This window comes from Mesoplodon densirostris, chromosome 14 (genome assembly GCF_025265405.1).
Source record: "Mesoplodon densirostris isolate mMesDen1 chromosome 14, mMesDen1 primary haplotype, whole genome shotgun sequence".
Taxonomy (NCBI): Eukaryota; Metazoa; Chordata; class Mammalia; order Artiodactyla; family Ziphiidae; genus Mesoplodon; species Mesoplodon densirostris.
Window position 1 is genome coordinate 50,897,511 of NC_082674.1, and position 144,179 is coordinate 51,041,689.

Genomic DNA, 144,179 nt, shown 5'->3' on the forward strand with positions numbered 1-144,179 from the left:
CCTAGAGAAAACCATAATTCAAAAAGACACATGCACCCCAATATTCATTGCAGCACTATTTACAACACCAAGGTCATGGAAGCAACCTGAATGCCCATCGACAGATGAATGGATAAAGAAGATGTGGTACAAATATACAATGGAATATAACTCAGCCATAAAAAGGAATGAAATTGGGTCATTTGTAGTGACATGGATGGACCTAGAGACTGTCATACAGAGTGAAGTAAGTCAGAAAGAGAAAAATAAATATCGTATATTAACGCATATATGTGGAATCTAGAAAAATGGTACAGATGCACCGGTTTGCAAGGCAGAAATAAAGACACAGATGCAGAGAACAAACGTATGGACACCAAGGGGGGAAAGCGGAGGGTGTGGAATGAATTGGGAGATTGAGATTGACATGAAATAGATAACCAATAAGAACCTGCTGTATTAAAAAAAATACAATAAAATTCAAAAAAATAATAATAATAAACAAATACCCCAGCTAGTCATGCCCACTAGTTGGATGGTGAGTGGGGAATGGTGTCCCTATCTGAAAGCTGCCTTCAAGAAGCTGGCATCTTTGAGCTTTTTGGGTCCCACTGGTGTAAGGAATACTAAGACACAAGCTATGGACTAAGCCTGGGTTCCCAGTCCTGGCCCTGCCTGTGGCCAGCTGGGTGGAGGACCTTGCGAAACTCACCAAGTTTCTCTGGCCTTGACATAATATGGCTGGAGGCAGGGGAGGGCAAAAGGACCAGATCCATGGTTTTCAAACGCCTTTTAAGCTACATTATTCATTCTTTATTCATTAACAAATATTTACCTAGAACCAACTTTGTGTAAGTAACATGAACAGCACAAACATGGCCCAGGCCTCAGGAAGCTTGAGTCCTAGTGGAAATCTTATGCCAAATTCCACCACATGAAACAGATAAAAATGGAGCTGATCCTAAGGTTGTCTGCAAAACATAATAACAACAAACAAACAAACACCACACAGACTAGCTAATCTCTCAGGTTACTTCCTAGAAGATTCTTGGGTTCTTTTCTCCCAGGCTGGGGCAACAACAGCAGCAGCAGCTCATCTACCTCCAGTCCTACGTCAAGCAAAGATTTTCTGTAACTTTGTCCCACAAGCCTCAAGCACTCAAGCTCGTCAAGGTACTGCTCCCCTGGTCCCTTGCGCTGCTCCACTGGTCTGTTCTGGGGAAACCGGCCATTTGCATGAGACTCTCAGAGTGTCTAGTTCAAACAAGGCAGGGAAGGGAAGACCATATTTCCATCTGGAGGCAGAAGGCTTTTCATGCATTCCTGCCCAAACACAGAATGAGCCCTGGAGAGGCTGCAGTGGGTGTTAGCAAAAGCAAGACAAATGGTCACAGTTGTGAGCTGCTTCTTCCCAGAGAATCCATTTTTTTTTTTTTTTTAAAGAAAAGGAATGAAAGCCCAGCTCCCCTATTCCCTTGCTAGTTTTGCAAAACAAACAAGAGCAAATAATTTTCATTCATTGACTTTATTTCTTCCTTCCGAAGAAATCTCCCCAGCTTCTAAGGAAGACCCATTTGAGGCTTACTGCACACTGTCTGTCCACTTGATGAGAAGGAATTTGATTTTTTTCCCTTTCTCATGCCATTCTGTGCCATCGTGAGCCTGACCATTTCCAGATGAACTGCTGCCTTTACCAGAACGAAATGTTTGCGAAAAGGTCTTTAATGAACTGAAAACGTTAATTTGAAAAGACTCCTCTGTGGAAAGATTGAGGCTTGGAGAGGGAAGGAAATGACACACAGCCTGTGGACTGGCAGACAGCTGGTTTCTCTCAAGTTTTTCAAAGAGGGGAGATGGAGAATGGGCTACATTAGGTTGAGATCCAAAATGGACCCTCACTTGGAAGGCAGGACCAATATGGCAAGTCTGAGCTTTGTTCACACACTCAGCTCTGTTTTGTTCTTTTAAATGTCTACATACACAGGATTCTCCCTAGTGAAAAACAATACACAGTCCCCAGGCCCCTTCCCCAACACCAGAAATTCCAGCAAATGCCCCACTGGCATTATTTCAAAGGTAATCTTCAGTGAGAATGATATTCACGTGAACAGTAACAACCACCAGTAACACCACCACATTTTTAAAATCAAGGTGATTTTCACAGCACACCCACCGTCAGTGCCACCCATACTGCACACAGAAGGAGAAGACATGAAAGTTACAGACTCTGCTAAGAATGCTGATTATAAGTCATTGGGCAGATATAATTACAGGAATTGCTCTCTAGCCAAGCTGATATTTATTTCAGCAGCTCTGACCCTTCACGAGGATCTTGCTGCCACCCCACCCCTAACTCTCCACCCACCCCCCCACCCCCACCAAAGGGCTTTTCTAACTGAAAGCAAACCCAAGCCAAGTCCTGTTCATTCTCTCGGCCAGGTGCCAGAAAAAGTGTAAATTTTCGTGAGCTACAGCTATTTTGCCAGAAGTCTGCAATGTGTCTGGACACGAATGGCTGTTCCCTTTTGTGAGACCAGGCCTGAGCACCAGGAAGTTCTAAAAGCAGCACATGGAGAGAGATCGGGTGACCAGAAAAGGGGACAAAAACAGCCTGTGTGCAGTATACCAGGCTCTCCTGGGGTGTCCTGCCTGTGCCCAGATCAATCAACTTATCGCCCTTTAAAAAAAGGTAATCTTTCTCAGGTGCAGTGTTCCAACTGGGTGCTGTTAAGTTTGCTCCCAAAGCCAATGCCCCAACTCCCTACCAGGACTTCACCTTTCATAACAGGAATTAAACCAGTTAAGTCTAGAGACACAGAGAGACAGGGAGAGAAACAGAGAGACAGAGAGACAGAAATTAAGCACAAGCACAGCTAACTAGATTTAACCCATGCTGCTCCTTTGGCATTGGCAGACATGAAAGCAATAAGACAGCTTGAGGCTCTTTGAAAGAAAGAATTTTTTAAAATATGGAATGAAAAGATCACCATACAAGTAGGGGGTATCATGAACCAGTCTCCCAAGCACGCATCCCTCTTGTTGTTCAGGGTCTACAGGCTTCATGCATTCAGAATCCACAGGCCCCCTGGGAAGTGACGATGCTCTCTAACCCCCTGCGAGTCTCCTCTTCCTTGGTGATGCTTTGCAGCCCCCCAGTATCATGCCCTGAAGAATCTCGCTGCTCAGTGAAAGCCTGTGGTTTGTCTCTAAATTCCCCAGTTTTCACTCCATCTCTACTGAAGGGGGCAGTAAACTTTAATGCGGAGGAGGCAATGATTGGGAGACCAGGTGTGACTTAACAGGCTTTAAAGCCTCTGAATAAAAGCAAAGCCAAAGGGAAGGGTATGCTTTCCAAGTAATTAAAAAGCAGTGTCAGCCCCTTCACTCCTATCTTGCATCCCGACCCGCACCCCTGCGATCTTGCCCTGACAAAGCGAGGGAAGGATGCAAATCGAAGAGACCTAGACTTGACTCACCAGATGACTGTATTAAGGTGCACATGCTGCTAAGTTTCTACCAAACTGGCAATGGCTAGGATAGGGCAGGGAAGAGCTGGAGTGAAAAAAGTGACGGGGTGAAAAACCCATAACGAAACACAGGTTTGCCTCAAGTTACAGAATAGATATATTTCGTAAAAGTGAACTATAAATTGTTTTAATAAATGGATTCACTGTCAGCATACCAGCTATTGTTCCTAGAGGGAAACCTTTTGTAATTTGAAAAAGTAGCTGCTATTTATCTTTTGGGCCAATTTGTGTTGCTAGGTATGATATGGAATTTTTATAAAGTAAAGGATATCAAAAAAAAGTGTTTCCTGAACTTATTAAAGTATGGAACTCCAACCAGAAATGCAGCTGCCAGGTATATGGACTGAAGTAAACTAAGAGAGAGAAAGAGAAAGAAGAGGAAAAGAGGAGAAAGAGAGAGACAATGCACCCTTGGGTTAGGCAAACCCAGTGCAATGAATTAAGATGTCTGTGCCCATCATAAAAGGGACGGAGATGCGCAAAGAGCATGCAGAGAGATGAACTGTCAGGCTGGAAAACCAAAGACAGAGGGTGTAACTACACAGAGAGCAAAGGAGGAGAAAAGGAGTGAGGTCAGGAAAATGCATGCAGGCTAGGGGTACTGGGGGAAGTCGGAGACTCCAGCCAAGTGTCTGAAATAGCCCTGGGCTGGGAGGAGACAGTGTGTACGAAGAGGAAGGTAGAAAAGGGGGGTTTGAGATACACAGGTTTCCCTGTTCTCTAGCAAAGACGATTCCAAAATAAACTGTGCCTTTGCCACCTTGGAGTCTCATGGACCAGAGGTCCATACGCCATCCTTAACAACCACAGCACCCTTCCCTAACGGAGAAAGGTCAAGTCCATTTCCAGCCGCAAAACCTGCCCAAGTTCTCTCAGCCTCAGGGAGAGGAATTTCACAGACAGAAGGTGGAAAAGGAAAAGTCACCGGAGATGCAAGAATTGACAGCAGAACAGGAAAACGTTCAAAGTCATTAATTCCTAATTAAATAAAGTTAATTTCAAACTTGTGGAGTTTTTAAATGTGTTTATATCTTTATGGCTTTTGTTTACTTTGTGTAAGAGGGAAGTTCAGAGAGACTGGTACTTTCTTGTGTGATTTTAAGAAGGCTGCCTGAGTAACTCCATTATTCTTGGTTACTCGTTTAGTCCCCACAGACTGTAAGGGTCTCCTTGGTCTCCAGCACCCAAGAAGCTCCTCAGGTGTGCAAGGCCTAGCCCCACCTCACAGGACACAAGGGGGAGGATCAGGCCACAGGAAGGACCAGCACCCTTTCTTAAAGACATCGTGCCAAGAACATTCCCCTCTGAATCTTAAATACTCCTCCTAGAAACCCATGCAGGTAGATATGAGTCTTACCAGCTTACGAAGGGGAAAGGCCCAGGGAGGTTAAGTCCCTTGCCTGAGGTCACACAGTTACTAAGTGGCTGAGTCCAGATTTAAAGGTGACTGACCAAATGCTGAACAATGTGGAACACGCTGCCCGTGCTACAGCGGTCAGTGGACAGCAGCACCCAGGACGCCTGCAGAGGCCACCTCAGCACTGTCACGGGGGACCCTCCACAGCCGGAAGGGTAGCTGGACCCCTACCTTCTTGCTGAGGGGCTCTGCAAGGCGCCGGCCAGTCACACACGTGACATTCAAAAGAAAAACCACCCTTCACAAGGCACGTAAAGAAAACCCGTTTTTCTATCTTTAGGTCATTCTGTGCCTCCACAGCCATCTGCAAGAATGGAACTTGGTTTCATTAAACATGATATTTTTGTCAGCTCTCTTATGCTTTTTTTTGTTTTGTTTTCTCTTGCTTTCAATTAAAGGATTTTTCTTCCCTTCCCAGAAATTCTTTGGGGATTTGAAACCCACTTCAAGGAAGGAAAAAAAAAAAAAAGGAAATCATCTTACAGTATTGGTCACCGAGATGGGTGTGAAGACAACAAGCTATAAACTGAAATCAGCTCCATCTCCAAAAGCAAAGAACAGTCTCTAAAAAACTGCTTTGAATTTTAAGAACTAGAAATAATGCTGGCAAACTGGTTTGTCTTTCTTAAAACACAATAATTTTTTTTAAAGCCTCCAAATCAACTCCCAATGGTTACAACCAAGTAAAGAACATAGGCTGAGACTTCAAGCAAAAGTCAGGATGCTCCACCAGAGAAAATTATTTAGCTTTGAAGAAATAAAAATATGAGCAAAAATATGAGCTGGAAATAAAATTAAAATCACACAAGAGCAAATGTGGCGGACACTGGAAGTCAGGCATCCCACCAGCAAATAAAACCAGGGTAGGGCTTCCTTGGTGGCGCAGTGGTTGAGAGTCCACCTGCCGATGCAGGGGACACGGGTTCGTGCCCCGGTCCGGGAAGATCCCACATGCCACGGAGCGGCTGAGCCCATGAGCCATGGCCGCTGAGCCTGCGCGTCCGGAGCCTGTGCTCCACAACGGGAGAGGCCACAACAGTGAGAGGCTCGCGTACCGCAAAAAATAAAAAATAAAAATAAAATAAAATAAAATAAAACCAGGGTAGAATCAGCCAGTGGGGTGGGGAGTCAGGGAAGGGGGCCAGGCTGTATGGGGTTGGGTTGAGTGTTTCCCACTTTGAAATCAAAGAAATGGGCGTGTGTGGGGTGTCTGCCTGCATATATGACTGTCCTTTTCCTCAGCAGAGTCAGGATGAAATAATCTCTCTCTTATCACAGCCTTTGATCTCACAATCCCCTTTGCCCATACTACTAAGATATCCCACATCTCTGCAATTCAACTTTGAATGCTAACCTCCCCCCACCTTTTATTTTTTTGCCTACGCCTGCCCTCACACACTAGTGGCTCTGCTCTGCTTTATGCCTTGCCCATCTTGCAGTGTTTTCGTTAGATGGGAGCCATCGCCATGGCAGAGGCCAGCTGCCACCCGCACATGGGGAGCTCAAGCCAGTATCCCTCCTCCGTGGGGCTGGAGAGGTGTCACAGGAGCAAAAGGGCTACAGGTGTCCCTGAGAGAGGAAGCACTGACCCAAGGGAAGGGAAAGGTCACACTTGCTTAGCAAAGCTCCTCAGCAAGTCGGTTCTTAGGGTCTTTCTCTCTCTCTCTCTCTCATTCTGGCATTCCTGGGAAAATGCTGGTGTCAGGAGCTCATTATGGAGTTTGGCTCAAGAAAAGACTGCCCACCTATATCTTGCCTTTACCAACCATTTCCACTGGGTGTGCATCACTGCCCCCTCACCCCCAACCTTCTGGGTTCCTTCTAAGGCATCTGAACGAAGAGTCTACAATGCAGGGCCCTGGCCTGGAGATCGCCTGGATCCAAAGGTGGATCCCCACCAGCCACCTTTGATCTGACCCATAAGGAAAAGAAAACAAGATTCTGGATTCAGACACACCCTGGTTCCAACTGATCTGGCTGGGGCCCCTTAACCTCCTTGGGGCTGAGTTTCCTCATCTCTGAAACGAAAATCACAGTATCCCCCTCACATGTCTTTTGTGGCAATGACATTTAATCATTCATGTAAAATGCCTACATAGGAGCTTCCCTGGTGGCGCAGTGGTTGAGAGTCCACCTGCCAATGCAGGGGACACGGGTTCGTGCCCCAGTCCGGGAAGATCCCACATGCCACGGAGCGGCTGGGCCCGTGAGCCATGGCCGCTGAGCCTGCGCGTCCGGAGCCTGTGCTCCACAACGGGAGAGGCCACAGCAGTGAGAGGCCCGCATACCAAAAAAAAAAAAAAAAAGCCTACATAATCCAGTGTCCAGCACGTAATAGGCACTGAACCACAATGGTTCCTGCTCCAACAGCCCACAACTAGTTTATATTTCACAACAATAATTCAAACCACTTACTGAGTCTTTACTGCTTGCCAAGTACCACCCTAAGTATTTTGCATAGATAATCTATTGCATCTTCAAAAATAAAATCCTCTGAAGTACCATCCTTATTCCCCTTTTATATGCCAGTCTCATGCCCCTTAGTAAGCTGCAGAGGTAGAATTCAAACCAGGATCCTCTCGACTTTAAAAATCCTGTTCTTGGGACGTCCCTGGTGGCGCAGTGGTTAAGAATCCTCCTGCCAGTGCCAGGGACACGGGTTTGATCCTGGTCCGGGAAGATCCCACATGCTGCGGAGCAACTAAGCCCATGCGCCACAACTACTGAGCCTGCGCTCTAGAGCCCACAAGCCACCAATACTGAGCCCGCAAGCCACAATTACTGAAGCCCGTGCGCCTAGAGCCCTGCTCTGCAACAAGAGAAGCCACCGCTGTGAGAAGCCCACTCACCGCAACAAAGAGTAGCCCCCGCTCACCGTGACTAGAGAAAGCCCGAGCGCAGCAATGAAGACCCAACTCAGTCAAAAAAAATACCCTGTTCTTTCCTGCACATCTGCTGCTTCCTGTATCCTCACAATATTCATGAAAACTTTTGCCTGTGTGGTCTTTTTAAAGGTTTCTCTCTTAACATTTTCCCTTTCCCATTTATTTATTCATAAACAAGTTTTAGCTTGCTTAAGATAAAAAGTATCAGTGACTTTCCCTATTCTGATTTATCAATACATGATCCACAGCTAAGTACCTCCTGGCACATTAGCAAAGCAGAGATATCCATAGAAATCAAATTGCTCTTTGCCAAACCCCAAGTTTTAGCTTGGTTAAAAAAACAAATTTTTTCATATTTTGGGGGACAAGAAATCTGTATCTTCTTCCTAAGGCAGCATCCACCCTGGCTACAGCCTTCACAAAACCCAGTTTTCATTCATCTATCCTAAGGCACAATACAAATTTTAAAACTTTTATTATTTGTGAGTTAAGCCTCTGCATTCACCTTACACTTTGTTCTCCAAGCCCCAGCTCAAATCCCCCTAGACAGCCTCCCCGTTTCTTTCAGCCCAAGGCCCAATCCCCACATCTTGATGTGTCACAGAGCTCAGAGCCTGTTCTCTGGCACTTCCTTAAAGGGTTTTCTAAGTGTTTCACATATGGACATCTTGTCGACCTAAGAAGCTTATGAATTCCTCAAAGGATGGGATCTTGTCTTCTGTTGATTTTGAAACTCCTAAAGTGCTTAGTACTTTACTTGGCATCAAGTAAATGCCTAGTAGAATGTCCACAGATGTAATTACCCTCTTAAGTACTAAAAGTCACAGGCATACCTCTGTTTTTTCTTTGGAAGTTACCACCAGCCCTATCCGACTGCCCAGGTCAAACCAGAATGATGTATGGTCCAGCAGAGACCAAACTAGAGGTCAGTAAGCCAATCTCCATGACCCAGGTGACCTCCCACCTCATGAAGATCATCCAACCAGTCCAACCCAACCCAGCCCCTCCTTGCCCTGAACTCTTCATTTACAAGGAGGCACAGGCATCAACACTTCCTTCTTCTGATAATAACACTCCCCCATCCAACACTTTGGAAACTGCTCTTCTCCCAACATAACCAATGGTTCTGATCAGGGCCGAGTATCTCATCCCTCTGGCTACAATGATTCGTCCAAGGATAACCATAAAGATGAGCAACCCATCTCTCTGGTCACAATGATTGGTCCAGGGATGACCCAAGCTGGGCCAATGAGACCATTCCCCATAGATTTTTCTAACTGGAACTGGCAGAGAGGAACTCCTCCCTCTCTGAATTTGAGGGTGTAAGCATGAAAATCAGGAGCTGCCTGTTCTCTTTTGGAAGAGAGAAACCACCTGTGTTTAGAGAAAACGAAGGAAAAAAACAGAAGACAGAACTTGAGAATTGACCACGGTCGAGCCCTGGCTGCAGTGATTCCAAAGGCAGCCCCTGCTGCTCTGCTGAAGACTAAGTAATGGGATCCCAGATCTCCCTTTTGCTTAAGTTGGGTTTCTATCAACTTGCACCCAGGGGCTTCCCTGGTGGCACAGTGGTTGAGAATCCGCCTGCCAATGCAGGAGACACGGGTTCAATCCCTGGTCAGGGAAGATCCCACATGCTGCGGAGCAGCTAAGCCCATGCGCCACAACTACTGAGCCTGTACTCTAGAGCCCGTGAGCCACAACTACTGAGCCTGTGTGCCGCAACTAGTGAAGCCCACGCACCTAGAGCCTGTGCTCCACAATGAGGGAAGCTACCGTGATGAGAAGCCCGTGCAACGAAGAGTAGCCCCCGCTTGCTCCAACTAGAGAAAGCCTGTGAGCAGCAACAAAGACCCAACGCAGCCAAAAATAAACAAATAAATTTATTTAAAAAAAAAAAAAAACTTGCACCCAGAGTGTCCTCATAACATATCTACTTCCCAGGAGGGGCACGTAAATTAATTAGTCCAGGAACAAGTATGGATTAGGCTGTCCTGCACAAGTGGGTGCCAAGAACTGAACCATGGATTCCTCTTGAGCAGGGCCTCTGATGGGCACAGGAAGGGTGTTTTCAGGTAGTGCTTCTCAGCCTGCTGTGACCTGGGTCATGGCCTGCAGCATCAAAGGCTCATGACCGAAACCCCTGGGAAAAATGCCCCCTTCTTCCCTGCTGGCTGCAGTAGCTGATGGGCGAAGGGACTCACCAGCCTCCTGGTTGATTGTGTGAGGGAGAGGCCTGCTCTCCCTGCTCTAAGAAGACAGGTAGCACCAGGCGATTCTGCAGCAGAGTCTGCTTTTCCATGTCAAGACGGCAGCAAAACAAAAGCCTAGTATTACCAACCTAGTATGAAAAGCTGAACTGGCAATCAAAGCCTGAGACATCTCCACTACATAGGCAGAGAAATGCCTGGCTGCCTTTTTCCAGGCCACCACCAGGCTCAAATGAGAGAATAGCAGTAACTACAACTTCCTTAGCAGGCGCTATGCACTGAGACTTTACATGCATCCTCTCATTACATTCTCACAGCATGGCCTGGCACAGGCCAGAAAACTCTGGTCGCATTTTAGAAAAGAAACCTTACCCAAAACATAAAACTGCCAAGTTACAGCGCCGGGAGTACAAACCATGTCTATATTAGCAGTGTTTGTGCTTTAACCATCATGTCAGTCCTCCACCTGGAGATAGCACTGTCAGACTTAAGGGGAAAAAACAGAAAACACAGGACACCCAACTACCTTTGAATTTCAGATAAAAAACAAATAATTTTTTAGTTTAAGTATGTCCTATGCAATATTCTGGGTGGACATATATTAAAAGATTATTGGTTATTTGTCTGAAATTCAAATATAACTGGGTATTTTGTACTCTCTTTGGTAACTCTACCTGGAGATCCACTTTATGAATGCACTTGCAAAATGGCAGAGTGCTACACAGAGTAAAATTCTTTGGCTTTTAATCCTAATTCCCATCTAACTGAGGACAGGCACTGTCCTGGGACATTCATATCCACAGCTATAAATCCAGACAAGCACCCAGCCCGAGCAGCTTTCCATGGCCCTTGTGGAAATCAGATAAGCTCTAAGCAGAAAAGACACTTGGATAAAGTTCACTAGGATTCAGAAAAAATATTAACCACCCATATGTCCTCTTCCACCACCCACACACTGCCCTTCCCAACAGCTGGGGGATCTCTTTTTAAGCCTCTTATCCTCCTTTCCCACCCCTTCAATACCTAGATGGCAAGGTCATCCCACTTGCTAAGTTTCTGGCCACTGCATGTCAGTCTTGTCCTAGAGTCTGGGGAATGTTACTGTAGAGATACAGGCCCTACACTCAAGGCATCACACTGTGACTGAAAAGACAGTGTACAATTAAGTGCAGGAGTGTAATGATACAGTTCCCACTCACTGGGCACCTTGTCCTCACCAGGCATTGCGCTAGCTACATTCGCAGAGAGGATCTCATATAATACGCCCAACACCTTGTCCAGAAATCACGAGCATCCTGTCTGAGCAGCTGGAAACCACCAGGAAGCTCCCACCCTGCTGTTAGAGATGCCAGATGAGACACTGGCTTCTTATTTGATGAATAATTAAAATCACCAATCTGAGTATATTAGGATAAGGGGCCCTGCTCTTTTCCATTTCTTACTTTCCTCATACACAATGCCTTAAACTGATTAAGATGTTCATGCCTCAGGGACACTTAGAGTACAAACTGGACTGGGTCCCAAAACATGGCCCCTGTCAGAACACATGTTATGGCCAAAGAATAGCAGAAAATGGCTCCATGATCCCTCCTTTGTGGACAGAGGGAGAAAGACAATGCCTGAGTTTCCTTTCCCTAATAAAGGTCTGTGGTCCTACCAGTCACCTCCTCCCAGATCACTTTCACCCAGACTTTCACTTCTGTCTGGCAAATGGCTGCCCTGCCCTAGGTGACAAATGCCCTTCTATTGTCTCATTATGGATTCCTAATCTCTTCTCATTTTTCTCCATAATTCCAGTTGATAATAGTCATCAACTTTCTCTCACTGTAGAAGAGGACTTCGAGATAATGTAATCCCTTTTATTCATAAGCAGCTGAAGGAGATGATTCAACAAGGGTTTTCCAAAATCTAAGAAAAACAGAGCAGAATCTAACAGGTTCACAGAGGCCACACTACTTCCAACTTCCTTTACCACTTTTTCCAGCTCAGCCCCTGGGTACCCTGGAAGCATTATGCCTAAGCACTTTTAATGCTATCAACACTGCCAGATTTCCTAAGAACAGTTTCTCATCTTTTCCCAATAACTTACTCCCCCTTGCCCCACTTCTCAGCCTGGCCTTGTCCAGGCTTGGCTACAGCCATCTTGATTCACCTCTCACTTAGGGAGTGCAATGGAACTCCTTGTAAGGTGACTTGAAGCCAAGAGACCAGAAAGCAGCCCACCTCAGATGCTGCTTTTGTTGGTTTAGGCTTTGGAAGAATCTAGTTTTATCATCCAGGAAATATGATGTGACACCTTGGATAAATGAATCTGGAAACGAGAAAACAAGATCCTATTGAACTTGCATGTCCTGCTTTTATCATCCTCTCTTCATTTTCTGGAATATAGCATTAATTGCTTCCATACTAAACATTATATCTGCTTTCAATCCCAGAGTCTCCAATGCTTCATAAGGAATGCTCAATGTAAGTTTTTTCTTTGTTTGTTTTCTTTGTTTTGCTTGCTCTTTCAAGGTCTTCATTTTACACCACTAACTTGTGGCTTAGAGGACTGTTTTGTTTCTGCATTATCCTGTCTGGGAGGTTGTTTGTTTGTTGCATTTTATTACTATTTTTAAGAGATCCTAGGATCCTAACTTTGGTTCCAGTATCTGATATTTGACCTCATTCTTAGCTTTTTGCCTCTAATGCTTCCTTTTCATCACCTAGAACATTCCATCTTACTTTGGACCTCTCTGAAATCCCTACCTGTGTCCATAATCCTTCTCAAATCCCCCATTACTCTTCCCTTGGTTGTGAGTTCTTAAATAAAAGGGTCAGTAAAAAAATTTTCCCCTCAAAATGAGATACAGCCAACCAATTCCCCTTCACCACTTTTACAGTGAAACTCAACTTAAAAATCATATAGTTTTTGGAATTTTTCTTTCAGACCTGAGCCCATGCCAGTCACGTCTGTGTTCTTTACAAATGGATGGTTAGTCTTGCCTCACAGTAACTTTTCCTCTCTAATCCTTCCCCCAAAACGTTTTCTCCCTGTCAGCTCACCACTGACTCTCTGCAAATCATCCTGTGATCCCATGTAGAAAAGATATGATACACAAATAAATTGTAGTGTCTTGTGCTTGGGGGTTATAACTGAAAACAGATTTGTAGTCAGAAAAAAATGACGTGTATAGCACAAATATAATATATATATAATGCTACATATATGGTACATATGTCAATAGCCTTAAAACCAGCATGATAATCTGCAAAATGAAACGCAACTTCTGCCCAAACATCCTAAGATCTTTAAAGTGAAACAAGTGTCTCATGGGTGATAAAGGTATTCAAAACCCTAGTTGTATATACTTTATCCATGTGTACAATTACATCCTGTTTAGCACTTTACCTCAATAATCATCTCATATGCTATTACCAGGGCTAACACTTGAGTGCTAACCCAGTGCCAGCACTCTGCTAAGCAGCATACATGCCTTAACTTTTCATTCTCACCAAAACCCCATGAGGTAGCTATTCTTATCATTCCTGTTTTACAGACAAGGAAACCAAGGCTTAAAGGGAATTTGTAACTTGCCAAAGTTCCCATAATTTGGCAAGATGACAGTGAGAATTAGAGCTCAAGCTCATCCACCTCCAGAGCTGGTCGGGGTGACCACCCTCATGTGCTCCTCCTCTTGAAGGGTCCCGAGGAGAGTGACCTTTTAAACCTATACAAGGCTCCGGAGTTTGCGGTCCTCCCACCAGCCTGCTCACCAGGCGACTAATCAGTCAGCAGTGCTGGAGTAGGTCAAGCTTTGCTCCCCATCTTTTATGGAGTATAAAGATGATTAATTGCTTACACAGAAATTGATCTAACCACTATTTTATGAAAAATGCAGGATTTCCGTAACTCTAAAGGAACTTCTCAAAGAAATTTGAATTAGGGAACAAAGTAATTTAATTTTTCCATCCCATTTTTAGCTACTGATTAATGTAGAGTCCTGAGTGTTGGAAAGACTTAGGGAGATCAATAAGAATATGAACCCTTATGGAAAGGTTTGCTATGAGAAAGAATTGTAGCTCAGGGTCTTCGATGGAAAATAGCCAAAGGTTAGAGTCCACGGACACCGGTGCTATGGGCAGGGAGTGGGGCGGGGGACAAACTCTCATGCTACTGTGACTTTTAACATTTCTTCTGAACCCAAGCTCTCTCCTGGTCAAGGAGATAGTAATCCGCTCCCGTAACATGTTGAGATCAGGAGGGAGAGGCAACAGTAGGGCTGGCAACCGCAGCCAGGCGACAATATCGGGTATAAATGGCGCCCTCCCTCATCACCCTCACAGCCCAGCAGACTACCCCCAGCTCTGTCCTATTAAGAAGAACACCCCTTGTCTCTCAGGCTGCAGTTGGTCAGGATTAACCCCTCCCACCCCCTCACCCCACACCCCAGCATTCCCCCTCCTTCCAACAGTCCTTTGGACAGACATGACTGACAAGAGTACCACAGGCAATGATGTCACAAAGAGAGGGGGCAGTGTGCCCTGTTAGACCATCTTTCACTCCAGTGGACTCGCCTTCACAGACAAATTGATTTGCAAAGGTTCAGGCTGCCAGCCTGGGCTGCTTTGCATACAGAACGCTCCCTGGTGACACAATAAAAAGTGGCCAGGCTAACAGAGGAGCACAGCAGGGTCTGGCCAGTTCAAAGTCCAAACTCCACACCCCCTCACCTCAGTCTGGTTTGAAAGGTCACTGTGTGTCTGGGAAAATAGTCGCAGGATACAATCCTTTATTAAAGGTCACTATTTTTCAACAGCACTTAACACACACTTACACACAAATTGAGACTGGAGAGGGGAAAAAAAACAACTGGGGGCTGCATCGTATTGTATATTGTGCTTGCAAGATTTATGTCTTGTGGTCACCAGCAATAAATACACACTGCTTCAGTATTAAAGTTCACATTAATCCACTGATCCTCCCTCCCCTGGAAATCAGCCTCTTCTTTGCCAGGAAGATAGGGGCAACCAAGACTTTTGTCCATCCCTTTTGTTCCTTCCCCATCTTTTCCTTCCCTTGTTGCAAGATTTTAGTTTAGTTTTTGGTTTTTTGTTTTTAATTATGGGTGGGTGTTCTTATTATCACTGATGTACACTCATAGAGCTTTAGTCCTGGTAGTTCCCTCTCTTGCACTGTGCAGGATGTGTGCCTAGCATTTGAATCCAAGACCATGTGTACTCATCATGCCTGACACTCAAGTGTGCGTCTGTGGATCTGTATGTGTCCCAGACCTGGAGAGGCAAAAGTCAAGTTCTTTTCTGTGCTCCTTGTGAAAATCCAGGGGAGCACTGTAGCTAAACCAGTGGCCATAAAGCCATCAGGGAGACTGCCAGCCCTGCCTTTTCATTATGTTGTATATTTTATTTGAGTAAATACTTCCGATACAAGCAAAAATAGCAACTGTATTTTCCTCCAGTAACAGACAGCTCATGTTTGGATCCCAAAGAATGTTAACAATAGCAATCCCTGCATTCATAACAAAAGAGATTATCAAAGAAGTCAGCCTGAGCTGTTAGATTAATTTAGGCAAGAATTGCAAAAGGAAATATTTAGAGGAAATTCTATGAATTTCAAATAGCCAGCAAAATATATAATGTTGAGGATTCCACTCTGCTCTGTAGCACATTTTTTGCAAAGCTCTTGCTAGTGATAGATTTCTGAGCTATCAAAAGCACATTAATTTTTTCTGATTAAAACAGCTGTGAAAATATACAAGTGTAACTGTGAAAAATCCGGGGCTTATTGTAATACTTTAAGCAAAACAAGGATAACGGATTTTTAAATACGGACTTGCCAAAAGTAAAATATCTAACACGGGAGAACTAATTCCGCGTGTGCTTCTAATATTTTGGCATAAATACTCTAATCCTCTTGTCCATCCCGTTGGCACCTCGTCTACAGTTGACTTGTTAAGGGCAAGTTCCTTTGTAATGTCGTCAGCACCTCTCCGTAGTTATTGACTGTGCTCTCATTAAAACGGCAAGATCACAAAAACGGCAGAAGTGAGAAGAGGTGGGAAGGAAGCCCACACCTCACTACAAAGGTATTCAGTAAGGCAAAAAAACCTAAAGGCGAAAATGATAGAACATGACAGAAGTGAAACTGTCTGACAAGGAGGAGGGAGAAGGGAGGGAGAGGGAGGAAAAGGGACAGGAGGAGAGAGGAAGGAGGAGGACCGGGATGAGAAGGGGGAGCCTTCTGGAGGCGGGGCTGGAGTTCAGTGACTCTCTTTCCATGTTTCTGTTTATTTATAAAAATACAAGGGATCACAAAGACCAAGTTCGAGTTGCTTACCATGTTCACCCAGAGTTATGCAGTGATACAGTCCACGAATGGTGTACACACACACACAAACTCACAGTCACACACAACTTATCTTCTTATTATTTAAAAATAAATCCTTTGGGGAGGAAGATGTCAACTTCTGTTGCTCATACCCCTGATTTGGGCTTGGCTGGTAATGATGTTACTGTGTACCTAGACTCTTCATTCCCTGATCGACTGCCTCAAAAGGGGTGACCTCATGAATAAAGTCATTGTATGATTCAAAAGCATGGGGGAGACGCGCCTAACTACAACAAGATGCCTTTTGGGAACCACCCAAAATTCAGCGCCCCCAACTCTGAAGACAGCATAAAGACTGAGAAGAAAAGAGAAAAGAAAGGAGCAAAGAAACTCTCTTTCCTCTCCCCCCTCGGCTGCAGGCTGGAAACAAGGCTGTGCTATGTGCTGCACTGACCCTCTGCAGGCTCCCATTCAGACAGAAGTGTTGGGATCGGGGCCCCCTGTTGGACAGTGAGGTGGTGGCCAAGTGTTCCCCGTGGCCGCGTAGAGCGCCTGCCTCTGAGAGCATGACACAACTGCCGCCGCCTCTCAAAGCCCTTCGGAGGGCTCTGTAAGGAGAGCCGCCTGGGATTCCAACCCACAGAGCCCCCAGCACGTTCAAAGGCAGCACGTTAATGCATAAAATGCCTGGATTTGGCCGAGGTATTGCATCTGTCTCCACAAATGCTGCTTTTAGGACAGCAAAGGAGGCAGCGTCAGATTCTGAGGCGGGTTGGGAACGGCTGAACTGGGATGGCCCTTCTCTCCCCTCCTCTTGACTCGCTCTCCCTCCAGCCTCCACCCTGCCCCCTCCCCAGCCAGGTGATTAATTCCAAGCTCCAAGACAGTCTCTAAAGGGATGCACGTTCGTTCGTTTGTTCGCTGCAGTGACACCCAGTGCTAGAGGAGAGACGAACAAGCAGAGGCTTCTCTGCTGCCAGCTGTGGCCAGAAGCCTGCAAGTCTCCTCTGGCCAGGCTGAGCGTGTCCTGTTCCCCGGGCATCTGGGCAATCTGACCCAACCCGGGTGGGGTGCTAAGGGCCACGGTCTTAGATTTGATGATGCCCTGCATCCCAGGAGGGTTCCCGGTGCTTTTTGCCCAGTACAATGGTGCCCTCAAGCCCTGGCCTCTTCCTCTACACCCTGATTCTCCTGTCCAGGACCACTCCACCCACACTCATATCTGTGCTCGATCCCACCCTCCCCTCCCCATCCCAGGAAACCTGTGGTCAGGTATCCATGCGTACCACCCATCCAAGTACCTTCCAGGCAAATATCACCTCTCACTGTAAGAAATGGACTTTTCCATGCACTACAAGTCCCTGTGATTGTCCTTCCTGATGGACAGAGTCTGGCTCACACAAAGACCTCCCACAGCACAGTGGACCCTCAGGCTGAAAAACTACCATAATTTTTCTCCAAGGCTCATTGGTTTGGGACATTTTCGTTTTTCGTTTTTGCAGGATCCAGTATTTTCTCATCTTTTTATCATTAAAGCCTATGATGATTATGTGTGAATGTGTGCATGAGTATGTGTGTTTGTGCAAATCACACCGAGGGAAATAGTGATGCAGTCATCCTTTGGTCAAAGGGGGTGGGGGGTGGGGTGTCTCAGTTGCTCACAGATTTTGAAGACACAGGCATCCAGAAGGTTTTGGGTCAGTGTGTCAAGACTATCAGCTCCATGTGGGCAGGGACTTTGGTCTGTATACTGCTTTAGCCCCAGCACCTAGAACAATGCTGGCTGTCACTTCATGCTCAATAAACATTTATTGAAAAGTTTTATATGCTGAAGAATGCAAGCATGTGTCTCAGTGGTTTCTGGCATTTCTTTTCGTTTTCACAGATTAAAAGAAAAATTGCCTGGGCAGGAGATCGACACCATCCTTTTTGCTTATTGAGCCTTTCTTTTGTGGTCCCTCAAGGGGAAGAAGACAAGGCAAATACATGCATGTATCTGGGCATTCACACATGTGTGTGCGGGTGTGTGCAGGTCTGTTGGGGGCGGGTAGCATATAGCATATAATAGGTGGTTTTTTCCCCTTTGTTATGTCTGGTCCAATCCCTCTGCTTCTTTGCTGCCCAGGTCATGCACCTGAGCTCTGTTATAATAGCAGTTACAATGGTTTTGACAGCCTTATGAGTATAGTTCGGAAAACAGCTGTCACGGAAATTAGCAAGTTTTGCCAACAGCTCAGCTCTGAGGTGATGGGAGCCCAGGCCGGGACAGGAGGAGTTAACCGAGATGAGTGAGGTGTTTTGCAAAGTCCCAAATCCCTAAACTCCCACAAAGATCTTTTTTTTTTTTTTTTTTTTTTTTTTTTTTTTTCTGTACGCGGGCCTCTCACTGCTGTGGCCTCTCCCATTGTGGAGCACAGGCTCCGGACGTGCAGGCTCAGCGGCCATGGCTCACGGGCCCAGCCGCTCCGCGGCATGTGGGATCCCCCCAGACCGGGGCACGAACCCGTGTCCCCTGCATCGGCAGGCGGACTCTCAACCACTGCGCCACCAGGGAAGCCCCCACAAAGATCTTTGATGGCTGTGATCAATAGATTCTCAGACCACAGTGACATAACCTTGTTGTGGCTCGGCAAGGGTACAGTGGCTAAAAAGGCGTGGAAAGGTGGAAAGGTGGGAGGAGCAGGGAGAGAGCGTGAACAGAAGGGGATGAAGATCTCATAGGCCCTACCCTGCACCCCCAGCACCTCCTTCCCACACCCACCCCTTCTTCAACAGGCATCACACAGCAAGTGACTGGTAATGGTTCTTTGGCCTTGTACAGCTTTTAAAATCCTTCAGCTGAAGCATCTCAGCTCCAGTCGCCAGCAAAGCTTGAGCACCCTTGAGACCCTGGTGCAGATAATCATCATCCACTCAGTGACAAGAAGCTGAGCGCCGCTTCGGTACCAAGGAGACCGAATGTGGCAGGGCACCAAGGTGCCATCTCAGACGCATCCAAGCAGCCGCCATGGCGGCAGCCGCAGCACGCAGGGAGGTGTGTGTGTGCAAGTTGTTGTTTTTTCCCCCTTCTCTTCTTCTTCTTCATCTTCTTCTCCCTCTTTCCTCTCAGCCTCCTCAGAGAATCCTTTCTCAAGAGGGATGCTGTTAACGCAGCAGCTCTTAGCAGCCTTCCCGTTACCCAGAGCCTGCTGGACCAAATTGAATCCTGTAGTCAATACTGTTAGAAAGGAAAATGACACTAATTTGTGTAAAAGTGTAATCAAAAGGCAGTTGGGTGATTTTTCTTGCTTTCATAGAAATGTGGGTTTGAGTTTATGATTATATAAAAGAGAGCCAGCCGGTCAGCAGCTTCCTGCCTTCCTTCCAGCACTTCCCAAGCACTCTTTTTGCCGTGTGACAGCATTATAGTTAATGGTGTTGCATTATGTATACAATACACTGTGGATGGTACAGCTGGCTGGGATGGTCCTGCAGACCGGGGTGCTGATGGGTATTTACTCACCAGCTGAAAGGACGAAGAGAGAATATCTAGAAATAAAGGAAGAGCCATCCCTAATACACACAGAACTCAAACCCCCGGCAGCTTGGAACAGCCGGTGAATTTCCAGATCGCAAATGTCCCTGCGTTTATATTCCCTTTTCCACCTCAAGCCTTTGGCTCACATTTTCCATTCACAGAGCTCCCTGGCAAACTGAAGATGGTCTAAACAAGGAATACCACATCCCTTGCACGTATTAAAAATAGCTCTCCAAACAGCCCAAAATATTTTCATTCCATTGTCAACTTTCCATCTCACACCTTAACAAGGGGCAGTCCTCAGAGAGGGACAGCTCCGAGCAATTATCCTTTGCATGTATGACTTCAAGGCCAAGTCACCAGGCCTCAATCCCCTGCCCAGAAGCAGGTCAATTTTCCCATTAAGCAGTTGTACAAAGGAGACGCAGACACTGGAGGTCTGTGGAACGGAAGACACTGTTCCATTCCCGACGCCGTGAGGACAGAGGTGGGCAGTGCATATGCAGCGTTGCAATCCCCCAGGGGCGCATGAACGTTAGGCACTGACCACTACACTGGAAGAGGTCACAGTAATGAAGCCTGGGGCCTGGGAGAGTGGAAAAGGAAACCATCTTTGCCCTGAAAGTACGGAAAGTTTGCCAGGAACCGGAGCAGAGGATTTTAGGATCCCCGAGAGCCTGACGAAATAAAGCTACATCTTTAAAGAGTTATTTAAGGGATTGGCCTTACTCAGGGGGCACCGAGGAGGTGGGAGCCTGCATGTGAAACTCCAGAGACAGCAGGGACAGTCTTAGGGCCTCTCCTTCCCCAGTCATGCCCCCCAACACCCCAACAAGGAAGAGCTGTCCCTATGTGCTGACCAAAATTTGAATTCACTTAGTTGATTCATTCATTCAATAAGATGTACTGTTCACCTACTATATCCCAGGCACTGTGCTAGGTCTTGGGGATACAACCGTGAACCATACTGACAAAAATATCTGTCCCCATGGAACTTACATTCTATCCCTCCACGAAGGATGAAGCCTTTCAAATGACAATGAGAGATGCAAACAGTCTGGGGAAAGATAACTAAGACATAAATGACCAAGGTCTGTGTTTTCTATAGGATTTTTAGTGAGGGAGGGAAAAGGAGCATAGCACCAAGTTGAGAGGGAAGAAGGAAGTGAGGGACGAAAATTCAAAAGCCTAAGGCACCGAGGCAAGATTCACCCACTTTGCAATTCTGCTGAGGTTAGTGCTGGTAATGAAGAGGTGATCACGCAAATACCCCTAGCATTAAATGCCAAGATTCTGAGTTACTGTTATATTTATAAGAGACAAGAAACTGGCAAAAATCTCTGCTCAGCTGTCAGTAAGCCTGGGTTCCAGAACCAGGTCTAAATGCAAAACTCCAGGGCCCCCCAATATTTGGACCAGTAGAGAAACTCCCCCTGATCTCTGTCTAGGCAACTGGCCTCCTCTTTCTTCCCCAGGGCTTCCCACAAATCTCTGTAATGCCAGGAGCCCAAACAGGTCAACCAGCACCCTGTTCACTGGAAAGCATCCAGCAATTTGTAAAACAAAAATTCTTTCCCTAAAATTCTGGTGTGCTGTTCAAACTTATTAAAAAACTTGACCCCTTGGGCCTCCCTGGTGGCGCAAGCGGTTGAGAGTCCGCCTGCCGATGCAGGGGATACGGGTTCGTGCCCCGGTCTGGGAGGATCCCATATGCCGCGGAGCGGCTGGGCCCGTGAGCCATGGCCGCTGGGCCTGCGCGTCCGGAGCCTGCGCGTCCAGAGCCTGTGCTCCGCAACGGGGGAGGCCACAACAGTGAGAGGCCCGCATACCGCAAAAAAAAAAAAAACTTGACCTCCATCCTCAACCACTGCAGCACCCAAGAAAGCCACAGATTTCACTCAAACCACATGTCATGCTTTCCCCTGGCCTTCAGAATCAGAGTCCCTGAGTCACAGAAAAGCTGCCTTGCGTCTGAATCATCCTGGAGCTTCTGGCCAGCGGCCTCCCTGCCATCGTGCTATTTCTAGCCCTGACAGAGTCACAATTTTTTTTCTCTGCCCTGATTCCTTTGACCTGCATCATGATATAAACTTTAGCACTGCCCCCGCTACAGAAAGCCTCACTCTTTTCCTCAGTAACTGGCATTATTGCCAATTTTCTTCTCTCATAAGAAGAAAAAAAAAGCTTTCAAGTTACTTCACAGGAATTAAGAAATTAAATAGCATCCACCAAATAAATGGCGCGCACACATACGCACGCGCGCGCGCGCACACACACACACAAACACACACACTCACATGCAACCATCCCAAAACTATTGGCCTGAAAACTTGGCTATCCCACAAATGCTCCTTTCGACATAACTGCGTAAAAAGAGGTCAGGTCTCGGTCTGCAGCCTGAGCTCAGTCTGTGGTCTGCCCAGGGTCACTAAAATAAAAGATCATCCAGAGGGCTGAAAGAACTAAAGTTACTCAGCGTGCACGCTGCCTAGGGGTGCCGAAACAAGGGTGAAAATACAACTCGGTATGTGATGGCTGTGTGGGATGTGAGATCGTGGCTGGCTGAGGGTGCTGAATGGCTCACTGATATATTGGTACAGTTTGGCTCTGCAAAGAATCTAGCTGAAGAGAAAGACCCAAATACACAGAGAGAGAGAGAGAGAAAAGGAGAGAGACCTAGAAGGAGACCAAGTGATCGAAGGAGACAGGATGAGTGACAAGGAGACAAAGAGGCAGGGAAGACAAAGGAGGTGCCCTCCTCTCCTCCATGTTCCCAGAGATTAGAAGTGAAACCACAATGAATAAATCACTATCATGGTTGGTGATGATGGAAACTTCTTTTTCCTTGAGGGGAGGGAAAGCAGACGATGTCTTCTCTCTATCCAATTTTTTAACAGTCTGCAGGAAGCTGGGGAGAAAATGTAGACCAAGGAAAACAATAACAGCAACAGCTGGAAGAAAAGACAGTGACTGGACTAAGAACTGAGTGTGCAAGTTCCTGTGGCCATCAAATTGTTGTGGTTTTATGACTCTGATTTCTCCCTGCCAATAATTTTTTCTTTTCTCCCCCCAGACTTGTTCCCTTAGGCCTCGCTTTACTGAACCTCAGACAATAGTGACCTCAGCATAGAGACATATATCCAGGCAGCCTCAGCCTGAGGCTGGAGACCAGGACACAAAGGGCAAAGGTTTGACCCTAAGAAAAATTTCTCAGGGGGTCGGATCACACTGCCTGGCCGGAGGGATTTTTTTTCCCCTGATATTGTTTTCTCTCTTCAAGTGACTGATTTTCCCAGCCAAATCTTTAACTCCCTTGCAAGAGGAGTGATGTTTGCGTCTCTTCGGGGTTTGGGTGTAGATGTCTGCCTCCTGCCATTTCCCATCAAGGCCATCACTTTTTTTTAAGCTGCGGCATCTCCAAGTCTCAGCTTGATGATACGGGCAATGCAGCCAGGGCTGGACTGCACCAGCTCCCACCTCCCTGGAACCTCCCACCTCCCACCCCTCTCCCTGACCACTGCCTCAGGGGGCCCAGCATCTCTCAAAACTGCTGGGTTATGCATGGCCAATGGGAAGACATTTGTTAGTTGCAAGTGTTCAAATTAACACTTACTCTTGTCTCAAGGTCTGCAGGGAAAACCAAGTCTGACTACTAATTACAGCTTTGGGGGGTGAAAATAAACAGCAGTGTGGCAAGTTGAGGCCTTGGTGCAGAAGAGAACTGTTTTCATTTGGTTGCAGCATTTTGACAGTTGAGGCCCAAGAGCTAGAGAGGGGATCCTGGGGCAGAAAGCCAACTTATCCTGCTCAGGAGAAGTGCAATGTCTTCAGGCCTCACCATTGTACCCTGGGCCTCAGAGCTCCAGGGCAGCATCATTCATCTTTGTTGGCTTTTTGAGAGTGGCAGAGATGGGGAGGAAGTTGTCCCGGGGTCAGTGGAAGACACAAGGGCACTATCATGGTGGACCAACACAGCTGGTCCCTTTCTGCCCTCTGAGCTCAAAATTCTCTCCACTGCCCCAGACCTAACAGAAGTTCCCAGCCTTGCCACTACCACCTATAAAGAGTTTTCTGGCTACTCCAGCTCTTGCAATCTGTTGCCCTTCATTTCTTTGAAGCAATTTTTTTCACCACTCTTTTTTGCCCATGTAATTACCTTGTAGAGTTGGCTCACTTTTAGTTATAATGCTCAGTCCTAATGATATTGTATAATCTGGGAAATATTATCTCTAGTCTTGGGAAATTCTCAGCCATTATACCCTCAAATATTGCTTCTGCATTTTTTCCTCTCTTTTCTCCTCCTGGGACTCCTATTAAACATATGTTGGGGCCTTTTGATCTGTTCTTCAGATCTCTTAACTTTTTTTCATGTTTTTCATTTAATTAGGTCTTTATGCCACATTTTGGGACATTTCCTCAGCTCAGACTTACAGTTTCATATTCATTTTTTTTTGCTGTATGCAATATGTTATCTGGCCTATTGTGTGGGGGTTAAAATATACCAGAAAATTCTTTAATAGCTTTTGCTCCAAGAGGTGGAGTCTAACTCCTCTCCCCTTGAGTTAGGGTTAGTTTTAATGACTTTCATCCAATGAATAGAATATGGTGGAAGTGACAATGTTCAATTCCAAGACTTGGTCATAAAAAACATTGTGGTTTCCTTCCTCTATGCTCTCTCTCACTTGCTCTAGGGCAAGCCAGCTGCCATGTCATGAGGACACATCATAGTGCACTATGGAGAGGCCCACATGGGGAGGAACTGAGGTGGTCTGCTAACAGACCCATGAAAGAGCCATCTTTCCTCCAGCTTCAGTCAAGTCTTCAGATGACTGCAGATCTGGCTGACATTCTCACTACCTCATGAGAGACCTTGAAAAACTAGCCAGCTAAGCAATTCCTGAATTCCTGACACAAAGAAACTGTGAGATAAAAAATGTTCATTGTTTTTAAGCTACTAAGTTTTGACATGATTTGTTAACTAATCTACCCATAGACTCAATTTTTTTTATTCTAGTAACTATTTCTTCATCCCTGAAGTTTCTAATTTTTCCATAACCACCTGTTCTTGTTTCATTCCCTTCTGTTTTTATTTCATTTCTTTGCCCTCCCTTATCTTTGAAAACGTTTAAATTATTTATTAAAAAAATTTTTTTTGATTGCTCTATTACCTCCTTTCTTTGAATGTTGATTCATCCATTTGCTGAGTTTGTTATTTGTCTTTCATGGTGCTGACTTCCTGGGCACTGTGTAATTTTTATTTGTGAAATTATCTTTTATGAAAATTTCTTTCTATCAATATCCAGAAAACCCAGGGCAGTCTTAAGGAGGAATTGATAATTAGACTCAGGTATCTCAGCTCAAAGTAATATGCTTACTAACCATGGCCCTGAGTATACAGCAAGTTCCCAAGGTCCTGTCATGCTGGATTGTGCTTCTGAGGAGCTTAGCCACAACCCTAGGCAGGAAAGCAGGGTTTTTCTGCTGCCTCCCTCCCACATTTAATAGGGAGAGCCTGATCCTAGGCCTTAGCTTTATGTAGGCTGTATAACTCAAGCCTCTGGCTTTCAGAGTAACAGGGTCCCAGCCTGAGCCTATTGATTAATCAGTCCCATTCCCAGTCCCCACAAGCCTAACAGCTAAGTCCTCCTTCAGTGTGGCCCATGTATTAAATTATTTTATGGAAACCTCTGCATTTATGACTGCTGGAAATTTCCTCTCTTGATTTAAGCATTGACTGGGTACTCGTTAAATTTTTTCCCCATCATTTGTAAGTGTTTAAGGTAGAAAGAGGAAGCTTCAGCCAGTGGCCAATATATTTGCCCTGCACCAGAAGTCTTATTTGCTAACCTTCCACATTTATTTTTCCTCTCTCCCTTGTCATACCTTAAGCTTCTAAAAGGTAGGGACAGGATCATGTCCCTTTTTTACTTCTCCTCATTGGAAGAGCAGAATACCTTCAACATGGGAGCTGCTCTATAAATATTTGATTGACTGACAGGTGAGGGGATGATGTGATGAGGAGGTTTGGAAGGAAAAGGAAACAAAACTTCTCCCATATTTCATTAGGACATCTGACCCTTGGATGTGGAATCCTGCTAAGAAGGTGGTTCTTAGCTTTTTCTGGATCATGGACACTTTTAAAACCTAATTAGACTCTCTCTGCAGAAAAAAAAATAAAAATAAAAATAAAATATATATATATATATATATATATATGTAACACACAAATACAAAATTCTACATTCTGTTTCAGAGATCTAAGTAATTTAAAAAGTTAATTCCAAAGTATAAAAATGTTTCTTGTGTCCCTTAACAAAATTTCTTTTGGTGTTCTGAGTTACTTTTTTTTCTTGCCACTTACCAAATATCTTTTTTTTTTCTTTAATCATTAGAAATCACCCTGTCCAGTGACCTCTCTTGACAGACATGGAAACTGAGGCCCTGAGAGCCTATGTGACTTACCAGAGCAAATCATGGTCTGACCTCTGGCTAGATACATCTCTAAGAACAGCTATTTTCCACTATCTAGACTGCTTCTCCACGTAACTTTGGGACTAGGTACACTCCTACTTGGTCGCACCACAGAAAAGTTAGATCTAATTCTGTCAGTAATGATACTAATTTTTTCCTAATATGTTTACCCTCCTTTACAAATATCCCCTTGTACCTGGCCTTTTTCTGTAAGTCACTAAAGTTAACTGGTACATCTGAAAATGGTACTTACAATCTCAGATCCCTTAGCCAATTGAATCTCAGCCCCCTTAGCCAACTGAACTTGTCATGCTCCCATCTGTCATTCAAGGTCAATTCAGCCAACATTTATTGATGTCTGGTATTTACCAGAAACTGCTCTCAACACTAAAAATACAGAAATGACCCAGGGCACACTGGGCTCATTGGCTAATGGAATGATGGACATGTGGGCATGTAACTATAAAAAAATGTACATAGTGAACTAGGGATATGTATAAAGTGGATACCCTTCTAATAAAGAAAATTATAATTAATTTGAAAAAGTAGAAATTGTTTAAACCACATCCTCAATTCACCATAGAACAAATCTAGAAATTATTAACAAAAGTGATAATCCCCTACCAAAATACCCTTAGCTCCTTGAATTTTTAAAAATTCACTCATAAATAATTTCAGTTAAAGAAGGAGAAAAAGTATAGCTCAGGACTATACAGAAAATTATAAACATGAACTTAGGAGATGCTCTCAAATCTACAGTTAGAGGGCAAATATATAGCCTTAAATGTTTTCATCAGTAATTTGTAAAAGGATAAAAATACATAAACTAAAATTTCAAATCAAATGACTTAGAAAAAGTAAAGAAGAAATGATTAACAGAAATTAATGTATTAGAAAAGAGTTGGTCTTATATATAAATTTAAGAGAAAAATATAAATATTCAAAATTAGGAGTAAAAAAGTGTATAATCCACCAACATGAAAATACTTTTACTTATATAAGAATCTCATGTGCCACAGTATAACAAATAAAAAATAAAATCTCTGTAAAATAGATAACTTTCTAAGAAAATGCAGATTATAAAAACTGTATCCAAAAGAAGTAGGGAACTTAAACAAATAAATGCCATGGAAGAAATTGGAAAAGTTTGCCAAGGGATTAGACCCAGATGGCTTTATGGGCAAATTCTTTCAAACTTTCAAGAAATTGACTATTCTATTGCTATATAAAATGTTCCAGACCATATAATTTTTTGAAATCTCCCTTGTTTATTTTGTGAAGTTAGCCTAATGCCAATACAAAAATCTGACAAAGACAAAAGCAGCACAATAAACATTCTAACAAAACTCTGGCCAATCTCATATTAGTAGAAGTAAAAAGATCAAAACACTTCAAGGAGGGTTAAGTACGCTCATTATTCCCACTGTAGTTAAATTTTTTTTTCTAGACGTTTAGCCAATGCAGTAAGACAAGAAGAAATAAGAAATGTAAACATTGAAAAGGAGACCAAATTAGCATTATTTGCATAACTGATAGTCACCATCCACAAAACTCAAGGTAGTAAACCATTGAAACAAATTACCCAGTAAACTAGACAATTACAAAATAAATATATACATAACAGTAGCTTCTTAAAATAGCAGCAATAACTACCCAGCAAACATAAAGGGTAAAAGCTTCCATTTCTAATAGCAACAAAACTATAAAGTAACTTGGAATAAATTTAACAAAAATGTGCAGGATCTTTATAAAGTTAATGACATGCTTCACAAAGATCTATAAAGAATAGAAAGAGTGTTATATAGTGTATCTGAAAGGTGAGACTTAATATTGGAAAGCTGTAAATTCTCCCCAAGTTAATGGACTTTTACTCAAAATAACAGTGAGAATTTAGGGAATCTAAAAAAAATGGTTTTGAATTTCAAAAACTGTTTTGAAAAAATCAAGAATAATGACAAGCTGAACTTCAGCTGCCAAAACAAATTATAAATCTAGTAAATAAAACAATGCAGGACAGAACAGTAAGCACCAAAACAGGACCAACCAGATAAAAACTTAGTCTAGGAAATGTGTGCCATTTCAAATGAACAGGAAAGATAAAAATTTTAAGAATGGTTTCTAGGACTACTGGGCAACTATTTGAAATAAAATGTAAAATTCAATCCTTACATTATATGGCATGTCAAAACTCCAAATGGATTTTTAATGTTCAAAAAATAAAATAAAATGTTCAAAAAATAATGAAAGAACAAAAATGTAGATGAATATCAATCTGATGGTGGGTACGGAAAACTTTTCTATGAATAAAATTAAGGAGGGAGGGAGGAGGAAGGAAGGGAGGAAATATTAACAGATTTAACTACTTGAAAATTACTTCTAAAAATCAAAATGACATAAACATTGAAGGCAAATACTAACTTGATAAAAACATCTGCAACATGAAACAGATAAAGAATTACTATTCTTACAATCAGTTCTTGCAATCCATAAGAAAAATCAAAATATTGTTAAAAGTGAGCAAATGAGATGGACAAGTAATTCAAAAAAGGAAAAATGCAGATTACATACAAGTATTTTAAATGTTTAGCTTCAATAATAACCAAATAAATTCAAATTAAAACAAAGCACCACATTTCATTTAATTTCAAAAACTGAAATATCCAAGGCTGGTGAGGATATAGGGTAATGACTTTTTTATATATTTTGTTAGCAGAATTGTATATTAATGCACTTCTGAGAAGCAATTTAGTAATATGTATAAAAAACTATACCAATATTTACTGTGTTGACCCAGGATTTCCACCTCTTGAATTTTACCCTAAGAAAATGATCAAAGTTACTTACAGAGATATGCATACAAGAATATTCTTTGCAGTATTACTTCAATAGAGGAGTTTGAATCCTCCAAAATACATAATCAGTCCCTGATTAAATGACTTACAGCATATCCACAGGCAAAATGATTAAAATTTTACCTATAGATTATCTAATGACACAAGAAAATGTCCAAGATACATTGCTAAGGAAAATGTTACAAAACAGTATGCAGAATATAACCATAATGGTGCTTTAAAATTTTAATCATGAAATGTGTTATTTAATATCTGTCTTGTTCATTCTCACACTACTAGAATGTTCTCACCCCTGGCTACATGTGAAAATAGTCTGGAACACTTTTTATAAAATACCCCTGCCTGGGTTCCACCCCCAAAAAATAAAACAGAATTTCTGTGGATGTTGGTTTTTTGGGTTTTTTTTAACTTCTTCGACTGATTCTAATGTGCAGCCAGTGTTAAAAACTACTGCTGTGTAGAGCAGTGATTCTCAACCTGGGCAATTCTTCCCCCAGGGGACATTTGGCAATATCTTGAGATGATTTTTAGTTATCATCCCAACCTGGAATGAAGGATGCTACTGATGTCTAGTGGGTGGGGGCCAGGTTTTATGGGTGGAATTTGTCCCTCCAAAATCATGTTACAGACACAAACCCCAGTATCTCAGAATGTAACTGTACTCAGAGATAAGGTCATCAATGAAAGGATATTAAAATGAGGCCTTTAGGGTAGGCCTAAATCCAATATGACTGATATCCTTACAAGAAGAGAGACACCAGGAATGCAAATGCACAGAGAAAAGGCCATGTGAGAATACAGGGAGAAGGTGGCCATCTCCAAGCCAAGGAGAGAAGCCTCAGGAGAAACCAACCCCCCGACACCTTGTTTATGGACTTCCATCCTCCAGAACTGTGAGAAAATAGACTTCTACTGCACAATTCTCCCACTCTGATATTCTGTTATGGCAGCACTAGAGAACAGGGATGCTGCTAGATATCAAACAATGCACAGGACATTCTGCACAACAAAGAATTATCTGACTCCCACATGTCAATAGTGCCAAGGTTGAGAAACTCTGCTCTAGAACCTAGCTCGGTGCCAAGTGTAGATAATCAATAAATATCTTCTTGAGTGAGATAGTTAATAGGTGAAAATCAGTAGGACTTCTTCACCAGTTGAGTGGGAAGAGAGAGCCACAGAGAAGAGCAAAGAATGGTCATCAGATTTCTGTTTGGGCCAACTAGGTGAGTGGGGAAGGCAGAGTTCAGCGAGATGGAAAGGATGGAGTGGGGAATCAGGTGGAAGCTGAGGTGGGCACCCAGTGGAGGTGTTCAGTGGCCAGTCAGAAATAGGCTTCTGGAAATAAAACAAGGCATCACCAGTGTACAGAGAGAGGTTCAGCTGCTGTGAGGAGATAAGACTGCCCCAGAGGAGCATCTAGAATGAGAAAAGTACCAACGATGGAACCTTGAAGATCAGTAAAATTTAAAGGGCAGGGAGAGGAAAAAGGAGCCTGCCCATCAGATAAAGGAAGAAGAAAGAGGCCAGTTAAAAACCTTCATCTAGAGAGCAGACAGCAGAAGCAAGAAGAACTACAATCCTGCAGCCTGTGGAACAAAAACCACATTCACAGAAAGATAGACAAGATGAAAAGGCAGAGGGCTATGTACCAGATAAAGGAAAAAGATAAAACCCCAGAAAAACAAGTAAATGAAGTGGAGATAGGCAACCTTCCAGAAAACGAATTCAGAATAATGATAGTGAAGATGATCCAGGACCTCGGAAAAAGAATGGAGGCAAAGATCAAGAAGATGCAAGAAATGTTTAACAAAGACCTAGAAGAATTAAAGAACAAACAAACAGAGATGAACAATACAATAACTGAAATGAAAACTACACTAGAAGGAATTAAGAGCAGAATAACTGAGGCAGAAGAACAGATAAAGTGACCTGGAAGATAGAATGGTGGAATTCACTGCTGCGGAACAGAATAAAGAAAAAAGAATGAAAAGAAATGAAGACAGCCTAAGAGACCACTGGGACAACATTAAACTCAACATCATTCAGATTACAGGGGTCCCAGAAGAAGAGAGAGAGGAAGGACCAGAGAAAATATTTGAAGAGATTATAGTCGAAAACTTCCCTAACATGGGAAAGGAAATAGCCACCCAAGTCCAGGAAATGCAGCGAGTCCCATACAGGATAAACCCAAGGAGACACACACTGAGACCCACAGTAATCAACTTGGCAAAAATTAAACACAAAGGAAAATTATTGAAAGCAGCTAGGGAAAAACAACAAATAACATACAAGGGAACTCCCATATGGTTAACAGCTGACTTCTCAGCAGAAACTCTACAAGCCAGAAGAGAGGGGCATGATATACTTAAAGTGATGAAAGGGAAGAACCTACAACCAAGGTTACTCTAGCCGGCAAGGATCTCATTCAGATTCGATGGAAAAATCAAAAGCTTTACAGACAAGCAAAAGCTAACAGAATTCAGCACCACCAAACCAGCTCTACAACAAATGCTAAACGGACTTCTCTAAGTGGGAAACACAAGAGGAGAAAAGGACCTACAAAAACAAACTCATAACAATTAAGAAAATGGTCATAGGAACATACATATCGATAATTACCTTAAACGTGAATGGATTAAATGCTCCAACCAAAAGACACAGGCTTACTAAATGGCTTCACAGGTGAATTCTATCAAACATTTAGAGAAGAGTTAACACCCATCCTTCCCAAACTCTTCCAAAAAATTGCAGAGGAAGGAACACTCCCAAACTCATTCTATGAGGCCACCATCACCCTGACACCAAAACCAGACAAAGATACTACAAAAAGAGAAAATTACACACCAATATCACTGATGAATATAGATGCAAAAATCCTCAACAAAATACTAGCAAACAGAATCCAACAACATATTAAAAGGATCATACGCCATGATCAAGTGGGATTTATCCCAGGGATACAAGGATTCTTCAGTATATGTAAATCAATCAATATGATATACCATATTAACAAATTGAAGAATAAAAACCATATGATCATCTCAATAGATTCAGAAAAAGCTTTTGACAAAATTCAACACCCGTTTATGATAAAAACTCTCCAGAAAGTGGGCACAGAGGGAAACTACCTCAACATAATAAAGGCCATATATGACAAACCCACAGCAAACATCATTCTCAATGGTGAAAAACTGAAAGCATTTCCTCTAAGATCAGGAACAAGACAGGGATGTCCACTCTCACCACTATTATTCAACATAGTTTTGGAAGTCCTAGCCACGGCAATCAGAGAAGAAAAAGAAAAGGAATACAAATTGGAAAAGAAGAAGTAAAACTGTCACTGTTTGCAGATGACATGATACTATACATAGAGAATCCTTAAGGTGCCACCAGAAAACTACTAGAGCTAATCAATGAATTTGGTAAAGTTGCAGGATACAAAATTAATGCACAGAAATTTCTTGCATTCCTATACACTAATGATGAAAAATCTGAAAGAGAAATTAAGGAAACAATGCCATTTACCATTGCAACAAAAAGAATAAAATACCTAGGAATAAACCTACCTAGGGAGACAAAAGACCTGTATGCAGAAAACTATAAGACACTGATGAAAGAAATTAAAGATGATACAAACAGATGGAGAGATAGACCATGTTCTCGGATTGGAAGAATCAATACTGTGAAAATAACTATACTCTCCAGAACAATCTACAGATTCAGTGCAATCCCTATCAAATTACCAATGGCATTTTTTACAGAATTAGAACAAAAAATCTTAAAATTTATATGGAGACACAAAAGACACCGAATAGCCAAAGCAGTCTTGAGGGAAAAAAACAGAGCTGGAGGAATCAGACTCCCTGACTTGAGACTATACTACAAAGCTACAGTAATCAAGACAATATGATACTGGCACAAAAACAGAAACATAGATCAATGGAACAGGATAGAAAGCCCAGAGATAAACCCACGCACCTATGGTCAACTAATCTATGACAAAGGAGGCAAGGATATACAATGGAGAAAAGACAGTCTCTTCAATAAGTGGTGCTGGGAAAACTGGACAGCTACATGTAAAAGAATGTAATTAGAACACTCCTTAACACCATACACAAAAATAAACTCAAAATGGATTAGAGACCTAAATGTAAGACCAGACACTATAAAACTCTTAGAGGAAACATAGGAAGAACACTCTTTGACATAAATCACAGCAAAATCTTTTTTGATCCCCCTCCTAATGTAATGGAAATAAAAACAATAAACAAATGAGACCTAATGAAACTTAAGAGCTTTTGCAAAGCAAAGGAAACTACAAACAAGACGAAAAGACAACCCTCAGAATGGGAGACAATATCTGCAAACGAGTCAACGGACAAAGGATTAATCTCCAAAATATATAAACAGTTCATGCAGCTCAATATTAAAAAGACAAACAACACAATCCAAAAATGGGCAGAAGACCTAAATAGACATTTCTCCAAAGAAGACATACAGATGGCCAAGTAGCACATGAAAAGCTGCTCAACATCACTAATTATTAGAGAAGTGCAAATCAAAACCACAGTGAGGTATTACCTCACACCAGTTAGAATGGGCATCATCAGAAAATCTACAAACAACAAATGCTAGAGAGGGTGTGGAGAAAAGGGAACCCTCTTGCACTGTTGGTGGGAATGTAAATTGATACAGCCACTATGGAGAACAGTATGGAGGTTCCTTAAAAAACTTAAAGTAGAATTACCATATGACCAGGCAACCCCACTACTGGGCACATACCTAGAGAAAACCATAATTCAAAAAGACACACGCACCCTAATGTTCATTGCAGCACTATTTACAATAGCCAGGTCATGGAAGCAACCTAAATGCCCATCGACAGAAGAATGAATAAAGAAGATGTGGTATATATATACAATGGAATATTACTCAGCCATATAAAGGAACGAAATGGGGTTATTTGTAGAGACGTGGTTGGATATAGAGACTGTCATACAGAGTGAAGTAAGTCAGAAGGAGAAAAACAAATATCTTATATTAATGCTTGTATGTGGAACCTAGAAAAATGGTACAGATGAACCGGTTTGCAGGGCAGAAATTGAGACACAGATGTAGAGAACAAACATATGGACACCAAGGGGGGAAAGCCGCAGGGGACGGTTGTGATGAACTGGGAGATTGGGATTGACATATATACACTAATATGTATAAAATGGAATACTAATAGGAACCTGCTGTATAGAAAAAAAAAAAGAAGAAACTTCATCTGAGGGCAGCCGTGGAAGCAACAATATTTTTATATGTTAACTTGGCTAGGCTGTTATTCAACCAAACACTAATCTCGGTGTTGTTGTGGATGTATTTTATAGATGTGGATAATATCTCCAATCAGTTGACTTTAAGTAAAGGATATCATCCTAGATAATGTGAGTGAGCCTCATCCAGTCAATTGAAAGACCTTAAGAGCTAAACTGAAGTTTCCCTGAGGAAGTAGAAATTCTGCCTCAAGACTGCAACACCACCTCCTGCCTGAGTTTCCAGCCTGCCAGCCAGCCCTACAGGTTTCAGACTTGCTAGTGTGCACAATTGCATAAGCCTATTCCTTGTTGTTTCTCTGAAGAACGCTGACTGATACAGAAGCCAAGGCAGGGTCAGAACTGATGGATCCATTCTGCACCTTTATGCGTTGGCTTTGGCATATATGAGTGAAAACAGGAGGTCACTCTACACCCGTGATGAGAACTCGGGAGAGGAGAAATTGAGAAAAGAGAGAAGAGGTCTGGGAGAGAGAGCACAGGAAGATTTCGAAAATGTGTGCCTGCCTGTGGAAATGAGGAGGGGCCAGGATAGGGGAAAATGGATAGACCAAGTCAGGATACAGGTGCCCAGCTATCCCATGCTATCCCTGCTACCATTTGTGGGCACTCAACACACCTTCAGTGTCATGTGAAGCAGTTTACACTCATTAACCCTCACCACAAACCTTCTGGAGGGAGCTTTCATCTTTATTTTTACAAATGTGGCAACTGGACCTAAGAGGCACTAATTACACTATATCCTTCACTAGTACATAGGGGAACCCAGATCCAAACTCAGGCCCCTGTGGTTCCACACTTCCGCTATTGACCACCAAGCTGTTATTTTGCAAGCTACTTGATGGAAATGTTAGGAGTACAGAAAATGGAGTTCTAATGCTGACTCTGCCCTGACTGGCTACAGGGCATCTCAAGCAGGGCGTAGGGTGTGGGAGTCATCTGCTGTGATGGAACAGCCCAGCCTTTGGCATCAGACACCTGGGTCTGGATCTCAAGTCTACCATTTATTGGTTGGGCGGCCTTGGGCAGGTTTCTTACTCTCCCATGATTTAGCCTCATCTTTAAAACAAAGATTAGGGCTTCCCTGGTGGCGCAGTGGTTGAGAGTCTGCCTGCCGATGCAGGGGACATGGGTTCGTGCCCCGGTCTGGGAGGATCCCACATGTCGCGGAGCGGCTGGGCCCGTGAGCCATGGCTGCTGAGCCTGCGCGTCCGGAGCCTGTGCTCCACAACGGGAGAGGCCACAACAGTGAGAGGCCCGCGTACCGCAAAAAAAAACCAACCAACCAAACAAAAAAGATTAATGATACCTACCTTTAAAAGACTGTAATTTCTGAGACAGCATACATAAAGCACATAGTAAGTATTCAAGAAATGGGGGTTCCATTTCGTTCTCAATCCTTCTCTGGTCCTCAGTTTTCTCACCCATTCCACCTCCTACAGGGGTTTGGGGCTGGTCAAATGAGATAACAAATGCAAATGTCCTTGATAAATGCAGGGCATCATCATTATGGGAGGACAGGATGCGAGCACTGCCCTTTGTACAAAACTCAACCACCAATTGTATTACCCTACTAAGTCATGTAAACCCCCTCTACCTCAGTTTCCCCATTTTAAATGCAGGCATAGTGAACACTTAGGCTTATGAGGACAAATGAGTGCAATCTGTAATTATTTTAAATTAGATTTCAGGCCATATGGTTGTTCTGGACTTCTAAACAACCAGATGACATCCCCAGCTTCCCCCACCAATATACCCGCCTCCCCTAACCTACGACGGAACAGCATCCCCCTCCCATCAGCTCATTTGTCTCCTCAAGGACCCGCTACCTCAAACTTTACAGAATTTTCTTTTTTTCCTTCAGCTCCTGACTCCATGCACATCTCATGCCTTGCTCTCCCAGAGTTGACACATGGCTGAGCCGATATCCTTCCTCTGTTTCCTTTCTTGTTACTACATGTCCAGTAGTATTGCATAAAAGTGCTCAACGGGAAGGGTCAAGCTCAGTTTCAAGCCTGAGGTCTGGGATTACATCAAATCCGTAACGTTTATCTGCCCTTGCCATCAGCCAAATACTTCCCAATTTAGGTCTCACATCAAGAGAAGACTGAATTGTCTGGGCTACAGCATGCCCTGCTCTCGCGTCCATTTTTCTTACTTAATTCCAAGGGTATAACTTCCAAACCCACTTAGGCCTGTGTAATGGTCACAGACATTGTGGCTATTCGGGGCCAGGCAGCATTTCTACCTGAGGCAGCTGCAGGGCCTACCGTCAGAATGAACAGACCACCTCTGCCGGGCTGGAGCGGGGGAAGGCCCACACAAAGGGCTTTTTGTTTCAATTAAGTAAGAAGTCAATTTGAGCCCCATTTCCAAAGTGCCTCGCTCTCCCTTGCCTTGGGCACACAGTGAATGTTATTCTTCTGTGACAAAACTCCCCCATTATACCATGCACAGTCCTAACTTAGGGGTGGGGGGGATACTGACTTGCCCCAAACACCAGCATTTTTGTGGAAATCCACCTAGAAGATGCCCCTGCCAGCAGATGTGGTGTCTTCCTGTTCTCTCGCCTCTTTGTTCATAAATTCATTTTATTGCCACTATCTACAAGGAATAACTGGGTACACCCTCAGTGCCTAGGGCAGTGCCTGAAACCCAAAAGGCACTTTATAAATATTTGTGTAGTGAATAAACACATGAAAGATGCACAAATAAAAAGTTCAAGTGGGGGTGAGAAGGGAAAACAGAGTTTGGGGTTTGGTTTTGTTTGGTTTCATTTTGTATTTAAATGAAAGAGGAGAAGAAAGAACTATAATTTGGGTTCTAAATTAGAAGGCAGCTAGGTCCAGGAAAAAGTAAGTCATTTGTTTGACCATCTGGGGGCCTAATGGTAGACCAGCAGGTACCTGCTATTGACAGCTCAAGGTATGGCTCTAGAAATCTTCCGGGTGCAAGAAGTTTCATCCACTAGATTGGGGGCATCTTCCCTGCAGCCTCTGGGCCTCACTTCTGCCTTGTTTTGCTCATCCTGCTCCATGTACACCACCTGAATGAGGTTCCTTAACCCTGACAGCTTTCTCTAGGGAGCATTTAGAGCCTTTAAGATCTTACCTGTGTTTCACCAGAAGTCTTCTCATTAGTTACTTTAAATGTTCCCAGGGCTTAAGACATTAAGATTTAAAGGAAACAACTGACTGCTTTTTTCCATGCCAAATCAGACCATTGTTTAACATGGTGAGAGCTACCACTGAGGTTACTGAAGTAGAAAAAGGCGGGCATATGCTGCTGGAGAAAAGGAACTTAGCAGGGAAATTCAAACCAAGAAAGGCTCAGGGACCAAATGAGTCAATGCGATGTCTTTAAGAATCAGGCTTTGCAGGAGTCCTGCAGCCCGAAAGTCAGACCTGAACTGGCCTCTGGGACTCCCAGAGCATCTCTGTACTGTATGTCATCTCACAAAATAGTCAGACTGGAGCTACCAGAGAGGTGCATGCCATGGGCAGGAGGCTTCCTAGAGAAGGAGGTCCTGGCCTACCTTAAAAGATGTCAGGCCTAGCAGGGTGGGGAAGCAGAAAACAAAGCATAGTGCTATGTACAAGGGGGTGAACGACAGGTGGGCTGGAAGCTTGTTTTGAAGCAGGAGATGAAGGTCTCCCTTCTGACCATGCCCCACCCTGCCGAGAGAATCTCGCCCTTCGTGGGAAAGTGCTTTGGGAAACACCAAAGTTATCTTTGTCTGAGTTATGTGGGGAATTCATTATTGAGTCATCTTGGAGTTCTGACTTGTGATAGTGGTTCCAATTTACTCAAAATTTATTCAAAATTTCTAAATGGGATTAGGTCAAATCAGAAAATGGAGGTGGATGTCATCCCCTTCAAACCTGAAATATATTAACTCAGGACAGAAAGAGGCCTTCTAAGTGGGCAGGGAAAGACCAACTCATCTGTTTGGTGTCCAGCTCAGGATAAATGGAAAACATCCCTGGATTCCTCTAAACACTTATGGGCTTCTATTTACCAGAACTTTCTCAGAAAGAATTCTTCACTTTTCTGAGCTGTGAGTTTATGCAGGCATCAGGATAACTCAGTAATTAAGTCCCCACACAAACCAAACTCAGATGATTTTTTGCTCTCCCACCATTTCCCATGAAGGCCTTTTTCTCTTTGCAGGGTAGGGTACTGTCAGAAAGACCAAGGCGATGTAAGCTTGCCTTGGGCTCCTTCCAGTTCCCAGGTGGCTGCTTCCATGCTCATGAGGACCCCACACCCAGCACACCCCTCTGCCATGCCCTAGTAGATGTTGCCATCCTTGGTGATTACTCCATGACAAAGGCCACCTTCCTAGGCATCATACTTCCCAGGGGCCCAATAAGGTCATCTAGGCCTTTTGTTCTAAGTAAGATTCTGAATTTTAATAAGGGTCTTATGCAGACATTGCCTGCAGGCAACACTGGCCCATATCTTTATCAATCCTTTCTATATTTGAAGAAATTCCCATGATATCACTCCTGCCTCCTCACTGTCGTCACAACTCAAACTCCCACTTTCTTTTGCAACTGAGAGGCAGGCCTGTGACCTAGCTCCGTCATTATACACATCCACATAAGATTTTGTTCTAGAAATGAGCAAGACAGCCACACAAGGAACCAGGCTCTGTCAAGGGCATCCCTTTGGCTGACCCCATTAGCAGCAGGGGCATCAGGCCTCAGGGCACCAGGTACGGATCCAGACACAGAAGCTGCCCTAATGCTACAGACAGCAGTGCATGCAGTTGAGTTGAGATGATGGGTTCCTAGCATTGAGTCCTCAGCAGCTGCAATGGTGGTTTCATCGTCAAACTAACTCTACAGTGCTGGGGCACTTTTCCTGGAAGCTTAACCTTGAATCTGTTTCTCCCGCAACTCCCAATGATTTTGGGGGGTGGGAGGGAACCAAATATCATTTAATAAATACATTTTCTTCTTCAAACAGTCCGAGTGGTTTCTGTTGCCTACAATTAAGAACACTGACAATATGCATTTCAGAAGCCAAGGAGCAGGAGCCTGGGGCACACAGACATTTGACACCTGTCCATGCTCTGAGGGGGCATTCTTTTCCACTGGTGACAGGGTAGAGGAAAGGGGTCATCCCTTCCTGGGGATACAGGGAACTAATTCTTTCAGTGCAAGGCAACCTCCTAAGGTAAGGCAGTCCTTCCTTTGAATCAGTGATGTCTGTAGATGTAAGTTCCTTTGACACCCCCCTAAAGCTATGTAACACAGAAGAGCTTCAAAATGTGACCTCAGGCCACATTAAGCTTCGATGATCTCCCCTTTCCTGCCCTTCCCCAGTCCTAGCTACATCTTTACTTCACCTGTTTCCAGACTCCCAGTTACCTCCTTTCTCAAACCCCTCTCTTCCCACCAACCTCAGTCAAACTTGCAATCAACCCCTTTACAGTATAACCACTAAAAATAGCTTAGAATATTATTCTTCGCCTTAAGTATTTGCATGATATAGGAATCAGAGCCTTAGACGAAAAGAGCAAGACCTCCTGGTGAAATTCCAAGCATCAGCCCAGTCAATAAGGGAAGTTTGTGTTTGACTTGCTTCCATTTTTATTTATTTGTTTGTTTGTTTTTACATTGAAGACTTCCTAGGATGACTACAAGCCATTAGAGAGGAAGGAAAGGGTCTAACATTACTAAAAGTTCCCATGCTGGATGCTTTTCCCAGCAGTACCACATCTACCCCTTGCCTTCATGGTTTCAGCTACACTAACCACCTCCTGGCTCCTCCAACATTCCAAGCAGTCTCCAGCCTCAGGCCTGTGCATTCACCAGTCCCTCTGCCTGAAGCACACTTTGCCCAGATACCCAACAGGCTCACTCCCTACCTTGAGGTCTCTGCTCAAGTGTCCTTAATTAGAAACACCTTCTCTGACCACCTGCCCCTAACCCCCTTACTCCTGGTATTCTCACCTCCCCCCTTACCGTTTTGTAAGTTCTCCATATCACTGATCACCATAGGACACGCTTACTAATTTACTATCTAACCCCCTTCTCCGCCACCACCACCAGAAGGTAAGTTCATAAAGGCAAGGATTTTTTTCTTTGTTCCCAGCAACTAGAATAATCATTGGCATGTAGTAAGTGCTCAATAAAATTTTTTGCATGAATTAAATTCATACAGAATGATGTAACCATCATTCTCATTTTCAGAAAAAAAGGGTTATGTTCAGAAAAATTAAATCACTTGCTCAAGGTCTCCCGGCTAATCCATGGTGAAGCCTGCACCCAAGCCTAACTCTGTGCAACAACAAAGATCAAGCTTGCTCACCTCTACCATGCTAGGCAGGTTAATCATGGAAACCACAGGATCAAGGCCCACTCCCTCAGTTCCTTAGTGACTTCCCAACCCCTTCCTGGAGACTTATACTTGTATTGCTTAAGGTAACACTGGCTGTTTCATCTAATAAACCTTCATTTCTAAGTGGGTTAACACAAGAAAAGAGTCTGACACCCGTGTTCCTTGTAGGAATGTTCTCCAACTGGTGAATCAGGGACCCAGGCTCTTTCTAACTTGTGGGTCCACCATCTTTGTGCCATGGCTAGCACTCAGTCACATGACTAACACAAATGCAAAGGAGTCTGGGAAATTTAGTGTGGTTGTGAGCCCAGGAAGAGGAGAAAAGAGTTATGGTGATCAATTACCAGCTTTAAGAAGGTCCAAGTGTCATCTTTTATTAGCAACTCAGGTTTTCGAATTCCCCACCACTGAGTGCAGCGGCACCATGCAAAGAGGTGAATGACCTAGACCTAGAATTCAGGTAGTCTTGCGTTCAAATCCCAGGCCCACCACTGACCACTTGCTTGACCTTAGTGAGGTTACTTAGCTCTTTAAGTCTCAAGTTCCTCCATGATAAAATGGGGACAGTAATCTGTCTACTTCATCAGGTTGTAGAGGGTAAAACCTGAGATAATGCTGGGTATGTAGCACAGTCCTGACACCTGGCTATTATTAGGGAGAAGATATTCAGAGAGGGGTCTCCAGCTTCTTTTCCCAGTACTTTTACCTCCAAGCTAGCCTGTGGTCCAGAGAGCTATTCTAGGTCTCAAAGCTTAAATGAGACAAGCTTTGTCCCCACTTGACAAGTGACCTGTGAGTCCTCTCTGTTGCATCCTACTCATGGTTTCTGACAAATCTCCCAGTATGTGTTTGCATAAGTCAGTTTGAAATGCCCTTTCCATTAACAGAGGAGCTCTGCTATTAACTAATTACACTTTGGCTTTTCCTGTGTTTGCCTCTGTGCCTGGGAGAAGAGGCCAAGTGTGAAGTGGCCTCTGGCATGAAGAGAAGGCTTCTGCAGATTGGGGTGGGTAGGGGCTGGGGTGGGTGACGGGGCTGCTGTTTTCTCTCCTTTCTTTTCTACAAATCCAGTTGTTGGGAGAGAGGCCTGCTGAAAAGAGGACCCCTGGAGGAGCTGCTCTGAATTCCCCAAAAGAATTGGGGAAACTCAAGATTTTTAGAAAAATACTGATGTTCAAAAAAAATAGATTAAGTGCTCAAGGTCACCCATCAAATACAAGGTTTGCTTATAGTGGGGTCCTAATGGGAAAAGCTGGGTCTCAGACACTAGACCCTCACTGCTGGTTCTGATCCCGTGACCAACATCTGCAGGAGTAGTCTGCCCAGTCCCACCTTCTGCTGTGCCTTCCTCCATATTGGTAAAGAAAAATAAAAGCCTTGGTTTTGGAATGAGTCAGCCGTGAGTTCAAATCCCAGCTCTGCCACTTAGGCAAGTTGTATAACGTCTCTGAATCTCAGCTTCCCTAGGTGTAAAGTGAAAATATCTATCTCAAGGGGACACCACAGGATTAACTGTGAAAAAGAGTGACTCAAAAGTAGATACTAATAGGTAAGAGTTTCCTACTGTGACCCCTACCCTTAGATCTCTCTAATGGCTGTAGAACTTGATGTCACCAACCTGAAAATGTTCTTAAGTTGTTGCCCCTCTCTGAGGTATTCTCACTTTAATACAATGCAGTGTATAGCTGAGGGGTGGGGAAGTTTGCCACACTTTTAATGGCGAGATGCAAATATCTCTGTTACACTGATGGGGTGGGCCCAACAGAAACCCACTTAATGGGGTCTGAAGAGACTTTGGGGGGACAACTCCTCCTGAGTGAAGGAGTTGGGAATTATGAGCTTCACCCAATAGAAGGCCTTTGCCACAGAACAGGATAAGGGGTTTTGAGTTGGAGTCAATCAAACCTATCCCTATCCCAGCTACATGGATAGGTGTCTAGGTCCTGGGCATAGAAAGTAAATGAAATAGACAGAACTGTGCTCCATTTCCAGTTAGAGTGCAGAAAATCACAAGAGACCGCTGCTACCACACTAACAGTGACAGCAAGACAGATAAGCGACAAAATCACAATTGTTTAAAAATCATCAGAGAACCGAAGATGCAAAGAAGGGAAAATGAACTAAATTTCAGAAAGCAATAACCCCTTCCTGGCAAGAAGAGAGCCATGATGCTTTCATCATTGGTGAAGACACAGAAATCTGCCATAGATAGGGGTAAGGAGAAACCTGCCAAACTTCTGACAAACTTATAGTGGTGAGTAGGTTAGCACAACAGATTAGGACCCTGAGGGGTCCCAGCCAGATGGTAAATCTGTACCTACCCACCACCCCACTCCCATTGTTTTCATCTATACCCAAAGTCAGTATGCTGAGGGGCTGGGGCGGGGGGGTAGGGAAAGAGGGATGAGATAGATCCTCCTGAGGTACCCAGAGCCTTCCCCAAGGGCAAGGCTGAAGCTGGGGGTGGAGCAGGAGATCTGAGAGAAATCCCTCCAAGGCACTTGGGGCCTCTACCAAGTGCACTACAGCCATTCTCCATAATATGTGTGCAGGGCATCTGTGTGGAGAGAGAACTATCAAGATGCAGAAAGATGGGGGTAAAATTGGAAAGCAAAGAGAATATTTTTCATATTAATATTTTATATTCCTAAAAGATGAAGAATTTTCTGAAATCTCACCAGTGCTCAGATCCCAAACCCTGCTAAAAGGAGTTCTGATTCTTTCCTCAAATTGTTTTAAGGCAGTGGCAAAATGAATCTAACTTCAGTTGCAATCAAGCCCAGACTCAGCTGAACTACTCAGATGAGATTGACTCATCTCCCAACACATGCCCTCAGAAAAAGACGATCTCCTCTACTGGAGGTGACTATTATTTACTTAATTTCTACTGGTATTCTATACAAAATGTCCCATATATCAAAATATATGAAAGCTGCAAAGAAGCAAGGAAATGTTATCCATGTTCAAAAGAGGAAACAGTCAACTGAATCATATCCAGAGACTGCCCAGGCAGGGACTTTAAAACAACAGTGATAAATATTTCAAAGAAACCAGTGGAAAAAATACATGCAGGAACAGATTAGTAATTTCAAAAGAGAGAAAGAAACTACAAAAAAAAGACCCAAAGGAAACAACAGAAATGAAAAATACGATATCAAAACTGAAGAGTTTATTTAATGGACTTTACATCAAATTTGATATAGCAGAGGAACAGATTAGTGAACTTAAACACAAATCAATAGAAATTATCCAAACAAAAACAAAGAGTGAAATAAAGAGAAAAAGAAAAAAGAAATCTGGGATAATAACAAACAGTCTAGAAAACATGTAATTGGAGTTCTAGAAGGAAAAAAAGAGGGATAATAGGGTAAATATATTTTTATTATTTTTTAAGATATAACAGCCAAGTGCTTTCCAAAATAAACCTATAGATACAAGAAGCTCAATGAACCCAAGTAGGATAAACATAAAGAAAATCACACCTAGTCATACTTAAACTGCTAAGACTCAAAGATAAAGAGGAAATTCATAAAAGTAGCCAGAGGAAAAATGATACATTACTTAACGGGGAACAACAATGAGAATGAGGCCAGAAAACTGGAACAACTTCTTTACAGTGCTATAAGGAAAAAAGAAAAAAACTATCAACTTAATGTTTCATATCTTGCAAAAACAGAGGCAATATACAGACATTTTCAGAGAGACAATTTGTCTCCAGCAGACCAGTACTACAAGAAATGTCCCCCTCAAAATGTTTTATATATATATGTGTGTGTGTGTGTGTGTGTGTGCACGCCCATGTGTGTGTGCATGTGTGTACAGATATTTGTTTCTCTCTCTCTGTGTATGTGTGTGTGTGTGTGTGGAGAGAGATCTATCCAAACACTAATATAAAGAGATATATATACTTCTGTAGATAAATATATAGAAATACATATAAACACTTCTGTGTGTGTATATATGTACATATATACATATATAGAGAGAGAGACAAAGACAGAAACAGAGATGGAGAGAGACAGAGAGAGAATATATATACATATATCCGTAAAAAACTACAGACTTAAAAAAGACAACAACAACAATGAATTATGAGGTTTATAGCATAAACAGAAGTAAAATATATGAAAACAAAAGCACAAAGGGCAAGAGGCAGGTAAGGTCCTTACACTATTCATAATGTATAAATGAATGTATCTGAAGGTAGATTGCGGTCACTTAAAGATACATAGTTTAATTTCTAAAGTGCTTATGTTGTAAAAATTAACACAGAAAGTAGCTAAAAGTCAACAGAGAAGACAAAAGAGAAAACTAAAAAATACTTGATTCATCCAAAATAATACAGAAAAAAAAAAGAAACAAAGAGCATATGGTGGAAATACCAAAATGGTAGACTTAAACCCACTCATACATTTAGTTACATTAAATATAAATACATTGAACACACCAACTGTAAGGCATAAATTGCCAGACTGGATAAAAGTAAGACTTACCTATATGTTATTTTAAAATAACATACATTAAATATAAAGACACAGATAGAATGAAAAGAAGAACAGAAAAAGATATTCTAAGTAAACTGTAAGTATAAAAAACTAGTGTGCTATGTTTAAATGAGACAAAGTGGATTTAAGACAAAACATGTTACCAGAGACAAAGAGAGCATCTCATAATTATAAATAAGGTCAATTCATCAGCAACACCTAATAATCCTAGTGTATACTCAAAACAGGGTTTCAAAATTCACAGCACAGAAACTGACAGAACTAAAGAGAAAAAAGAGAGACATCCACACTTATAGTTGGAGGTTTAACACCATTCTCTCAGTTACTGACATAAAAAATAGACCAAAAAAATCAGTAAGAATATGAGTTGGACACCACTTTTAAATAGCTTGACATAACTGGCATTTATAAAACACTGTTCCCAATACCTACAAATATTCATTAATTTCAAGTGCACCTAAAACATTCACCAAGAAAGACTACATGCTGGGATATAAAACAAATCTCAAAAATTTATCAAAGACTCAAAATCATATCAAAGTATCAAAATAACATTCTGTGATCACAAAAGAATTAAGTTAGATAGCAATTGCAATAAGATAACCTAGAAAATATTGAATTATTTCAAAACTTAAATACCCTTTTTTTAACTGAAGTATAATGACTTTCAATATTATATTAGTTTCAGGGATACAGTATAGTGATTCGATATTTTTATACATTACAAAATGATCACCACAATAAGTCTAGCTACTGTTTGTCACTATACAAAGTTAGTACAATATTACTGACTATATTCCCTATGCTGTACATTACATCCCCAAGACCTATTTATTTTATAATGGGAAGTTTTACCTCTTAATGTCCTTTACCTATTTCACTTATGCCCCCACCTCCTCCCCTTTGGCAACCACCAGTTTGTTCTCTATATCTATGAGTTGTTTCTCTCTTGTTATGTTTGTTCACTTATTTTTTATGTTCCACACATAAGTGAAATCATGCGATATTTGTCTGTCTCTGACTTATTTCACTCAACATAATACCCTCTAGATCCATCCATGTTGTCACAAATGGCAAGATTTCATTCTTTTTTTATGGCTGGGTAATAGTGAATTGTGTATGTGTGTGGGTATATGTATATACATATATATATGTATGTATATATATATACATATGTATATATGTGTGTGTGTATATATATATATATATATATACAATAGACTATATATATACACACACATCGTATCTTCTTTATCCATTCATCTATTGGTGGACATTTGTGTCATTTCCATATCTTGGCTATTGTAAATAATGCTGTGAGGAAATTTGGGGTGCGTGGATCTTTTCAAATTATTATTTTCATTTTCTTTGGATAAATACTCAGAAGTAGAATTGCTGGATCATATGTAACTTCTATTTTAATTCTCTGAGGAAGCTCCATACTGTTTTCCATAGTGGTTGTACCAACTGATACTCCCACTCACAGTGCACGAGGATTCCCTTTTCTCCGCACCAACACTAGTTATTTCTCATGTTTTTGATCATAGCAATTCTGACAGGTGTGAGGTGCTATCTCATTGTGGTTTTGATTTGCATTTCTCTGATGTTCAGTGATGTTGAGCATGAATTCATGTGCTGTTGGCCATCTTCATGTCTTCTCTGGAAAAATGTCTATTCAGGTCCTCTGCTCATTTTTTTAATTGGGTTGTTTTTGTTTTTGTTTTGATATTGAGTTGTATGAACTCTTTACCTATTTTGCATACTAACCCCATGTTTGATATAACATTTGCAAATATCTTCTCCCACTCAGTAGGTTACCTTTTCATTTTGTTTATGGTTTCCTTCTCTGTGCAAAACGTTTTTACTCTGATGTAGTCTCATTTGTTTATTTTTGCTCTTGTTACCCTGGCCTAAGGAGACAGATCCAAAAAAGTATTGCTAAGACTAATGTCAAAGAGCTTACTGCCTAAGTTTTCTTCTGGGAGTTTCTTCTTTCATCAATGTCTTAGAGTTTTCAGAGTACAGGTCTTTCAACTCCTTGGTTAGATTTATTCCCAATTTTTAAATTCTTTGTGATGCAATTGTAAACGGAATTGCTTTCTTAATTTCTCTTTCTGATAGTTCATTATTGGTGTATAGAGGTGCAACAGATTTTTGTATATTAATTTTATATCCTGCAATTTTATTGAATTTCTTTATTAGTCCTAATAGTTTTTTTGATGGAGTCTCTAACTTTCTATATATAGTATCATGTCACCTGCAAATAGGGACTGTTTTAGTTCTTCCCATCCAATTTGGATGCCTTTTACTTTATTTTTTTTTTCTTTGTCTGATTGCTGTGGCAAGGACTTCAATACTATGTTGAATAGAAGTGGTGAGAGTGGGCATCCTTGTCTTGTTCCTGATCTTACAGGAAAAGCTTTCTGCTTTTCAACATTGACTACGATGTTAACTGTAGGTTTTTCATAATGGCCTTTACATTTATGTTGAGGTATGTCCCTTCAGTACCCATTGTGTTGAAAGTTTTTATCATAAATGGATGTTGAATTCTGTCAAAAGTTTTTTCTGCATCTAATGAGATAATCATATGATTTTTATCATTCATTTTGTTAATGTGTTGTATCACGTTGGTTGATTTGCAGATATAGAACCATCTTTGCATTCCTATAATAAATCCTATTTGATCATGGTGTACGATCCTTTTAACGTATTGTTGAATTAGGTTTGTTAATATTTTGTAACGCATTTTTGCATCTATATTCATCAGGGATATTGGCCTGTAATTTTCTTTTTTTGTAGTCTTTGACTGATTTTGGTATCAGGGTAATGCTGGCCTTGTAGAATGAGTTTAGAAGCACTCCTTCCTCTTCAATTTTTTGGAATAGTTTGAGAAGTACAGGTATTAACTCTTCTTTGTATGTTTGGTAGAATTCACCTGTGAAGTCATCTGCTCCTGCATTTTTTCTTGTTGGGAGGTTTTGATTACTGATTCAATTTCATTACTAGGATTGGTCTGTTCATATTTTCTATTTCTTCCTGATTCAGTCTTAGAAGATCACGTTTCTAGGTACTTATCCATTTCTTCCAGTTTGTCCGATGTGTTGGCATATAATTGTTTATAGTAGTTTCTAATGATTCTTTGTATTTCTGTGGTATTAGCTGCAACTTTTCCTTTTTCATTTCTGACTTATTAAGTTGGGCCCTCTTTTTTTCTTGATGAGTCTGGCTAAAGGGTTATCAATTTTGTTCATCTTTTCAAAGAACTAGCTCTTAGTCTCACTGATCTTTTCTATTGATTTTTTAGTCTGTATTTCATTTCTTTCTACTCTGATCTTTTTTACTGCCTTCCTTCTGCTAACTTTGGGCTTTGTTTGTTCTTCCTTTCCTAGTTCCTTTAGGTGTAAAGTTAAATTGTTTATTTGAGGGTCTTTTTCTTTACATTGTTTCTTTAGGTAGGCCTGTATCACTATGAACTTCCTTCTCAGAACTGCTTTTGCTGTGTCCCACAGATTTTGGAAAGTTGTGTTTCCATTTTCATTTATTTCAAGGAATTTTTTCTAATTTCTTCTTTGATTTCTCCACTGATCCATTGGTTGTTTTGTAACATGTTGTTTAGTCTCCATGTGACTGTGTTTTTTCCAGTTTCCTTCTTGTAATTGACTTCTAGTTTCATACTGTTGGTTGGAAAAGATGCTTGATATGATTTCAGTCTTCTTAAATTCATTGAGACTTATTTTGTGGCCTAACATGTGATCCATCTGGAGAATGTTCCAAGTGTACTTGAAAAGAGTGTTTATTCTGCAGTTTTTGGATAGAATGTTCTCTATATATCTATTAAGCTCTTCTGATCTAATGTGTCATTTATTTTTTTGTTTTGTTTTGTTTTTTTGCGGTACGCGGGCCTCTCACTGCTGTGGCCTCTCCCATTGCGGAGCACAGGCTCTGGATGCGCAGGCTCAGCGGCCATGGCTCAAGGGCCCAGCCGCTCCGCGGCATGTGGGATCCCCCCGGACCGGGGCACAAACCTGCGTTCCCTGCGGAGGCGGAGGCGGAGGCGGACTCCCATCCACTGCGCCACCAGGGAAGCCCCTAATGTGTCATTTAAAGCCAATGTTTCCTTATTGATTTTCTGTCTAGATGATCTATACATTTATGTAAATGGAGTATTAAAGTCCCCTACTATTATTGTATTACTCTCAATTTCTCCCTTCGTGTCTGTTAATATTTGCTTTATATATTTAGATGCTCCTATGTTGGGTGCACAAATATTTGCAAATGTTATCTTGCATTGACCCCTTTATCATTATATAATGCCCTTCTTTTTCTCTTGTTACAGTCTATTTAGTCCAACATGAGTACTGCTATTCCAGCTTTCTTTTTTGTTTCCATTTATATGGGATAGCCTTTTCCACCCTTCACTTTCAGTCTATGTGTGTCTTTAAGATCTGAAGTGAGTTTCCTGTAGGCAGCATATATATGGGCCTTATTTTTATATCCATTCAGGCACCATATGTCTTTTTTTTAACTTATTTATTTTTGGCTGCATTGGGTCTTTGCTACTGCATGCAGGCTTCCTCTAGTTGCAGAAAGCAGGGGCTACTCTTTGTTGCAGTGCATGGGCTTCTCATTGCAATGGCTTCTCTTGTTGCAGAGCATGGGCTCTAGGCATGCAGGCTTCAGCAGTTGTGGCACATGGGCTCAGTAGTTGTGGCTCCTGGGCTCTAGAGCGCAGGCTCAGTAGTTGTGGCATACGGGCTTAGTTGCTCCACAGCACGTGGGATCTTCCTGGATCAGGGCTCAAACCTGTGTTGCCTGCAGTGGCAGTCGGATTCTTAACCACTGTACCACCAGGGAAGTCCCACCATATATGTCTTTTGATTGCAGCATTTGGTCCATTCACATTTAAAGTGATTATTGATAGGTATTTACTTAATGACATTTTTTTAATTGTTTTCTGGTGTTTTTGCAGTTCTGTTCCTTTTTTCTTCTCTTGGTCTCTTTCCTTGTGGTTTGATAATTTTCTTTAGTGTTATGTTTGGGTTTCTTTCTCTTTATTTTTTCGTATATATTGAAGGTTTTTGGTTTGGGGTTGCCATGAGGTTCATATATATTGACATATATATGATATATAAACCAGTTTAAGTCTGAATGCATTCTAAAAGCACTACATTTTTATTACCCCCCCCCACACTAAGTTTTTGATATCACATTTTACTTCTTTTTATTTTGTGGATCCCTTAACTACTTATTGTAATTATAGTTGATTTTACTAATTTTGTCTTTTAACCTTTATACTAGCTTTTTAAGTGTCTGATTCACTGCTTTTTTATATATATATTGGCCTTTACCAGTGAGATTTTTTCTTTCATATTTTTTTTTATTTCTAGTTGTGGCCTTTTCCTTTCTGCTTAAAGAAGACCCTTTAACATTTCTTATAAGGCCAGTTTAGTGTTAACAAACTCCTTTAATTTTTACTTGTCTGTGAAACTCTTTACAGCCTCTTCAGTTTCAATGATAACCTAGACAGGTAAGAGTACTCTTGGCTGTAAGATTGTTCCTTTTCAGCACTTCAAATATATCCTGCCACTCCCCTTTGGCCTGAAAAGTTTCTGCTAAAAAATTAGCTGATAGTATTATGGGAGTTTCCTTGTATTTGAGTAGTTATTTTTCTCTGTCTTTAAAATTCTCTCATTATCTTCAAATTTGGCATTTGAATTATGATCTGTCTTGGTGTAGATCTCTTTGTGTTCATATTGTTGGAAACACTCTGTGCTTCTTGGACCTAGATATTTGTTTCTTTCTCCAGCTTAGGGAAATTTTTAACCATTACTTCTTCAAATAAGTTTTCTACCCCCTTCTTTCTTTTCTCCCTCTGAGACCCCCTATAATGCAAATGCTAGTATACTTGATGTTACCCCAGAGGTCCCTTAAACTATACTCACTTTTTTAAATTCTTTTTTTCTTTTTGTTTTTCTGATTGGGTGATCTCCACTATTCTGTCTTCCACATCACTGACCCATTCTTCTGTATCATCTAATCTGCTGTTGACTGCCTCTAGTGTTTTTCATTTCAGTTATTGCATCCTTCAGCTCTGACTGATTCTTTCTTATATTTCCTAACTCTTTGTTGAAGATCTCACTGTGTTCCTCCATTCTTCAACCAAGTTCAGTGAACATCTTTATGACTATTACTTTGACCTCTTTATTAGGTAAACTACTTATCTCAGTTTCATTAGGCTTTTTGGAGGGGGGCGTTTATTTTGTTCTTTTGTTTGGAACATATTTCTCTGTCTTCTCATTTTGTTTGATTCTTTGTGACTGCATGTGCCAAGTGGTTTTGGCTGGCCAGCTAGAACTGGAGCAGTGATGGGCCAGGGGGGCTCCAGGGCTCAACACAATAGGGCGGTCCTGGCAGAACAGCTGGAATGGGACAGGGTGTCCCAGTGTGTACCACACTGGGGTTGCTCTCATGGGAGAACTAGAGTTGGTGTAGGCCAGGGGCATGCTGAGGCAGCTTTGACAGGCTGGCTAAAGTTCCTGCCCATGCTATCAAGGTGGAGGGGGAATGCAAAAAAAATGGTGCTCTCCAGTGCCTCCAACCCTGGAGAGAGTTCTAACAATCCCCCACCCATTTGGCAGATGCTTTAGGGTTATTAAATGGATTTCCTTCACATAATCTAGGTGCCTTTTAGACCACTGTTTTTTCTCTGTGCTCCAGGGTGGCTGATTCTACATGCAGGCCCTCCTCAGTGATATCCCTCACTCTGCAGGTTGTCAATACCATGTCTCCATCTCTCCTATCCAGCTCTATGTTGTCCCTCTATTGTTTCTTGTGTAGAAGTCCGTGTCAATCAGCCCTCAGTTCTTCTGAATATATACAGAATTTCTGTATATATAGGTGAAATTCAGTAGGTCCATGGGAGGAAGTGACCTCAGGGTCTTCCCATGCTGCCATCTTGGACCAAATTACCACTTGTAAATAATCCAGAACTCAAAAAAGAAATCATAAGGAACATTAGAAAATATCTCTACCTGAATAATAAAGAAAACACAACATAACAAAATTTGTAGTCCTATATCTATTAAATAAATTAAACTTGGACTTCCCTGATGGTGCAGTGGTTAAGAATCTGCCTACCAGTGCAGGGGATATGGGTTCAATTCCTGGTCCAGGAAGATCCCACATGCCACGGATGAACTAAGCCTGTGAACCACAACTACTGAGCTTGTGCTCTAGAACCCATGAGCCACAACTACTGAGCCTGCATACCACAACTACTGAAGCCCACATGCCTAGAGCCCATGCTCTCCAACAAGAGAAGTCACCACAATGAGAAGTCCACACACCACAATGAAGAGTAGCCCCTGCTCACTGCAACTAGAGAAAGCCTGTGCACAGCAACAAAGACCCAATGCAGCCAAAAATAAATAAATAAATAAATAATTTTAAAAGAAGAAATTAAACTCATAATAACATACCTACTAAAAAAGAAACCTCCAGGCTCAGATGGCCTCACCAATTAATTATGTAAACATTTAAGGAAGAATTAGTGCCAATTTTACAGAAGCACTTTCAGAAATTAGAGAAGGAAACACTTCCCCACTTGTTACATGAAGCTCATATTAACTCTTATATCAAAACCTGAAAAAGACATTACAAGAAGAAAATACAAATATCCTTCATGAGCATAAATACAAAAATCTTTAAGCAAATATTAGCAAAAAATTTAGCTTTATATATACATATAGAAAGACAGGAAGAGAAGGGAACTTCTTTAATCTGATGAATGGAATCTCCAGAAACCTACTGCTAATGTCATACTTATATCCACTCTTACCACTTCTATTCAGTATTATGTTAAAAGTCCTAGTCAGTACAATAAGGCAAGAAAAAAAATACAACACAAGAATATTAGAAAAGAAGTAAAACCATTGCTATCTGTAGACAATATGATTGCACAGGTGGAAAATCCTATGGAACACCAAAAGAATTAGTAGAACTAATACATGAGTTTAGGAAGGTCACAGGATACAAGGCCAATGTACAAAAAACAATTTAATTTCTATATAGTTCTAATGACTAATTGGAAATAATTTTTAAATTCCATTTACAGTATCAGAAACATTAAATATTGATAAATAAAACTATTTTAAAATGTGCAAGTCACAAAATTTTTGCAGAAAGAAATTAAAGAGATAAATAAATGGAAAGGTACCATGCTTGTGAATTGGAAGACAAAATATTGTTAAATGTCCACTCTGTCTAAATGGATCTATAGATTGAATGCCATTCCAATAAAAATTTTAGTGGACCTTTTTGAAAAATTCACAAGCTAAGTCTAAAAGTTATATGGCCATAGAATATCCAAAATATTTGAAAAAGAATAACAAATTTGGAGGACTTATACTACATGATTTCAAGCCTTATCAGAAAGTTATAATTTGATATTGATGTAAAAATAGACAAATAGATCAATAGAACATGATAGAGAATCCATTAATTAACATATATATATATAGTCAATTGATTTCAACTTCTGTTACAAAGGAAAGTCTTTCTAACATATGGTGCTAGATCAGCTTGATATCTGTGTTAAAAACAAAGTGAACCTCAACACCTACCTCACTCTTTACACAACAATTAATTCAAGAAAGATGGATCATAGTCCTAAATGTAAAAATTAGAGCTATATACCTTCTGGAAGAGAACATAGAATATTTTTGTGATCTTGGGATAGGCAAAGATCTTTTAGGATGGTTGCAAAAAGCACTAACCAATACAAAATAAACTCATGTATTAGAATTAGTCTAGGGAGGAATAATACCCTGGTGGTCCAATGGTTAGGACGCCACACTTTCACTGCTGAGGGTGCGGGTTCAATCCCTGGTCAGAGAACTAAGCTGTACAGCATGGCCAAAAAAAACATTAGTCTGGGGAAGATTTTATTCTCCAAAAATGGCTACAGCAGTCCCACATGCTCTTCCAAAACTTTGTCACTCCCCTACCAAGAAGCTGAATTGATTAACCCTTCCCTGAAACCTGGGGGAGCTTGTAGCTGCTCAATTCCTAAAGTAGAAGTGATGAAACTAGGTCAGAAAAGGAAAACAGCTGCCATCTAACTCTCTCTTTCCTCTCTCTCTTTCTGGAAGTGCTCTCACCCTTGGAACCCAGCCACATGGAGAGGTCACAGTATTTATTCCTGCCAACAGTCCCATCTAAGATCTAAGCTGACAGTATCAATGGCCAGACATGTGAGTAATCAAGCCTTCAGATGACTTCAGTCCCACTCTTTAAGCCACCTCAGCTGACATCTAAGGGAGCAGAGACAAGTTATCCCTACTGAGTCCTACCAAAATTATAGATTCATGAGCAAAATAAATGCTGTCATTATTTTAAGTAAAAAAAAAATTGGGGGATAGCTTATTATGTAATAATAGTATCTGGAGCATTCTGAAAATAAGAATAATTTTGTGATCAGAAGACACCATAAATAAAATAAATAGGCTATCCACAGACTGGGAAAAAATATTTATAATACATATATTCAACAGAGGATGTGTATCCAGCATACATAAAGAATACCTACAAATCAAGCTTTTAAAAAATAACAGCCCTATTTTTTTTAAATAGGCAAAATACATCTTACAAAATAAGATACGGCAAATTAAACATGAAAAGTTGCTCAACATCATCTTTAAGTGAATATTAAAACCATAATTTCACACCTACTAGCACAATTAAAAAAAAACCCTAGCAATGCCAAATATTGGAGACAATGTGGAGCAGTATTTGGTGCATGTATAAAATAGTACAATCACTTTGCAGACCTGTTTGGCTGTTTCTTATAAAGTTAAATATACATCTATCCTATGGTGCAGCATTTCACTACTAGGTATTTACACAAAAGAAATAAAAACATGCTTCAACAAAAAGACTTATGCAAGAATGTTAATAGCAGCTTTATGCATAATAGTAAAAAACTGGAAACAGCCCAAATATCCATCTATAGGAGAATAGAAAAATAAATTGTGGCACATCCATACAATGGAATATAAATCAACGGCGTAAAGAATGAACAAAAATTTATATACATGCAACAGCATGGATAAATCTTGAAATCATTCTTTTAGAGGAAAAAGCCAGACACAAAAGAGTACATATTTATTGTTCCAGTTAGATGAAGTTAAAACTAAAGTAAGATGATAAAAATTAGAAAGTGGTTTCCTCTGGGGACAAGGAAATTGACTCTAAAGGGATACAAGAGCAATTTCTGAGATGTTCTGTATCTTTTTTTATTACATAGGCATACACAATTGTCGATAATCATTGAACGGAATACTAAAGATATGTGTACTTTATTGAATATAAGTTATACTCAATCAAAAATCAGAAAGAAATGTTTCCCTAAACTCTGTGACACATTGATGCTCAAGCAGCCCTCTGTAAGACCCCCTCTAACAAATCCCTCTTACAAAGAAGAGGAACATTCCCCGGTCCAACTCCCTCCCCCCACTTTACCACAGACCACCAACCTCCAATACAGCAGCATATTGGAGCACAGAGGCACTGAGCAGGACATGGGAAGAGCAGCAAGACGTAACAAGTATCTAGGGTCCATCAGCAGTTACAAACTTTTTTATACACAATACCTCTTAGAGTGTCCCAGGAGTACTAGTGTTGAGTGGGAAATTTTGCAGGAGGACCCAAGGTCATGAGTTATACAGGTAGGAATAATGAGCCAATCAAATGTGTGACTTTATTCATACCCACAGGCTGGTGGGTCAGGTTACACCAGAGACCTGAAAATTCTCACTCACTCCAATGAGACTGCTTGACTTACTGTACTTCCCAAGCCACCACTTTCTCCCACCTAACTTACTATACTACCTCTTCCACCCAACTGATGAGTTCTAAAAACTCATTCCTGCCAGGTCTGGCACATATACATACTATTATTTTTCAAATATGTTATTTCCCAAAATGTATGTAGACACTGATTATTCAAATACAAATTCACCTAAAGGTATTACTGAGTTCACTGTATCTTCTCAAACAGTAAATGTCAAAAGTAGAACTCCTATTGAGAGTTAATTATTTTTAATAAATAATTTTGAGGGTTTCTTATACCTGAACAGATACTTAGAGTCAGAGAGACCTGGATTCAAATTCTGGCTTTGCAACTTCCTAGTCATGTGACCCTGGGAAAGTTACTTCATCTCTCTGACTTTCCATTTCTCATCTGAAGAGATAGGGATAATGATAGGGTCATTGGGGGATTAAATAATGATACTGAAGTTTTAGCACAGTGTATGACACATAGTAGGTGCTCAGTAAATATTAGCATTATTCAACAGAAACTGTAAGGTATGCTAAAAAAAAAAAATGTCCAGGACTTGGAGTCAAAAGACATAATTCTGCTCCCATGTCCCCACTTCTCTCTCTGGTTTGAGCATGTTCCTTTAAATCTCCAAACCTCTAAACCCTTACATGCAAAATGAGTATGTTGAGTCTAGTTGTATTAGCGATGTCCCACCACCACTGAGCAACTTTTTCTAAGTTGCTGGGAAGAAGATGCCCAAGATGGAAATGTTTATCCCACCATCAACACAATCCAAATTGCAGCAAAGTGCCAATGAACAGCAGGGCTGGGGTAAACATGGCTGCCACTCCCTGCCAGTGGTGAAATGACCCAGGAAAACATCCGGTAAACAGAGAGCTTGGAGTGTTGAGCTAAGAATGATCTCTTCCCGCAGGACTGGCAAATGAGCTAAATCCAAGCAAAGAGGACCTTATGGATAGGAGAGGAAAAGGTCTTTCCAGTGTGTCCGACTTTTTCCATTCCCATTACTGCCACCTAAGTCACGCCTTCAGTGTCCTGCCTTGAGACTGCAGAGAAAGCTTCCTCACCAATCACCCTGCTTCAGGTAATCCTTCCCCATTGTATCCTAAATAGCACAGCCAGAGCTGTCTTTCCAATGCACAGCATCAACATGCTCTCTCACGGTCAAAGTCCTCCAGTGGTGACCATCAACACTGGACTCATGCTCTTCCCCCCTCAAGAATGAATACTCTCTAAATTCTACTGATCCTTGAGGGTCCAGCTCAATTCCTACTGCTTCCAGGAAGCTTCTCCTCATGGATTCTTGGATGAAGTAGCGAGTACTCACTCTAGAGAATCTCAAAAATAACTCAAGCACATGCCCGTAAATCTTTATTGGTTCCCCACTTTTTACTGAATTTTTAAAAAAACACCTCAGACTGGCACTCAGTACAGTCCACAACATTAGCCCAACCCAAATTTCCATCCCACTATTCCACCACACATGGGCTATTCTCTAGCCAATCCTGAGAATTCCTGAACTCATGAATTCACGTTCTCCCTACCTGGTATTCCTGCCCTCAGACTGTCAAAATGGGACCCATCCTTGCTTATTTCAAATGCTATATTAACTCTGCTGCTTTCCCTGATTTCATCCTCCTTCCAAGCCCCTTAGTACCTTGTTTATTCCCCTGGGACTCAAAATCTTCTTGCGTTTCAATTAAAGGTGCACTTTGGGAGCATAAGACCATTAAGGACAGATGCCTCTTTGTGCATTGTGATCCCTGGATTAGCACTGTCCATGCATGTCATGGGACTTAGGAATTATTGGGTGAGGGACACTGGAACATCCATGTCTTGGTAGTTGTACGAGACATGCCAGCATTGAGTGGGAAGTCAGATAAAATGGCACCTAGAGTCCCTTCCAGTTCTAATCTTCCAGGAGCCCTAGAAGGCTCTAGGGGACCCCCTGAGCTCTGCTTTTTCTGAATTCCTTTGGCCACCAGTCACTCAATTCAGCATGTGATTGATTGGTTTTGGTGTTGTCGTTTACACCTAATTTTTTGCAAAGATAATACATTCACATAGTCCAAAATACTTTTTATAATCAAAAGGCACAAAGGACAACACCTTATCCCCCCACTCCTGTCACGTGACTGCTCATTAAGCACTTTTATTAGCTTTTTGTATCCTTCCAGATTTTCTTTACGCAAATGTAAATATATGTTCTTCTATTTTATAACACAAACAGGAGCTTGCATTTAGGTGTTTTTGCAATTAATTTGGGAGTTAAATTTGCCTTGCCAGCTGCAGTGAAACTGCCGTGTGAGGTGTGTACCTTAAAGCTCCTCCATGCTGTACTATGACTAGCTCAAGGCTGGGCACACACAAATGTTTAAATAAGTGCTTCTTGGTTGGCTGCCCTTCCACAACTTTCTCTGCCCTGCCTGGAGCTGAGAGCACGTGCCCCACCTACAACTCCAACGTGTGAAGAGAGGCCCTGCATTCTCACTTCCTCTGACACATTTTTAGAGAATGGTCTGAGCCTCAGGGGGGTCAGTGCAAGTTTTATTCTGTGGTATGCCAAGCCTCCTTCCACCTTTCAATTTGGTGGAAGAGAAAGCACAATTGCCTGGGAGTCAGGAGACTTGGAGTCAGCTGCAACTGCATCCCCAAGTGGCTGCAAAACTCTGGACAAGTCATCTGTCCTCTCTGGGTCTCACTCTTCAAAGAGGCTTCCAGCATCAGGGCAGTCCTTGGCCAGGGTCTTCCAGCCTTGGCTCTGCAGATGTCATGTGCTGTGGGCGTAAGGGCATGTTTGCACCCAGGAGTTCATGGAAGGCACCTGGGGCATTTCCCCTGGACCTGTGTTTGCTGATGACACAGCCCTTGCTGCAGTCACAAGACAGTGAGTGAGCATCTCAGGGCAACAGTTTCCTCCCCAGGACCACAGGCAGCTGTATACCCAAAGCAAGACTGAACTTTTCCTGATAAGTCAAGAATGGCCTAAGCAAGGGTTCCACAGTTGTCCACATATGGACCCCAAGAAGCCTACGGGCACATCTGGGGAGGCCAAGCTACCCATCCATGGAGCCTTCAAGGCCAGCACCCTTCTTACCCGCAACCTCCGAGCAGGTGGCACTAGAATGGGGAACTGTGTGGTTCCCGAGAGCCTGGCTGGGGAATTCCTCTCGATTTCTCTCTGCTCCACTGCCCTCCCCACCTGCCTCCATCTGCCTTTAGGGACAGGAGAGAGCTGACCTGGAAGGGATCTCCAAAGCCATCTGGTCCACCCTCTCAGTCTACAGATTCAGAAACTGAGTCCAGAGAGAGGAACTCACTCACCCAGGGCAAACAGCTGCCTGAGGGGGAACAGTCATCAATGATAAGCCACCCAACCTGTCTCGGGAAAGCCAGCCGGGGCTCTCTCCCTCCTTCCGGAGGCCTTGTCCACATGTCCGCAGTGAGGCAGGTGCCACACCAAGGCTCTCCTCTCAGGGAACAGGGTGAGAAAGTGTCTCAGAGGACGCAGCCAGGCAGATACTCCCCATGGTTTCCTGTTCTGGCGGGAACCCCGGTTGGCTGATTTGGTTCTCTGCACCAGTGGCGAAGGCCAACTACCTGCCTGCCTGCCTCCGGGGGCACAATGTTGGTTATAAACTTATCATGACTATCATGAGCAGAACAGGAGGGAGGAGAGTGAAGTGGCAGTGTCTTCTTCAGCTGACCAGCATTCAGACTGAAACTGGGACTCGGGCCTCAACTCAGACCAAAAAGCTATCACTAGGAGCCCTGTTCCCTACAGGGCTAGAGATCCTCAGGGCTTCTGGAATCTCCTCCTTCTACTGAGTTATACCCACTTCTCTCTGCCTGTCTAAAATCCTCTCTCTCTCCTTTGAAAAGCAGCTCAGGGCTGCCTCTTCCTTGAAGCCTTCCCTGACTATACTCCCCCATCCCAACCCCCCCACCCCCTGCCCCTCCCCCCAACACACACACACACTCAAGGTCTCCATCCTCTTAACTGGGCACCCATGACATGTCCTGGGCTGCTCTTTAGAATGCACATACATCTGCAATCATCTGACCAAAGACTCTGAGCGTCCTCCACAGCCCCTGGCCCAGCAGAACACATAAAAAAGTGCACCATAGTGACTTGCTGGTCAACTGATTCCAGTTCCTCCCATTGAAGGAAAGGGAAACCAACATGTGTGCCCCACACCAGCACCCCAGGAGGTTCTGCCGAGAGGAGTTCATCATGCCAAGTTGCCTCCAGGGTGCAACGACCAGAAGTCAACCCATTTTGGTGGGCTCCACACTAACTCACGGACCAGCTGCAGTGTGGCAGACCAGGACCGGTAAGTCCCACCTTCCAACCTCCTTCCAGACATTGCAACACACACACACACACACACACACACACACACACGCGTGTGATGTCCTTGCATTTTCCCTCCTTTGCTACCCCTCAAGTCTCTTTTCACCCAATTCCTCCTGTGGATAAGTTAAGACTGGTGTGGTCACGGGGCTCATAGGGACTTGCGTATAAGTCACGCCCCGGTCTCTGTGCATTACCCACCACCCAACTCTCCCCCAGGACTCCTTCCAGCTCTAGGAAAAGCCAGTGAGAGCAGCTCTCCATACTCGCTCTGACAGGGCTCAGAGCAAGTAAAACCAGAAATGGAGAAACGGCAGCAGTAAAAGCAAACACCGCTGCAGAGCTGGACCTCACACAGGTCCCTGCCAACATTTAGAAGGACCCTACAATTTCCAGACTGTTCCAGGCAGTCATAATCTGGGGAAGACCTTAATGCTTGATTTCTCTTTTCCTGCGATTTGTAGCCTGTGGCACTCAACATCCTTGAGTCCCAAACAGTGTTCTTGCCCATTAGGCAAAGTTTCTGGGCCAGGCAACAGTGGCTCTCTCCAGCCCAGCCCTGCCTGGCTCCAGCCTAAGGCTGAAGAAACCTCCTCAGCGAAAGCTTAAGGGTGTCATGGTGACATTAATTCAGCCACATTCCACATGTATAATATTCCTGAGTAGTAGTTAAGCCTGTAAATCCATTATTTATGATGCAGAATTGCCCATGCAATGCAATGTAGGTATGTTAGTACTGCTGTGAGAAACTTAACTTTTCAATGTCCTTGTTTTGAGAGGTACAAATTTTACAACTTCAGCAATGCGTCACCAAACACTGCTTACATAGCTACTTCCATACCTGGTTCAAAGTGGCTACTTATATTCAAATACAGAATTTCCCCTACCTGAATATACCGAACAAATTAAAAATGGTTCATGATTTGCATCCAAGTTCTGGGTTTCTTACCAGTGCCCTCGTTTCCTTTGTAGCATTGAAATCAGACCTTAACCGTGCTTGTGAAACAAAAACACGGAGGCCATTTCCATTGCAGAACAGAAAGTCATAGAAAAGCACCTGCATGTCTTTCTTTGTTGTTGGTTGGGGGTGGGGTGAGAAGGGAGAAGGAAGAGGGACACTTCCATCTCCACCTCTCAACTTCAAGCCAGAGACTGAGGGTTCAACCTCTGTGTGTCCAGGGCACCCACACACCTTTTCTGGGCTGTGATTGTCTGCTCTTGAAAACAGCTATACCACCTGTATGCTTTAGCACTGACAGAAGAGAAGGGCTAATCAAAGTGACTAAGGCCAATATACCAGATTATCACAAGCCCTAGTCCCTTTCTGACTTGCAGCTGATCTGGAAACATACTTCATCACCTTCCAGTGCCATATTCCATGGAGGTGAGAATTTTAAGTTCAAACCTCTTCCAGGTCATTATGAAGATTCATGTGTCAAGGCAGAAGAATAGGATATATTTTAGCAATTTATTCACTTTATTTGTAATTTTAAAACATTTAGACATGGGACAGGTAGGCTTCTGTTTGTACTCTAATCCTGCTCTTTTCTTGGCAATAGGCTGGCTCGCCATTTTCCAACACACACCCTTCGCTTCAGTCGGAACCACAATCCCACCGACACACCGCCTCATCCTTAAACTACACCAGCTCCTCCCCCAGCGCTGTTCTTCTCCAACCCTCACCAGGACTGCTCCCCACCCCATCCTTTCCAAATCCTTCCAAGCTTCCTGCAGCCCATGTGAAGCCTCTGCTGAAACCTTCTGTCACTCACAGACCTCCCTTCTCCCTGCACCCCGGTAGTGCTCCCAGCTATACCACCAGACTTGCCCTATGTAAAGTCTATTTGAATCACCTGATGACTTGTACCACTTGTCTCTCTTCCTTTGTAGACCTCCAGGAGGGCCCCAATCTTACATGCTTCTGCATTGCAAACAATCCCTAACAGAATGTTGAATTGAAAGTTGACACTCAATAAATACTTGCTCTTTTTTTGGAGGAAAAGTTGGCAGATGTAATCAAAATTTTAAATGTTCTTGGACTAACCTAGCATCCTGACTTCCAGGCATCTAACCCATAGAAATACTTGGAAAAGAGCTTAGAACAGGACCCTGCCCATAGTAATCATACTATTCAGAATTAATGGTAGCTAGCTGTTGCTGCTGCTATTGTTGTTAGAATGTTCCCTGCAATATTGTTTATAATAGCAAAAATCTGGAAAGAAAACAAATGGCCAGCAATAAGAGAATCATTAAATAATCGGTGGTACAAAAATGTTCATTGCAGCTCTATTTACAATAGCCCGGAGATGGAAACAACCTAAGTGTCCATCATCGGATGAATGGATAAAGAAGATGTGGCACATATATACAATGGAATATTACTCAGCCATAAAAAGAAACAAAATTGAGCTATTTGTAATGAGGTGGATAGACCTAGAGTCTGTCATACAGAGTGAAGTAAATCAGAAAGAGAAAGACAAATACCATATGCTAACACATATATATGGAATTTAAGAAAAAAAAATGTCATGAAAAACCTAGGGGTAAGACAGGAATAAAGACACAGACCTACTAGAGAATGGACTTGAGGATATGGGGAGGAGGAAGGGTAAGCTGTGACAAAGCGAGAGAGAGACATGGACATACATACACTACCAAATGTAAAATAGATAGCTAGTGGGAAGCAGCCGAATAGCACAGGGAGATCAGCTCGGTGCTTTGTGACCACCTAGAGGGGTGGGATAGGGAGGGTGGGAGGGAGGGAGATGCAAGAGGGAAGAGATATGGGAACATATGTATATGTATAACTGATTCACTTTGTTATAAAGCAGAAACTAACACACCATTGTAAAGCAATTATACTCCAATAAAGATGTAAAAATAAAAATAAAATAATTGGTGGTACATCAGTTATATTCTATGCAGATTTTAAAAAGAATGATTTTTTTAAGAACTAAATTTTGTGTATGTATATTATACACATTCATGGAGGCAGCATAAACCCATAATTAAGAGCATAGATTCAGGACTCAGACTGCTTGAGTACCAATCCTGGCTTCATCTCCTACTACCTATGTGAACTTAAGCAAATTATTTAACTTCTCTGTGCCTCAGTTTCCTTATCTGTCAAATGAAGAAAATAATAATACCTGCCTCATAGGACTAATGTATGGACTGAAGGAGTTCCTATGGGTAAAGCACTTAGAAAAGTATCTGGCACGTATTAAAAGTTAGTTGTCATCAGTATTATTGTCTGCAAAAAAGACAAAAGATAAATACCAAACTGTTAACAGTGGTTTCCTCTGGAGAGAGATACTGGAGAAAAGGAAATGTTCTGGTTTTGGGGTTTTTTTTTAACCACAAGCAGGTATAACTTACATAATATAAAGATGCAACCTACGTGCTAATAGGTTGCAGGTTTGACTCATAAGGACAACTGCTACCTGAGATGCAGTGTGAGATGTCAGGATGCAGGAGCACAAGCCACGGCTTCCTCATTTCTAAATCCTGATTCTAACTCCAACCCACAGCCAGAAAATAAAAAATAAAAGATGTTATCACCAGCTGCTGCCCCCCACACACACTCTGCAACCCCACAACGTGCTAAAAAATTCAGAACATCTGTTTGGGGGGAAAAAGCACCAATTACTATTTTGAACGGGAAGAAAGAGAACAAGTAAATTTGGCAACCAATATATTTTTACTCATACGTTTTGAATGCCAAGGTAGGACCTAGTGCTGCTTTAATAATCATCTTCCTGTGATAAAAGCTGACTCTAAGTACCACCTAGGACCACGCCCTCCATGTCACAAAACCCTCCTCTCTTCCTAGACACCTTCCCAGCCACCCCCAGTCTGCAGCATCCTCTACCTCGCGCCACGTGGAGCCATGCTTTGGCCCCTGCCTCTAGGAGGCTCTGGCTCTGGTGACCCACGCTGTGATATGACACGTGCGCCACCCAAGGCCCAAGAACACTGAGGACAGAAGCCCTCTACCTTGGGCTTCATTCTTCTCCACCACTTCCCGGCACATCCCCTCCTACCAGCCACACCACAAATCTAAGCTCCTTAACCCCACCTCAAGGCCTCGCCCAGCCTCGCCCCGGGGCTGTTTCAGCCCTGTCTCCGGCAACTCCATGACTCCCTCTCTTTCTGGGGGCGCAGTCAAGCTGGCCAAGTCCCTGCCCTCCAGCCTGACCTTTTGCTTTGCACTTCTTTCTCTTGTGGAGGCTGCTCCTCTCCTATCCACCGTCTTTGCGCTACTGTCAGCATCTCCTCCCTTGCTCTTCATATAACCACTTCCCACTACCCTTCAGACCAACTTAACAACACCCCCGCATCCTGGCCCCTGACCAGTGCGTAACCATCTCTCTGCCCTCTCCACTCTGCACCCTCATCTTGTGCTCAGCAAACAACCCAAATCACACAGGCTACCCTCTGAATGGCTAGAGCCTGTCTCCTTAACCAGACTGCAAATTCCTGGAAGATAGGACACCTGCCAAGGTTCTTTGCCTTTCTCGTGTTGGGCACGGGAAGAGCAGGGTAGAGGGAAGGCTGGCAATTGGAAGGAAGCGAGGTGCAACTCTTCCCCCAAAAAGCTGAAGTGGGGTTTCATTTAGTAGTGAAATTCCCATTGACAGCTTGCTAACTTCTCATGGCAACCTTTTCTTATTTGTCTTTTTGTTCATTTAGAAAGCTAGGAAAGAAAAAAAAATTGTTAAAAATTAAATCCAAAACTTTCAGCTCTGATAAGATGAATTTTCTCAAACGCCAATAATTCCACATGGCTTGTCTAAAATTAGAGGGAGAGAGAGAAGTGACCAGGATTTTTAATGGATTGGCTTCCATAGTAGATGCAAGATAGTCAAGTTTTATTTAAATGACTTTCTTAGGAAATTGGAGCAGCAGGCAATGCATCAGATGCCAGAAGTCCATTTAAATATTATACTAAGGGAAGGGAATTCATTTGGTCAAGCTGCTAAAATGAACAGGCAGGGACAGAAATGCCCTGGAGAAGTGCTGGGTATTTCATCTTGAATCCATTTGTAAAATAAACACATTTATTTACCAAGTTTAGCACTTTGACTATTTCCTGGAATCAGTATTTGCACAAATCTAGGCTGAGATGGCCAACTGGAATTAAAAAGTGACCAAGACTACAAAATTAATTTGACACTCTTCAATTTTCTTGTTTAGAAACACAAGACAAAATCCTAATCAAATTGGAAGTTTATACACTATTTCAGTCTACAGCTTGGAAATTGCCACAGCGCACTGGCAAACGGCCGCCCTTAGCGCCTCCAGCCCCAATGTGCTTGTGATGATGGTCCAAGCTACAGCTGTTTATGAGCTTAAAATGCAAACATACTAACTCCTTACTTCTGTAGGAAGAACTTGCATTCCCCCTGACACCTACTGCTGCCTTACAGATGGGCCTAGCCCTGAGATTTCAAACATACTACAGGAAACACACTGACACACACACACCCTGCCCAGGCCCCACACTGCCCAGACACTTTTAAAATTACTTTTCCAGTAGGATCCCAGGAAAAGGTTCTATTTAGCTACCACTTGCACATGGCCAGGTTATGACTGGTTTGACAACCTATAGCCTCTCCGGTTCTGCAGGGGTCCTTGGGGTAACTCTGCCCTCTGCCGAGTTAATGACTCCTTTTGGACTCTGGATTGGGTGTTTGGTATCCTGAGTTTCCTGTATCCTGCAGAGGTAGGAAGACCACACAGTATCAGACTTAACATCCCACAAGATGAGGTGTGGTACAGCAGACCTACTCTACTGTGCTGGCAACTGGGGCTGGAGGGTGAGGTTGTTGTTTCCTGGCTCAGTAGCTCACCAGCCAGTTTCATTACTGCACTCCTCCCCTCCTTGCCCCTGAGTAACGAAACTCCTGCAGGGAGGCCTGGCTCTTCCCCAAAGCTCTCAAAGATTTCAGAAGCCCCTTCTTCCCTGGCAAACTTTTTCAGCAATAGCCTGCCCTGCTCTCCCCATATTGTCAACAGTTCATAGCTGAAGCCTCAGCGGAATATCCCATCCAATTTCCCATAAAATGGGACATGAAAATAAACACACATATTGTATGTTGGTTTACATTTCCTGCACAGACCCAGCAGGGGCAACAGGAAAGACATTAAGGAAACTATTTCTAAAGCAATGGGCTACATTTTAGCAAGAACACTCTCACTGACCCTAAAAAGAAAGCCATTAAGATGGCTAAAATCTCATATAATTCTTCAAAAACGTTCTTGAACATTCCCATTTTAATTTCCAAAGTCAATATGGCTTACTAGTGCCCCATGCTCTATGACAACAATTCATATTGATGGGGAGGGAAGTATGAACATTTTTCTATTGAATGGAAAATTTGGTTATTTTTAAGGACATTATTCCAAGAGAGAAAAAGGTCTTAAGTCCATAGCACCTGACAGAATATTGTTTTGTTCCTAGAAGGCTGGTTTCTCTTGACATCTCTGCCCTCATTTAAAAAGCATATCACAGTTGTCACCTTTATATTTTCAGTCATGCGATTTCAAACCCCAAAACAGAATGTTGCCATTTATTTTTCTTCTGAAGAAAAGGAACCCTGCTTGCATGCACGCTCAACGCCCCAAATCCAAGAGAACATTCCCGTCGCACCTCTCTAGTTCAGAGCACCTGGCAAGTCTGAGTTAGTGAGACGTCTGAACTAGAGAACAGAGAAGGCTATTTTATTTCTTTCAAGTAAACTCACTAGTAATAATCACTTGCCATTAGCACATTAAAATTGTATGTAAGTGGTGCTACTGAAGTGCTAGAAAACAGTTTGTTCTCAGGCAGATAAATGGCCTCTCCTGTAGTCTTGTTCACATTGCTAATCTGGTCAGCAAAGCCTTTCCTCGTGGATCGTGTAAGCATTAGCACCAGGTGCCCTGCCAGGGAAGCACACACACACAATCCAAAGCCACCTTGAGAAAACAATATATTTTCCACCACAACGGAGCCATTTTACCACACCTAAGAACCTGAAATATAAACAAAAAATAAAGGAGTGTGTAACATCACTGCCTCTCTCCGCAGGGGCCTTCTTATGGTGGGGGACAAAACGGTAGTCCCACACTCCAGCCATCAGGAGAACCCTGACAGCTTCTTCCGTTAAACTTTCCTCCATATCCTGCTCCTCACTAGCCGGCCTTGGTGCCCTAATTCTTCCCCTTCTCCCACTCCCAAGCTTCTCCCTGTGATGAGAGAAGGGTGAAGAAGTGTGGAGTGTCTGGGTCCGGTGCTTTTTCCGGTCTCATCTACTCATACTCCTCTCTTAGTATTCCCGTGCCACTGAACCGGGGATTATTACTTTTGTGGGTTGGCGAAGGTGGGCGTCTTAGCTCAATGCTAGCCTTAAAGAGAAATGTCCTCTTCACTGGCTCTTCCTTGAAGACCTGCACTTTTTCTCATCTCAAGAGGCAAAATTGAAAGACTCAGCTCAGAGTGTGGAGCTACAGGACTAAAGGGATCACTAGACTGCTTCGGAGCCAGGCCCTCAGCCAGAAGGGCTAAAGGAGCCCTGTGACCCATGCTAGTGCAGATTTCAGCAGGAACAGAAGTTTCACACTAGGGCATGGGGCCAAAGCCATGATGAAATCAATAGGATGCCTTTGCCAAGAGTGCCCACTCTGCATATCTCCCTTGAGCCTGATCTAAGAGTTGACGTTTAGGACCTGGTTAAATAGCTTTCCAACTCATCACAACTGACTGAACGAGCAGATAAATGGAAATTTGGAACATAAGAAGCTGAGATAATCCACACACAAATGTCATGTCCCCAGATGACTGTGGGTTGAATATATGCACAGCAAGACATTTTCATAAACCAAGAAGAGATGAAATTGCCCAACGTCTTTCACCCTTCTTACACTTGCCTATAACACAGCTGCTAATATCTAGCACCATTATTAGGGGTGATTGAATTGACGTTATATATACAATAAGATTCACGCTCCGAAGATATTAAGATCCACTGTCAGACAAATCAGTCTTTCTCAGCTCTGATAAGAAGACCAGTTGGGTGACTGGCTCAAGGCTCATGCAACTTCCAACCCCTCATACCGAGAACGGTGAAATCACACTTCTGGGGGCCCAACATAGAGGATAACATAGAGAATCTAAAGCAGAAGTTTGAAGTTTCCTTATTTTATTTAAAATTAATGCAAATTTTGTATTCAACTTTATAATGTAATAATCTTTCCATTAATTAACATTTCCTCAAAAATCCTTCAATAAAATAAATGCTCCGGGGAAATTGCCACGTTTATCCTACAGCCCCAACGTTTGGCCAGCATACCACCACCTCACCCCACATACCCCAGCTTGAGAAGAAAAGCAACGAGGGAACCAAAGCAGAGTTCTGAATCTTGGAAAGAGAAGTGAAAACAATGCTTACCAAAGTAGGGGGAGACTGATTATATTTTTTCCATAACCATTTTCCATAGCCACTGCTAGAAAATGATTAAAGTATTATGCTGGCTTGTCATGAACTGTGTTCATTGAAAAGTTTTCTCCCCTAGGGACCATCAGGACTTGGCTTAGGAACAGCCTCTGAGAACACCTTGAGAACTTCATACATAAAAGCCAAACTCCTTAATCCCTTAATACACCTAAATTCTGATGAAGTCACTGAAGGTGTCAGAGCAAGATGCAAAATCCTCGAGAGACTATCATCAATTTAGCATTTCCAGTTCAGGTGGAGATATTAATTCCACTTATCAAAGAGAAGTACAGAAAGGCATTCATTATGAAAAGCAGAAACCCAAAATGAAGAATATTGTGGGTTGGTCTCAGCTGGGTTTCCCTGAATTTATTACCTTGGAAAGTTCAACACAGATCTAAGTCTTCCACCCGAGACGGTAGCTAGTGGGAAGCAGCATCTGGGAGCAAATCACCAGGATCATGGTGGCCTCCTCACTGGGTACCAGCTGTGCAAACCCCCCAACATTAAGGAATGAAGAAGCAGCAGCTGGGGAAGAAGGTTAAGGAAATTGTGTGTTTAAAGGCAAGACCATTTTAAATTTTAATATTATTCCTATATAATTTGATATATGATCGGATGAGATCAGGAGGAAAAGATTGAGACATACGGGAGAAAGAGGAAGTAAGGAGATCAGGGTGAAGGAGTAGGGAATAGTAGGAACGATACAAAGGCCAGAAGACAGAGAACAGAAAACAAAAGAGGCCAGATGGTGGGAATGGAGAACAGCCACCAAAATCCTGTCCTCTGGAGGCATGCTTGTGCCATTTGGAGGAATAACTTTAATTTGTTTTGTCTTTTTCTTATTGTTTCAGAACATCTGTGGCTTAGACAAACAAACTTCTCATTTGCAAGAAGGAAAAGAGATCTCGCCTTCAACTCAACATAACTTAAATTTGGCTCTGACTTTAAAAGTTAACCAGTTTTGGAAAAAAAAATTAACCTAAGCCTGAAGCTTCAGAAAATGGACCTTAAATTTTACCTGTAGTTCAATCCACCTTCTTGCAATGAAATAGTAATTAATATATTTCCATTTTCCTTCATGATTAAATTCAGGAGAAGAGTCTACAAAAGCATGATTATACCTAGGGAAAGTTACAGTCAATGGATTTACTGACTAGAATTAGGGGCACTGTTTTCTCTATTTCACCCCAAAGTCAGACATCAAAGTAACCTCTCTCTCTCTCTCTCTCTCTCTCCCTCTCTCTCTCTCTCTCTCTCTCTCTCTCTCACACACACACACACACACACACACACACACACAAGCACATATACACTCCACCTCACTCTCCCTCACTCTGAATGTATTCCTGGTGATAGAGAATCCCAAAGTCTCGTTCCCATGCTCCACCCTCTTTTTTCCTTATAAGCTTAGAGTCATGTATGTGACATATCAATTCAGTTCTCATTTGTCAGGTCAAGAACAGGGCCAATATGTTGGCTTAATTTAAAGAGTTTCTGAGTTGTTAGAATTTCAGGATGCAAACAAAAATGAAATTTGACTTAGAGGGTTTTTTTCCCTCCCACTTCCTGGTGAAGATACAACAAAATAGCCAAAAGGTAGTTAGACGATGGAGAACAGGTGCAAAGGGCTGGAAAAATGCTCTGCTCTTGAATAATTGAAAGCAGACTAGAGATCCTTCTGTTCTATGAACTCTCCACAACTGGAGAGAGTTGGTTCCCTGAAAAGGTCTGAGCACTGGTCAGGGAATTCCAAATTACAAGGGGGAGAAATCACTTGAATGAAGAGTTCAACAAGAGATCCCCATCTATTTAAATTGTAAAGACACCAAAACATGAAAATCTGCCTGCCAGTCCTGCTCTCATTCGCTTGAGCCAACTACATGCATGTGCTTGGATGCAGAAAATAAAAATGGCCCTGTGGTCCCTTGAAAAACTTTCCTTAATCTTGATGTTACTTTAAAGCCATCATAAATCACACAACCTGCCAATCTTGCCATGTTTTATAAACCGTGGCGAGAGGTAGAGTATTTCTGGCCCAACGATCTCCCAGTAACAAATGCCAGTTCTAATGCTGCAGCATTTCCTCAATACCACTCGACCTCTTAAACAAGGCTCTACAAGTATATTAACTGTCATATTCTCAATTTTTTTTTTTTACAATGGGAAGTGATATCCTCTTATGACTAGCTCGAGGGAGCCAAGGGCAGCGGCTGTCTGGGGACTGACGAAAGCACCCAGTTGTGGTGGGTAAGGCTTTCCACTCACCAATTACTGTCCCTAACATACCTATGGGTTCCCTGATCCCTACAAGATCCCCCAAGGTCACACCCCACCGACTCAACAGGTTCCAGCCTGCCCCTGTAACTCACTGTCATCCAAATGGGTGCCAAAATCAACCTTCACAGGGCCACACTCTGCATGGCCTTCAGGATCAATCGAAAAGGCTGAACCCAGGCAAGCCCATGGCCTGGCTTGCCTTCAGGAAATTCCGGGCTGTCTGCAGCAGCTGTGGTTTGAGTAGTACAACAAATTCACTTACTGAATGACAACAGCTTTATTGGCAAGCCAATTCAATTAAAGCCCCTGCATCCAACAAAGTCTCCGGCAGCCCTCTCTGCATAAAGAACATGGAATCATGCCTACATTTCCCTGAGTGCCCTCAGCCCTAGCTGTCCCTCTACATGAGAGGGAGAGGGATGAATGAATTACATGCGGATGATGGTAATTAATGGCTGGCTGTCAGAGAGTCATTTCGGAGGCTCGGCCGTTGAAGGCTCCGTATTAAAGACCAAAGCCCAGCACAAACTGACCAGGACAGGCTAGAACTCGCTTTCTAAATAGTAGGAGTGTCGCAGGCACCTGCGGCAAGAAGGGAGGGGGAAGCAGGGTAAGGTAAGGAAGGGAAACAGAGAAGCAAAACATCAGGCCGCTTACATTGATCAATGCTTCTTACACTATTGATATATAAATAATATGTTCATTTTTCATTCTTACAAAATATGTCCTTTAGGCTACCATTATGGCAAACTTACTTCAGAGTTCTGACATGAGCTTATTAGGAGGGGGAAAGGGAGGGCTGACTGTAGAGCTACAAACAAAACACATTTTCTTATAAAATATATATAACATCATTTTTGCCTTCAGTAATAAAGATAAAATAAGAGTTTTTCAGATCCCTGGCACAGTCTTGCCAACCAGTCCTTTGGCACTCAGAGAGAACGTGGGGGGAAGAATAGCAGAGGGGGCAGGAAGGGAAAGAAAACAATTAACAAATCAGCTCCAACTGGCTCATTTATATGGAGATAGCTCTCACTTTGCCTTTAGCCAATGCCACCAACAGAGCCAAGTCAGGTTAACTACCTAGCAGGAGATAACTTGGGTCGATTGGGCTTAATTATTCCTGATAGTAACAGGTTACCATATGCACTGTTTGGAGCATAAACAAAAGCCAGGTATCGAGGGGCTAAAATGATCCTTCTCCAACAATTGGAGTCGTGTGAAAAGCCAGGCTCCTGGTTCATTCCATCTGTCTAAAGTCCTAGTCTTAGAGGTCTCAGGGCCTGAGTTGCCACCCATGAAATGTGAGGAATTCCATGACTATACTGGAATGAGTCTTTTGTCTCACTCCCAGAAAGAGAAGAGAGCTCCAGGTGGGAAATTTCATTTAGGGAGTTTGTTTCTCTGCTCACAGCAATCCTCTGGAATGTTTGCCTAGAACCTGACTTCAAAATTCCAAGTTTGGAGAAAATGTCAACTCCACCAGGAAGCCTCCCCAGATTCTCTCAATAATAAAATACTTCCTCTGCTACACTCCTAGAGAACCCTGAATGTCCTCTATCATGGTCTTTAATTCAATCTTCTCCACAACATAGTTTGTTGTCCCCTTGTCTTCCTTCCCCAAAAGACAAGGGTTTTCTGAGGGCTGAGCTCTGGGCTTTGTATATAACTGGCACTCAATAAATCTAAGTGGAGTTGAATTAAATGGCCCTTAGGAAATGGATACGACTTCGCAAAGCCTCAGTCTTAAAGAATCATGTGGGACCTTGTTATGACCCTACAGGCATCAAGATTTCACTGCTGTTTTCCTCACTACAGCCACCAAATTGGTTGCCCACTTTAATTAGAACAGAGGCCAGATGTCTGGCCAGCTCTGCTAGAACCGGAAGAGCTAGCAAGCTGGTGGAGTTTCCCAGCTGGGGGCTCGAGAGGCTGGCTTCGTGTGGTTGGGTCACCTTCCCTTGCATACTTCCTTCCCTCTTACTTGACTCCCCTTCCCCCCCCCACCACCACCACCCCATCCCGAGGGCAGCTGTCCCTTTTATCAGCAAAAGCCCTTTCCTGACAACACATCTGTCCAGCACAATGTTTCACCCTGTCCAGTGATTCGGTTACCTGAAGCATTTGCATCCTTAATCAGTGCAAGGGCCTGAAACATATGTGTCCGTAAAGAGCCGGCAGAGGCAGAATATCTCCTTTCAGAAGACTACTATCCACTAAGAATGAAATCTAATATTTAAAGGGCATGACACCCCGTTCATACTAGATTTCATTAATCAGTGTTTTCGTGGAAAGGATAAATCCTTTATGCATGCCTTTTTCCTGATTTTTTCCCCCATTTAAAAACTGCAATGCTTATTTTTCTTCCCTGCTATTAGCTCACAGAGACCCACTACCGTGAACCCTGCTTCCTTGCCTCCCGAAACTCACCCTTACTCATTCACACTGAGGGAATGAAGTTCAGTCAAGAAAAAAGGGGTAGAAAGGGAGACAGAGAAGTGTTCTAGTTAGTTTTAAGCATGTTTCATTAAATAAAACCTTTGCGACCCTTGAAAAAAATAGACCGTCACTATAATTACGAGCCTGTACTTGGCATGTGAGTGACCAATATGTTCAATGCCTCAGGAATATTAAGTAGGAGATCACAGCCTTCGCTTGGACACTCCCTAAGGACTATATTACTGACATTGAACATGATGAGAATGGCATTGCTACGACAGCCACAAAACCCACACTTTTAGGTGAAGTTCAGAAAAGAGGAATCACTGGTATCCTTCCTGAGAGATGTTGACCAAAGCATATGCTGATTTTTTTTTACCTTTTCACATAGCCTCTTATGTATCTGCATATGGCATTGAAATTGCAATGAAGCAATGAAGATCAGCACCAAAGTACTTAATCATGTCGCTAAGGACGGAAGAGTCTAACAATACCCAGGACCTCTGAATGAACCAGAGGCACTTTTCAGATGTCTAAACACCTATGATTGTGCTAATACTATTCTGCTGCATGTTCCCTTCAATTTACGGAATAGTGAAGACCCAACAAATTGTTAAATAATGCCCCATTTCCTCATTAGCTTCAAATGTAACTCCCATTGTTGAGTAAATATCTTGGTTCCTGAATAACACTTTTTAAAATATGCAACAAATAACACAAATATGGGAAAACAGTATGTACAAAGATGCTTATCACAATATGCTTTATAACACTGGGAAACTAGAAGCAATCAAAATGATAACAATAGGTAAGTGTTAAGTAAATACACTGCAATGGACCATCACACAGCCATTAGGAGGATAAAGACCATATAGCAACATAGAAAAATGCAAGTGACACATGCTAAGTGGGAAAGGGACTGGAAATTGTATTGCACTGTGATTACAACTAGGTAAAAGCATATATATAAAAAAAGACCAGAAAGGAATAAACAAAAATAATAATTGTGTTAGGGATTATGAATGATTACTTTCCCTTATCTTTACTTCTCAAACTATCAGTAATGTTAGGTGTCTTTTATAATTTAAAAAACAAAAGGAAAACCCAGCAACTTTTTAAGAACTATCCTTTTTTAAAGTAGCTATAATTTTGAAATAAAAAAACAGTAATATGCAAAATATTCTAACTATGTGAAGCTCTAATTAAGATGTTCCACATGGAAACAGCAACCCTGGCAGGGTGAGCATCACCCCACACTGCTGCTCCCACCACTAACACACATCTCAGGGAGGATTCCCTTCTGCAGACTTTTCCACTGACTCAGATTTACAGGCCTCTTTCTAGATATTTTCACTCCACCTGAACAGTTTATTTCAATATAATCATTGGATGGGAGAAAGCAGCAGTAGCTGAAACTGAGGGCTGCAAAGTCAGAATTCTGCTTAACCACAGATGCTGGCGTCCAGCTGGCTGGCTGCAATGAAGCTGCTTAGGGGTGGACACTGGAATAGCCACACAGGAGAGATAAGAGGCTGGGAAGAATGAGCCTAGCAATTTAAAATAAACCTGAATCTCCTTAGCTCTGTTGAATAAGATCCCAGGATACTGAAACAACTTGCAGCTTTGGCCTTGGATCTGCCGTGTATGATCTTTGAAGAATTAAAGAATGAGAATGAAAGGGTCAGAACTCTGGTGGGGGCCAATTTTATATCTTTGATCCAAACAGCACCTCTTAATGTTCCAGTGGATCATGTCCACTTCTTGACCAGAATTCATTTCCAAACTACAGCCTTCTGGACCCCACAGAAAAGAGTATACCTAAAATTTATCTCATGGGCAGCTAATAATAATCTACAGGCATTAGCTAACAGTAATAGATTCTGAATTACATAAAGAGACAATAGATAACCAAAAGCTTATCTAGCAAGATGTCCCACTCACTTGGCAGCACTTCTTGTACTTCACATTAAATCATACAGGTCACATGTTGCTGCATCAAAAAACCATAATTTTCTGTAGTCTTAGGTGAGTAAGCCTTATGTTCCCATATAAGCTATAAATGCTAACCACTTTTTAAGACAATGGCCTCCCTTTAGGATTTGACTTCTTGCCATGACACTTTTGATAACTTTATCAACCCCAGCGTATTAAAATAGTCAAGCTTGTAAGCATCAACTATCTAACACTGATTCGTGAGTCTAATCCTAAAACTAGCTCTTTAGGCTGTTTTAGCTACTTTTATATGCAACCTGAGTACATGACAATATCACATTCAGTTTGGAAGGCAGACCTTATAAAGTGTGAAATCTTTTAAGACACCATAGGAGCACACAAAACAATTATAATAAGCATTGCACATATTTTTTAATGTGACTCTTTTGCTGGTCTTCTTCCTCATCTCAGTGCTCCTGGTATCACTTCTTTAGTCAACATTGTAAGTCGTTTCAGCCATGTCTGCCCAGGGAAATGGAAGGAAGAATTCACGTCTTCCTTTGGGTTCAAACCCCAGACAGCCCCTGAATTAAGACAGAGAGGCAGAGGACAGCAAGAGGCATCTCCCCAGAAGGGTAATTTATTTTGGCTTTAATGAGAGGCAAGACAGTCCCCACACGCTTGGCATGAGCAGAGTTTAAGAACTTAGAGCAGTTCCTGAAAAAAGCATGAAGGACATCTTCTCATACCACACCTGAACCACCTGTTTGCTAACTTCCCCCTTAGACTCTCAAGTTTTTGCAAGTCTTTGCCTGAAACAGCTTCTTAAATCTGCAGTTAAGTCAAGTGCCACCTTCTCCCTATAGAAACCTCAGCCCGTCCAGGGTCAAGGCAAAGGGTTACTGCTGAAAGGAGGCACTAAGTTGGAAGGACACTTGGGGACTCTTCAGTCTAGTGGTAGCCACCAAATCACCAGAGGAGCCTGTGACCCAGCCCCAGAGATTCTGCTGCAGTGGGACTGAAAGCCACCCAGGCGCTTGCCCACACACAACGTCTCTGTCACAGGTGGCCCAAGCACAGCACTCTGAGAAACAAGGATGTACTCCAATATCCTCTGAGGCTCAGAGAAGTTGCCAAAGACACATAACCTGTTGGCAGTGGAGTTAGGAGCAGTATTCAGATCTGTAGACATCCTACTGCCCCAGAGAGTGAGAGGAAAAGCAATTACAGCTGGAGGCCGGGCAGGAGCAGGTAGCACTACCCTCCCCAGTGGATACCAACATGTGCTGTGGAGTCTGGAACCTGGAGCAGGCACTTGGTGCCAAGGGATCATAATACCACCTTTAATGATGCCTATGGCTAACCTTCCCCACAGGAGCCACAGGAACAAAACTCTTTTCTAGGCACCTGCATTTGATCTAATATCTGGATAGAAGTGGCCATCTGGGGCTGGCTTAGCAGAATCATAAAATCCAGTCCCAGCTTCACCGGGTGTCAGCCATGTAACCATGAGCAAGTCACTTACCTTCTCTTCGGCTTCTGTTTGCCCATCTGAAAAATGAGCCTAATGCCTACTTTTCTGATTTGTTGTGAGAATCAAATGAGGTCATGATATGTCCTCTGAAAATTAAAATCTTCTGGAAGCATAACGTCCTATCTAGTATTTTCATACTCTTATGGATCTTGTGCAAAACTAGAAGGAATACACCCTCTTCTACAACAAGAATTGGATAGGATAGAGCGTCCCAAAACTACCAGAATTGCTCATATTTTCTAGGAAGCCTAAAGGCTATAGCCTGTGTACACAGTATCAATGCAGACCCGTGGTAAGCAGAACAGAAAGGATGAAGCCTTTAGAAGGCACTTGGGATGCATTCGAACTTGGAGCCCAAGGCTTTGCTGACTTCCTATATCCAAGAGTCACAGCCACAGGACTGGGGTTTATCTGGTCCTCTAGCCCTGATCAGGGCCAACAGTCGTAATGATTCTGGGGTCCTTCGATGGCTCTCCTCCCCAGCTATATAAACACATGGTTCTGAGGCACTTCCTTTGCCTCCTAAACCAGCACTCACAAACGCATTCCATGCAGGATTCCAATTAATCAATTTTCTGCCTGCATTTGCATGTTTGAAATGAGGAAAATATTTTAGATCTCTGTTTTTTATTCCAGATGGAATCTGTTTGTAAAAACCCAGAACTCCTTTCAGAGGCCATTGAGAGGTAGAAGAAGGTGAGGGGGTGGGGCTTCTGGGAAGGCTTTGGGGCCCCAACTTCCTCTTCAAGTAGAGCAGCTGTACTTCTACCTAATCGGGCTCCCACAGAAGGCTTCGTTTTGTTAATTTTTTTAAAAAGTCATGAAAACCAGTCATCTTATCCAGTCCCCTGGTTTAAAGGGGAGGAAATCACATTGGAGAAAGGTTAACTGATATTCCAACCTTCTCCCTTAGTCACTTGCCCAGGCAGGAGAACAATGGGAAATTCTGCTTCCAATGGAAGGGCTTCCTGCAGGGGTCTTTGGTCTCAGTGCAAGCTGCTATGCATGGCAGCAGCTGGGTGGCTTCTCCTGTCTGTCCCCACATCTGGCAGCTCTCAACAGTGGCCACCTCCAGTTCCAGCTCATCAGTGCCTCCCCAGGGCCTCTCCTGGAGCACTCCAGTTAACAGCTGGGATAGCATCTCCAGGGTTCCTCATCTCCTCTGCCAGCTCGTCTGGCCCTCTGGTTTCTGGGTAGCACCATCTTTACAGAATCAGCCCCTCCCTAGGACTCTTTCAAAGGACAGTTCTCAAAAAAACATGAAAATAAAAAACAAAAAACACCCACAAAACTTATTAATGACTCTGTGAAGTGACTCCGGGGAAGCAAGTCCATGTAAGGAACCCTGGCTGTCACATTAGTTGCCCCCTCAGGGCCCATGCCTGCTGACTCTCCTTAGCTCAGGGTGTGTACCAAGGTCTCCAAAGCTGTCCTCCCAAGGGTTGTAGGGGGAAACTTTATACTATTATATCTATGTTACATTTGTTGGACATGGTAATAGTATTGTGATTATATAGGAACATGTCCTTATTCCTAGAAGATGTAGTCTGAAGTGTGTTTGTGTGTGTGTGTTTAGATGGGGAAGGCGGGAAGGTATAGGCTGAGAAAGAAAGAGGTAAAGCAAATGTAGAAAAATGTCAGTTGGTGAATCTTGGTGAATGGTATATAAATGTTTATTGTACAAGTCTTTTAACTTTTCCTTAGGTTTGAAATTTTTCCAAATAAAATGCTTGGGGATAGGGGAAGGAGTCTTATACAAAGGCAAATTTACCCTGAAGTGGATGAAGCTTAAGTGTCAGGGTCCCTCACTACATGGAGCCCTTCCAAGACACTGGTAGGTTAATGAGGGTCATCAAGGTAAAGAGTAGGTAAGATGAATTACTATACCAGAAAACCTGAAACACCCTGAAATCTTACAGCTTACATACAAAGCAAACTGGATAGAGGTTGTCCCAAGTTTGTCAACAACCTAAAAAGTTATGACATTACCAATTACAAGCAGCAAAGCTGACATTTTCTTAATTGTCAATAATAAAAGACAAATTTCTATCAGCCATGTTAGAGAAAGACTAAATTATCTTTCTATTCTCTCTGTAGAAAATATCACAAAATTGTTGTGTACAAAGAGCTGAACAAAGAATATAGAAGGAAAAGTATCATAGAAGTATGTCAAGTAATTAATTCAAAATATTGTCAGTTTTCTAGACTTTGTCATGTTTATAGCATTTGTCAGCATGTTTAATAATTATATAATTTGATTTATTTTTTCCTTCTGTATATGAATTCACTTTTAGAGCCTCCCTCCTTCTAAAGTGCATGCTTTGTTTCCCAAACATGTTGTTCACACAAATATATACACACAGACAAATGTCAATACATGCAGCCTTTTTTCAAAGCAACATCTTTTGGGTTTAGGGTTCCTTGGAACACATTTGGAAACACTGCCCCAGAGCAAAGTTGCTTCTTTTTAACCACATCTATCTATCATGGTAGCTGCACTGTAGCATTTGATTTCTAGGAAGACATTTATTTGAAGAGTTTACTTAAAGCAAATAAACTATGTTTTTCATTGATCTTATATTTACATACAATCTGCTTTATATAGCCACATTCATTAACCCAGCCAATTAAGGTCCAAACAGCACTGTGAGGGAGGCCAGACAGGTAATAAGAAAGGATTTGCCCCAAGTCCCACTTCACAAACATCCACCTCCATCTCTCCAGCCTCTGTTTGGCTACTTCAATGTCCCATGGGAGTAAACTGAGGCAAAGGGGCTGGAGGTAACTTTTCTTAGAACAACAAGGCATAGGATCTGGGTTTCCATTTTGTGGATTACTGTCGAATCGGTAAATTATTTTAACAGGCTCGATTTCTGTGGCCTGCTTGTCCTTTGACACCTTGTGTTCAGTGCTACCTGGGGAAGAGACAAAGAAGACTAGGGCTCACATATGGGAGAGAGGGGAGTGAGTATGAGGGTTCACCCTTCTTTGCGCTCCCCAAAGTGAAGACAATTCATCCTTGTCCCCCAGTGGAAAAGGATCAGTCTTTGACATTTTGCATTATAGATAACGCCAAAGAGGTAGCCCTAAATGCTAAAGGAAACTTTCAGAAAGAAGTGCAGCTTTCTATGGGTCCCTCTTCCTAACCATCCTGCATCAGCAGACCAGGGACCAGACACAGCTTCCTGGCCCATGAAAGAACTGGAGGGACAGAGCCCCATCACAGTGCTCACTATGCATTAAATTCTCCTGCTTTGCCATGGAATTCCAGGGGCAGGAAGGGGAACCCTTCTGGTAAAAACTCCAGAGCTAATGCTCTAATACAAAACCCAGTAACAGCAACAACAACATAATAATAATGGTAAAATAACCGTCATTTATTAAGCATTTTCCCAGCCACCTTAGATGGTTTCCATGAATTATGTCATCCCCTATAAAAAAAAAACTAGGAAACACTTCTTCAAACACTAGGGTAAGAGGGTTCCATTCATTGTGGTAAAGGGTACAGAGCATTGCTCTGCTTTGACTCATGTCAGTAAGTAGGTAGAGGGCTTCCCTGGTGGCGCAGTGGTTAGGAATCTACCTGTCAGTGCAGGGGACACGCGTTCAGGAAGATTCCACATGCCGCGGAGCAACTAAGCCCGTGTGCCACGACTACTGAGCCTGCGCTCTAGAGCCCGCGAGCCACAACTCCTGAGCCAGTGAGCCACAGCTACTGCAGCCCATGTGCCTAGAGCCCGTGCTCTGCAACAAGAGAAGCCACCGCAATGAGGAGCCCACACACCACAACAAAGTGTAGCCCCCGCTCGCCGCAACTAGAGAAAGCCCGCACGCAGCAACACCCAGCACAGCCAAAAATAAAATAAAATAAATTTTTAAATAAGGAGGCAGAGGAAGCTGACCCCTATGGTTGGGAGTCATCCCCACTCCCCCACCCCTCACCCCACCATGGTCTCTCCACTAAACACTCAGAGGACCAGCGATGGTGAATACAGGGCTGTGCACTGGTCACACTCAGATATTAAAGTCGACTAATAAGTAAGAAATATAATAATTATACAGTTGATACATTATGCATTTTTATTTTACTGTTTAGACAATTCTGAAGTTTGTACAGGTAAAACAGAAACTCACTCCTCACTTCCTCTCATACTGTTAACAGCTCAGTGGTATCCTTGCAGATTTTCCGTATATATACATGGAAATAATAATGGCCTAGACAGGCTCAGAAGCCCTGCCTCCAAGATCATTCTTAGGAAAGAATGACTAGGAAACATTTCTGGAAAAGATAAAAAGGGTCAGAGACCAGTGTCACCACTTCATCCCTAATCATGGCTCCAAGGGATCTACCTCAGATCAGATTTCCTAGAAACAGACTCCATGACAGAGATTTGGGTGCAGAGCAAATTGGGGAGCATGCTTGGAAATAATACCTGTAAGAGAGAAGGGAAAACAGAAAAGGACAGGTGGGAGGGTTGAACTGTGTGATGCAGCTGTCGCCTTCGTGACAATCCCGTAGGGAACTCAGGAGTTGAGATGCCCTTCTGAGTTGCCCCAGTTAAAGCAAGGGAACCAGGCTTTCCTATTCTCAAGTAACTAATAATTGGATGCAGGGAGCCCTTGGGAGAAGGAGTAAGATTGGGCAAGGCAGCTTCCTTCTTCCAGGGCTGGTTCCAGAGAGAGTACAGCTGTGAATGAGCAGGAGCCAACATCTCTTGGTTTTGAAGGGGGGAGCTGGGAAGCCAACTGCAGCATATACTACAAGACCCTCAGATGTTCCAAAACATTCTCTTCTAGACAAAATGTTTCTCTTCTAGAAAGGATGAGGAGTAAATAGGAGGGAAAAAAAAAACTTGTTGAGTGGGCTTCCCTAGTGGCGCAGCGGTTGAGAGTCCGTCTGCCGATGCAGGGGACGCGGGTTTGTGTCCTGGTCCGGGAAGATCCCACATGCCGTGGAGCGGCTGGGCCCATGAGCCATGGCCGCTGAGCCTGCGTGTCCGGAGCCTGTGCTCCACAACGGGAGAGGCCACAACAGTGAGAGGCCCGCATACAGCAAAAAAAAAAAAAAACAACTTGTTGAGTGAACAGATAAGAGAATGCTACAGCCCAAATATTGACACAGCTCCTGAGTCCAAAACGCCAAGGCTCATACCTAATGTTCCCATGATTTCCAAGAATATTGCACTATGCCATACCCTGCATAACAACACACACAGGACCTAACTACAGTTGCCAATAAGGAATGGCTAGGATGGCATTTTCCTCCCCTTTGGCCCAGAGCACTGAATTCCACTGGACAAGTTTCACCTGTATGATTGGAAATGAAAAAACAAACAAACAAACAAACAAACAAAACTCTTTCCTTTATGAACAATAATAAAAACAATTCTAGGAGGGGAGATAGAGCAATGCAAAGCTTTCTTGGAAACCTCATTGCTGCACCAGGAGCAGATGTCCTGGGGCACAAATTCAGTCCTGTTCTATCCCAAATAGCACTTCGGCACACGTGGATCCAGAGCTGCTGGTGATCCTGCTCGCCCAGCTCTGTTTTCTTTCCTTCTAGCCTCAGCAAGGACACACAAACCTTCTGAGGGCAGGACCAGCTACAACACAGAGCTGGGACCCCAGTCAGCTGGACAGTGTTTTGTGTCCAACTACATCAACACTGGTATTCTTTGGGTGATGCTATATCAGAAATGTCACGTTGATTGCATTTTTCTACAAACACTCATAATGAATGACGACTAACCCTTCCTAAACCAGGCCTAGGCCGGCATGCTTTCTGATGAAACACTCCAAAGTTCCTTCAAGTGGGATTTCTATCCAGAAGTGTCCAAAATTGTCACGACTGGTGTCAAAATAACACAACCATTATCAGTATTCGTGGTAAAAATGGCCAGTAAATGTGCCTCTGGGTCTTAGGCTCATGGTCTACAAAACGGGCAGCTGCGTGCCTGCACTGAACTTGGAATAACAGGTCAGAGAACAGACACCATTCCTTTCAGCATGTGGGAAGACGGACTCTACAAATAAAAGGTAGAATTAACTGATCAACTTTGTAGCATGACCTTGTCCATCAGTTCTAGAACATGAGAGATTTCCATTGTGATGGTACAACTACCACTGAACAACTCATTGCGTGCATTAATTCAGCCACTAAAGGCCTCTTTCCCCTTAAGTTCATATAAATACAAATCTGCTTTTGGACTCTAGGACAGTCAGGGAGAGGTTAATATTTGGAGATTTATCTTTAAACATCTTTAATCCACTTTTTTACAAAGATTGGCAGAGCACTTGGCAAACTGTACCCTTACCAGTGACTTATGAGGGACAAGACTACAAGCAAATTGGGACCAAAGTGTCCCAGACATCCCTGACTGATGTCTTCTGCAGGAATCTTACCTTCCAAGGGGACAAAGGACAGGCCCTGCTCTACTGTAGTTAACCAGTGCACAGCACCCACCTGGACCAGGCACCATGGGAAGCCGTCCAGCATTAAATGCTCACGACAATCCCAACTTACTACTGTTATCCCCCATTTTCAGATGAGAAAACTGAAGAACAGAGAAGTTAAGGGACCTAGTAGTCAGTGTCAGAGCTATGATTCAGACATAGGCATCTGACTCAGGAGTCTGTGCACATAAACTCGATGCTATCCTGCCTCCAGAATGGAAGCATCTTCCAAGAAGTGCTTTTACTTTCAATCCTTTAGTTGCCTTTACTTTCCAAATTCCCTTTGAGACAGGCAGAGCCAAGGTTACCCATTTCGTGGAGACACCAGACCTACATGACTTAATTGAGTCGCAGAATTAATCAGTGATTGGACACAGAATGGAACCTAATCCAACACACAGCACAGATCTTTACAATTCAACCAAGCAGACAAAAAAACAACAGACTCAAATCTGTTCCTGATCAGCAGACAGCTGGACATGCTGGACAAGTGCGGGAGGTGATTGCTAAGCTCAGCCCCATTACAGCCCCAAGGCACATCGCCTCCTCCCTCTAATTCATCCTGAGCAAGGAACTGAACCCATCTGGGCCTCCTTCTAGTTGCAATGACATGAGTCAATTCATTTCGAGGATAAAACAATAATAAATATTTGCATTATCCTTAATCATTTCCAAAACATTTCAAACACATCATCTCATTTAGTCCTAACAGCACTACGAAGGAAGTTTTGTAGTGTTCATTCTAGAGACGGAGAAACCAAGACTCACAAAATTTGTCATCTATCCAGTCCCATGCATAATTCAGTCTTAATGTTTGATCCTGCGCTCTCTCCACTGTGCTCTTGCAACTGTATTCTAATTCAAGATCCAGCAGTTGAAGACCATGGTCAAAGAGAAGGCTGGGGAAATCTGGACCTGCCATCAAACCAGGGACTGTTCATCCCCAACACTTCAATGCTTCATTGCCAAATAAAAAGAATGTTGATTTCCATTATTTAACCAAATAGGATCCATTCCACGAACATTCCAACTGCTAATCAGACTTGATGAACGACTAAAGGACATTGTTTTCCACATTTTTAATCTGTTCTGCTGGACTCCCAACCCACTGGTGAAAACTTTAAGGAACCCCAAGATGCCAGTGGTCAACTTGTGCAAATCAAGTATTTTGTGATCAAAAGACTGAACTACTCTAATATCCAACTTTTTTTTGTAATTGAAACACCACTGGCCACCAAAATCTAATGGTTCTTTATATTATTAGGTCATTTATTCCCCCCAGCAACCCTGTGAGGTGGATACTATTGTTATCCCTATCTTTCTTACAGATAAGAAAACTGAGGCACAGAGAGATTAAGTGACCTGCTAGTCAATGTCAGAGCTGTAATTCAGGACTCTGATTTGGTGGACTCTGGAATGCTCAGTTAGACAGAACTTCTTCAGTACAATTCTCTAGGATTTGAGTTGAGGGTTTGGGGATAGAGAATGTTTTGTTCTGCTTTTTAAGTTTCACTATTTATCAATAGAGTTTATCACCATATCTTATCACTATAGTGGCTCATAAGGAGACCTCTCCCCACTCCCATTAAAATAGAAATCTTCTTGGAAGGGCCAATGTCTAAAACCCTTATCAGTTATGAAGTAATAAAAAATAAGAGAAGTAAGAAAAAATATAGCCTCTGGAGAGACCTGGCAATGCCTGGAGGTGACAAAAGGAAGAGAAAGAATAGATAGTAGAGGTGAAAGGTTTCCAAAAACAAATGTTACCTCTATTCTCTACCCCAGCTCTTTACAGCATAGCACAAACCTCTATGAATGAACATTCTACTTACCAACTAGAAAAACACAGAAGCTGTGACTGAGTGAGTCCAAAGATGCAAAGTCCAAAGACCTGACTCTCTCTTCCCCTCCAAGCCAGGTGAGTTGCTATCCTTCTAAACTCTTGGCCTCCACAAGATCATCCCCTACCCCTGATGTAAAGACGTGTCACCATGCCTCCGGTGGCAGCCCTCCCAATCTTAGATGGCCAGGCCCAATCTTGCAGCCCACCCCTCAGCAGACCTGGTCTTCCTGGAGAACCCCACAAAGAGGGCATCCCACGTTTTCAGCTGCTGCTGCCAATTACCCAATACTTCTTTTTCTACTTCTTGGTAGTTTATTTTATCAGGCTATCTTATTTCCATGTATATGGGCCACTCAAATACTTTTTTGAACAAGGCAAAATGTTAGTAAGTATAAAAGTAAATAAGGCTGCCGAAGAACCGACAAGACGGCAGAAGTGGAGCAGGAGAAGCAGACCTTCCTCAAGTTCACCTACCGCAGTGTGGACCTTGGTCAGATACTGGATGTGTTCTACCGGCAGCTTATGCAGCTGCACAGCGCACGACAGCATCAGATGCTGAACAGAGGCCTGTGGAGGAAACAGCATCCCTGCAGAAGCGCCTGCGCAAGGCCCAGAAGGAGGCACCACCCAAGGAGAAGCCGGCAGCGGTGAACACACACCTGCGGGTCACGATCATTCTGCCTGAGGAGGTGGCCAGCATGGTGGGCATCTACAACCACAAGACCTTCAACCAGGTGGAAATCAAGCCTGAGATGATCGGTCACTACCTAGGCATGCTCTGAATCACCTACAAACCTGTGAAGCAGGGCCGGGAGCCACTCACTCCTCCTGCTTCATCCCCCTCAAGTAGCCTGCTTGGCCAACCAAGGCACAGACTTCTCTTTTTTAAAAAAAAAGTAAATAGGTAAGTAAATCACACCACCAATAAAGGCAGAATAATAATAGCAATAATCACAACAACAACCATTTACGAAGTGGTCCCTGCATGCCCTGTACTTTCCATACCTGATTGCATTTCATCTTCTCAACATGCCTTCAAGGTAAGTATATTTTACAGATGGGAAAACCGAGGCTTAAAGGCATTAAGTAACATGCCCACATCAATCAAGAACTACAAATGCCCAGTTCCACCTGCAGGTCTGTCTCTCTCCAAAGCCCAGGCTCTTTACTAATATCCTAGACTCCTTGATCCACTCTACAGCCAGGTAGGCTTTGCATATAGGAGTAGATTTCTCTGTTTTGTTTCTACCCTATTATACTGGTGGGGTCTAGAGAGGTTTACTCCCTTGCCCAGGGCCTCATGGTGGTGTGGACAGAAACAGAGCTTCACATCCTCTGATTTCTACTAAAAACACTCATTCCCCTCTACCCTGATGCCATACACTCCCCTGCCTATCCAACTGGCCCTGCCCGACATCTCCCACAGTGGCCTGGGGTTAGGGACTGCACGCGTCTCTCAATAGACAACATGCTCAAAGTGCCCTCCCTTCCCACGCCCCTTTGAAGCCCTGGAAGGAACACACAGTGATCCACTCCTATCCAGGTTCCCAGCTGCTGAGGCCCACGGGCTCATGTCAAGAGCTCTGGGGATCTACATCTACCCAGAGCGTCTGAGAAAGAGCCCCTGCTCCAAGATTCCAGGTGTGGTCACAGGAGGGTATTTTCTGCTAAGACCCACCCAGCCCTGCCAGCAGTGCCCATGCTGGGCAGCAACCACTCTAAGGACAAGAAGGATCAAGTCTCTACTCTGCCCTAACAAGCTCTTTCAAGTCTCTGGGCCTCCCTTTTATCCTCCGTAAGGCTTAGCAGGCTACTCCAAGGGCAGTCCAGTAATCAGCCCCAGGGCATTACCAGGGAGCTTTTTAGAACTGCAGACTTTCCAGCCCCAGGCCAGGACTGCTGCATTCAATTATGCACTTTTAATAAGATCTCTAGGTGATTCGTGTGAACAGTAAAGTTTGCGATACACCAGCTGAGACCATCTCCATGTCCTTCCCAAGACCTAAATTCTGAGATTCTCAAAAGGCGGCTCGTGGCTCAATTTCCAGACCTCAGGGTTGAGATGCCTCTTGGAACTGGGGGAATCCAAGCTTCTAATCAGGAGTGGTCAGAAGCGGAGTCACAGAAGGCGTCTGTGAAACCTAAGCCCTTGGACAGGCAATGCGGGACCACGGGGCAGGCGAAGGAGCCGGTTCATGTTTTCCATAGGCGCGCTGTGTGTGCCAGCTGAGGTCTTTAATGTAAACCCTCCTGTGCTCCGACCTAAACAATGAGCGTAATTATGGGCTCGCTTACCCCCTTCAGATGCAGGGCTCGGGTCGGCCCTCCACAGGGTCCTGCAGGAGGTCCTGTTTCTGAGTCAGGGGGGGCCTCTGGTTAACCAGAGCAGACCCGACTCTGAGGGGCAAAGTTGACATACCAGCATAATTACACGTAGGTTGACCATATTTACTGCAACTCTGTTGTTCTAGAATTTCAAACAAAGACTGAATCCTAGGAAAACACACCACTAAAGAGAAGCAGATTGTCCTGAGTGATTTATTGAAGAACAAAAGCGAGGGGAAGAAAGAGAAGAGGATTATCAGAGACTCGCACATACTTCCCTTTCCCCTGCCTGGTCTAAGGAGAACACGCAGTGACCACCGCCTTCCCACCCTCCCCAACGGAAAGGCCTCAAAACACTGACATTTTGCTTTTTCTAAGGCATGCTTTCACGTGGCCACATCAAATCCCTTAAACCCATCTAGACTCATCAGAAGAGAGCAGGCAGTAGCACGGTCAGGACAGAGATCCCCCTCTTCCCTTCTGACTCACTTCACTCTCCCCCCACACCCTCCTACAGGACACACATCTCATACACATCTATTTCAAATGAACAGAAAATCAGCCAAGGCTGGAATGCGGCTTTAGAGGAGCCAAAACATCAGGTCAGGCGTGTGACTGGCCTTTAACTTTGGGAGGTTATGGAAGGCTTTGAATAGCTGCCAGCACTGTTTGGCCTCAGCTCGGTCCCATGTAAATACATAACTGTTATGGAAAGCAGTGGCGTTTCCAACGCACAATTCAGAGCTTTCACTGACCCAGCAATGACGGGAGGGGGCAGTTGGAAATCTGCACCGTTAGGAAACAGCACCTCCCTCCCAAAATTAAAACCTCTATATATGCAATTTAGGTGACTCTGAGATCAGGGCCACAGGGATCTCAGGGCCCTTGCTTGTAGTTGCCACCCGGTTAGGGACTGAATTTTCATGCATTGAAGCCCTAGCCCCCAGTGTGACTGAACCTGGAGGTAGGGCCTTTAGGAAGGTAATTAAGGTTCAATGGGGTCATAAACATGGGGCCCTAAGCCGGTAGGATTTATGTCTTTATAAGAAGAGCAAGAGATCTCTTTTTCTCCATGTACACACAGAGGAGAAGCCATGTGATGACACAGTGAGAAGGCATCTACCAATCCAGGAAGAAGTCTCACTAGAAATCAACTCGACAGCACCTTCATCTTAGACTTCCAGCCTCCACAACTGTGAGAAAATAAACTTCTGTTGTTTAGGCCTCCCTGTCTGTGATACTTTATTATGGCAGCGCTAGCGAACTAATACATACACCACCCCCACGCCAAACACATACACACACACAATTACAATTATAACTCCTCAGCCAGGGAAGGCTTATCAAGTGCCTACCAAGTGCCCGGCAAAAGAAACAGGAGATAGGCTTCCTGTCCTCATAGAGCTCAGGACGTCTTTGGCGAGACAAGATCAACCCTGAAAGACAAACTGGAACAACACAAGAGGGGATGTGGGTGGAGCAGAGGAGCTGAGAGACCATTACGTAACAGGGTCACCAGGTAGGAAGCTGAGAACCGTTCATTACAAAGGCACATGACAGTTCCTGCAAGTTTCTTTGTTTTCTTTTTTTAAGTTGCTCTAAGATATTTTGCTCAGAAAGTCCCCAAACCTTCATCCTTGCCCATCAAGAAGAAAGAGTGGGTTTCCTGGCCAAAGTTCCAGGGCAGGGTCTTGAAATTCCTAATCCTGCACCCTGTCAAGATGGTTGTTTGCCACGTCTCATTGCCTGGAGCTCAAAAGGGGTTACATGCTCCTGGGCCAGGTGGTGCCACACAGATGAAGAAATAGCAAGTGATTGGGCTAATTAACCTATTTACACACACTCATAAAATTGTGAAAGAGCCTTTTGCAAAACTACACATGTTGTTACTGTTCAAATGTCAGAAAAAGAACACAGAATCAGGATGGGATTCAGTTCCTACCAGATGTTCACAAAGGTTAAGCTCTGCTGAATGGCAAATTCCAAACTTGGTCAGTTAGAAACTCTATGGGCTTAACTCCCTCTCTAATCCTGCACTCTTCCTAGTGACACCACTTGAAATCTCCAAGCCTGAGCAAAGGGCAGGGTCTGACGTCAGAAGCCCTAAGACAGAATATGGACACCTACCACAAAAGACACCCCCGGTGGGATGGGGCACCCAGGATGGTTCTGAGCAGGGAAAGAGCAAGTGGGATTTTTCACAAGTTCACCAGAGATTTATGCCGCAACTTCAACGTGGGCTGGGCATATTATAGCCCAGACAAAGGAGGGAGGCATGGGATAGAAGAAAAGCAATAGAAAAGATCCTGGACATTTACCAAATTGTCTTGAAGAACAGCAACTTTCTCTTTTGTGGGCCTCATCCACCCCCACTTTGGTTCTGTGGTTCCAGCAGCCCATCACAGTCATTTATCCTCTTGCCAGAGAAGTGGGCTTGTGACCAGGATTGAGCCAATCAGTTTCCCCATCCCGTTCATTGATCTGAGGATTGGCATTGGACTGACCAGGGATATCAGGATTCATCCCCAAGAGGAAGAAAACACATTTTCTGCTCTGGTTACATGAACCAATAAACATCCTACACGTCCTTTCTTCTCAAGCTGGTCCCAGGGCTGATTCTGTTATTTGCAATCAGAAGACTCATAACTAATGCAGGAAGCATGTGGACTCTCACCAGTTGCTTTCTGGTTTGTATCAGACCACCATCCTGTGTCTAGTCCTAGAGGACACCCTAGGGGAAGAGGGGACCTTGGCTGTAGGGTGACAAAAGAGGATGGGGGGGGAATTTCTGCTGGTGGTGACAGTGACATTGTCCAAAACATCATAAACAGTTGTGAGGAACTGTCCCAATATGCTGCCCAGCAAGGTGGGTGTTCTGGCCCTGGGGCACTCCATAAACAGAGCCAGTGACACCAGATTCTCTCCATGAATGCCTCCAACTGGGAGCTGCCAAATCTCTCCCAGCCACCTGCCTTCCAGCAGAGCTGGTAGGAGAACCCACAACCCCACAAACACCTCCAACAAGTACTAAAAAGGAGTTCAGTGTAGCAGTCAAGTGCATGAGATCTGTGTTCGGGACACTTGCACTTTAATTCCACTCCCTACCAACTGTGTGACCTTGGTTAAATAAAACCTCTTGAACCTCTCTTTACTCATCTGTATAATGGAAGTGGAACACAGCTCATAGGATTGGAGTGAGAGTTAAATGTGATCACGTATATAAAGCACTTAGCACGGTACCAGGCACCGCTGGAATTACCATCATCATTATTGTGGCTGTTACTATTAGGAAATGCTCTGAAAACTGTTCTCTGTGAAATAAGTCAGGATCTGCCCTCGTAAACTCAAAAAGTGCATTCTCACTGGGAAATAGCTAGCAGCTCCTTCCAGCCTAGAGTGGCAAATTCCAGGCTTGTGTCTATTTCTTGCCTTTATATCCTTTCTCATTTATTTTTTGATTTATGAAAACGCATCCATCATTTTCTAAGGAAAGCCTCCAGACACATGAACAAAAATGATAAAAATGCACAACAAAAACAAATAAAACCATTCACCATGGCTAACAAGTCAGGCATTTAGCCCCAGTGGGGCAGATAAATCCGGGCTCAGCACTGGGACCCAAAGGTCAACAGGCTGGGACTTTGTTGAAGGAATCGAAGAAAGGAGATTCTGAAGCTTCAACTCACAGTCTACCTCCAATCTACCAAGAGCTTAAGAGCAAATTTTCTAGAGACGACATCCAAATGGGTCTCTAAGAAGCCAGTCTAGAAAACAATGAGACAGCTACCCCCTCCCTGCCCATTCACTAGGGGATGTTTTCAGAGAGCCAGCAGACTTCTAAAGTTATGCCAAGCACCCCTTTTACCTACAATTCCCATTTCCATGAGGGAGGGGTCATCTTGGGGAAGGACACTTAGTTACGTGACTTGGGGCTCCCTAGGAAATGTGACAAGGCCAGCCCTCTGTCCTTTATCTTTAGCTCATGGACATAGGTCTAAGGGGACCCTCTCTGAAAAGTTTGCTTTGGAACCCAACATTTCTAGCTTTCAATATAGATATTTCATTTTTGCTTTAAGTTGAGAATATGTGAGAGGAAAAGTGAAAATGGAAGCCCAGTAGAGGCAGGGAGGGACGCTTATGGTGTGAGATGGAGATAGGGCCTTCAGTGGCAGAGCACAAGTGCCCTCATGTCATCCAGGCAGGGCTCCTGATGGGTAAATGAGTTCCCAGAGTGTCTCATTGGATAAGCTCTGCAAAATGCCTTCCTGCCCACAGTCTGAGGGGGTCTTCAGTCATGGGTTGTCCTGGCCACTTCTGACTGAACAGGGATTTATTCATAGGCTGCCAGGAGGCCAATGAGATGGGCTAGTGTGAAAACTGTGCCCAGCAGGACTGCTGAATAATGGATAACATCTGGCAGAGCTATCAGATCTTCTCCTGGGACATCTGGCTGTGACAGGGGAGCCACCGTCGGCAAGTAGTGATAGATGCAGCAGAACAGAAAAATGTAACTGAATCACTCCAACTACCCAGCACTGGAGTAGACAGTCATTGATAACTACCTCTGTCGGTAGAACCTGTTAATAACAAGTATTAACAACAACACGATTAATGGAGCCACTGTCGACAGCAACCATACTGGTCGAACATAACTTTGTGCCTGGCACTTTGAAGCCCTTACACATGTGACCACGCTGAATCTTCACGAGGACCCTATTCGGTCAGTGCTATGATTGTCATCATTTTGCAGGTGGGGAAACTGACGCTAGAGAAGGGACACAGCCTGGTAAATAGCAGAGCTGGAATTTGAACCAGGCAGTTTGATTATGGAACATGAGATTTCATTCACTAGGTTTCACACGCTCCTGTTAAATCACACCATGTGGCCACGAGTGATGTTCTGGTTCTCAGTGAAGCCTGCTCTGTGACCACTCTGATGATTTTCTGTTCATCCTCACCTCCTTGTGTGTCCTTCTGATAATCCCCCATCTCCTAAAGTGATGGAATTACGTCATCGTTCCTTAAACTGGAAGCATCTAACTTATACAGAGACATTGAAGTTCCCATCAAGTGGCTCGTGGGGACAGCAGAGAATGACAGGTCCTCTAAAGGAGGTTAACTGGCCCTCATTTGCCCTTCTGAGCCTTAAAGGATGAAGCACAACCTGAAGTATTCAGCACAGACAGCCAGTGCTGGTAACACTTTCAAAGTACACTTGATTTATTAATCTCCTTCTTCCAGTCATCATAAAGAGCCTTCCCTGAAGCCAACTAAATCCTTGGTCTAGACCAGGGGTCAGCAAACTGTGGCTCATGGGCCAAACCTGATCTGCCACCTGTTTTGTAAATAAAGCTGTGCTAGAACATTTGTACCACACTCATTTGTTTATGATCTATGGCTGCTTTCTCCCTACAACTGCAAAGTTGAGAAGCTGTGACAGAGATTTTATGGCCCCAAAAGCCTAAAAGTTGTCATCTGGCCCTTTACAGAAAAATTTGCCCAACCCTGGTCTAGGGTGACCAGCAGGCAAGGAGGACACCCCACCACACTCAGGGCCTCTACTCAGCAGAACGGATTTGCTCAATGACAGTGACTCAAGCCACAGAAACTAGGTGCCATGAATATCAACATCAATCAAGTAAATCAACAGGTATGTAGTGACCATGGCTGTGGGCCAGTCCCCAAGACTTCCATGAGCTGCTCTGGGGCTGGATTGGACAGGGGTCTGGGGAGGGGGCCAGTAACAAGATAGGAAGAAAAGTCCAAGCTGGTGGGACTCCAGGCTCCTCATTCCACCAGAACACTTCTGCTTGCTCTTTTTATATGTTTTAGTTTCCACTGAAGACTCCATTTGAATAAAGAGTTCTGTTGTATTTTTTTTTTTTTTTTAATCTCAATCAACAAGTACCTCTTCAGCTTCTACTATGGGCCCAACATTAGGGTGAGTTCTAGGATGGGGGGAGGCTGGGGAAGGAGAAGCCGTGACCCCCACCCTCCCACAGTTTAGCCCAGTAGTAAGAATACATGGGGGGTACACGTAAACTGAGAACAACATGGAAAAATAAGCATCAGGCAGTACAGATCAGAAATGCTTTTGAAGTTCAGATTATGAAGGAAGTCAGACTTGCAGCTGTAAAGGATGGGAAGGATTTGCAAAAGCAGGAGGGAGAAGGAAACGACAGGGTTGGGGATGGAAGGGAGGATTGAGGATGAAGTGCCCTCTCAGCCACCATGAGAGGAGCTGGGACTCTGCTAACCAGCTTTCTGGAAAAGGGAAGAGCTGCATTAGCCATCACAGAGAAGAGGAGGAAGCTGTGGAGGCTGCCCTGTGAAAGGAAAACACCTCTAGCTTACTCCAAGGGGGCTCCAGGTGGACATGCCACAGTTAGGGGAAAGGCTTCCAGACAGGCATAAAGGAAGGACACGAAAGACTTTCCACAGCCTCAGAGCAAGATTTGCAAACATTCTGCAAGACATTTTTCTAGAAAACGAATGGACTTGCCTTTTGATCCTGGGCCCTCCAAACTGGGGTAGCCAGTGAGACTTGAGCCACATGTGTGGACTCTACCCTGTAACTAAAGATCCCCCAAAGTCAGTTCTTGAACCCCAATTTAGTATCTTTCATTTTCATGCAAAGGACCAGCTCCATCCCCTGTGGAAGGAAAAAGAAGGAAAGGAGAAGATTTACCAGAGGATGGCCAGAGCTTTTCCCCGGAGCAGCCCGTCTACACTGCCAAGTGAAGTTGGGTTTCTCCCCAGGGCCTAGAGAGACAGTCTGTCCCCAAGGAACATGGGTTCGGGCTCTAGGGAAAACCATACATTTTCTGGGTCCCTGTGGGCACAGCCCTGATGTTCTGGGGGTGGGAGGTCAGACTTTCTTTACATTCACAAGCAAAACTGAAGTTAGAAATCATCCCCTAGGGAGGGTGGGAGGGAGGGAGACCAAGAGGGAAGAGATATGGGAACATATGTATATGTATAACTGATGCACTTTGTTATAAAGCAGAAACTAACACACCATTGTAAAGCAATTATACTCCAATAAAGATGTTAAAAAAAAAAAAAAAAGAAATCATCCCCAACTCAGCCAAAAGGAGATAGCAGGGCAAGGAGGCCTCAGAGAGTAACTGAGAGTATAAATGTACCTCATGCAGGACACAGCAGATTTTCTTGTTCTAAGTTTCCAGTGTTACAGGTTCTTCCCATTTCCCTCTTTAAAAACAGTTTTAAAAATATGTACACGTTTATATTTTCTAGTTTGTGTAGATGAGACTAAGGCAAAATAAGAGGGAATGTGCTAACCACCAAAATCATCCTCATTTTCATGGTGAAGTGACAAAAAGGACCTGAGGCCCCTGCTGCCCTGTACTGTGGAGTAAATATCTCTTCTCCTAACAGTGACCCAGGTCCAGTCAGCCAGAACCCCACAGTCTACTGGCATCATACAGAAAGACTGTATGTTCCCATCTCAGCTAACAGTTTGTGAGTTTGGGGCTGCCTGCATCAGAGAAATGTCTGAGAGATGGAGAGTAAGACGGAATCCTGACAACCTTGTGAAATACCCAGCTCCAGCCGTACCTGCATCCCATGTTCCTCTGCACTCCCAGATACATGATCCAACAACTGCTCTTTTTTGTTTATGGCTAGTTTGAGCTGAGTTTTTGCCACCCGCAACCTAAAGTGGTCTGCCTGCAAATCCCAGCCAAGGTGTTTACCTTAGGTCAAGCCCCTTCAAAGAACCCGCAGCCACTGCTTTTGAACACTAAGCTCCTTGTTCCATGTCAACACTGACTACCAAAAACAATGAGAATGGAAACTCCTGGACCACCTGAGCACAGCAAGCACTCCATCTCTCAGTGCCTCTCCTGCCTCTCTTTGCCAGCCCCCTTGGTCTGGCCCGTCAGCCTCTGAACTATGCCAATCCCATCTCACTCTCCGGCACCCACCATCAACTCTTCACTCCAGTGCCTCTCCCCACCCATCTGTTACAAGTACCTCACCAGGGAAAGAAAAGGAGCCCTGCTTCAGAAAAGAATAACTGCCATGAATTGTATACCACGTGAAAGGAAACCACACCCACTTTGATAAGTGCCCAGCAACTGCCACTTGGTCATGGTTGTCCTGCCCTGATGGTTGGGACACTCAGATTTCTGATGTTTACAGAGTAAAAGCAGGCAGGTCCCCGTGCCTGGAGCGTGGGACACTCGTGCCCACACACAAAGCAGAGACAGGCCCTTGCTCTCTGAGACTCAGTTGCCTTACAGTTACACTGGGAATCACATAGTATTACGGACCACCAGGGTTCTGTCAAAGACCACTCATCCTGAACATGGCCAAGTCTTAACAGTGATAAAGAGAACTGTGGGGAGGAATTCTATACTGAATTTGATTAATAATAAAACAAAAACAATACAGTAGGTGGAGTGTAGGGAGCCTCACAACAGGCCTATGCAGTAGGAACTAATTATTGTCTCCATTTTATAGATGTGGCTCTTGAGTCTTGGAGAGAATGCAGGTCTTGTCCAAGGTCACTCAGCTGGGCGACCATGGGGGCTTGGAGTCAGACGACAGCATCCGAGCTCCTGACAGAGCCGCAGGGATGTTAAAGAACTGAGCCCTGCTCAGAACGTCCCTTTAAGCATCTCCATGATGCAGACAAGAACAACGGCCTTGCTTCCAGCCGGGCTTCCTGAGTGAGTCTGTGGAAACAGCCTGGAGAAACAGAAAGTTCTCTAAAATATTGGGTATTGTGACTATTTAGGCAATCCAGTCCCAGTTGACGTTGCAGATGATGGCCTGTCCGCCGCACTCCTCTCAGCCTCAGATGATGCCAATGATGTGGGTGGAAGATTTCAAACAACAGCTGTCTTCTGGGGGCAAATGTTCACTCCAGACTAGCTCCGCTTTAAGTCGCTTCTCCCCAGCTGGCCTGCAGACCCTGGTGGGCAGCACAGGCTAGTGCTTTGGAAGCTCCAGGTCAGACAGTCCTGAGTTCACTCCTCTTACAGCATTTACTCTCTGTGTCAGCTCCAAGCCTTGCTTTCTCATCTATGAACTAGGAAGGGTAAGGGGACCAATTATAGGAGGGGTTTTCGGGGGGTGGAAGGAAGCATTGTGTTTTACCTCTTTGACTATTATGAAATAGTTTAGATATTGAAAATATAAGTAATAATATACAACCATCAGCAGCTTGTCAGTTATCACTGACACCCCTCTTGTGCCCCTCTCCATTCCATTCCTCTTCCTCCCTTACCAGAGGTAAGCATTTCCCTGAATTTAATATAGAGCCAGAGTTGGCGAACTTTTTCTGTAAAGGGCCAGATAGTGAACATTTTCAACTTCGTGGACCATATGGTCCCTGTCACAAGTATTCAACCAGGACTGTGGAACACAAAAGCAGGAATGAGTGTGGTTGTGTTCCAATAAGTTTTATTTGTGGGCACTGGAATTTGAATTTCATATGATTTTTAGGTGTCATGAAATATTATTCTTCTTTTGATTTTATTATCAGCTACTTTTTTCTTACATTTTTTTCCAACTTTACTGAGATATAATTGACATATAATTTTTATCAACTACTGAAAACAACAAAAACCATTCTTAGTTCACAGGCCATAAAGAAAGCAAGTGGCAGGCTGGACATGGCCAGTGGGTGTAGTTTGCCAACCCCTGGTCTATATCACTCCCATACACACTTCCATACTGCAACTCCACATGTGTATGTCCAAATACAGTGTTGTTTGGTGTGTCTTAATTTCATATAAATGGTATTATGTAGTACATTTTCTTCCACAACTGGTCACTCTTTTTTTAAAGTTATGTTTGCTAAGATTTGTCTGAGCCATTACATGTAACCTTTAGTTTATTCATTTTTACTACTGTATAGGATTTCATTATATGAATTTACCACAACTTATTTATAAGATTTCACTACATGAACTTCACACAGCTTATATACCTTGATGGACATTCAGGCTGTTCTTTACTATTACAAACAAGGCTGCAGAAACACCCTGACACCCATCTCCTGTGCACGTGCACCAGATTTTTTCTAGGGTTGCTCCTACAAGTAGAATTGCCTGTTCATGGGTGTTTGTTAATCATGATCACATAAAGCCAGAATCACAAAGAACTCAGCACCACACCTGACACCTACTAAGTGTCCAATCACTGGTAGCCCATGTTCCTCTGGATCCCCCTTAAGTACCAGGCAGAAGACTTACTAGTAATTTTTAAAGTGTTTTTTCTGTGTGTTTAAAAATAAATACTTTTAAATTTAATTCAAAAAGACTATATCATGGGCAAAATGTGTGGGACAAACAATGGGGCTTGTGGGTAATCAAGGAGGGAAACAGCCAGTTGGGTCAGCATTATCAGGAATGGCTTTTTTAAAAGCAAGATTTGAAGTTGGGAGGGACACAGAGAAAAATGGATGCTTGTGAAAAAGGGGATGACAAAGTAGCTCAGAGTCAGGAATGGGTGTGGTGTGTGCAGGGGAAATCCAGGCGCCCAACTTGGCTGGGTCACAGGAGCCCTATGGGAGAGGGAAGAGAGAAAATTTGCAAAGTCCTTTTGGCAGGCTTTGAATGCCAGGTAGAGGGTATGGGGCTTGACTTGCTGGGCACTGGGGGTCCAGGAAAGGTCAGTCCCCCTGAGAAGGGCGAAGGCTACCTGCTGGGGTATTAACTCAGCCAGTCCTGTTCAGTGTAAGCTCAAGAGCAGACGGAGCCGAGCCAGAGGCAAGGTCAGGGCACGTCAGGGGCCGGATCCAACACTGACACAGCCTCATGGCCCAAAGTGAGTCTTCAGAACTAGCCTGTATGTGCAGGTTTGGGGTCCAATACCACCATCACTCAGCAGCTAGACTGGACCTTTAGAGAGTCTACTGGGAGCCAGGCTGAGAGCTGGTTTTTAATAACACATTCCACTATCTGGTCCTGGTTGGGGATGGGGGGTGGGGGGACCAAAGCTATTGCCTGAAATCAGACACAACATGGAAACAGATGAGTTGGTGTTGTGGCTCTTTCCAAGGCTAAGCCCAACCGAATCCAGCCTGCCTTCTTTACACAGTGCCTTTAAACTGATTCAGTGTTTGTGTTTCAGGCAGAGATGGGTATACTCTCACTAACCCAGCTGGGACTGCAGGGGCTTATAGTCCCTATTTTAACCTATATGTAAGTCAAATAATTATTGTTATTAAAGGGGACACTGTTTAAGACATGAAATCAGACAGAATGAAAGAACAAAGGAAATGAAATCATCTCACTTATTCATTCATTCATTCAACATATACATATTTATTAAGCCCCCACTGCACCAGGTAGGGTAGGGCCACAGCAGTGTATAAAGCATGGCATGTAAGGTCCATCTCAACAGTCAAGATAGCAGCTGTTTTTTTAATAGTAATACAAAGCAGCATATGGTAAGTTCCAGAATTAGTCTTTTGAACAATTAACACAATGGGAATTCAAGGGAATAAAGAAAGGTAAGGGAAAGCCTGGGAGAGGCGTTTCAGGACGGCTTTTTGAAGGATGGAGAGGCTGAGAGAAAGTAGGAGGGGATCCCAAATATAGACTGGGACAAGCAGACTTATGGTGGTGAAAATGAGTGAGACATTTGGGCTGGGTGAGGCCTAGTGCCACAGGCTCTTCCACTTTCTGTAACACAGCTGCACACATCCTCAAGTCAGTCCTGGCTGGGGGATGCTCATTCCCCCACGTGTCAATGTTCTCTCTTCCCCAGTGCCCTGGTATTGTAGGCCCTGGTCCCTAGTCCAGACCCCTGTTGGAGCCGGGCACCCTGAGTATGTTGGGTCTGTGGCTTACTGCCTTATTGCCTTGGGCAGATCACTTACCCTCTCTGAGCTTATTTGGTGCTTGTGCCCGCACTCATCTGGTTGTTGTAAATATCCAAGAGATAGTCCACACTGAGTCACTGTAAGCAGGAAAGGGTCCTGCAGATCAGGGCCACCACACCATTTTTGTGCTCACAGAACAGAAGTTGCCATGCAAATATAACCAGCTACAAAATCTGAAAGGATACGATCAGGCCATGAACAAGAGTGACATTCCACTCAAAATGCAAGCTCCAGCCACAGTACCCCAACAGCTGGGATCCTGGTTCTCATCACTCCTTCTCTCTCATTGCTATGAGGACATTTGGAGAGTTGATACAGTTGTTAAAGTTGTTACATCCAGAATTTACTATCATGCTGCTTGGCACTTGGGCAGGCTACATCTTCTCTCTAGGTTTGTTGTGAATGGCTCAGAAATACAGTCTAAAAGTTGTATCTGGGTCTTTTCCCAGGTAGGGGCTAGAATCCTAGATGACAGTGGTTTCAAGGGGTTTTCCCACACCTCAAGGGGGGCACAAGTTGAACCAATGGGGTGTGGGAAGGAAATATTAGAGCTTCTACTTACAGTTGTTGTTTTTTTTAACACATTTATTGGAGTATAATTGCTTTACAATGGTGTGTTAGTTTCTGCTGTATAACAAAGTGAATCAGCTATACATATACATATATCCCCATATCCCCTCCCTCTTGCGTCTCCCTCCCACCCTCCCTATCCCACCTCTCTAGGTGGTCAAATAGCACCGAGCTGACCTCCTTGTGCTGTGCAGCTGCTTCCCACTAGCTATCTGTTTTACATTTGGTAGTGTAGACATGTCAGTGCTACTCTCTCACTTTGCCCCAGCTCACCCTTCTCCCTCCCCATGTCCTCAAGTCCATTCTCTACATCTGCGTCTTTATTCCTGTCCTGCCCCTAGGTTCATAAGAACCATATATTTTTTTAAAGATTCCATATATATGTGTTAGCATATGGTATTTGTTTTTCTCTTTCTTACTTCACTCTGTATGACAGACCCTAGGTCCATCCACCTCATTACAAATAACTCAGCTTCATTTCTCTTTATGGCTGAGTAATATTCCATTGTATATATGTGCCACATCTTCTTTATCCATTCATCTGTCAATGGACACTTAGGTTGCTTCCATGTCCTGGCTATACTTACAGTTTTTCTAATGTATAATTGCATTAGTTTTCTATTGCTACCAAAACAAATTACCACAAACTTAGCAGCTTGAAACAATACAAATGTATGATCTCACAGTTCCTGTAGGTCAGAAGTCCAGCTCGACTGATTGGGTCCTCTCTTTAATGTCACACAAGGACAAAACCAAAGCGTGGTCAAGGCCATATTCCTTACTGAAAGCCCTGGGGAAGGATCCATTTCCAAGCTGATTCAGGTTGCTGGCAGAACTCAGTTCCTTGTGGCTGTACGACTGAAGTCACTGTTTCCTTGCTGGCTGTCACCTGGGGGCCAGCTGTCTCATTCTTAGAAGCTACCTGCATTGCTACCCATCTTCCCATGGGGACTCCTCCAGCCACTGTGGGCCAAGTCCTCACATTTCAAGTTGCTCTGAACTGACCTCCCCTTTTGTCACATCTCTCTGATTCCAGTCAGAGAAAGTTCTCTGCTTTTAAGGTCTCAGGGATTAGATTGGGTACACCTGGATATGCTAAAATAATCTCTCTATTTTAAGGTCCTTAACCTTAATCACACCTGCAAAGTCTCCTTTGCCACATAAGGTCACTTGTTCATAGTTTCCAGGAATTAGGCGTGAACACCTTTGGAGAACATTCTTCCTACACAATAATAAAGAAAATAAGCTTTACTAATATTTGATAGACAGACTGCTGCTGTGTTACAGAGGATCACTGTCATATAAGGCACTGGATGTGTCTTGAGAGAAAGGCAGGAATCCCATACAAAGAGGGATTGACAGCGGCACCTTCACTTGTTTGTTTGCTGTGGCACACTGGGACAGATTAAAATTTATGCCTTCACAGAGGCTGGGATTCAGAAATGAGAGCCCCAGTGCACTTCCTCCATTTGGGCTTATGTATCATATATTTTTTTAAGCTATTACAGCCCAGGTTTTGAAAAACTAAACCTAGAACCAGACTTTTGACTCACTGTGTCACAAAGCATTATATGTTCAAAAACAGTGAGCCTAACCAATCCACTGCTCTCACTAAAAATACAATTATTCATCATATATCTTAGTAAGAACAAAAAGATTTTTGTACTGTTAATAGATTAAAATCATTATTTTAAAATATTTGTTTCATTTATATCAGTTCTTAACATTTTATTTAGGGGTTTGTTATTAAATATATGTAAAATGTGAATACAGGGCTTCCCTGGTGGCGCAGTGGTTAAGAATCCGCCTGCCAATGCAAGGGACACGGGTTTGAGCCCTGGTCCAGGAAGATCCCACATGCCGCGGAGCAACTAAGCCCGTGCACCACAACTACTGAGCCTGCGCTCTAGAGCCTGTGAGCCACAAATACCGAGCCTGAGTGCCACAACTACTCAAGCCCGCGTACCTAGAGCCCGTGCTCCGCAACAAGAGAAGCCACCGCAGTAAGAAGCCCACGCACCACAGTGAAGGGTAGCCCCTTATTCCCACAACTAGAGAAAGCCTGTGCGCAACAATGAAGACCCAGTGCAGCCAAAAATAAATAAGTAAATTTTTTTAAGTGAATACAAAAGTATGTATACATAAATTACAATAAACAAACAAACAAACAAACAAACATATTTTAGGTGTACATTCTCAAAAATGTTTTTGCTGATAAAGTTGCTCAAGCAGGGTTTGGAAGACAAAGCCTTAGGTCACAAGACAGAGACCATGCTGGGGTCAACATAAACCTTCTGGAGTTATTTCGAAGTTCTTCAAACTCCCTAAATATGCTGTTTTTCAAAATAGTTTGGGTTTTGGTTGTGGTTGGCTTTTCAGTCAATTTGGAAAATTTGTTTTCCAAGTAGCCCCTTTCCTGGGCTCTTGTTTTGGCCCAAGCATGGTAAGAGAAGAAAATGGAGTTTTCTTTCAGGTACCATTTCCTAAAGTGCAAACTCAGAGATGGAGTCTGGGCCTCCTCGTTGCTTGTTTTCAGGGTCTGGCGGGAGGTGAGAGCCTCTGAATGGCCGTGCCGGGGGGCTTCCTGTACAAGACTTTACACATTTGCAGTCCCATCAATCCAACACCTATGGGACAGGAAGCCAACCAGGTTTGTGGAGCCAGATAGCCAAATAAAACGGGATCACTTTTTACTTTCCTGAAGTTAATTAATGCTGAACGGAGCAGGCCAAGTACAAAACCGATGAGGCTTTTTCTGAGTGAAGACTCCACATTTTATCCATAAAGCCAAATAAAGCTGACCCTGGGACTCCCACAAATGCAGGGCAGGCCTAGCTGGGAGGTACAGAGGAACTAACACTTTTCCCTTCACACTCCTTCTGGTATTTCCCTTCTGGGTTTTATTTTTATTCATTTTTCCAGTTTATAAAACACACTCACCGATGGGCCCTTGGGGCACATGTGGAAAAGCTTAAAAGACACAAGTACAAAAACAGACTGACTTAGCGTCAAGAACGAAAAACATAAGAATTTTCCTCCATCTCTCCCCCACCCCTATTCCTGCCCCAGTTACATTCTGGGCCTTCCCCTCCCATATTTCCTGAAAGGGCCATAAAGCTGGGCTTTTTCAGAAGGAAAAGGAGGGGGGTGTCAGAACTATTCTTTAATATCTCCATCCAAGTCTTGCTCTGGAGCCTGGTTCTGTAGCCCAAAGCGGTTTGGCAAAGAGGCTGCTTGAACAAGGAGTTCAGGCCTCAGCAATGGGCAGTGGGGCCCCTTCAACTGGTTCCAGGCCCTGGACAGCCTCCAGGACATCCAGGTCACTTCCAACATCTCCAGGATCCAGACCCCGTGAGTACTGATCGGGAGCTCCAATTTCCCACACCAGGAAGGGAAAGAAAGACTATATCCTTTGAGGGCTGCCTAAAGAAGATGCTTTAAAAGGCCCACTCATCCCTCCCTTTTAAAAAAAGAGTGCTGGTGAAATTATTTTAATCTGCTCTGTTAAACAGCTGACAGACAACTTGAAGAGTGGGGAGAAAAATTAAAAGGAAGCCAGATACCATTCTGACAGGGAGAAGCAGTGCCACTCAATCATTCTCTCTTTCATTAAACATGTATTTATCGAGCACCTACTATATGCCATGGGCTAGAGATACATCTGCAAATGGAACAGGCCTGTTCCTGCTCCTGTGGCTTTTACAGTTTAGTGGGGAAGATGGACATTAAGAAAATAATCACACCAAATACCTATGTAATTTCGGTTGGGCCTCATGCAATGGAGAAAAAGCACCACCAGGCTCTATGAATGTGCCCTCGGGGACACCAACTTTGTCTGCAGGTCAAGGAAGGCCTCTCAGAGGACAGGCGTTTAAGTGGAACCCAAAGGAAGGATGCACAGAAGTAGCCAGGTGACGCGCAAGGGAAGAGCCATGGAGGCCAGAACTGCAGAGGGAGCTGAGGAGCCCTCAGCCCCCCAGAAGAAAAAGGACATGAGATGCAGTGAGAAAGGTGGGGTCACACAAGTCAAACTCTTGGAACGCAGTTTTGTTCAAAGTTCAGTGAGTGGAGTGACATGATCTGGTTCACGTTTCCAAAAAGATCACGATGGCCAAGGAACCACTGTCCATGCCCAATGGCTCTCGTTGTCCTGGAAGCCAAGAAACATGATCTGAAAAGTACCAACCTGGGGAATTATGATCACGGTCTTCAGTCCCCTCAGTGCTTGACTTCTGTGACGAGAGGTGCTTTCGGACATTTTGCTGAGAATCCTGGGCATAGCAGACATTATAGAGTGTGGAAGAAAGAGACAGGAGTCTGGGGCAGCAGGAATGTGTCATCTAGCAGGGAGATAAAGCACACCCAGCCAAGTAGCAAAGCCCCAGATGGGGTAGTCAGGGAAGAATTGACACATTCTCTTCCGCGGGGGTCCAGCGGCATCAAGGGGCCACTGCCCATTCATGATTTCCTTCTATCAGCCAAACACCGCCTTCTGCCAGGCAATCCATACTCCACCACGAAAGATTAAAAGAAGATAAGACTGTCCTATGGCGTCTTAGTCAAATAACGAAGCATGACAACTGTCAGGACACTTTTTTCCCCTGAGGTCTGTGAACATATCCTTCTTGAGGCAAAGGAGAACAAGCAAAGCCAAGCCATGTGCAAACCTCTGGGCACACTCATCTGGAAATGTCACAGGGGACCAGGATCCTTGAATCCTCCTCCTGCCAGAGAAGTCTTCCAGAAGGACATTGTTCTCCAGTGCCTTTTGTGCTGTGGTATTTTCACAGGAAAGGGAAGTGGGGCCTCTGCCTGAATTGGCTACATGGCCCAGGTCCCCCCAAAGTTAACATAACGCATGTATCCTGCCTTGGCTTTCTTTACAAATATGGGGCTGGGGGGGCAGTCCTGTGTGATTTATTAATCCTGCTTCCACCCTTCATCTAATGCATGAAGAAATGAAGAAAACGTATACTCAGCTGAAAAGGAAAGAGAAAAGAAGGGAATAAGAGGCAGCCCCCCCACCCAGGCCAAAACTTGAAAAAATAGGCAATTTTCCCAAAAAGTCATTGCATAGGTTAAAATCACCCCAGGGAATGTTTAACTTGCTCCTTGGTCATTTATTTGAGCTCTAGGCCACTCCTGGGCTGTGGTGCTTAATGGAAAGAGTATTTACCTTAGCAACCACAGCAAGCCAGGGATCCAGCAGGCATGCTGGGAGGACACAAAATACCTTCACGGAGGAGGCCATCAGCTAAGAAAATGTCAGGCTCTGCATTTGGGGATGCCATCAAGGGATCTTTTAAAAATATTTTTCTGTTAATGATGGCTGAGGGTGGAGAAAGAGAAAGAAAAGGCACACTCAAGTTTCCCTTCTATTTTTCACCACCACCCTCACTTCCCCCTCCTCCTCCTCCCCCTCCCCTCCATTAAACAGTATGCAAGCAGGTAAGGCAGATTGGGTAAAAAGGGGTCATTTGGGAAAGGGAGTTCAGAAAGCAATGCCTTTCTTGCTGCTATCTTGCTGCCAACAGTCACCAACATGCACATACGAAGCTCCTGTTAAAATCTCACAGGTCGTTTCCCTCACCAGCCTAAGGGTAAAAGGTATCCATGTGTATGCTCTTGTAAGTCCCCATATCCAGTCCTCTGATCCCCACATGTAAACGGATGACACTTCACTTGCCTGTGTCTAATATCAGGCCCACAGCCCACAGACACATACATACAACACACACACCGGACAGCCCTCTTACTTTCAGGAGCATGAGAAGGAATCTAATGTTTAGTTGCAGCCAGTTGGACCAGATGACACAGCTGGCCTGGAGTGTTAGGGCTCAACCACAAAAAGAGAAGCAATGGACATCTGTACCTTCCTGAGAGCTCCAGTGAGCTCTCTGCCTGGTGCCTTAGCAGAAAACCAAAGGCTGAGTCCTCCAGCTTTTCCTGGGGAGGTTTTGTAACCAATAGGGGAAAGGGGATGGAGAGAATAGTGGGGGATGAGAGGGAATGGTAGGTGGGGAGGGAAAGGTGTAAAAGCACAGAGGGCAGCTACCATCTGCAAATCTTACTGCAAGCTCTGGGAAGGAGGATCAGTTCAAGCCAGCACCTCACTCTCCACCCAGCTATCTCACCTGAAACATCGCCATTTCACATGCAGTGTTCAGCCTCATATCCAGTTCAGTGTTGGCAACAGAGTAGACATCTGTGCTCTAGGACTGGATTAGCAAATACAGTCTCTGTGTTTGTTAAGAAAGTGTAAGATGCAATAACCAAAAATGCAGTGTCTTAACACCTCAGGAGTTTATTTCTTGCTTGTGTAAGCTCTTGGGAGGGTGCTCTGGCTGTGAGCAGCTCTCTCCCACACAGTCTTTCAAGGGCCCAGGCTCCTTCTGTCCTGTGGCTCTGACATGCTCTGAAGTGTCAGTCCCCTAGGGTTGGTGAAAGAGGAAAAGAAAATGGGATAGTCATCGCCTGGAAGGGGCACAGTACACTCCTATGCTCCCAGGAAAAATCTTGGCTTGCATATGATGAGTTCAGCTCATTTTACTTCTAGTTTCTAGTTTTTAAGGTTGAGTAGGTGATCAAGGAAGAGGAAGACTAAGTATAAGTCACTTACCTTCCTTTGATTTGATTTGATTTAATTGGCTGGTTAGTACGTAAGTGGTATCCCAGTTGCCCACCCCACCCCAGGCTTCACTAAGTATGAAGATCTTCATACTCCACTATCAGAAAAGGGTTTCGTCCAAGTGTATCACTGCCTGCTGGGTGCTGTTTCACCTGGTCCTGGCTATTTTATTAGCCCCCTCTCCTGCCTCCTCCTCCCCCACCATAATTCAGCCCACGCACCAGCCATGTCCAGCTCCTTCTGCTCCCCGAGCCCGCCATGCTCTGTAATGCCTTTCCACCTTGCATACTCTTCCTTCTGCATACAATGCCCTTTCCTCTCTGCTGTGCCTGGCAAACTTCCACACCCCATTCAAGGTGCAGCTCAAATGTCCCCTGTTCCCTCCTTTCTCATCCCATAACCAGTGGAGCAAACATCCATTAAAGCACATTGCTCTGTGTCAGGTGTGTCTGTCTTCAATTAGACTAGCAGTTCTCAACCGGAGGTGATTTTGCCCCCCAGGGGACAGTGTCTGGAGACATTTTTTATTGTCACAACTGAGGGTGAAGTGGGGGGAGGGGGCGCTACTGGCATCTAGTCGGTAGAGGCCAGGAATGTTGCTAAACATCCTACAATACCCAGGACAGCCACTGACAACAAAGAATTTTCCAGGCCAAAATGTCAATAGTACGGAGGTTGAGAAATCCTGAATTAGATGGTGAGTTCCTCAGGGTGAAGGCATTCCATATCTTTGGAATCACCTTCACAACGTCACAATGCTACATAGCACATAGTAGGCTCACTATAATAAATGTTAAATGGAAGTAGAAACAGATACATGGATCAACATCAGAGCAGACAGTGTAGGCTGAAGAATAGCGAAGCTAAGCTTAACCCCTGAATTGTCCTTGGCATGTAAAGAATCTTCAAATCCGAAGCTCCTGTGGTCTGAGAACAACTGGCCAAACTGCAGGAGCTGCCAAAAAGAGACCCCAGGAGGACAAGAACTCTTCCTGGAGGTGACCTCTAAATTAGGCATTTAGCACAATACATAAGCCACTGTTCTAACATACAGTTCAAACTGATGTTTGGGGGGTGTTTTTTTTTTTTTACAACTCATATTCTGCTAATTGATCTATATAAATTATGCTTATCAATGTAAATAATTTGCTGGCTGAACTTGTTTGTTTTGCCTTATGCATCTTCACGCCCTTTAGTGTCTGGGAACCCTGAAGGACAAAGTGTTACATAAACTGGTTAAAAAGTGTAGGTTTAGCAACAACATATTTTTTAAACAAGACTTATTTAACTGTGGTTTGCCTGCTGCTTATTCAAGCAGGAACTAAGTAGGTGATTATGAGACCCAGCCTGATGTCACTCCCAGGGTATCCCCTCTCCCAGGCCCTGCAGAACCTCCAGTTAGGAAAGCAGTGACTGCAGTGCACACCTGCAGCACAGGGGTAATCCCCTCTCTCTCCCCTCCTTGTCCCACGGACCCCAGCTGTCCATCTTCTATGGCCAAATGGGCCAACTTCCACAGCTGAGCACAGGTTTCAGAGGGCAGCCCCTGCCCACTGGTTACTCCAGGACTGTGGCCCAGGAACTCTACAGACACAGACTCAGAGATCTGCAAAGCTCTCTCCCTGCGTGTGCCCAAAGTGCCACCAGGTCCAGTGAAATCTTTGGGCTTTTGACAAGCATGTTCAGCTGAGTTCAGTTCAAGCCAAGTCCAAGAGTTTTTATTGAACAAAAGCTCTGTGCCAGTCACTGTTCTAGGAGCTGTAGACTTAAAATAAAGAACAGAACTACTGGGCTTCCCTGGTGGCACAGTGGTTGAGGGTCCGCCTGCCGATGCAGGGGACACGGGTTCGTGGCCCGGTCCGGGAAGATTCCACATGCCGCGGAGTGGCTGGGCCCGTGAGCCATGGCCGCTGAGCCTGCGCGTCTGGAGCCTGTGCTCCGCAACGGGAGAGGCCACAACAGTGAGAGGCCCGTGTGCCGCAAAAAAAAAAAAAAAGAACAGAACTACTGGGGGGACACAGACATGCTGACAAACAATTGCAGGGCTGTGTGTAAGTGCAGTGAGAGCAGTAAGTGTGAAGGGCTAAGTGAACAGAGCATAGCCCTGGCCATGCCCATCAGAGGAGAAGATGTCGGCTAGCTGTAGGGGAGAAGGGGAGGGGAGGGCAGATACTGACCTACAGCCTTAACTAAGTCCCCAGGCTTAGGTTCCCGACAACTTTGATGACAGCCCTGCACACGGTCCTTGCCCTTGGACTTCAGGGGGAGCCAGCTTCCTTCATACAAACCCCAAAGATTCCATTTCACAGGAGGGGTGTGGGTAGATGGCTAAGTCAGGCCTATCAGGAGTTGAGCCCGCTGGGGCCTGGGGGTCTCATGCAGACTAAACATTTAAAACCCTGAACTCCCACAGATGTCAGTCTGGCTGGACGGCACAGTCGGACACCTCCAAAAGGCCGTCCACTCCCTGTCTGAGAATAAACAGGACCATGAACTGTTGGAATTTTTTCTTTTTTGGTGCGTGTGTGTGCGTGTATGTGTGTGTGTGTGTGTGTGTGTGTGTGTGTGGTTTTTTTCTTTAAGGAAAGAAAGAAAATGGCATTTCCTTAACCCAGAGGTCAGAGGCTCAGCCCTTCCCACCTCAGCCCACACACACACCAATTCCCTCAGCCCCACGAGTGACTGCAGGAGACAGACTTTCCCATGACTCTGTCCCTCCTCACTCGCACCCATCCAGATGTTATCAATGCCTCTGATCCTTCTCTTCCATGAAGACTGACCCTCACATGTCTGGCTGCCAGGACCTCCTCCCTCCAGGAATTATTATCTCAATGTTTCGGATTTGTTCAAAATCGCATAGCCTGAGTTACGAGCTGCAGTGGCCATCCTTGATTGTTCCTGGAGCCGTGGTCTGTCTCTTCAACATTACTCTGGGTGGGACAGCCCTGGGAAAGTGAGGGGCTCAAGGTTTCCATGTGAGGCTAAAAAAGTGGCCCCCTCAGTCCCTGCTGCAGCCTCCTTTTGCAGAGCTGCAGTTCCAGAGGAGACAGTGTGGCTTTTACACGGACTTTTCCATAAGACCACCCCAGTCCCAAATAAATCACTGCATTAGTAATCCTTTATATGCTCCCATTTCTCTCAAGTTAGCGTAGAGATCTGATAAACATGGCCCCAGAGGACCCAGAATCCGACAGCTCCAGCCCCATGCCGTAAACGTCTGTCTGACCCCTCAGCCTCTCCCTCTCACTGCCATGCAGCCACAGCCAGCTCAGCCCCTGCCCAGGGCCTTCTCTTTCTCCACCTCTCCTTCTCCCAAAGGAGATGCTAACCTGCGACAGCTTGAGGCGCCTCTGGGGGAGATCCCGTGATGCCTCCTTCAGCTCAGTACCACCAGAACATCCTTAGTGAGGGCCTTAATTATGACAAAGGGTGAGTCCATTTTCAAACTTCCTGGAATTGAGAGGGGCCAGTGTGCGCATCCTTAATTTATTTACTATTTCTTATTTATCATCCCTTCGTAAGCCTAGGAGCTTTGAGCCTTTAAAGAATTAGACATGTGTAACACTAAGATCTGCAACTCAGAACATAATAGATTAATCATTGGCCTTTTTCCTTTAAAAAAAATTTTTTTAACGTGTTTGTCATTCCTGCTTCTCCCTAAAATGCATTTACCCTGAATTAACCTTACGGAAAAAAATCCCTCCCCCAGAGAGCAAGAGGAGGGCAGGTATATTAACAGTCAACTCAGAGCCAACCTTTAACCCCCAGCCCTTTCATCAGAAGATTGACCATATATTAAGCAAAAGGGCCAGGTCGAAGGCAGCTGCAGATACCTTTGGCTTCTCATCCTTATCACAGATCAGATGCCTCTTCTCCCAGGCTGGCTTCAGTGCCAAAGCACAGCTCAGCCAGCGCAGACAGTCCCCATGTCCAGGCTGGTTCCAGAATCCAGGAACTCTCCTGTTGCCTTCAAAAACAGGGCCATCACCAACAACCCAGACAGCAAAGCCAGCAAGAGCACTTGCTCTGTTACAGGTGGAGAGGCTGTGGGGTGGATGGACAAAAGTTTATGGATGAGGTTGGAGCTATCGGATCCTGGGTCCTCCAGGTCAGTACTTATCAGATCTCTACCCCTTACTTGAGAGAAATGTGGGTATGTAAAGGATTGCTAATGCAGTGAAACTGAGTAACTCATTTAAGATTGGGGTAGTTACATAGACAAATCCATATAAATTAGCAACAGTTCTAAACTGCCCCTCACATGGGTGATGAGGCATCACCCCTCAGGTGAGTTTAGGGCTCAGGGAAGGTTGTCACACTTTCCTAATCCCCTCTCTCCAAAAACATTTCTCATCTTTCAATTTGATGCCTCAAATCCCTTCTGTAAGTTAGAAAGACTTTTACTCCACGATTGGAACTGAGGCTATAACATGCCCCAAGAGGTAACCCCCTGGCTTTAGTTCATGCCTCCAAGGCCTAGATAATGTCTAGATCTGGACTCTGAGGAGCTTTCAGAGGGAGGGCCAGAGGGCATGGAGGCAGCAACCTCTATGGGAAGAGTCTGGTATTTAACAGGCCTGGATTGAAATCCTGGCTTCACCCCATACTAGCTGTGTGATCTTGACTGAGTTAACCTCTCTGAAGGTCGGTTCCTTCACGTGTAAAATATTTAACTCACTGGTTTATCCTAAAAGGTAAAGGTAATGGCATAATTAAAGTGTCTGGCACAGAGATGGTTAATTTTCTTCTGTCTCTTGTGGAGGAAACTTCCAGAAAAGGGAAAAAACAAAGAAAATGATACTTTGTTTCCCCATTGAGCCCAGAACCAGTATTAACTCCCCTGAGATATAAATAGGAATTCATTAGTAAACAAGCTAAATAACTGGTGAAATCACACATTCATAGGAGGCTTGTGTGACAGCCTACTTTGATCAACATTCTATACCAGGGGTCAGCAGATTTTTCCTGTGAAGAGCCAGGTAGTAAATATTTCTGGTTTTCAGGGCCAGTCTCTGCAACAACTACTCAACTCTGCCGTTGAAAGCAGCCATTGACTTAGGCAGACATAGATCCATAAAAGAACAACTGTGTTTCAATATAACAGTATTTACAAAAGTAGGCGGTGCTCCAGGTTTGGCCCCCGCGCTGTAGTCTGCCAACCCCTGTTCTATACCAACAAGTCCCTCATTTTGTGACTTCTTTTGAGCATCACAGGGCCGCCTCTGAAGATCTTGCCATCTTCCATGCTACAGTGTCAAGGAGGACTGAAGTCTTGGGCATGGTCACCAGTCTGTCAAGCCCTCCAGACAGCCACAGGGTTAGGCAAGTTGGACCTTGTTAGGGTTTTTGGTGACTACTGCTAATACTCAGGGAAATACGTTGAGTCAGAACGGCAGGCTAACTGGCCATGTGAAGCTGGGTTTAGCTTCTTCAAGGAAGAATCACAGGTTGGGGGGGGGACAAATAATAATACACAGAGCACTTTATTCCCCTCCCATCCATTATCTCAGTGTATATCAAAACAAAGCCAGGAGATGGAGCAGGAACCATCATTCCATTTTACAGAACAAGAAACTGAGAGGGCAGGGGTTAGAAGATTTACCTGCCCAAGATCTTATGGCTAATTGTGGCTAATTAGTGTCAGAGCCAGAGATGAAATTCAGTTCTTGGCCTCTCTACCATATCACAGTATCTCCCTCTGCCCAGTGTTTCTGGCTTTTTCCTTGATTTTAGGAATTTCAAAATCGGCAGTGAGCAGTTATTTCCCACACTGAAAGGGACCAGATTTTTTAACGAATTAAGAAGCTCATATAGAAGGAACTAATGACTTGCTGTGTATGATTTGTGATGTCTCAGGCATAATTACAAAGATTATGTCTTATTTTGAAGAGCAACCTTAGCAGTCTGGAAGCAGGGCTTGGGAGATAGGGGCAGGGAAGAGGATGGAGGGGGGCCGGGACACTGCTAGGACTCTTCTGCACGGTATCACTGTCCAGTCTTCCCCAACTGGTTCCCGACATCTTGTTTCCTCAACCAGGCAGATCATTAAGCAGGTAAAACTGACCTTAATCCATTTAAGAACAGCCCTCAAAATAGCAGCTGGTCTAAAGGAGAGCACTGAGCCTTCATGCCCATCCTGGGGGTACCACTTGGCTTCTGCATGGATTCTTCCCAACACAATGCACCAAGGAGAGGAGAATTCTTCAGCTCCCAAAATAAGGGAAGTCGTGATTTTGTCAGGAGTATTGGTTGATCAAAGAATTCAAACCTCATTCTTGAGCAAGATCCCTTTCCCTCTCCAGATGCCCATCTCAAAACTCTGCCTTTGCCCCATGGATATATGTACAAACTGCCTCTAACTCTTTGAAATAAGAGCTAGATATAAATCTTAAGAAATGAATAATGACTAACATAGATCGAAAGCCATAGCCACACCAGACACTTTGCACGCAATAACTCATCCGTGCTCACAGTAACCTCACAGCTGAGTTATTATTATCCCCATTTTCAAGATGAGGAAGGAAGGAGCTCAGAGAAGGTACAGTTTCAACTGACACTTGGGATTTGAACCTAGGTCTCTGTGCCTCCAAAGTCCTGCCTTTGCTGATCTGTGCTCATTAATGGAGCTCTCTCTTTCATAAAGCTCAGATAAAGTTTCACTGGGAAACTGCTATTTCTGGTGGCTCATTCTCTCTCTCCCTGGTCTTCAAACCTCTCTCTGGTCTGAAAGATGAAAGAAGAAAGCAACTACAATATCCATCCATGTTACCCCCTCTTATAGAGCACGGATGAGTGACCCACAGACTCTAGACACAGAGAGGTGTGTCACCGCACCATCCCAGCCAGGGTCTCATCTAGAGCAGCAGTGCTTATGCAGGGACCATAGTGATAGGGACAGAAGACCACGGGGTCTTAAGTGAAGATCAAAGCCAGAGATGAACTCTGATCCATAAGGTGAATGGTAGACCATTAGCCCACACTTCCCTGTGGGCTAGAGCAGGGCATTACTAGAGCAGGGCAGCAGACAGTCCCAGAACCCAGAGCCCTAATCACTGCTCTCTGAGGCCATTTGGAATGCATCTGACTGTCCAGGTTTATTCATCTCCTTTGAGTTTTCAGAAGATGACCCGACCCTAGGGTTGCAGACCCGAGGCTCACCTGCAAGGTCATGGGCACGAAACACAACACCACTCCCTCCCTGCCAGCCTCCAGTCAATCCCCAAGGCCTCAGATAGCCCACAGGAGCCCAGGAGGGGGCTGCAGACAGGCCTGAACAGTGAGAGAAGGGAGCACATGACCCTCCAGGGCTTCTCATGCCACCACATTAAAAAAAAAAAAAAAATCATGTGATAGGTCAAATTTCATTCATTTCATCTGGTTTACGGAAAGCAAGTCTGAGCGTTTGGGCAGGAAGACAATACAGAGGAAGGTCCCTTAGGTACTGAAACCCAGACAGCCTGAGTGTACGGAGGGGTGGGGGTGACACACTGTTTGACAAAGGTGTCATGTGATATTAAACATGGTCTCAGACCTGTGAACACTGACCTTCGCCCCCATTCAGCCCCACCCCCTTTCTCCCCCCAGCTTCCCCCCATTTCAAATCTGAAATGTAGATTTGTCTTGAATACAAAATGCCTTCCATGGACCAGAACTGAACGTTTGCGCACCCGACTGCATTGAAATGATACAATGCCGGGGTCAGAGTAACAGAAAATACTAGGACCACTAGACATAACACAGACTCTCTTTCTAAACACACTACTCCAGCAGTTGGCAGTCCCCAGCCCCCACCCTCAACCTCAGGCTCCAACGTAAGAGGATTTTCACTTTATCGCAGGTTTGCTGTGCCTTCACATTCCTTATTCATTCAGTGCCTTGGTGCTTTCTCTTTGCATTCATAAAAAAATATTGGGACCTGATCTAGAGCTTCGACCAGCCTTTTGAAAACAGCCACGGTGCAGGGGAAGGCACCTTCAGAAAGGGTGTGGAAATCTGTTAGAAACTTTCTAGAACGTAATTCTAAACCACAGGGAAGAACATCCTTCCGCCCTGTGCAGCTAAAAAATTTAACAAACCACAACCGCCTTTCCCAGTCAGAGGCCAATACCCCCTCCAGCTGAAAAACTGGATTCTGAAGAGAAGGACTTATAGGAAGATTCATCACAAAGAGGATATTTTCTCCAAAGCACTCACCTTTGAGTTCTGAGTGTCTAGTTGTGTGTGTGTTTGAGTAAGCAGACATGTGTATGCATGAGTACATTATTTGTGTGCATCTATATAAGTGAATAGGTATATGTAGAGTGAATTAAGTATGTGCAAGTGTGCATACACGTGTATACAAGTGTGTGAATGTGTATGTGTGGGAGTGTATGTAAGTATATGTGTATATGTGTTGCTGTGTGTTTACGTATGTGAGATTATGAGCGACTGTATGAATGTATGGGAGTTCGTGTTCATGCAGGTGAGTGTATGTGAGTGTGAGAGTATGTGTATCAGTGTGAGTGTGTCTATTAGTGTGTGTGAGGGAGGGTAATGGAGAAACCCAACATCTGATTAATCAGCAGGACTAGGGGTCTACTGACTCCATGTGGAATCTGCCCGCCTCCTCTTGCTCCTTGGACACGGCTGGGGTTAAGTACCTGGAGGTGTGTGATGGGCCAAAAGCCAGAGAAACACAAAGCAGTGAGCATTCTAGGGAAACAGTTCTGTTGTTGAAGACACGCTGACATTTGTGGACTTGACCTTGAGTCCCCAGAAAAGCCTACCTCAGGAGGGAAAGCCTATCACAGGATGGGGTCACGCCCTAGAATGAAGCAGGAGAAAGGGCAGAACTCAGCGCAACCGTCTGCTTGCCAGCTCCTTTGTTGATCTATCTGCCCCAAGTATATGGGACCTCCTGCAGGAAGAGACCACCCTGAATCAGGGGAAAGATGCAGGCATAGGGCTTCCTGCATTCTACATTTGTAGGGCAAGAGACTGATACATCCTGATACTGGGTTGGCCAAAATGTTCATTCAGTTTTTTCCGTAGGATGGCTCTAGTAGCACTTAGTTGTCTTTAACTTCATTCAAAACAATTTTGCTAGACTGTATTGTGACAGCTGTCATATCAGTGTGCATTTAAAAAGAAAATTATCAAACTTGGTGAATTTTTGTGTAGCCATTTTAATACTGAAGATGGAAGAGAAAAGGCAACATTTTTGGCATATCATGCTTTATTATTTCAAGAAAGGTAAAAACGCAACTGAAATGAAAAAAAAAAGATTTGTGCAGTGTACGGAGAAGGTTCTGTGACTGCTCGAATGTGTCAAAAGTGGTCTGCGAAGTTTCATGCTGGAGATGTCTCGCTGGACCATGCTCCATGGTCGGGTAGACCAGCTGAAGTTGATAGCGATCAAATCAAGACATTAACTGAGAACAATCAACATTATACCACATGGGAGATAGCTGACACACTCAAAACATCCAAATCAAGCGTTGAAAATCATTTGCACCAGCTTGGTTATGTTAATTGCTTTGATGTTTGGGTTCCACATAAGTTAAGCAAAAAAACCTTATTGACCGTATTTCCACATGCGATTCTCTACAAACGTTAACAAAAACATTCCGTTTTTAAAACAAATTGTAACGGGTGATGAAAAATGGATACTGTACAATAATGTGGAATGGAAGAGATCATGGGGCATGTGAAATGAACCACCATCAACCACACCAAAGGCTGGTCTTCATCCAGAGAAGGTGATGTTGTGTATATGGTGGGATTGGAAGGGAGTCCTCTATTATGAGCTCCTTCCGGAAAATCAAACGATTAATTCCAACAAGTACTGCTCCCAATTAGACCAACTGAAAGCAGCACTCAATGAAAAGCGTCCGGAATTAGTCAACAGAAAACGCATAATCTTCCATCAGGATAGCGCAAGACCGCGTGTTTCTTTGATGACCAGGCAAAAACTGTTACAGCTTGGCTGGGAAGTTCTGATTCATCTGCCATATTCACAGGACACTGCACCTTTGGATTTCCATTTATTTTGGTCTTTACAAAATTCTCTTAATGGAAAAAATTTCAATTCCCTGGAAGACTGTAAAAGGCACCTGGAACAGTTCTTTGTTCAAAAAGATAAAAGGTTTTGGGAAGATGGAATTATGAAGTTGCCTGGAAAATGGCAGAAGGTAGTGGGACAAAGGGTGAATATGCTGTTCAATAAAGTTCTTGGTGAAAATTAAAAATGTGTCTTTTATTTTTACTTTAAAACCGAAGGAACTTTTTGGCCAACCCACTACATCCAAACTGGTTCAACCTTCTAAAACCCTCCTAATCGTGCCTCTACCCCAGCATTTCCTCCATGCTTCCTGGTCCCCAGCACTCTACCCATCAAGTGACAAAAGACTCCGGAATTAAATTTGCCTTTTTTCCCCACAAATGTATGCTCTTTACTACTCCCTTATATTTCTAATCTCCTAAACCCATTTAATTATGTCCAGAGTAATTAAACTTGTTATCAGGGGGCATCTGGAAGGAAAGTTAATACATTTTAATTTGACTTATACAATGAATATTCGATCCCACATACAGTGTGGGGGAAGAGCTTGTACACACACATTCTTGCTTAATATGCTCCTGGCACTCATGGGTTACAGGAGGTTTTCAGGCTGGGTGCTGGGATTCACCCAGACATGGTAGGAGACCATGAACACCATGTGGCCAAGGCCTCGGGTAGAAGGGATTACTGGGGAGTATTAAAACTGGGAGGGGTGAGACTTCTGGAAACTCAAACACCCTTTGGACAAAACAAAGTCCCTGAGATTTAAAGGAGACCTTTCTCACTAAGAGTTGATGATTTGTATTTCCTTTTAAAAGCAGAAAGGGATGGGGCTTAAAAAAAAAAAAAAAAAAAAAAGATGTGGCTTGTACTGAGCCTTCCAAATTGAATTATTCCTGGGGGCTCTTTTCCTGAACTAGCCTGGCAGGGAAAGGTGGGCGCCAGCAAAGTTTCCCACGTAAGAGTCAGGGTACCTGCCCGCCATAAGTATACACCGTGTCTCTGTCTAAACACGTGCCCAGCCAGCCCAGACTCCTTGTAAACCAAGAGGAATGAGTCCGCATGACCTAGAAAAAAACCCTGAGGCTAGAGGCATCAAGTCCTGCTCGACACTTAACAGGCTGTGTGACATTGAGCAAGTCCCTATCCTACAGGCTCCCTGTGACCAGCTAGCCTCAATTTCGTTACCTGTGACGTGCAGAGTTGAATGGGAAGCTTGCCCAAGTCCCTCTAGTCAGAATATTAGATGATTCCATGCCTTCTTGCTTCAGACCTCCCCCGGGGAATGTGCCTCCTGGGGAGAAGGGGTTGTAGGCCAAGATCTGCTGGCAGTAGAGTTCCCCAGCAAGGGACACTAATCCACATGGGGACAGTTAGCGTAACTGGAATTTAATTAAATAAATGGCTAAAACTTAATTGTTAAGTGGGAGGCTGCCTATGCCATCTGACCGATGGCACACACCCTAATCCTACAGCTTACTGCACTGCTGGACGCCATCTGAGAGACAGGGTGGGACCCAAGCAGTTCCTGCTCACCTCCTAGTTGGCCCCAGACCACTCATGCTCACACACTGCTGAGGCCACTTTTTACCAGAAGGCCCCTTTATGCTAACAAGCAACCCAGACAAAGCGTGTCAACTATCTGAGGGGGTGAGAGATCCCTGGTGGGAAAGACTCATGGTAAGAGAACACACCTCCCTGGAAACAGATGTCCTGATCCCATAGCACAAATTGCAGTATCACATCCCCAAAATACAAGCCCTCCCATAAATCATTCAGGGGAGCCTGTTTCGTTTTCCTGTTCTGATGAAAGTGACCCGTGTGTAGGGCTCAAGGCCAAAAGTGCCGCCACACTCGAGCACCTCCACACTTCCCCACAGCTTACTGTAAAGGGGCTGACCAAAACCACGGCGGCTGGAACCACTTCCCCACCTGCCCTTTAGAAGCTGGCATTCCCCGGGGTTCTGTCCTTCCTCTCCTCCTGTGCCAGCCCGGCCGAGCCCTCAGGGACCACCCGGAAAATCTCCTTTCTCCCCACCTGCCCAGGATCAGCCCACATACAGCTGGGAGCGAGGCATCATCTTTAATTTCTAGTGCTCCATCTGCCCCTCTTCTCTGGGCAGTGCCTCCTACTCTACCTGACATTGTTCATTTCAAGCCAACCTGTTTCCTCTCTCCTCACTGTATTTTCTTTAATCAACTTTATTGAGGTGTGATTTTACATAAATAAAACTTTCGCCAATTTTCAGTGTACAATTCAATGAGTTCTGACAAACGTGTACAGTCATGTAACCACACCTCCATCATGTAGAACACTTACGTTATCTCTCACCCTTTTGCAGTCAACCTCCTATCCAGGCCCCCGACTCCTGGCATTCTGTGATCTGTTTTCTATCACAAGTGTTTTGTCTTTTCTAGAATTTCATTTGAATGGAATCATTCTGAAAGTACTCTTTTGTCTGGCTTCTTTCACTTAGCATAATGTCTTTGAGATTCATCCATATTGTTGCAGGCATCAGTACTTCCACTCTTTTTATTACTGAGTAGTATTCTACTGTGCAGCTACATCACAATTCCTTTGCCTAGTCATTAGTTGATGGCTATTCCAGTTTTTCACTATTGCAAATAATGCTGCCATGAATACTGGAATACAGGTCTTTGTGTGGATGTATGCTCTCATTTCTCATTAGCAGAAAAATTGCTGGTTCATAGAGTCAGTGTATCTTAACTTTATAAGAAATTGCCAAACTCTTTTCCAGAGTGACTATCATCTTGCATTCCTATGAAAGAGTTCCAGCTGCTCCACATCTTTGTCAAATCTTGATATTTTTTATCTTTTTAATTTTAGTCATTTGAGCATGTATGTAGTGGTATCCCCTTATGGTTTTAATTTGCATTTCCCTAATGATTAATGATGTTAAGCATATTTCCATGTGTTTATTTGCCATTTGCATATCTTCTTTGGTGAACTGTCTGTCGTTCAAATCTTTTGCACATTTTATTGTTTGTTTTCTCATTAAGTTGTAAGAATTCTTTACTCCAGATACAAGTTCTTAATCAGATATAAAGTATAAAATATTTTTCGCAAATATTTTCTCCCAGTCTCTGTCTTGTCTTTACATTTTAACCGTATATTTTGAAAAGCAAAAGTTTTCAATTTTCATAATGTTCAATTTATCAATATTTTATTTTATAGTTTGATCTCTGTGTGTGTGTCCTATTTAAAAAGTATTTGTCTAACCCAAGGTCCCACAGATTTTCTCCCATGCTTTATAGTTTTACCTCCTACATTTAGGTCTATGATCCATTTTGAGTTAATTTTTGTCTATGGTGTGAGATGGAGATTGAAGTTCTTTTTTTTTGCACATGGCTTCTAATTACTCCAGTTCATTTGATGAAAAGATTATGTTTTTCTCATGACTGCCTTTGCCTCTTTGTAAAAATTCAGCTGATCATGTATGTGTGGATCTATTTCTGGACTCTATTCTGTTCTATTGATCCACATATCTATCTGTATACCAACGCTACAATGTCTTGATTATTCTAACTTTACACTGAGTCTTAAAATCAGGTAGTATAAGTCCTCCAACTTGGTTTTTCTCTTTCAAAATTGTTTTGACTATTCTAGGTAGTCAAAACATTTTGCATTTTTATATAAACTTTAGAATCAATCTGTCAATTTCAACAAAAAAACCTGCTGATCTTTTGATCAATTTCACCCCCATTATGTTTTAAGCTCCTGGAGGACAAGGAACCTATCTTACATTTCTTCATGGTTCCTGAGTAATGGTCATTTAACTGCCTCACTGGGGAAATGAGGCTATGATTGCAGGCAGGGGAGGCTGAGGGCAGAATGGGAGAAGGTAGATCTGAAGGAACACAGGCAGGGAATGGTGTGGCGTCAAATGCAGACATGGGGACAAGGAATGGAAACTCTTGGGTGGGGTCAAAGTGACTATTGTCACTCCTAGTGTGTCACCCTAGGAGTGGCACAGGGAAGTGGTGAATAGAAAGAAAGCAAGGTTTCTCTCATAACCTAGGTCACTGTGTTTCACGGTCAGAAAAAGTTGCAAGATGCTTAGAACTTGGTTATTCTAGAGGGAGAAACTGGGGTTCCTGGAGGCTGGAATCTAGTAATCAATCACAGTGAAATGGAATGGAAGTTGACTGCATTTCTATCTGATTTCCCCTAGAAAGAGTTAGAAAGGTCTTAGAGATCATCTAGTTCATGTTTTACAAGTGGGCAAAACAAGAACTGGAGAGACTGAAGTCACAGAGTTAAACAGTGAATTAGTAGCACAATTAGGACTACAAAACAATATAGGTCTTCTGTCCCCCAGGTCAATGACCTTTCCACTATATCCCAGCCTCTTTAAGAAGTTAATCAGTTAATCAGCTCTAAGCTGTTCCAGAAATTCAGAGGCTGGTCTACAGGTCTCCCCTGATGCTTCCTCCCTTTCTGTCCACCCATCAGCAGAAGCCATTTTCAAGGAACCTTAGTGGCTTCTCCTCAAAATCCCCACTGGGACCAAGCTCCCTTTCTTTGTCATTCACTTCAAACCAGCTTTGTCTTTCCCAGGTACTTTGGTGAAATAGGAAGGGTTCTGAACCAGAAGTCAGGAAACCTGGTCTCTGGACCACCTACTCCAAACTCACCAATCACTGAACTTTTCCAAGCCACGGTTTTCCTCCTCTGTCAAATGAGGATGATAACACCCACCCTATCTGCTTGAAGGCATTGTGAGGATACAGTGAAAATAGAGCAGAAGTACCCTCAAATGTCTAGAAGGGGACATACAGTGGAAGGTTTGGGGATGGAGATAACACACTCCAAAAACATGCTTTTTCTGAAAAACTCATTGCCAGAAGCAGGAATTACAAAGGAGGTTTAGGTGCTTGTCCTGCAGGTACACTATCTTCCTTCAGTTGAACTCCCTCGCCACTGTAGGCAAACCTGAGTGAGTCCTTTCATTCTCAATGTGTGTAGAGGTTTGGGGGCGGGGGGGAATGTACATCCCAACTCTCTGCCAATCTCTCCATCTCCCTCTCTCCTTCTGGAAAGAGGCCTTTCCCGGAGATATTTGACCTCACCTTTGCTCTGGTCTTGGGGGCCCCCTCCCACTTCCAGGTAACTGCGCAGCTCAAGTCCTCAACTTGCAGCACCCCTACTCCACCTCCCAAGTAAGTCCAATGTCCTGGCCGATCTCTCCAGAGGCCTCCAACTGTACCTCTGATTTGCCTCCTCAACAGCTGCCTCAGACAACACAGGGCTTAACTGCCCACAAGCCTGCCATGCCTAAACTGAGGTTGTTCATTCCCTGAACAAAGTTTTGAGTGCCCCCCCCACCCCCAAGTATTATTTAATGGGAAAGAGCCATAAAATCATCAGTAATCACCACCTTGATACCAAGTATTGACCATTCTAAAAAATCCCAGATAAAACTCCATCTAGCCCCCAGACACATGCTCCTTTTGCTTGCCTTTCTCTCCCCAGAAACAAGATTTCCCATCTCCACTGAGACTGAACACTGGTCTTGTGGAATAGCCTTCTTCCCGGTGATGCAGGATTCGACTCCCATTCCTGGGAGGCCCCAAATTCAGTGCGCCTGAAACTAACCCTAGGCTTTGCTGATCTCTCCTGCTTGGAGCAATTTAATTACTAAATTAAGGTAATATCATTGTTTTTCTAACCACAAATGGTGTTAAAATGATCAATATCACTAATGGATAGCTGGATCTCCCTCCACCACCTCCTTGCCCCCACATCCTAACACCCCCTCCCCACCAAGGAGAACCAAACTGTCTCCTCCTAGTGAGGCGGCCACATTTCCTTGCAAATTGAGTGTCCAGAGTGAATGGGGAGGGGGCAGTGCCCAGACTTTTCCTAACTTGAGCTGCTGGAGTATTTGCATAATAAAATGTGTTAACAGCTTGGAATTAATCTTCGCTGCTACCCTGGATGGCCTAAAGAACTATTTTCCAGGCCCTCCTATGTGAAAACTCTGGATGGCATTTGTAGGTAATGGAGCCTCTGTATATTTTTCTAATTATCATATGTTTCTATCTGTCTCCAAAATGTGGCCCCAACCGAGAATATCATAAAATGTTGTAGGTGTCTTAGGCTATGTTTATTATATGAAAATACTTAAGCATTCAATAAATTACACCATGCATGCCTTCATGCATGAGGATTACACTGGAATGAGTAGAGGTTTGCATGAGTGGACAGAGCACAGGCTTTGGAAACCAAAATATCCTGGTTTGAGTCTTCCTTCATGGATGATTTAAGCAAAGTCACACATCCTTGCTAAGCCTTGGTTTCCTCTGCTGTAAAAAGGGGATGTGGTAGGCTACCTTCTAAAATGACCCTAATGCCCCAGCCTTCTGGCATCCACGCCCTTGTGTAATCCCCACCACTTGAGTGTGGGCTGGACCTTGCTGGACCTGGACCTTGCTTCTGACAAAAAGAAAATGGCAAAAATAATAGGATATCAACTCCAAGATTAGATTACAAAAGACTGTGACTTTTCTCTTTCTCTCTCTCAACTTGTTTATTCCAATGGAGCTGACTGCCATGTTGTAGCTGCCCTGTAGAGGACCACATAGCAAGGAACTTAAAGCAGCCTCCAGCCAATAGCCAGTGAGGAACCAAGGCCCTCAGTGTAACAGCTCGTGAAAAACTGAATCCTGCCAAGAGCCACTGAGCTTGCCCAGCTGAACCTCCAGAAGACTGCAGATCTGTCCTTACCTTGACTACGGTCCATGACAGACCCGCAGTCCAGCTAAGCTGCATTCGGATTCCTGACCCATAGTAACTATGCGATAATAAATGTGTGTTGATGTAAGTGCTAAGTGCTGAGGTGATCTGTTACCTAGCAATGGATAACTAATACAGGAGATCAAACCATATAAGCTACTTCACAGAAATGCTTCCTTCTATGAGATAATAGGACTTTAAATAATGAAGCACCACACGGATGGTATACTATCATTTGTTTTCAACGCAACAAGTAAGTCATTTCCCTAAATGCTTAACTTGCTTTGTTTGAACAACCAGAGGAAGTTCTGCTCTCCTCCAAATGTCCCCATCCGCATATTTTCCAGGAGGTTTTATCCCTATGACAATGTCCACTTTGAGGCTTGGGGTTTGTTTTGTCTGGATTGGGGGCAGTACCACCTCACAGAAGATAGTGAGTAGACAACAATGGGAAGTGAGTTGAGAGTAACAGGAAGGCTGTCCCCACAAAACTACTCTTACCTGAGCTTTGTCACTGACAATCCTACCACTAATAAATAATAGTGATAAGAATCATAACGATAATAGCTACTACCATTTACTGAGCAACCACTATGGGCAAGGAACTTTGCAAACATTCTTTCAGATGTGTTGAGAAAACACCACAACCCTGAAAAAAAAATTCACAGGTTTTAAATCACTTAGCATCGAAATGCTAAGCAGTTAGATGTCAGAGTTGAGGTTAGAATCAAACTCTTCTTATGTGTATTTATTCATTTTCTTTTATGTATGTGTGCCTCGATAAACTATTTTTTAATAAAAGGTGAGAATTTGTTTTGTATACTTTTTTTCCCACTTAACACTGTATCATGAACATTTTCCCATGTCCTTAAGTTTTCGGGGAGAAAACACTATTTTTAAAAGCGGCATAGTATTCCATTATCAAGCAGACTTACCCTACCCTTATTATTCAGCATTTAGGCTGTTTCCACGGGTTTTGCTATCATAAATTATACTGTGATAAGCATCCATGTACATACATCTGTCATCACATCTCTGATTATTTCCTTAGGATAAGGCCCTAGAAGTGGGACTACAGGGTAATATAAGCAAACGTTTTTAATGCTCCTTATGCGTGTTGCCAAATTGCTTGTACCAATTCATACTCCCAAGGAGATAAACACTTAAATTCAAAAGCAAAGGGAGTTTTAAAATGTGAGATAAGCTAGCACCTTGTTTAAAGGAACAACTCCTTAAGTTCCCTGCAAAGGCCCTCTGAAAACCCCTGTGAACCAATAGCTGAGGATACATTGTTCCACCTTCCTGACTGGCTGGTTAAATTCCCAATGTCCCAGATGTCATTTCACTTACAACTGTAGGAGGGGATTGGGTGGGGTAAGAGGGGAAATGGAAGCATTTGCATGATAATAAACCTGAAACTTAATAATCATGCTTTTACAAAACGTGTATATGGTTCTTTCTTGAGGCAGCTTTTCCAGAATTGGATGACCTTCTCCAAGGGGATAAGGATATTTTTCCTTGCCAGATCTTAAGCTAGGGCACTGAAATTATTTCTATACACATACACAAAAAGGAGGGAGCTGAGGTGCAAATATTTAGTCACCCAAAGAGAGGAGAAAAGATATCACAGTGGCATTAATTATCTAGATAGTACTAAAGGCCAAAAGAAGATTCAGGGAAAAAAAAATTTTAATTGTTAAAATTCTCCACCCCAATTTGTTATGCATTGACATAGCCAAAGAATCACTGGCCTATTTTAACCTTTGAACATTTCCATTTTGCTTTTGTAAATAGGGAGAGAGAAAGGAAAAGACTATTCACAAAGACAATGGTGGAAGGATGGCTATGGGAGAGAGACATAAACAGAGGAGCGGGGAAAGGCTATTTCAGTTCTCTGTAGTTACTTGGGTTTTCAAACCATAGGCTAGGTCTTAAGAAATGGAAGTCAGCTTCACACACAGGCCAGGTAGGACAGGGCCTGGCTGGTGTGGTATTAAGAGGCCAAGAAGGTTTCAGCATTCTGCTATTATTTGAAACGCCTTGCATTGGTCAGGGCAGGCCAACTGCTGTAGCAAACAACCCCAATATCAGTGGCCTAACACAATAAAACAGTATTTTTCACTTATATCACAGTCTGATGCAGGTTATCCAGAGGGTGGCAGATGAAGGAGGGCCTACCTCACACTGTCATTCAGGGACCCAAGGAAACGTGAACTAAACCAAGACCACATCATTCTCATCCATCCAACTGACAAAATTTGAATTTTTACAACAAAAAAATAACTGTATATAAATTGTATGATTCAAACAGATTTTAGAAATTATAAAATCGCTGCTCAGAGTTCTGTGCCACCAAAGCATAGAGAGAAGGAAGGCCCAAGTAAGAAAAGCTAGGAGTAGAAGTAGAATTAAATAAAAGGGAAGAGACTTGAGGGAACCACCTACATTGCTCCCCAACTCAGAAGTTGTTCAGAAGAAAATGAGTCCAAGCCCCAGAAAGAAGTTGTCACATCCCTACAAAGAGTAGCTATTGGCAACAGGGAATAGTTGTGCCAATATAGGCTCTCTTAGACTCTTACAGCCACTCTCAGAACCCTCCCTCTAAGAATAATCACCTAAATCAGGACATCTTGGATCCTGGACATGAAACATGCATACTCACCTCTTAATTTAAGTCTCCTGCTTTCTTACGGTCACATGTTTCTTACTTAGCAGCCCAGTAAGAGCATCAGTTTTGGAAGGGAGGTTACTTATTCCCAGGCCTAGGGTGAGGGATGGGAGGGTATGTGAGAACTTGGGCAGAAGCTTACCATAGTCCCATCAGACTCATATGGATCATGCCTCCTGCACCGGGCAGGTGAATGCTGGACTAGGAGGCTGTGGTGAGCAAGAGGTGGTTTCAGGACATTTGGTGCAAGATCAATTAGACCAGGGCCAAAATAGCCTCTGGGATAGGAAGTGTCTTAGTTACATAGGCCTGGGGCCTAGGGGGAGAAGACATTTCATCACTTAAATTTCAATATTTGTCTAACAGAGCCCTGAAGAGATTTCCAGGGAATATACATAATTGCCAAGAGAAACTGGAGCTTTCTAGAATGTTTCTATATCTCTCAGTGATATCTTCACTGGCCCTGGCTGAGCAGCACCTTCACACTAAGTTGGTGGACACTGTCCTTCTCAGGGTGACCACCTCGTCCCAGTTTGCCCAGGACTTTGCCAGTTTTAAAACTGTCTCAGTCTCAGGCAAACCAGCATAGCTGTTCGCCATAGTTCTTCTACACAATTTTGCTGACTGCATCGACCAGGAGCTGTTTTACCTAAAAGGACAAAGGATTTGTACTGAACCACTGACATCCTCATCTAGAGGAGTCCAGATAAGGGCAGGTGAGGGCCACTGTCTGACTGTGGCACAAAGCAGCATTATCTATACCCTGAAGAGGGGAGACTGGATTTACAACTTTAGCCTCTACTCACAGACTTGGGAGGGAGCGTGAAGATAATCCAATACAACCATCCTGGATGGCACATGAGGAAATGGAGATGGAGAAATCTTAAGGAACTCTCTTGAACCTACACGGCAGAACTGTCCAGGGCCAAGGCTTCTTTTGCAATCTGGCACTCTTTCCACCATACCACACGAGTCCGTCACTAGAACACCCAAGCAACTGAATTAATGGGTCCTAAGAGATGAACCTGGACATCTCTCTCAAATCCTATGAGATGTATTCCCATAGTCAGCACCAGTGGCAAAGGAGAGGATGGTGGCGGCAGCCTTCTCTTGGGGAGAAGTGTGGTGGATAAGAGACGACACCACCTTGAGCCTCCTTATCCTTCTGGGGCTCCACCCCCAGCCTCCAACCTCTCCTGACCAACGTCAGAGGCCCACAACACCCTGCGCCTTCATCCCATCCTAACTTCTCGGGGTTATCCAGGGATGGTAAACATGCGAAAAGAGGGGGACGGGTGGGCATGGGGAGTAATAAGTCAATCACCACAACCGCCTCCCTGAGAATCTCTTTAAAGTTTATTTGCAACTTTTGAGAAGCCGAACAAAATACCTTGTTCAGGTTGACTCCACAGAAACGTCATTTTTGTTTTCAGAAATCAAGCCAGCGGCCAAGCAACTACTTCTTCAACCAATGAAGCACCTTCTTACAAGTGTCTTATTTTTAAACGGAACAAAAACGGTTTTGATCACACACAGAAAGGAGTCTGCAGCTGGTAATACATGCCCCTTGGGAACACAGGGCTTTTAAAATCATTACTCTTATGGCTTTTCCCATTATTATTTCAGATTTATTAAGCCTCAGCTGTCTAGATGTACCTGTAGAAAGGTAATTTGGGTTGGGTATCATTTTAGGAAGCATATGGAAATTGCCATCAAAGAGTAATTATTTTATATTCTCACTCCTCCCAGTTCTCTTTCTGGACTTAGAGATGGGCACTATTAAGACAGATGGGAGTAACACAACGCAGGTTACTTCTACCCCCGCCAATACTGGGGGACTGAAAAGCCACTTCAGGTAGATATATTTCAACCCAAAAGGCTGTGACGTTGCGAAGTTAAACCATCCATTCCTGTTGACCTCTGCACCTCACTCTTTCCCAAGACATGCCTTGTTCGAACTCTCCTCTCTATTCTCTGCCCCTGCAAATCTTTTCCATGCTCTGAGACCCAGCTTAAGATCCAAGCTAAATGACCTTTAACAAGTCACTTAACTAGTTCAAGCCTCAGTTTCTTTATCTGGAGAATGGCAATAATACTACATGGATCAGGGCTTCCCTGGTGGAGCAGTGGTTGAGAGTCCGCCTGCCAATACAGGGGACACAGGTTCATACCCCGGTCTGGGAAGATCCCACATGCCGCGGAGTGGCTAGGCCCATGAGCCATGGCCACTGAGCCTGCACGTCCAGAGCCTGTGCTCCGCAACGGGAGAGGCCCCAACAGTGAGAGGCCCGCGTACCACACACACACACAAAAATACTACATGGATCAGAGGAGCAAATGACATACACGTAAGTGGTGCTCAGAAACAGAGCATGCCCTTTACCTTCACCAAGTGCCCAGTGAGACAGCATTCATTTATTGTCTTAACCAGTTTCTATTCCAGAATCTTCTTTTTTAAAACAATGTTCATGCCATATTTTAACCAGTGGTCTACCATATTTTGATTAGGACAAAGAGTGGCCTATCAATTGTGAAAAAGTTTCCAGAAACCAAAACTAAGTCCTGTAGCAAAAAGGCACGTGGAGGTCATGGTGTAGGTATGTGCTGGTGTGCCTTCTCATATGAGAAGGAAAATTCCCAAAACCGATTACAGGAAAATGTTTGTGTCACCTGCCGTGGCCCTGCTGTAGTTCATTGTTATTTTCCTCGAAATACCTCATACTGTACCCTGCATGTAGGAAGACATGTGGGCACTCCATTTGTGTTTGTAAACTGAATTATAGCCATGGTAGCAAAGTGTTGGGAATTTAACTAGTTGGGGTGGGAGGAAAATGTTTTCAAAAGCCATTTAATTCTTTGTGCTCTAACTATATTTCAGTAAAACAGAGCTCCAAAAGAGCACCCAGAGCTGCAGCCAAAACAGCCCTGGCCCAAGGATTGTTGAATGGTGTCCTATAAACCCTGCCTCATAAATACTCCCAGCCTAATGAACCCATGCCCCCAAAGAGCCCCCGAACTGGTCTACTAACCCCAATACATGTTAAATTTATTATTTCTAAACAAGATAAAAGACCCGATTGGATTTATTTCCCTTAAAAAAAAAAAAAAGGGCACTCCTTTCCTGACCAAATTGAGACCTTGAGCTGGTTTATTTGTGCCTACTTGCCCGTCATTTACGCAAAACCTCCTTCTATAACTTCCCTGGCGTTTTTAAGAATCACCTTCCTTCTGACTGGCCTAAGCCTACTTCTCTCGCCACGGATTGCTCACAGCTGTGACAGCCATTCACTGATTCGTCCTATGGCTACGCCAGGTGAATTCCTACCTGGCCACCCCTGAGCTGTGTTCTCTCAGGTTACCCTCCCAGGTTCTCCCCTGCAGGGAGAGTCACATAGAATCTTAGAGTCAGAAGTGATTTTGGAATTCATCTAGTCATTTTACAGATGAGGAAACTAAGGCCCAGAGAAGAAAATGAACTGAAAGAGCAGGGACTAGAGCCCAGGTGTCTCGGCTCTGAATCCAGTACTGCGCCACCAAACACCCGGCCGGAAGGCGTCCCCAGCAGCCCCTCCCCCGGCACACATTCCAGTGGGATCGCTTGTGAGGTCCAGGGATGTTGCCTTCAGTGCTGCCGGCCTGGCCTCCAAGCTGTCTGCCCGGATAGCCTTCGTGTGGCTGCCACCCTCCACAGCCCATCGCCCTGCAGCCTCCAGGCTTGTCTCAGCTGACTTCCCAGCACCATGTATTCTCAAGGGCAGACTCCTTCCTTCTTGAATGAAGTGAGATGTACAAAATCTGACAAACGAATCCATCTGGGGAAAGGAGACTAATGACTCCTAGATAATCTGAGAATGTTCAAACAAAGGCCTTCTAAAAAACAAACAAACAAACAAACAGGGCTTTCCTGGTGGCGCAGTGGTTGAGAGTCCGCCTGCCGATGCAGGGGACACGGGTTCGTGCCCCGGTCTGGGAGGATCCGGACCATGCCGCAGAGTGGCTGGGCCCGTGAGCCATGGCCGCTGAGCCTGCGCGTCCGGAGCCTGTGCTCCGCAACGGGAGAGGCCACAACAGTGAGAGGCCCGCGTACCGCAAACAAACAAACAAACAAAAAAAGGTCTTCTGAAGGAAATGGCTTTGCTGTCCCGACCAGCAGAGTAACTTTAAAAGAAGGCATTTGAAACTTCAGGGGTGATGGAGCAAGCTGCCTGCCCTCTTAGAGGTAAGAGGTAGGAGCTGGCCAGGCCCAGAGGTAGCCCAGAGGCTGTAGGTGGTACGTAAATGCACCTGCTCTCTCAGCCTGCATGTGTCACCGGCAAAGCCCCCATGAACAATTCCTGGGAAATAAAAATAGAAGCTGGGTAATAAAATAACGTCTAACCTTGTTTTCCTTTGTGCTTCGTCCAGTTTCACTTGCTCAAAGTGGGCTGCGTGTAGAGAGGCCTTGTACCGGGCCCTTCAAACCAGAGCTCCCAGTAGGAAACGACTGCAATACCTCAGCTCGGCCGGCGAAGCGCTGCACACGACACTCAATTCAAGATGGCGGCAGCAGACTGAGTGCCGAGACGCTGCACCCCGCCCAGAGATCTGGAGCCGGGATCAGCGCAGGTGCGCCAGCCCTGGGAGAACTCCGCCCCGCCCCCCGCTGACGAGATCCCTACAAAGCAGCCCCGCCCATGGCCTTTTGGGCGGAGTATGTGCTCTAGAGCCTGAGCTTGCACCTCTCCACTCTCGAATCAAAGAACAAAACTTCTGAACTAAACTCGGTCTCCTTCTATTGGCTAGACCAATAGAAGGTAGGAGGACCCTTCATGGGGCCCAACTCAAAAGGGTCTATAACAAAGGGAATCACTGAGAACCGCAGATCAGTATCGTAACCCCAGTGCTCACAATTCTCCCTCCAGGAACGGGTCTGTCCTCAATTCCCATCACCTCACCATGGCAGCCTGAGCACGTTAGCACTTTCAGGAGCCACCCCCTACCCGACACATCACACTGTATCCAACACTTATCCCACCAAGCGCCTAGCATGAGTCGAAAGCCAGGAGTGGGCATGTCCAGAAAGGACAAGATTAAAAGCCGCAGGGAAAGTCTGCAGGATGAGTCCTAATCCCTGCCTATTCTCCTAACCAGTTCTGTGGCCCCTAACAAACCACTGGACTTCTCTGTGCCTCAGGTTACTCAGTGGAGAAATGAGGCTAATGGCAATATCTGGGTAGCATGGGGACAAAATGAGAAAACTCTTCAACAAAGGTAAAAATAGTTTTCAAAGGTACGATTTTCTCATTACGTTATTAGTAATAATATAATTACTTCCTTGCCCTCCTCCCAGACAAATACATTTATTTGGAATCCTTTCAGAGAAGTCCCAGATTTACTAGGTAGTTTGTATGAATTAGGCTCTCCTCCTGCTTAAATTCTCTTGCAGTTAAGCCCAGCCTGTACCAATTGATGTTTTTATAAGTAAGATAAAAAGGGAAGAAGATTTGACCAGGGCTCAGGACTCAGACAATGAAATCATTTGGCGAAAAACAAATTCCAATCATCTGCCTCCATCACCAAGCAAATGCATGCTGAATACCACCTGAAAGCAGGTTACAGCAAGATCCCAAGGTGTGGGGTCTTTTGCCTTGGTCTCAGAATGTAACTTCAAGTCCCTTCAGTTCCTTTGCTTTTTTTTTTTTTTTTTTTTTTTTGGTGGCTCTAAGAATATGAGAAGGAATTATTATATACGTGTGTGTGTGTGTGTGTGTGTGTGTGTGTGTTTTATACCTTTTTAAAGCATATATTGACTTTGCCTCATCTTTTTTCTTTTTTCCAGGTGCAAAACATAGTGATTTGATATTTTTATACATTACAAAATTATCACCACTCCTTTGTTTTTGAGGCCAGTTCTTGGCCTTCAAGTTCTTAAAACCCAGTGGTGACCAGACAAAACTCTTGCCCATGTTCCGTTTTAGCTCAGTACTCACACCTCTTCTGTCCACAGACTTGAACCTTCAGGGTCTGACAGGTGGGGATTTCTTTGGGCAAAGGCTGTGATTATACCTGTGGCTTAAAGGCAAAAAAAGAGGGAATTCTAAATAAAAAAGAAATGACCACACAAATTAACAGACCAGGTGTGATTTAGAATCTCTCTTCCCTGATCCAGCCTGAGCACATCTTTGAAAGCCTGATCTTCTACTTTTCCTAACGGGCAGTATGGACAACATGAAACTTTTAGAATGGTAAAAGTAGATTTCACAAACTAACAGTAAAGAGCCCGGCCCCAGTAGAGTACATTTTACCTGTCTTTGGAATGCCCCCATAACTTGAAGAGGCCCCACTTCTTACGCTTCCTTAATTCTCAGAAATTATTCAAAGGTGAGAATACAATTAGAGGGAGCAGCAAGCAGGAAATCTGATGATTTTTCCCAGTCTCCTCTCCAACAGAAATCTTCTACCAAAGCAAATGGCTCTGAGGGCGCAGTTCATCTAGAAAGCACTCATATCAACCACCAGCCTTAAAATGGCCATAAATATCAGGTCGGTTTTACAGCCATTTATCCCACTCTTGGGATAAAACACATAAATAAACTGGAAATGGACACTTCTCCCACCCCAGGGAGGTGATCCCGCCCCAGGGCTCCAGGCACACTCTCTGTAGTAAAAGAAAACCAGCCCTCCTCTGGCGGAACCTGTCTGGGATGGTTTCGTGCAGTAGACTCAGGCCCCAGAGATCACCCTCCTGCCTCCACAGGCTGCAGACCCCTGGGTCGAGCACTTGCTTCTGGGCACTTTCCTTTCCTTCTGCCCTCTTCCATTTCCATGCCACTGTGTCTCCCACACCAGCCCTGCCCTTTACCACAGCGGTCCCCAACCTTTTTGGCACCAGGGACCGATTTCGTGGAAGACAATTTTTCCATGGACTCGGGGGTGGGGGGATGGTTTCGGGATGATTCAAGTGCATTACGTTTATTGTGCACTTTATTTCGATTACTGTTACATAGTAATATATAATGCAATACTTATACAACTCACCATAATGCTGACAGGGGGCAGAGCTCAGGCGGTAATGCGAGCGATGGGGAGCAGCTGTTAATACAGATGAAGCTTCGCTGGCCTGCCGCTCACTTCCTGCTGTGTAGCCCAGTTCCTAACAGGCCACGGACCAGGGACTGGGGAACCCTGCTTTACCCTGTGCTTTCTCTGCTTGCCTTGCCTCCTCTTTTACTTCTTCTTATTTTGTTGTTGTTGTTTGTTGTTGTTGTTGTTTTATATTTGGGTTTTGTTTGCCTGCTTTTTTTAAAGTTTTTCTTTATTGTGGTAAAATATATATAACATAATATTTAATCTTTATCATTTTAACCACGTGTAAGTGTACAATGCAGCAGCATTAACTACATTTACAATTCTGTGGACCCTTCACCACCATCCATCTCCAGAATTTGTTCATCATCTCCAATCTAAACTCTGTGCCCATTAAACAACTCCCCTCTCCCCTCCCCACAGCCCTTGGTAACTTGTATTCTGCTTTCTGTCTCTATGATGTTGCCTGTTGTAGGTACCTCATATAAGCGGAATCATACAACGCTTGTCCTTCTGTAACTGCCTTGTTTCACTAAGCATAATGTTTTCAAGGTCCATCCACACTATAGCCTGTGTCAAAATTTCATTTCTTTCTATGGCTGAACAGTAGTCTATTGTGTGTACATAACACATTTTGTTTATCAATTCATCTCCTGATGGACACTTGGGTCGTTTCCACTTTTTAGCCATGATGAGTAATACTGCTATGAACATGGATGTACAGATATCTGTTTGAGTCCCTGCTTTCAATTCTTTTGGATATATACAGAGGAGTAGAATTGCTGGACCAAATCATAGCTACCTAGCACTGATGAGATGCTTCCAAAGTTTGTTCCAGGAGAGGACACTGAACCAACTTATTGCCTTGGAGGGAGGAAGAAGCAAAGCAGAGAACTTGAACTCATCAGAGAAACAGTGGTCTACAGATCGCTCTTTATGCCATCCTCACATGGTACTGAAACGTCTACCCTGGGACCTGACTTGACTTCTAACTAGCTGTGTGATCAAACAGCTCTGAGCCTCAGTTTTCCAGTCCATGAAATGGAGGTAACAGCATGTGTCCTGCTTGTAACATATTACAGGGCTACTGTGAGCATCAAATGAGAGAATGCTTGTGAACTGTTTTGTAGGCCAATAGTTACACAAATGCAGTGGTAACAGTAATAAGAAAATGACTGGGAATCTAAACAGAATTACAGACCTTCATGAACTACTTGTGCCTCCTCCAAAAACCTGGGGCTGCTTCCCCAGCAATTCGCTGCTATCATTTAAACATTTCTCTCAGGTGCTCAGCAATCATTCCTTCTGATCCCACACGGCAGAGTCAAGCACCTAGGGCTCTCCTTTCCAAAGGAAGCACCTGGAGAGATGGATCCTCAAAGACCAAACAGGAAACTGAGGCTAGAGCCTGGATCTGAACTATCGGAAAATCACGAGCATTTTAATCTGTACATTTGAAAGCATTCATTAACGATCCCATCCCCACGCCTTCGTCAATCCCCTGCGCATCTGAAAGCACTTAGATCAATCTGATGGTGTAATCTGAACTGTGAGAGCCTCATGAAAATTATCCTCTTTGATTTTAAAAAATAGAAGAAAAAAATAAGGTACTCACTCCAGAGACCTGGATGCACGTGGGCTGTCCTGTTGATAACACATTGAGTAAAATCCATCCTGGAAGAGTAAATTATCCCGCTGAAGGTCTTGCTGGCCCTTCCAAAGGGCCACTTACATCTGGGCATCTCTACAGCGAATTATGTGCAGGCACTGTGCTTGCTCCAGGGAAAGGTGCAACTGTGGGACAGGGACAAGTGGAGAGATAAGACATTTAAATGTAATGCTCCAATTAATAAAGCCCTAGGAGACAAACTCCTGGTATATGAAATAACCTGGGTTTAAAAACAAAAAAACAAAACCATCATTGAATAATGCAAAGTTGTGCTGTGCCTTTGCAGCTGCAAGACTAAAATACTTCCTTAGATGCTTCCACTCCTCTTGCTCAGGGTGAAGTAAACTGGGCCCCACTCACAGCTAAGAGTGGAGTCTTCAAATTTCATGTTCTGCACCCAGCCCTCTTCTCTGTTTTAGTTGAGTTTAGTTGAGTCTGTCGACCCAGCCAAACCAAGACAGGCCCATCTCTTTACCTGTCCAGACTTGAGGATTGATTGGCTGGTTATTCTTTTTTTTTTTTTTTTTTAAATATATTTATTTACTTATTTATTGGCTGTGTTGGGTCTTCGTTGCTGCACGCGGTCTTTCTCTAGTTGTGGCAAGCGAGGGCTACTCTTCGTTGTGGCGCGCAGGCTTCTCATTGCAGTGGCTTCTCTTGCTGTGGAGCATGGGCCCTAGGCGCGCGAGCTTCAGTAGTTGTGGCTCATGGGCTCTAGAGCTCAGGCTCAGTAGTTGTGGCGCATGGGCTTAGTTGCTCCGTGGCATGTGGGATGTGGGGTCTTCCCGGACCAGAGCTCGAACCCATGCCCCTGCATTGGCAGGTGGATTCTTAACCACTGAACCACCAGGGAAGTCCCGGCTGGTTATTCTTCAACTCATTCACACTTAAGTGTTACCTCAACCCAGACTTTGCAGTGTAAGCATTTTCTCTCCTAATTGTGTTATGAAAGGATTTTCATCTTATTAAAGGAATTTCAGGCATCGGCAAGTTAGTGGGAGCAGAGTTAGCCCAAGAAGCCCCTAAAATCATTGAAAGCTTACCTGGCCAGCCTTGGGGTCAGCAAGTTTAATCATCTAAGGTGGCCTGGGGGTTCCCTGTCCTCCACCCATTGCCTCGCCTCCCTGTCTCCCTAACTTCTGCTCTCAAGGAGGCTGCTGACAGCATATTTCTGGAGAGGGCTAGGCAGGGGCAAACCACCCTTATGTCCAAAGCTTCTTCTAGAGCTTCAGCCAACACTCTCAGAGCAAATGTATCCCCTCAACAGACCCTCCGTTCCCCCACGGGCTGGACGCCCGTTCCATCTCCAGCCAACATCAAGGTGACCTCAATGGTATCTAAGGTAGTATTTAACAGTGTGTCATGCTTGTGCCCTGACAACCTCCAATTTATCCCTATGCTTTCTATGATATTTTTTCCTTCTAATCACATAGATTTGACTCTTCCAGCCCCCCCCCACACACACACAAATAAATGTTTGGAGGAACCTTTCTTCATTATACAAACCCTAAATGGTAGATGCAAAATGAGGGGCTCATGCAATAGGTCGGAGCATGGGGTTGACCATACTTCTCAAAAGTTAATGCAGGGGCTTCCCTGGTGGCGCAGTGGTTGGGGGTCCGCCTGCCAATGCAGGGGACGCGGGTGCGTGGCCCGGTCCGGGAGGATCCCACATGCCGCGGAGCGGCTGGGCCCGTGAGCCATGGCCGCTGAGCCTGCGCGTCCGGAGCCTGTGCTCCACAACGGGAGAGGCCACAGCAGTGAGAGGCCCGTGTACCGCAAAAAAAAAAAAAAAAAAAAAAAAAGTTAATGCAAAACACAACTCAGTATCTCTGGGGAGGATCTGTAGGTTGTGTATTTCTAATGGACTCCCAGGTGATGCCCAGTCTCTGTGACAGCACTTTGATCCACTGATGGCACTTTGAGTCTTGAGGGGAGAGATCCCTTCCTGAAGAGCCCCCAGGTGAGGAAGGTGGTAAGAGGAGGGGAGAGCTGAGGACCAGTTTTCCCGTCTATTGATACCCACAGGAATGGCCACCTGGGAGATGCGGGGTACAACTTCACAATGTCAGCTTGAGAGGGAAGCATAATTCACCGCCTGGGTGGGGGGGGCGGGGGCGGCTGGAAGCAGTGGCAGGAAGTCCAAGAACACCCTGCAGCCTGTTTGTGCCACCCGAGGAAAGAGGAACTGACCTGTTTCTCACGGGGAAGTACATCTTCTCTGCTCCAAACCACAGGCTCACAACCATGCTATCGTGAGTGAAGTTCCTGCGATGACCACTGGGCGTGGGCCTGCCTCTTCTGGCCCCCACCCACAGAAGCTCCCTCCCTACTGGCTTGGCTAGCCCATTCCACCGCCCTGCTGAGAACCCGGGCTCCCCACCCAGGAGCGCAGCCCCACTTGCCTTCCCATGCCAGTGTTGTACCTCTAAGCCCAAGCCAGGAAAGAAAGCTATGTACAGTGACACTTAAATTACATCCTCACAATTCTCTCTCAGTCTTGGCTTGCCCTGTGCTTCTTTATCACTTTTTTTTTTTTAATAGCTAAAGTTACTCGCCCTCCTTTTAAGTAGATTGTGCAAAAGGCATAGGCCAACTTCTGATATACTCCCACAAGCAAAATTAAATACCAGTAACATGTGTTTTAGTGAATCGGGTCCCTCAATTTGCATCTTATAATAAGGATGTTATCATACTGGTTTATGTCTCAGCTCTTTAGTTTTTATCTCTCTGGGGCTAGCTTCCCCCTCATGAGTTCAATATAAGTCTATGAACTAATGCAAGTTTTAAAATGCTTTTCTTCTGTGTTAACATTAACACCCTTATGAGAGAAAGGGTTTTGCTCCCCAAAGTGTACAGAATGTTTGCATTCACTGGAGGATGGGACGGGATATTAGCCTCAGTGACATCCATGGCTGCTCTTAAGTGGAAGGAGTTGAGTCAGTAATCCGGTCTGCCCCTGCAAAAAAGCCTTTTCACCTCTTTGCACTGAGACATAATCTCTGGTGTGTTCATTCCCTTACATTTAGATTAATTATAAAACATTGTCACCAGAATATTAAAGTAATGTTTAATACACAGAAGGGAATAAGGTATTCTGGAAAATGCATAATTTCTCTATGATGATTTTACAAGTTGCGTGCAATATGATCTTTTGATTGCCAGCTATAGAAATATTGTGACTAAGCTTTCACTAGCTTTTTATTTTTGCAACCATCCTGTCATAGCACTTTGAAAACTGTAAGCTTGGCCCATCAAAAAAAAAAAAAAAAAAAAAAAAAACAAACTAAGGGTGCCCATGCTAGAGAGTTCTCTCGGCTTGGTTCCTAAAGTGTGTGGTGAAAGGGGAGGGTTTGCAGTGTACAGGGGCAACTTTCGCTTCACCAGTGCTAACATAGTTGGGGGGAGTGAGGGAGTGACCCCCACCCTCTGTATGAGCCCAACACACACACACACACACACACACTCACACACCACATGCTCTCTGTGTCCCTGGAAGGTGTCAACATTCCTAAATGGAAATCTTAAGTCCTCTCGCTTGCTTCAGACTTTACAAGCTCTACTGCAGCCACACACCCAGAAGGCAAGGTCTGAATCAACACAGAGCGACAGCAAGTGGAATGTTCCTTGCCGGCAGTGGTTGAAATGGGACCGACACTCCCCGGGGGGACTGCTCCTGGGGACTGGATACCTCAGCCATCTCCCTCTAGGTCACTGGGCTCCACGTCCTGGGCTGTGTTGGTTAACAACCAAATATGGTTACCAGCGGAGGGCTCCTGTCCTTCGAGGTCTCACTTCTGGTCTCTGCAGGTGAAACTTTTCTGCTTCATCATATTTTTTTAAAATAATAATGATAGCAGGAGGAACATTCCAGCCTCCACTCCCTCACGTGAGCCCTCACCGTGCAAGTCAGTGTCCCCATTCCTCTGTCACACCACCCAGAACGCTGGTAGAATTCTTTGAGCTTTTTAAAGCAGGAATGAATTTTTAATATGTGTTCTATTTATCCGTGCCACCTAACGGCAATACGCCCAACACCTGTCATCTTGCTTCCGTTCTCTTCAAGGCTTCCTAAGACTTTCTGACCCCCACCCTCTGCTCTTCAAAAATATACTGGATGTATATATGAAAAACTAAGCCCTCTCACCCCAAAAAGCTCAGAGTCTGGAGGCTTAATTACCTCTCGATTTGCAGCACAGAGGCCCCTTGGGTCAGAATTAAATGTGATTTCCAGTAGGAGACGGGATAGGTTTACTCCACTCCTGCCCATCCCACATCTGTTCTGTAAACACAATGACTCCTTAGGCCTGGAAAGGATAAACCAAGCTTCTCTAGCCCAGGTTTGTCGCCTTGACGTTTAACTCCAGAAGAAGAAAGGTGGAAGCCCAGAGCAAATACAATTTCTGAAGATAAGACTCTAGAAACCTGGGCGTGATGAATATCAAAGATCAAAGCCCGGGGCTTCCCTGGTGGAGCAGTGGTTGAGAGTCCGCCTGCCGATGCAGGGGACACGGGTTCGTGCCCCGGTCCGGGAAGATCCCACATGCCGCGGAGCAGCTGGGCCCGTGAGCCATGGCCGCTGAGCCAGCACGTCCGGAGCCTGTGCTCCGCAACGGGAGAGGCCACAGCAGTGAGAGGCCCGTGTACCGCAAAAAAAAAAAAAAAATCAAAGCCCAATAATGTCCTTGAGATCATCATAGTCATTACAGACAAGGGGTGCTTTCCTGTCTGGCTGTGTGTGGACAGGCAGCACACACAAGATATGAATATGCATATGTTGTAAACAGGTGTATACATAAGGAATTAGAGGCGAAACTGTACATATGTACATGCTTCCTGTACAGACACCGTAATTCTGACTCCCAGGGAAAATGGAAAGAGCGATTATATGCAAACTATTACATTAAACAGTTGTTTGGCCCCTTGTGTTTCCTAACCAAGTATACATATCATTTTGCTGAGGCGCGGACATGGAAGAGGGGAGACCTAGCTGGAGAAGGGAGATTCGTCCTCTGCTCCACAGGCTGCATCTCGCAGAGGCCTTACTTTCCTCCCTCTCCCCCATCAAGGTCTGTAGGGAACACTTAACTTTTTCAGTTACACTTTATTTCAGTGGGAGGGGAGATATAGGCCATACTGGTAATATCAAAATGTTTTCACACCTCAGGGGAATGTTTCCATGTGTTTTGAACCCTTTGGGAATCTCCTGGCCATTCACTTAGCATGTATTTACATCCTGACGATCCTCCTGAGGGGTGGGTCCAGGGCTGGGGCTTCCTGCTGTGGACAGGTCACAGGAGTGGGAAGGGGGTTCTGGGAGAAACTCAAGGGTGAAAGGGAGAATTTGGAAGCCAGTGCCAAAAAGTATTCTTTATGTGCCTTAAATGTCCTGATTCATGACACCAGACAGTCATAGACCAGTCTTGCTTCCAGAAGGAACAGATAGGCAGGGGACATGAGGCATGGAAGGATACCAGATTATATGACTGCAAAACAAAAATACAAAGGTCTCTGTTTTTGAAATGTAAACTCCAAGAGAGTGAAGCCCCAGCCTGCTCAGCCTTACTTTATACAGAGAACATTTCTCTGATTCTGGGTAAACATGCTTGCTTACTTCTAATTCATGCCTTCATTATGAAATTCATCTAATTTTGTGGCCAAATGACAATAAAATCATATTATTACAGGATATAGCATGTATCAACAAGCATGCTGCAAAGAAAAAAGCAACATAATATAACTTTTAAAAGGAGTCAAGAGGATTAAAAAATCTGTAAATCTTCCCCCCTGAAAAGGAAAATCCTTGGAGCCTACTCTTGTAGCTTTCTATTCTTTTTCGAGTTGAGTTTATCATTGTGCTTGAGACGATGGTAAAGTACTAAATGCTTCATGAGACATGATGTTTTCCCTTTGTATTATAAACATGGTCCATCTCTAGGAACTAACTGACCTGCTTGAGCCTCAAGGTCTTCATCTTTAGGCTCTTCATTGGGTGGGCTTCTAGCAGCAGTCAACATATAAGGAAGACCTTTTGTGGGCTTCCACAGACAGTCTGGAACAGGTCTAGACTAAGGCAAGGGGGGAATTTAGATATACCATTGAACAATGTGGTCATTGTCTGCTTGACTGTGATGAGGATGACTACATAATTTGACCCAAATACTATACTCATAGCAGAGCCCTTCCTCTAGGAAATTGCCAGCACTTTCAAGGATCACTTCTTACTGGTCTCTTGGTCTCCTTTGCATTCACCGTCAATCCATTCCATACCCTGCCACACTCTTCTTAAACCTTTTCTATGGACATGATTTTGAAAACCTTTTTATTGACTATAATACAACCCCCTTAAGCCTGTCATTAAGGGTGCTCCATAAAATGGCTCCAAATTAGTTTCCAACCTTACTTTCCATGATTTTCATAGACAACCCTTCTCTTCCTGCCTTACTGGTCTAGCCATTGCCCTCCAAGCACCACAGCACTGCCTTGAATTGGTTTGCCTCATCCTTTCTCTTTATCATCTCAATCCCAGCCTGCCTTTGACGACCAACTAAAAGCCCAACATCTTTGTGGGTCCCAGAGGCATTGTCTTCCTTCATATGCCTACGGTTCATGTCTCTCACTTCTGAATTAATCATATTGCACCTTTTAATTGTTTTTTGTTTTGGGGTTTTTAAAAAATAAAATTTATTTATTTATTTTTAAATTTTTGGCTGTGTTGGGTCTTCATTGCTGCATGTGGGCTTTCTCTAGTTGCGGTGAGCAGGGGCTGCTCTTCATTGTGGTGCACGGGCTTCTCATTGTGGTGGCTTCTCTTGTTGTGGAGCACGGGCTCTAGACGCACAGTCTTCAGTAGTTGTGGCACGTGGGCTCAGTAGTTGTGTCTCGTGGGCTCGTGGGCACAGGCTCAGTATTTGTGGCACACAGGCTTTGTTGCTCCATGGCATGTGGGATACTCTTGGACCAGGGTTCGAACCTGTGTCCCCTGCATTGGCAGGCAGATTTTTAACCACTGCACCACCAGGAAAGTCCCTGCACCTTTTAATTGTTAATTATCTGCTTGTATGTTTATAGTCTTTATCCCCTGCATTAGGGCCAATCATAATCCTTTTGAAAACAGGAGTGGGGTCTTACAGTTTTTATAGTTGCCCAAAGTACATAGAACACCACCTTGCACATTGTAGGTAGAGAAAACAAACTTGGCTTATGTTGACGTTCTGAGAAAGATCACAGGACCGCACATAGAGAAGTAACGATTTCTTTGTCATGTTCCTTTTATATTGAATTAGAGGCAGGTAATCAGTTACAGATCAGCTTAGAGGGTTGAATACATGGACTTATCCCCTGTATAGGTCACTTACCTTTGATCACAGTACAAGAATTTTGTTTCTATTACTACCATCCTTCTAAATTATTTGCTGTTATTTTTTCCCAATAAGACTGGGCCAGATGAAGAAACATCAATGTATACTTATCTCCACCATCTGAAAACAACTTTTAAGTGTGCATCCTACTGATAAGGTATAAAGAATAACATTCCCATTCATTTGGGAGCTCTGAAACCCCTTGCCTGGGACTGCTGTCTAGGCTGGCAAAGTGAATTATATATTAGCATTTTAAAAGGCCCACTGTTCTCACCACATCAGCTTAACTAAGACTAGTTATTTAAGAAGATTCTAATTAATTTAATTCTCCACTGGTGGCCATTTCTGACGGGCAGTGACTGTGTCTTTTACTTCTTTGCATCCCTTCCCCAGCACTTAGCTCTGTAGGTTGCTTATAGCAGGGACTTAATAAATATTTGTTGATTGAACAAGTGAATGAGCCTTACTGCAGATGCACAAGTGAATTCCTCAGATACGCCTGACAAAATCAAACTGGTCCTCCCAGCACCAAGGACGGACAGAAATGCAATCACCATGGGAAATACTGACACTGGCCTTGCTCAGTAGTTAACAGAACCAGAACCCATTAAGCAAAGCCACTTTGAGTATGCTTCGTAATCAGTTTAACTAGCACTGTTGTCATTTTTTTCATATGATACCCCCCAACTTTGGCATACATATGGTGACAAAACTGTAAAATGAGATCCTGGAGGTCAGTAGGTAGAGGATAAGAGTGAAGATTCCTAAGTCATATCACAGTGGCAGGACCAATTGTATACCCTTGGACAGATCACTTTAGTCTCTCTAAGCTTCAGTAAAATGGAAATAATGATAGTATCTACCCCACACGATGATAATGAAGAAGAAATAAGAACTTGAATGGAAAAGTCTTATTGTTGTACCTAGAACATAGTAAATTCTCAATAAACATTATCTGATATTATTATTTCTACTTTAACCTATATTTTGCTCTTTACCAAGCTCCGGGCAGTCTGCAAGCTGAGGATGAGAAGAGTTAGGTTTTCAGTCAGAGGTCACAGTTTGGACATGGCCAGGCCCTCAATCCCCAGGCAGCAGAAGATGTGTGGTACTTAGTGACCCTTGGTGAGATGCACAAGGCCTGTGGGAGAGGGGTAGAGAGGGACCTCCAACCCTAAGGTGCACCAAAGTGATAAAATTCACCCTGACCATTGCAAATGCAACCATTTCCAAAATTGGGGCATTTTAAAAACATGATGACAGCTTTAGATTTCAAACAAAAATCACTGCAGCTTTTTTTTCTGTGACATAAACTTGTAAAGGAAATGGGTCTACTAACCTAAAGCAAAGGAAAAACCACTCTTAAGATGGACCCCAACCCCACTTCCCCCCAGTCATCAAGACTGGTTGTCAGTACCCCCATCCTACGTAGAGTCCAGAGCCTTCAGATGGTTTGTACTGTGTGACTGTTCTGTGCTGCTCTTTGATAAGAGGTAGGAAGCAATGTGTGTCTTTCCTTTTTCGGAGGGACAAATGCGCCTTGAAAGGAGTTAAGCACAGAGAGAGGACAACAGGTGGGTGAGCAAGATGAAGATAAAGCCAGGATTACAACCCAGAGCTGTCAGCTCAGAGACCAGGCACATTCACCAGCCTGGACCAAAAACACCAGGAGTCCATCCCTGGCCCATCAGCCTGTCCGAGGGAAAAGAACATGTACTCTCAGAGAAG

The 144,179-nt window shown here is 43.8% G+C and overlaps 1 pseudogene; it reads left to right on the forward strand.

The window, feature by feature from the left end:
- Positions 1-4,971: 4,971 nt before the first annotated feature.
- LOC132501340 (small ribosomal subunit protein uS19-like) lies at positions 4,972-86,362 on the forward strand (annotated as a pseudogene).
- The last annotated feature ends 57,817 nt before the right edge of the window (positions 86,363-144,179 follow it).